This window comes from Pogona vitticeps, chromosome 6, assembly GCF_051106095.1.
Source record: "Pogona vitticeps strain Pit_001003342236 chromosome 6, PviZW2.1, whole genome shotgun sequence".
Lineage (NCBI taxonomy): Eukaryota > Metazoa > Chordata > Lepidosauria > Squamata > Agamidae > Pogona > Pogona vitticeps.
Genome location: NC_135788.1, coordinates 10386486 through 10512776, shown reverse-complemented (window position 1 = coordinate 10512776; position 126291 = coordinate 10386486). Strand labels below are relative to the sequence as shown.

General features: G+C 39.0%; 2 protein-coding genes across 11 annotated transcripts; one reads left to right on the top strand and one right to left on the bottom strand.

Annotated features, from left to right (window-relative positions):
• Window positions 1-20852: 20852 nt before the first annotated feature.
• Window positions 20853-46798, bottom strand: DYNC2I1 (dynein 2 intermediate chain 1). Of its 5 annotated transcripts, none has more exons than XR_013537733.1 (26): window positions 46619-46798; window positions 45447-45500; window positions 43990-44446; window positions 43343-43395; window positions 40631-41005; window positions 39068-39135; window positions 36911-36971; window positions 35471-35542; window positions 35253-35324; window positions 33898-34156; window positions 33085-33187; window positions 32272-32401; window positions 31450-31561; window positions 31150-31235; window positions 30244-30373; window positions 29172-29344; window positions 27669-27831; window positions 27068-27181; window positions 26442-26503; window positions 25923-25974; window positions 25536-25596; window positions 25196-25276; window positions 25005-25104; window positions 24181-24373; window positions 22680-22903; window positions 20853-21371 (listed from the first exon to the last, which is right to left on the bottom strand). XR_013537733.1 is itself a non-coding variant. In XM_078378521.1 (26 exons), exons 1-26 carry the CDS (start codon window positions 46631-46633, stop codon window positions 21200-21202), a joined length of 3381 nt encoding a protein of 1126 aa, XP_078234647.1. In that variant the 5' UTR covers window positions 46634-46798; the 3' UTR covers window positions 20853-21199. The 5 variants fall into 5 exon arrangements, 3 of the variants coding, with proteins under 3 accessions (XP_078234647.1, XP_020635364.3, XP_072859003.2); XM_078378521.1 differs by having other exon boundaries at window positions 24242-24373; XR_013537734.1 differs by lacking the exon at window positions 25196-25276.
• A 9786-nt stretch (window positions 46799-56584) lies between these two features.
• Window positions 56585-123460, top strand: ESYT2 (extended synaptotagmin 2). Of its 6 annotated transcripts, XM_073002897.2 has the most exons (24): window positions 56587-57077; window positions 75891-75932; window positions 77954-78088; window positions 80330-80406; window positions 81804-81876; window positions 82376-82465; window positions 88194-88249; window positions 92677-92797; window positions 94512-94688; window positions 97071-97153; window positions 97995-98043; window positions 98982-99071; window positions 99974-100069; window positions 103328-103429; window positions 107218-107280; window positions 110014-110088; window positions 110884-110970; window positions 111658-111807; window positions 113083-113471; window positions 113906-114004; window positions 115611-115742; window positions 117704-117809; window positions 119357-119406; window positions 119494-123460. In XM_073002897.2, the coding sequence occupies exons 1-24, from the start codon at window positions 56718-56720 to the stop codon at window positions 119537-119539; spliced, it is 2748 nt and encodes a 915-aa protein (XP_072858998.2). In that variant the 5' UTR covers window positions 56587-56717; the 3' UTR covers window positions 119540-123460. The 6 variants fall into 6 exon arrangements, with proteins under 6 accessions (XP_072859000.2, XP_078234648.1, XP_072858998.2 ...); XM_073002899.2 differs by lacking the exon at window positions 113906-114004 and having other exon boundaries at window positions 56585-57077; XM_073002898.2 differs by lacking the exon at window positions 107218-107280.
• Window positions 123461-126291: the final 2831 nt, after the last annotated feature.

Genomic DNA, 126291 nt, shown 5'->3' with positions numbered 1-126291 from the left:
CAAAACCAACAAAGAGATACAGGACCACTAAAAGCCACAAAGAATCTTGTAGCATTTCTGAGACTAACAAGCTTTGTTTACCATGAGCTTTCATTGGTACAGACTTTTTCTTGATAAATAGAATATAATATTTAAGCCACATGCATAGGCGCAGTTGCATAAACTTGTGGCTTGATTATATTCTCTGTACACCCATTAAACTTCGTATCAAATAGAATTTGTTAGGCTTAAAAAAGTGCTACAAAATTCTTTGTTGCTTTTGGCATAGCCCTGTACCTCTTCCTCCAGAAAACAAGACAAAGCACCTCCAGTTACAGTATGTTGTTAGCCATTCACGGCTGACATCATGGGAACAGCACAGTTGGGTTCTGCATACGTTTAAAAATGTCTAGAATAAATCACATATTTTCACTTGGGATAAGTATTGAATATTACTATTTCCCATCATAGCCAGAAACATTTAGTTTACACTATGTATATCATCAGTCGCATAATCGAGGCAGAGTTAAAGCACTTTTGAAATCCATTTACTTCAATTGAAGAATGAATTATGCATATGCTCAAAATGTACATTTAATTCAGTAGAACTTGAAAGAGATTATTTGGCCAGTGGCTCAGTTTTGGCTTGGAAAGAGGAAAATTGTGGATCTAAAGCTGTTGCTGGTGTTTCGACTTCTATATTGTCTCACAATGGTAAAGCACTCTCTGGCTGATTTACAACACAATTATTCAAACAACACTTTGCCCCCGAACCCAGCAATCTGGATATTCGTTTTACCCAGTGGTGACTATAGTTTTTCCACATTTTCTGCAAAAGACTATATAACTCCTGAAGAGGAAAAAAGTCTTTCTTGTTATTCCTAATTTAAAAGAAAACATTACGTACATTAGGAAAATGGCCAAGATTGTGAAGTCTTTGATATACAGTAAATAATAACTGTGTCTAGAATAACATAATGTAACAGCTGAGAATGTATAAAAACTATGTCAAGTTTGCCCTTTATTAATCTTGACCAAAGCAGTTTTGGCCTCAATTGATTAGTTCCTCTATTAATCAGGAACTCAGCCCATAATTTGTTCTGCCAAAAATAAACAGCACTAAGGATAAAAACAGCTCCTTGGAAGAAAAAAGAATCAAAGAGAAGTTGTATTTGATGGTCCCATTAATCTAAAGTGGAATGTGGCTGGCTCTCTTTACATTAATTTCTTTACAGATATCCAGTACTTTCATGCCATAATTCTGGAAGGAAAAACGGTTCTCCAGTATTTCACATGGACTTGAACACTTCCTCCTGGCATAGCTTCCAGTATTTCTGTAGATAGTCATCAAGTGGCCAATTCACTCCTGTTGCTGTTCTATTTGTGAAGAGGTGATCTGAGGAATCTCCCACTTTAATTAGCGCCCCTCCCCCAAAATATCAGCTGCAGCCACCCATGCTGTACATCATGCCATTCATATTGTGATATTGAGCCCGAGGAAAATCCACATTATGCCCAGAAAGCTTCAGGAACAATGGGGTGAAGAAACTCTTATGGGAATTTTATCAATCATTCTACTGCACTGAATTAAGGCTCTCTAAATTCAGTACGAACAGGCTTAGTTATACTTGCTGAAGGGTGTGATCCTCCACAGGATCCTTAAAAAACTTGTCATGGTTTTTTAAATAGGTCTACTCTGTAGTAAGATTTTTTTTTATTGTGAGCAAAGGAAAGTGAGTCAGAATCAGCCTCATATTCCAGTTTTGTAAGGCAGAAGAACGGGAACAAATTACATTTATGCAAGAATATTTAATATAATTGAGCTGGATGATAAGACAAAGAAAATAACAACTGTAACATCTGTCTCTGAAGCAGAAAAATACAGGCACTAATTTTCATGAATAATTTAATTATATTAAGCATTGAAGAATTAAGAAGGAGCAACTGAAACAGGACCTGATTACCATCTAGTTACACAGATAAAGATCTGAGCTACGAAAAATGTTTTTAAAAAACTATAATTCCTCTATTAATAATCCAAAAAGCAAAATTTGTAAGTTCTAGTAAAGATAAAAACCATGCTGTCTATTCCTGTTTGTGTCTTTTTAAGAGTAAAGTTGTCTGCTTCCAATGTAAGACTTCTATCACTTTCCAGAGAAAGTGGTTACAGCTAAACTTTGCTAGACTAAAAGCACCGTCTATATTTTGAGTAAGAATGACAATCTTGGCTTCCTGTCAGTCAATTTGTCCCCATTTTTAACAGAGTGAATCTCAGTTTTGGAAAAAAGGAGTGGAGAATGAAGTTGAAATTTGGCAATGAAGTCCTTTGCTACGTCTTGATCATCAAAATGTTAAATAGGTGCTTATGTTATTTGCCAAAAAAAGAGAGAAGTGCTTAATTGTGTAAACAGCAGCCGAAAACAACATCAGTTTACTTTAGGTTTTACAAGTGCATTTGTACGAGTTTCTCCCGTTCTTGGCAACACTTTATCACTAAAAATTTGCTTTATAGTTCAGCTGTTACACTGCATTATATATCGTTTATCATGTTGCTGTATTCAGGGATGCTGGTGTCTTTATCTTAACTCACCACTGGCATCCCTAAGTCTGATATATTTAATTTTATTGGGACACAAGCCTGCTGTGATCCACATCTGGCAAAAGACACCAGCTGTTATATATGCAATGAGCAGTACAGAAGAATGCAGAATGGCTTTAACTCTACAAACAATCAGCTTTTAGAAACAGAATAATTGGGTTAGGAGGGGCCTATAAGGCCATCGAGTCCAACTCCTTGCTGAATGTAGGAATCCAAATCAAAGCAGATCTTTTAAAATTAGTTGTCCAATTTTCTCTTAAATGCCTCCAGTGTTGGAGTGTTCACTGTCTCCCAAGGTAATTGGTTCCGTTGTTGTACTGCTCTAACAGTTAAGACATTTTTCCTGATATTCGGCCAAAATCTGACTTCCTGTTAGCTTAAGACTATTATGTGCCCTGCACTCTGGGATGATTGAGAAGCATAATCCTGAAGATTTTTGTACCAATCACTGCAAACTATATACTAATACTATATGCACCGAGGGAGGTCCTGTAGCTGAGTAGAAAATATATGTATGGCACAAATGAGTTTCCATTATCTTCAGTTAGAACACAGATATAAAACATTTGTCTTCCCTCAGACACTAATGAGCGACCACTGCCACTGTATCTTACCACTTGTAGTGGTAGTCTATGTACTATATTGTAAGGGTCAAGTTATATATTAAAGACTGCACGTGATTAGAAGAAAGAATTATTCAGGTGCTAAAAGGCATGCTACTGTATTATCACAGCACATACTTCCTATGGTTTCCATGCTTTGCTAATTATGTTTCCTTGTTTTGTGACTGGTAATTGGGAGGTAAATTAGACTTTTTTCCCCAAACACGATTGCTCGTATATGAAGGGCTGCTGCAATCACATTTCTACAATATCAGTGTGATATCACCTTTTAAACGTATGCTATCTGTAATGTATAATTTAATCTTATGGGTCACTAGATCCGAAGAGGCACAGGTTCCCAAGGCCTGACATTGTGAGCTAGGAAGATGGATGTGGTCTCTTCCCTCTGGAAAAGCTTCCAACAGAGGTTCATCAAGCGCTTCTTCTCAGTTATTAATAAATTAGTAAAAACAGTATTATTTAAAGCCACTTTTTATTAGTGCTTCACCACCTGAGATGCTCAAACCTGATTAATTTGTTTGATTTATTTAATATAGGTTTTAGCAAGGGATAAGATTTCATCAATCATCTGCTTGCACTTTCAGACTACTCAGTTGCATTGTTAAAATAACAGCTAACTATGACAAGACCTGTTTGATTGGAATGCTTGCTCACCAGAACGGCCGGCTGCATAGACGGAGCCGCGAATTCCTATCTCCACTATGCCTCTTGGGTTCAGCCAAGATAACCTGGAGCATTTAGGACTGAAGTGCTCACCTGCCATGACACCTGTGCAGCCTTAGGCAAATTCTGTGGCCCCAGAGTGCCTCTACAAGGAAGGCTGAAAACTACTTTGGGGTATTTTACACCCATGCAGTCCCCAAGAGGTTTGCCATAAGTTGGAATGGACTTGTCAATTAAGAATAATAACATGCCAAATCAACTTTGACTCATGGCTACCCTTTCTAGAGTCTTCTGGTGCTCCAAAGTGGTTTATTAGCCCCTTCTTCTGGGGTCATCCTGGGACTTCGCAGCTTGCCCAAGGCTACACAGGCTGGCTCTTCTGTCAAGTGATAAAGTGAGGAATCAGACTCCCAATGCACCCAGATACCTAACTGTCCAAGTTACATGATTAATAATCATTATGTTCCAAACATCATCCCCGGTGATGGCGATGAGGACAATGACGGTTGATGACAACAACAATTTTGTATATCACATTTAGGATTTCACAAAAGTGACGTAGAAACATGCTGAATCGGTTACCGTTAAGTTTTATTATATGGTCATAGACCCAAAAACATGCTGAATCAATGAATGTACAAATGAATATGTTTAGGGCTGAGTGCTCCATACTGCATAACCACCGGTATCTCAAAATAAAGGCAATTTTGTGATTTGTTGGTGCCACGTGTTATTTCCACTCTGCTCCTCTCTCAAGTAAATTGGAGCTGATCTTTCCTACTCAAGGATTTAGTGACCATTCATCCAGTTCATTCATATGAGCCATATGCACTAAACCTGTGGGACAGGTGACAGAGTATGTTGCAGAGGGTGATGTGAATTTAGAGATTGCTTTTTCTAATTGTCTAAGGAGATGTCATATCAAAGTTGCCATCAAAGCATATACCTTTCGGCAGAAAACACACTTCACAGTATTGAATTCCTGAGAGAGAATATCTTGGACTCTGAAATAATTAATCCAGCTGCTGTTCCTATGTGAAGATGAGTTTTAGAAACATTGCAGAAAGGTAATGCAAGGCATGTTAATAACAGAGAATTTCAAAGTGCTTCATGCAGCAGCCCTTTCATCTGATATTTTTAAGATACTGTGTGCTGCTGCTCCATCCTTTGATGAAACGGGGACTTCCTAAAGAAAGTTAAAATATAGCAGATGTTGAACTAACAACTGGCTTTCTCTTCATTGTTAGAATAGGATTACATTTCAAGTACAAGAACAAGATTTGATACAGAGTAAGTAATTAGAGAATGGAACAGGAACAAAACTGTAAAATGATATTAATAACAACGAATCTGGAGGCACCTTAAGATGAACAAGGTTTATTAATCTTTAAAGAGACACAAGATACTTCGTTATTTCTCTTACAACATAGCTATCGCCCTGGAAGTTTAGACTAGTTTTGTTATGTAGCCAGAAAGCTGGTTTCAATTTTATGAATACAATTTAAATAATTCTTTGTATTAGACCACCGAATCAAGAATATTGCTCTTGATGCTTTGAGCAAAAAATATTATTATTCTTTAAAGTGTTCGTGTAATATGCAACTGCAATTGCATTTCAAAATGACTAATATTAAAACAAGAAAGAATTTGTGACTCAAGACTTTCTGTGGTTGTTTGACTTCATTCTTTACAGGATGGAAAAATTATCAAACCTTCTAAGTATTTGTTAATCCAGCCTGAGTGGTGTTTCTGTTACCACCCATGAACAGTGTACACTATGTATTTAGGCCAGCTTTACTGTTAAATAACGGATGTGGTGGCGCTGTGGGTTAAACTGCAGAAGCCTCTGTGCTGCAAGGTCACAAGACCAGCTGTCGTAAGATCGAATCCACGCGACGGAGTGAGCTCCCATCGCTTCTCCCAGCTCCTGCCAACTTAGCCATTCGAAAGCATGTAAAAATGCAAGTAGATAAATAGGTACCACCATGGTGGGAAGGTAACAGCGTCCCATGCCTACTTGCACTGGCCACGTGACCACGGAAACTGTCTTTGGACAAACGCTGGCTCTACGGCTTGGAGATGGAGATGAGCACCTCGCCCTAGAGTCGGCCACGACTGTCAAGGGGAACATTTACCTTTACTGTCAAATAAGTGGAGCAATTTCAATTTGCCTACACTGAATTCATCCCCGTATAGCAATACAAACAAATAAACAAATATACAAAGAATCTTAAGTAGAACAGGAATGGTACTAAGGAACAGGGTGCCATTTTTATCCTCTCTTTGCAGTTCCACCGGGCAATGTTATGAGGACAGAGGAAAATAAGAGTCTAATACAGGAGCACATGCTTTATAAGCTGTAAACCCTGGTTTCAATCCATGATCTTTCTTGTTAAGAAGAAAAAAAAGACCAGGTTGAATAGGAAGCAATATGGAGGCTGAAATCCAGTACTGTAAAGTTATGCCACATATATCTGATTATGTCATCAGCCTTAGCTGTATTTCGGTAATTAAAAGTTTCCTATCTCTCCCCCAATTTTCCAAGGTTCTCTTGTGATCTCTTTGGTCCTGGTGAAGCCTTGGAGGCTGAGGTGTGTGTATGTGCGTGGAAGCCTTAAATGTCAAACAATTCATGTCACCAGTACTGGAAAAATCAGCAGTAGCTGAACATTGCCCTAAAACAAGCTGGACATTAAATTCTATTTCAAAATACTGAGGTACTGGACAACACCAGCAAACTGTATGTTAGACTGCACAGGGAAGCCATTGAAATCCATAAACATAAACAGAACTTCAGCAAAAAGGAAGAAGGCCTAAAACTAAGCAAGTCCTGGCTTCCAACACTGAATAATACAGCCTGCAAAAGGTCAACAAACTCTACCCAGCCACAAGGGCCAGGGATCATTGCACACACAAAAAGACCAGCTAACGACACCCATCAACCACAGTGACAGATAAACTCTCCCCACCCCCCACCCCAATCACAACAAAAACATGCTGATCACCCTATCTCCTGAAAAAAGACAAAAGCTGTTTCCCACAGCTATAAATACTCAACTATCCAACAAACACCAACAGAGCATGGACAGAGTTCCTACTCCAGTCCTCTGAAGATGCCGGCCACAGAGACTGGCGAAACGTCAGGAAGAACAACCTTCAGAACATGGCCAAAGAACCCGAAAAACCCACAATAACCATCAGATCCTGGCCGTAAGTTGGCAGGAGGGAATGTATACATTAGAAAAAATGGGGCAGTTTCGGCAGTAATTAAGCCATTCTGTTCACTGAAGGAGAAATGTGGGACAATGGCAATTAAAATGCTATCCCAAGAAGATGCTCATCGGAGATGGCCTGTTTTTGTAGCTGAAATCTGGGCTGCCTTTTCCAGTGAATACATTGCATTCATTCTGAAACACGAAAAGATGGCAAGAAATTAAAGTATGACAAATATTTATTTAACACTACTAAGTTTGCCTTCTAAACTAATGCCTAAAAATAGACCTGGTCTTTACCAAGCAAGTGGTATTTGTCATATGTTATATAAGACCAAATCAGTTTAAAAACACAGAAAACAATGTGCGCCCCTTCCCTACCAGCAGCCACATGGGGTGGAGTGGAAATCAAAGGGTCCGGGTTCATACTGGAGGGCAGTCATTCCCAAGCTTGGGTGACCAAAGTGTTTGGAAACTTCAGTGGATCCAAAATGCCGCAGCCAGATTGCTAATTGGCACTGTTCACAGGAATTACAGTAGCTCCACTGACCGCCAATCCATTTCCAGGCACAAGTCAAATTGCTAGTTCTAACCTGTAAAGCCCTGAACGGCTTGGATCCAAGCTCTCTCAAGGACTGTGGCTCCCTTTATCAACATGTCTGGGCATTAAGATCATCAGGAGAGGCCTTTCTCTCAGTCCCACCACCTTCACAGGTGCGCTTGGTGAGGGCCTTCTCTGTGACTGCTCCCAGACTTTGGAACTCCCTCCCACATGAAACCAGGCTGTCCCCACCTTTGCTGCCCTTCTCCAAGCAAAGATTTTTCTCTTCAGGCAAGCTTTCCTTTAATGAATGCTGCCTGAGTGGGGTTTTTTTAAATGGATGGTTGTACTTTACTTCTTTTAATGCGTTTTGGGGGTGCTTTTGTTTACCATGTTTTAGTATGGCATTTGATTCTTTTTTAAAAATTTGCATGCTTATTATCTTGAATCCTTCTTACGGAGAAGAGTGGTTAAAAATATTTTTAATAAATAAATAGGTGTTCCTGGACTGCAACTCCCAGAAACTCTGGCCAGCACAGCTGGAAGTGAAGGCTTCTGGGAATTGAAGTCCAAGAACACCTGGGTTACCGAAGGGTGGGGACCACTGCTGTAGTGGAATGGATGAGAGAGAAAACCCTAACATAGTGTACAATACCTTCCCACCACCAGTTCTCTGAAGGAGATGCAGGGAAAGTGATCAACTTAATGAGATGTAAAATGAGATTTTATTTAAGAAGCAAGGGGAAACAGTGCAACCGCTTATGTGTTGCCAACAAGGGTGGCTACAAAATATACCATAACAAAAAGAGGACAAAGGAAAGCACTGTTTACATAAATGCAACTGCATAAATAAATTGCAAATGCAGATTTTATATATATATACTGTATAATTGAAACAAAAAATACAATACAACAAAAATAAGCAGGGAAGACAACAAACATGAAATTTTTGTGCCTGCCATGTCAGTCTTCCAGACATTGCCTATGGATTGTCAACATCAAGTTTTCTGATCTGCCTCCTTGTGTGCGTTATTTTTTTTACCAGGCATAGGTTGAACAGCTGTTCAACTTGAAGACTCCATCAAAAGGAGATCTCTCCTCTGTAAGTCCTTTAAACAGGGGACTGTCTTCTGTTAATGAGGACACATAGACACTGAGATGAGGAGGAAGCAACTGGAACATTCAAATGAATCAAAACGTAAATGTAAGTCTGTTAAAGAACAAGTAGCGCAATGTTAGAGTTGTTTCTTAAAATTTGCCTTTCGTGTGCTGTCCAGATTGAGAGGCAGCTGTAGATCTCAGTCATTTGTTATGGAAGAGAAGAGTGAAAATCGCAGCTTGGAAAATTTGAATTTTCTTGGACTATTACTCAGTGGCTGAAATCCTGTTGTTTAGTGTAAAACTAGAGTTGGCCCATTGAATCAGTGGAACTTACAGAGGAGTTGACTCACCAAAACCTGCCTGATCCTGTAACCCCTATGGAGTATTTTGTTCATCCCAATGGGAGGGGAAATTTTTAGGAAGGGGCTGCGATGCAAGAAAGAGTGGGACAGGCAGGAGCTATTGCTCCCACGGAAAATGATAGCATGCTAGCATGATAATGGGCAACACGCCTTCTAATTTTCTAATTTCTGCCTCTCATGCATGACTTCGCCCCCATGCATGACTTCATTCCCCCCGTATGGGGTTCCACTGCAACCAGAACCAAAGGGGCTGAAAACTATTGCTGTGGGTGCATGGAGGAGGAGGAGCCCTATGTGGAGGGGGGCAGTTGCACATGTGCACACAGGCATGCACCTTAGAAGGAACCTTGGTCATGGGCATGCTGAGATATTCTGGCAAAGTTATTCTTGAAGTTGTAAGACTCAAAGTTACTTCAAGTTTCTCTTAATACAGCAAATGTCTTCATTCCCCCCTTTTGATAGTTTTTTTAACAAACTTGCATGCTGACTCTAGTAGGTGTGGTTATGAGGGACCTTCCTGGGTTGTGGGGACTGTCAGTCTATTCAGCTATTCTCCTGCCTCTGAATTCAAAGAGAGCCCATGTCTCTGCTCATTGCTTTTCCTTCTTTTGAATCAGTGAAAGTCTGTTGCTTCCATCACTTTTTTAACAGATTTTTTTAGAGGTTTTACATCATTTTTTCTCTACAAATCTGTGAGGGTCGCTAGATACTGATAGAGAACATTAGGGGCCATTAATCAATGGACAAGAGTCTTTGAAATGAAACAGTTCTGGAAATAAGAAGGAAAAAAGATGAAAAATATCCATTGTAGATACCCAGACATCTTAAGCTACTGTCCTGGATTCTTTAAGATAATCTGTTACACAGACATAAATAGTTCCTTTCCAAATAAGATATTGTTTGAAAGATTCCATGCTAGAGAAGGAACTAACACTGTTCTGGGTAATTGACGATGAACCTAAATGATGCTTGTCAAGTGTTCTGGCCATGATAACCCACAAAGGCTCTCAAAGTCAAGGATCATCTCAACCGACCTTGGCAAAGGTACATGGTTCAAAACTGATGACTATATATCATCCTTCTAGTTAGAGATACCCTGAGCTGAACACTAGTTCTGATAAAGCCAAATGGTTCCAACAGCACACAAGATGAGGGACCAGCGATATCAACAGTCTCAGGGACCCCAAATTTTGTAGAAGAACAAAGCCACTTTAGAAAACAAAAAGAACAAAATCATTTGTGGACGCTTAGAGGAAACAAATGGGGCCTGTCACAAAACTTTGCAGTATGGAGCACTCCCCTTTACTCACATCAGTCATGTACTTCCCAAGAGTGCTCATTTCATCCCCTTTCTGTCTTCTGTCTTCCCCTCCCCCAACAGCATTCCATACCCACAGACACACTAGGAAAAAGGGGATAAGACTGCAAAATTTTGTTGACGTTCCTACTGGCATAGCTGTACAGCACTGTTTGTCCAGTGAATGCTTTGGGTTGTTCACATTCAAAATCATTTCCCAAAGCAGGAAAAAAAGAAAAAGCAAAGGATAGGATCCATGTCAAATATCGGTGCATAGTTACCAACTATATCTATATTCTGACATCCCTTCTTTCCATCAAACAGTTTTGTAGAAGTAATTGCTACAAAACATGGCAAGTAAAACAGCTCTCATTTACTTGACTATTCTAATTTTTCCATTCGGCTCTCCATTGTACCATATCCATACAATTCTTATTTCACACAATTTTGCCACTTGTGTAACTGTGTAATTATAGTTTATGATGAAGGCAAGTGCAAGCACTCTAAAAAAGGCCCTTCATTCTGAATGATGAAATGCACAATTTGGCCATCTGGGATTGTATAACACCAATCAAATCAAATTCTTGGTTTTGTTATTGTTGGTTTTTACTTGAGTGGAAGCTGTGAAACTGAGTGAAGTGAATGGTTTACATCCATTGGGCCAGATTTGCATCATGACAAGCCTTTTTCACAGTTTTCCTGATGTTTAGAAAGTCTAGGCGTCAACATGCATAGAGCGATGGGCCTGCGGCCCGCTGAAGCCAACAGTGCCTACCTCTTTGTATGCTCGTGGTTTATTTCAAAATTAATTAAATGTCATTTTTAATTATCAACACCATTTCCCATTCCTTTCCTTTCTCTGTTAGTTACAAAACTATCAAAAAGTTCTGTTTGAGGACTGTGATTTCTGTAATTGTTTTGCGCAGTAACTGTAATTACTACACAAAACAGTGGCAGACAATTTTCAGGTGGCAGCTGAAGCACTGGGCTCTTCAAACGTATTAGGAACTCTACCACCTTGAACCATCCGCCACTACTGATTTTCTTGCAGCTGCTACTGAACAAGGAATAGCCGAGCTCCACCTTGCTTCCTTGAAATAGGCGATCTGTAAAATAAATAAATAAAGAATCAGAAAATCCCATCCCCACCACTGAATTCCAACAGGAGCTACTCTGACTCTTCAAAGTGCAATATAGTGCTAGGACATTACCACACCTTTAAGATTTCTTCCCTGGAGCATAGAATCATGACGTTGGAAGGGGCCTATAAGGCCATTGACTCCAACCCTCCTGCTCAAGGCAGAGATACAAATCAAAGGATACCTGCCAGGTAGTTGTCTAAAATTCCTCTTGCATGCCTCCAGCATTGCAAGGTAATTGGTTCCATCGTCATACTGCTCTAACAGTTAGGATGTTTTTCCTGATATTCAACAGAAATCTGGCTTCCTTTAATTTGAGACCATTGTTGTGTGTCCTGCACTCAGGGATGATCGAAAACAGATCCTGACCCTTCCAACATTTCTTTTCCATCTAGAATTGTAGAAGAAAACTGGGAAGGGTTCTTTGTTTTTACCAGTTGCAGCAGCAGGGGCCAATGGAGGTGGTAGGGCGCACAAAATCAGCCGGGAAAGGGCTTCATTCAGTCTGCGGGTTATGTGTTTCCCACAGAATTTGAATGTTACTTTTCAGGAGTAGTTTGTTGCTTGTTCCTTTTACAAAATAACTTGTTGCTGTTTTGTCTTGCTCGTTTTGATGAGGTAATGTATCATGGTTTAGTTCTAAATTCCTATTTTTTTATTTAAAGAAAACTATGTGTAAAAGAAAAAAAATTGAAAATACAAAAACAAAAATGACTAAAATCCTCCCAAAACACCTTCAAGCAATAGTTCAAGCAGCAAGTAGTAAGGTTGGCTTGGCAATTCGGCAGCATCCCATTCTCCGAGCTTTTCAGGGGCAAACCTGAGACCAATAGATGAGTCCTTGTGATGTTATGAGGATGCCTTTGAGGGATGGTTCCTTGTGATATCACAAATACGGGTCAAGTAAAGATTAAGTGGCAGTGAAGGCTAGTGGGAACAGTGCCTCTGCTGTGGGGTTTAGAGAGAACTTTACAGGAGGACTTTTGAAGCTATTTTGGAGATATCTTCCACACATTGAATGACTTCCATGAAGCCCAGACTAAAACCCACAGCTGATTTAACCCCATGCCACAAAACTGAAGTCAAACTGGATTTAATGCCCTGCCACGCATACAGACACCTTTGCGCTCAGCTAGCAAGTTCTAGCACCAGTTGGGACTGGGTGGAGAGGGCGATCTTCACCCATAAAAATTAGATTTCCTCTTTCCTCAGCATGGCTCATCTTGAGATTCTTCTTCCTACCAGGAGACCCAAGGAAGCGTACCAGTTCTCTGAGAGTTCATCTGGTACCCTGAGAATGATCAACACAAGAAAGTAAACATTTGCTACAGTATTAGCTAGTTTGTGGCCCTCTCCACCTCCTGGATTTAGCCAGACTCTGATGTTCTAGAGACCAGTCCTTTCGTAAGAATTTTTATAGTTTTTTTTAATTAGAAAAATAGAGTTTCATAGAATCAGTTTATATTGCTCAAGCTTTAGCATAAAGAACATATTCAAAGATCATTACAATTAAATAAAATAACTAATGCCCATTAAAATAATAAATGCCACCAAGCTGAGCTAAGGTGGGCTAGCCCACTACTTCTTTCTCTCCACTTACATTCTTTCTCCTTCAAGCCACATGCTCAAACTATCAAGTTATTTTCCTCTCTCCCATCATCATGGAATAGAACTGAACTAACTTCTCCCACATAACCCATCATCCATTTTCTACATTCTCGAACTCCTCCCTTCTTCTTGACACTTCATGGCTGTTAACCAATTATCCTCAAGGGGCTGTAAAACCTTCCTCCTCCCCAATTCCCATGAAGATCCAGGTGTTTTATCTCTTCTCCCATTAGCTTGGAACATTGAGTCTTTCATGGGCTCCTTGGTCCGACCTTCAGCTGTATCTCGAACCACACTGTACGGGTCTTCAGAAAAACACTCTCATAGCACTTAGAAAAACACATTCCAAGATCTCTCAAATCATCTTCACACAGAACCTGTCTGACTCCATCTTACATTTCTCTGGCTGCATATCCCACACTGCTTCAACTCCATGACAATGCATTGTGGGTAATTTTGTTGCTTGCAATACGTTGCATTCAAACTGTCTGGCTGATATAATTTCTGCTTGGGTGTACATACTACAAGATTTTAAGGAGCATGTTACAATTGGACAGGAGAGGTGTTTTGCTACAACCAAAGAATTTTCAATGCTCACCAAACAGGATTGGAATGGAGGTTCAATTAGATTTGGCCGGTTTCTTCGTTGCTCATATGCTGATTAGCCTTAGTTCCAACATTTTATCCTCCTCATACCTTTCTATGAAACACACTTGTTCCCCTCACCCATCTGTATAACGTAAATCAAAGTATAATCCTCTCACTCCGAGGATAAGATCTTGAGTGCACACGTTCCTTATTTTGTCAAAGAAAATGTGGAAAAATTAGTTTCACTCCTGCCTCAGATGAAAGCTTTTTCTTGTTTTGGTACAAGGCTGAAAGGTCAAAAAAAGTCTGAGATCAATTCATTCATTTTTATTTGTAACTTCATATACTGACTTGGCAAGTGAGCGGTAGGGATTAAGACTGTTATGTTTGTCAGGTACTGGGAGATACGTATGTTGAGATACTTATTTAAATAGGCCACTGTTTGAGAAATCTTCAGTAATTTCCATTAGAAGAACTGTTTTGCAATTATATTATGATTATTTTTCTGTCTTCCTCGTCTGTGCAAGCCAAACTATGCTAGCACTATGATAGTCAACCAGCAGACGTGTGAAGAAGACTAGACAAATATGTCTTCGCGAAGGCTTTCACGGCTGGGATTTAATGGTTGTTGTGGGTTTTTCGGGCTCTTTGGCCATGTTCTGAAGGTTGTTCTTCCTGACGTTTTGCCAGTCTCCGTGGCCGGCATCTTGAGAGCACAGAGTGCTGTCCTCTGAAGATGCCGGCCACAGAGACTGGCGAAACGTTAGGAAGAACAACCTTCAGAACACGGCCAAAGAGCCCGAAAAACCCACAACAACCACTAGACAAATAAGTGCTTTATACAGTGTTGTCAAGTCAGCAGGATCTGTTCCCTTAGACAGTGGGGTGGGCTTCTGTGATGTCACAAAGGTGGAGCAGGCAAGGATGGGAGGAGGTTCAGAACAGCTTCTGGGCCAGCTAATTGTGAAAATAGGCAACCAGACAGCAAAATGTGCCCCAAAGGCTGCAAGATTTCCACCATTCCACATTCCATCATGTCTTACCTACAGGACACATGACATGGTGGAGTTTTTCCCAGCCCCATGCTTGCGGAAAGCTCACTCTTCACTCATAGTTCTGTGACATTGCTACCAGGGCTTATTCAATAAGAAGGCTCACAAGTCATGATGCTGGTGCTCCATTTCTTGCCTTGCTCCAATGACATGATGAGTTGACATGCATGCACAAATTCAATCATATCTCCCCAGTCTTGGCTAACCTGCATTGTCCATTTCCATGTTCAGTTCAAGGTACTGGTTATGACATAAACCCTTAACGGTTTAGGAATGTCAGAAAACAGCTACCTGTTTCACCCACTCCTCTCGATTCAGGTTGCTAAAAGTGGCTACACTGAGGGAAATAAAAAAGATGGTTTCAAGGAATTGGTCCTTCTTGGTGGTGGCCCCCCTATCTGTGGAATAACCTGGCATCTTGATATTCAGGAAATCAGTGAACTACACAAAGCTGCCTTCAGTAACTTATCCCCCAAATTCTGTTAATATTAATATTTTCTATATCTCTCTTTTTGAGCTTTTTTCTTAAATTTTTAGATCAAGATTGCTGAATTGCCGTATTGGTGTAGCACTACAAGACCTGTGTAGAGTTCTGAGTTTCTAAGTTGTAAACTGTCCAGAGCAGTGTGTTGACTAGAGCATTGGTACATAAATCAAATCAAATGAATGAATGAATGAATAAATGCATGCACCCATCAGTGTCTCCCTTGTTCCTGACTTGTTGGTGCCCTATTGCACAGTCAGGGTTTACAACCACTATCAACACAAGAATCAAACTGCCTGAGAGTATTTGTCTTCCTATCTGGAGACTTCGGGAGCCATGGCAACCTCTTGCATCCTAAAGACATGAGCCTTAGGAGCTTTTATATACAATTTGTGGCAATCAGGACCACTCATGTTCAATAACAGGAATTTTGCATTTGCCATCTAGTATCTGATACTGTTAGGGACGTGGTGGCGCTGTGGGCTAAATCACAGAAGCCTCTGTGCTGCAGGGTCAGAAGACCAGCAGTTGTAAGATCGAATCCATGCGACGGAGTGAGCTCCCGTCGCTTGTCCCAGCTCCCACCAACCTAGCAGTTCGAAAGCATGCAAATGCAAGTAGATCAATAGGGACCACCTCGGTGGGAAGGTAACAGCGTTCTGTGTCTAAGTCGCATTGGCCATGTGACCACGGAAGATTGTCTTCGGACAAAATGCTGGCTCTATGGCTTGGAAACGGGGATGAGCACTGCCCCCTAGAATCGAACACGACTGGACAAAAATTGTCAAGGGGAACCTTTACCTTTTTATCTGATACTGTTATGCCTGAAGGCCGTAAGAATTAACCCAAAACCTGAAGTTGCTAAGAAAGCAGCACCCCATTCCTTGAGGCCACCTTGAGATCTGGAGAATAAACCCCTGAATCTGAGATTCCAGGTCAAAGTCTGAAATCTGATAGCCATATGAGAACAGCTGCAAGGCACTTGCATCAACTGTACTGCACACTGACTTTGCACATCAATGTTCAGCCACAGGGGTTGTTGTTGTTGTTGTTAGTTTCCCTTTCCATGTTATTTTTCAGTCTGTGCCTGCTGGTATATCTGAATACGTGATCTACCTTAAAAACCCTGCCTCCCGATTCCCTGTAGGGAATTAACTGATCATCACAATAACATGCATTATCCTGCAGCTCTTTAATTTCATCATTTACTATCTTGATTAATAAATTGCTTTTGTTGTGTGTACAGTTTGTGTCCAATTGCTTGCTTTGGTTAGAAGCCACACTGTTGATTTAATAACTATTAATTACCGATGCATTAAACTTTCAGCCGCACTGGGATCCCACCTGGAGAAATGTTATGTAAGTATCTGGCAGGCACTAATTTTTCAAACGTGTTTGAAAGTCAGGAGGATTAAAGAAATCAAAAGTAAAATTAAAGGGTAATTTGTTTTTTCCAAATGTCAGTGGGTAAAACAGAATCTTTTCAAAGACAGTTTGAGGTTACCAGCAGGAAAACTAAATATTCTGTGCACCGTTTCCTGAGTCCAGGTCCATTACGCTGTCCAACAGGAATGGGGAGTTCAGTCAAAGGACTAACCATCAGGTCGGACTTAAGTCATACCGTTGACTTGACTCGTTTTTTTTCAGTTGTATTTAGACCTTCCCACCTTCCTTTTAATCTGGGGTAGGGGAAAAGCTTGTTTTTAATAGGGTCTTGGGGTTGGGATTCAGGACTTGGTACCAAGGGCTTGAACTTGGGACTTTGTACGAAAGCCTCGGACTCTGGTCTCAGACCCAAAGACTTGCCAACACCCTGCTATCCTCTACAATACAATGGGTGCCCTTTATTTACTACACAATGATGATGATAGAGCCATCAAGTCGATTCTGACTTAGAGCAGCCCTTTCCAGCGTTTTCTAGGTAGTGAGTACTCAGAAATAGTTTACCATTCCCGTCCTCTGGGTGGGTGGGGATGTCCTAGCACTATGCAGCTTGCCCAAGACCACACAGACTGGCTCCCCGCTATGTCCTGCGCCCAGGGGGCACAGTGGGGAACTGAAGTCCTAACCTCTGCGGCCAGATACCTAGCTGTCCAGCCACGTATTTCAAAAATAGAGGAAGCATAAACCACAAAATACGGTATTGAAATTGTCCGTGAAACAGATAGTTGGTTGGTCTACTCAAGAATCACCCGCCTTTTAAAGTAAAGGAAATTTGACCTTTTTTTTTTTTCAAAATTCTTCACATTTGGGATAGAAACAATTTTAAAAAATAATAATTCTAGGAAAAAAGCGAAACTAATCCCTGAGTTATCCAGCCAGCTACATGTTTAATTCAACTCCTTAAGTGTGTATTAAATGCATTCACGTGGATAGACCTGTTTCATTCTAAATGGTCACTTGCAAAAAAAGGTTTTATAAAGGTTAACCATTATGTGCCATCAAATAAATTCCAACTCCTGGCAACCCCCCCCCCCCAGGGTTTTCTAGGTATAAATACTCAGAAGAGCATGATCAGTCCTTTCTTCTGGTTCAACTCTCAGACTGCGCAGTTTGGTCAAGACTGTCCAGATGGCAGGACAGGTAACCTCATCAATGACACCTGCTCTGGGAGATCTTAGCTGCTGCTGCTCTGCGAACCACAGTAAGCATGTGAGCTCCCAATCCCGGTGTCACTTGGTACTCCAAGCTACGGAAGCATCTGGGCCCTTATAATGGTTACCTGGCTTGAACCAGTAATGGAATAATTTGAAAGTACAAATAGCAATTTAAAAAAACAAACATTTTTTAAATTGTTAATAACAGGATCTTTTGGAAGGAATTAATAGGTTTTCCTTAAATTGAGAACAACTTGACGGCTCACAACTGAATTGCTTGAAATTGTTAAGTGATCATTGTTTTGAAAATATTTTTCAATTTCTTTCTCTTTGAAATATATATGAATCAGAGATGAGCGTATTCAATGCCTTTTTCTGGATCACCACTGCATTTATGCATTATGTAAATACACCTGGCTTTACTTCTGATATTACGCAAAGCAAACGTCCCTATCTACCAATTATAGTTTGGTGCCCCCTTGTGGACAAGAGTACTTCAGAGTTAAATAGGTGGATACAATTCACACGAACAATAAAAATTTACAGAGAAATATGACAGTGTTACAGTTTTTAAAAAAGCATCGTATCAAAGGTGACAAGGAAATATCTGAGTGTCAAAATGCAGAATCTCCTTGTGCTGGGAGAAAGTTGGGATATAAGTAATACAAACAGGTACGATTACACTTTCTTAGTCTATATGTTAATTTCTTCTTTGAGGAAATGCACTGCCAGCCTGCATCTTATTTTGATACTAATGTGGTACCAGCATACGTGAAAGTGTACCCAGACAGAGAAACAAATGAACTCTTTCCCTTTGTATAACACAATACTGTACACAGAAATCATTAGGTGCTGTTTCTGGCACTGATCTGAGGCACCCACACTACCATTTGATCTTTGTATGGATCCCTTTCTTGATGGCTGGATAGCTCAGTTGGCTAGGTATCTGGCTGCAGAGTTAAGTTTGGGAGTTTGATTCCCCTCTGGGCCTCCTGGGAAAGAAGCCAGCCTGGGTGGCCTTGGGCAAGCTGCACCGTCCTAGAAGAAGGGAATAGTAAACCATGTCTGAGTACTCTCTATCTGGAAAATCCCGAGAAAAGGTCGCCCTAAGCCAGAATTGGCTTGATGGCCCACAATTACGTATTATTATCACTTTATCCATCCACTATCTTTTATTGAGTCTAAAATGGAAACTGCAGCATAGAGCTACTGAATAAAACATAACATGTTTTGGCATGAAGAGACAATAGTTCTTCGTTCAACTACAGCTGTTAACCATCCGAGCATTGCTAAATCAATTACTACCGATTAGTGCTTCTGTGAATTGCCCTCTGCTCGTTTCACAGGCATTTAGGTTTTAGCTGAACTTGAACAGACTGTACAAGTCATTCATTCCAAAACACGTACAGGCAACTCCTCGGCCATAGGCTGCATATGGCCATGGGTTGCTGTTTGTTTGGAGCCCAGAATCCCACCCACTTTCTCCTAAAATCCAGCTGATCAGACTGTTGCTTACATTAGCAGTGCTGGGTCACTAGTCTGGATCAGGATTACAAGGGAATTAGGAAACTTTAACTTTGCACCTCTCCTGCAATCCCGGTTCAGAGCTCCATTTTTTTACTGTTACTAGCAATGTGGAAAAGTAGATTAGATTAGGGAAGGGTTTAGAAGCTTTAATATCTCCCAAACACACCAACAGTGTTGCACTCGCTTCCACCCCATAGTCAGGGAAGAGAGGTTTAAACTCCTTCGTTCCTACCTACAGATGGCAATGGGAGAAGAGGCCCCTGATCTGGCAATACATGGAGTCCCTCTGGCTTGAAATAATCACCAGCCACAAGACCCAAATTTTATTTCCTTTAAATATCTTAAATTAGCATACCACAGGAAAGTATGCTGTGGGCCTCTTGGAGCGCCTTTCTCCAAGAACATCCACCCATGCTGCCAGATCCTTGCAGCCCATGCTCCCATTGATTGCCACACCGAGGGAGGCCAGAAAGATTTCCACCAGAAATTGGGCCTTCCTGGTTGTGGCACCAGCCCTTTGGAAAGGCCATCCGGTTGAGCTGCACCTCTAGCCCCCTCCCAACCTTTAAGAGACTGTTGAAGAAGATACTCTGTACTGAAGCTTTTCAGGGCATTGTTTTATGAATGGCTGCCCATTTGTGTTTGGCCACCTATTTTCTGTTTTTGATGTTGATTTGCTAGCTTTATGCTATCTTTGATTTGATTTACCGTATTTTTTCCGTGTATAAGATGCCCCCATGGATAAGCCCCCCCCCCGCTTTTCTAATCCAAAATTAAGAAATCTAAGTGGGGATTAGCAAGTGTAGGGAGAAAAGGATCAAAGCGCTGCAGGATCGCTTTGATCCCTGCTTTCCCCTCCACTTGTTTTTGTTCTTTCCTCAGCTTACTTCTGTGTATAAGATGATCCTCAATTTTTAGTCTAAAGATTTTAGACAAAAGTATAGTCTTATACACAGAAAAATACAGTATGTCATTAAATGTTGTTGGTTTGTTGTATTATATTATGTGTATAGATTTGAGTAGCACCTTGCACTAATCGGGCGGTATAAAAATTCAATAAATAAGCTATCTCCAGTTACTGCTGTTGTAAATAAAAACAGTACAGTACTTATGTTTACAATACACTTGTGCCTTGCAGAGAAGTTATAACCTATACCACTTTATAAGGTGGCATATAAAATAAAATTAATCCTTCAATCTATTAATAAGTGATAGGTATTTGCACATGAGTTAAAAACAGATAAACGTGATGAATCTTTGATAATGTCTTGCTTCTTTGTAGAACCCTAAACAGAAACCGAAAGGAATTAGTAGTGTCTGGTCTATAATGAGAAGTATGCAAATGTCAGTTTTGACATACTGCCAAAAAATCAATCTGAATGTCTGCAAATTCTATTAAACCAGAGGTCTTAACTTCATAGAATGGTGACAAGAACTAATGAATGGTTTTCAAGTAAACATTTAAAAAGCATATGCCCAATTTTTATGGGAGCACATGTTTATTCCAAAATATCTAGAAACATTTACAATGCATAGCATAGTAAAAATGTATATTTTGAATTAAATATAAATACCATTGACATTTCCTTTAAAGATACGATTTCATTAACTTTTTTCTGTTTTGTGTTTGATAAAATATTCTCTATCTCAAGTTTAAATACTGTGCTGATGCTTTAAAAATATAAATACTATTTACAAAAATCAATGAAAAAATAGAAAATTTCATCTTTTTACCAAGTGATGTCTGACTAAAACCAAACTATTAACAAGTACATCAAAATCATACAGTCATATGTGTGTATTCATACAAAGGCATTTGCTTTGATTTCACAAGGCCTGCTGCAGAAGCAAATTTAATTTCTCAGACTCCTCTGGTTGAGGTTGTGCCCATTTCTTCTTCACATACTTAATGTCTATCATTCCAGACTCTTTGGCCAGCGCGATCCCCAGGAGACCACTAGGTTTTTCAGGCTCACCCAGAACAGCCATGGTTATAACCCTGAGGAGTGGGAAAGAATTGTGGTTTAACAAAGGGAAGGAAAGAGAGGAAAACTGAAATAGCAACATCCATCTGTCAAGATGGAACAAACCATCGCTTTGTTTCTCCCCTCCCAGAAGTGGCTCCCTAAACTGTCCTTGGCTTCCTCTGAAGGACGGAAGACAACAAGGTCTTCTCCACTGGCTGCTCAAATAGGACCCACTGCCATTTGACTCCTCCCATTCTAACCACTTCTCTCCCCCCACCCATTTCACGCTGCCCCTTAGAAGAGAGAAAAGAGAGAACCTTCTCTGTGTCTTTGATGGGGAAGAGGGGAGGATTACCATTCGGCTCTGCCCGGGCAAGATGTCTCTCTCCTGCCATTGCCATGCTACTTGAATTTGCTTCTTCCTCACTTCCTGCCTTGCACCTTTTTTTGTAAACCACTGCTTTAAACCATCTACCATCATGGTAAAAAGATGGCACAGGAGCACAGGCTGAGAACTTTGCTATCCAAACCTATTAACTCTTTGAAAAAGCAAAAAGGGTGTCCTAGCATATCTCTCATTCATACTCATGGGACTTGAGGCGTGGGATGCTCACCCTTTGATTACAAGTTAAAAAGCTGATCTCATGTTTTATTTTTCCACCTTTCCTACATGGGCGATGTCCCCATGAGGGATGTGGTGGCGCTTCGGGTTAAACCACAGAAGCTTCTGTGCTGCAAGGTCAGAAGACCAGCAGTTGTAAGATCGAATCCATGCGATGGAGTGAGCTCCCATCGCTTGTCCCAACTCCTGCCAACCTAGCAGTTCAAAAGCATGTAAAAATGCGACTAGATAAAAATGTACCCACCACGGTGGGAAGGTAACGGCGTTCTGTGTCTAGTTGCGCTGGTCACGTGACCACAGAAACGGTCTTTGGACAAACGCTGGCTCTATGGCTTGGAAAAGGGGATGAGCACCGTGCCCTAGAGTCGGACATGACTGGACTAAATGTCAAGGGGAACCTTTATCTATATGGGCACTTCAAAAGCTTCCTAACAGGAAAAAAATTTCAGATAACATGTTTCCTAATTAGGCAAGTATAAGATCACAGCAGGCATATGATCAAAAGTATCACATTGCCCCTAGCAGCATGATATCCAGCAGTGTGAAGGGGGAAAAAGGAGGGAACATTTACTTTCTTACCCCCAACAAGGTGATTACTTACACCATAGCATTAGGACAGAATGGGAAAACAGAACATTTACAAGGATTAAAGCAAGAGCAGCCTTCACTTGTGAGGATCTTGCATGACTGCAGCTGAAAACTAAGTGTTCCAACCTACTTATCAGACCAGATAGGTTGTTTGGCCACCGGTGACAAGTCATTTTCCAGCAGATCCCAAATATAAACAACAGATGTGGCATCCAAAACAAAGAACACAGCTGGTCTGGTCAGAGCCCACTGGAGAGCAATTATGGGCTGCCCGGTTGTGCTGTTGTTCCACTGCATAAGTGGAAGCTCAGAAGTCATTTGATGCAATCTTATGCTCCCATCTGAACAGCCCACCTGGAAACATGAAAATAAAATGGTATATCGAACAAAATTCCTACCATTACCAAAACAAACAACCATCACAACCACCCCCGTAATAATCTGACACAATTTGACAGCTCAGGTTATCCTAGTGTAGATTAAAACATTTTCTAGAATGGATACACAGTTTGCCACTCACCTGCCAATAGGCAGCTACCGCCCACTAAGCAACAGGTGAGTGGCAAACGGCAGCGACTTTCAGGATGGTCTGCCTGCTGTCTGTCTGCCACTGACCTGCTGCTCACCTTGCCACAGGCATCCCTGGTAACAGGAAGTTAAGACTGATGCTGAGAATTACTCTGCAGACTGGTTTCAGTGGTAGCAATGTCTCATAACACGGCCAGCCCTCCCTCACCTGGGTGATTAGTTAAGAAAAGAGAGCTTGTGCTGTTTGCAAGTATTTCTGAACTAAGAGGATACATGAAAGCACTCCAGGTTGGTTAGCACAGCCTGAACAAATCACACAGAAAAAATACAGCATTTCCTTGATCACATCAATATACAAAAAAGGCTGTCGATGCAGTTGTGGACAATTCTGTGTCCCTATAACTGAATTTGGTATACAGCTCATTTGCCTGGTAGTATTAGAGTTCATGGTTTAAACTGGGGGGGAAAAGAGCTTGCAATCAGTTCTGCATGCTAAAAAGATTTAGGACTCATGCATTTTACACAATGCCCCTCCCTGTGGTGCATGCCAAAATTGTTCTAAAACTGAAGGTAATCTTAAAAGCAGTTTTATTATGGAAAATAAGTCAATGTTTTTACTAGGCAGAGTCAAATCCTTCGGCACACTGAGTTGGATCCTGATCTATATATTCTAAACTTTTTTCCACTCCATAATTCAGTTGGCATTAAAGGGTAGTGCTCACTTTTCTAGCTACAAATACATATTTGAGTACAAGCTTCTGTGTTTAGTGTTTGTTTACTGGACCTTTAACTTAACTTCTGCTGCGGTTTGTACCTGCATCAAGAATTACAAGACAGCTCAAATAGATAACTTCTTCCAGCTACTTGCTTGCCAAGTGATAAACGTAGTGACTGAATGAACACTACCAGTTGACAAGAATTTCCATTTGTTTTCTGGCCAAAGAGAATACAACTTGAGTCAGACTATCAGAGTTGTTACAGCTGGATTAAGGGAGTTTGATGCTACCTGCAAACATCAGTACAGAAACAGAGTGGCCACTACTTCACAAGGTATATTACGTATGGCTAGATAGAGCTCAAAAGCAACTTTCAGATACTTTTACCTTCAACTATAATATGCAGCCCTGGTAATTCTGACCAACAAATGTGGAAGGGCACCCATACCAAAAATATCGGCTTTCCAAAAGGAGAAAAATCAATTGCATTGACTCTGGTTGATCTTGGACCCCCCTGCTGAGGTTTGAACCATCTGGGAGGTACTCTTAGATCGTGCCTTGTACCGTGACTCACGACAGCCTGTGAATTAAAAGAAGGCAAAACATCTCGTATCACTGAGATAGTTACAGTGGTACCTTGATTTGCGTTCGTCCCTACTTGCAAACAATTCGAGTTACGAATGGCTCTGTTCGCAAAAAGTCATTTCGACCTGCAAACGGAGCCTCGACTTACGAACCGAAGAAAAAGAAAAAGGGTGTTTCCTGCCCTTTTTTTGACCTAAGTTCACCTTAGGTCAAAAGAAAAAAATCACTCCTAGTGGTAGATACAGATTAACCAGCTTTGGATTAGTTCCTATGGAACTAATCCTACCTACGAACAGCACCTCGACCTACAAACGGAAAACAGCAGATACAGATTAAATGGTTTTCAATGCATTCCAATGGGAAAGTTTGACTCAACCTATGAACTTTTTGACATTAGAACTTAATTCCAATACAGATTAAGTTTGTAAGTCGAGGTACCACTGCAAATGCTTTACATTTAAATACTTTACAGAGAGCTGTCTTCTCCAGACTTGAAAGTGCAGCATTATCTAAAGTGCAGGTAAATAGAAACATCACAATAAAAAAGTTAATATACACAAGTCTACAACAATTAGGAGGAGGAAGGAGTTTTCTTAAAGCAGCATGAGATTTACAATATTACTTACAACATCTGTTCCGACAACAAAATGATTAGGGTTTGAAGGCAGGAATTTAATATTCAGTGTCTGGGGAACTCCTCGAAACATGGTATCGTTTGCAGGAAAGCTGGAGAAATAAAAAAGAAAACAAAAGTCCAACAAGTGACATCTATGATACAATGTTGCAGTGCAGTGTGCTCGTGAACAAGCCTACAAACCTGCTGGGATATTCTGTTCTGTTTTCTTGCCCAGTTTTTGGTGCAACAGATGAGAATTCTTCTCCTAATGCATTAAGACCACTGAAACCAAGGAGATAGGTATATGGGCTGTTCTCAAAGCTTTTTTTTAATGGGAATTGCATCCACAGTTGCTGATGTAAAGGGCATGTATGAAGCATTAATCATTTTTTATTTGTACAGGACAAAGTACAGGTTTGGAAAATGAGCATTTTTAATAGTGCTGAACACCTAGGAAAACTAAAAAAAACAGAGGTACAAACAGCAGAATATTTCTAATTTTAGAGAGGACATTTGTATCAAGAAGTATAATTTTTTTTACCTGCAATTCAGCTGAACAGTAGAGCTATGAACTAACTTTATTTTTCCTCCAGGAATTAAGCCTGAAAGTAAATAAGCTGGACTGTAATAATTATTGCAACTGATTTAGTCAGCTTAAAACAAACCAATGCAATCATGAATCTCAAATTCTAATTTTGTGCAAACTGGACAGAGGATAGAATTTCAATGCCCAGATTTTGTGCAAAGAGAATTATTGTTTTAGTATTACTGTTCTGCTATTTCTGTTAAACATGGCATGCAACTCTGCAGTTGACTGCTCAAAATAGTTCCACTCTTCTGTGATTATCAACAATGCCTCCTTTTGTAAGAACAGCTTACTCTCTCTCTCACTGAATAAAGCACTGGTTCTCTGATTAGATTTACTTACCTAAGTCACTCTGTGAGCCAGCTAAATCCCCTTTCTGAAGTTCAACCACTACCTAGAAAATAGCAATATCATTATAAATATTTTGTAATGTATTTCTAAATTTTCTGAGTAGGGTTTTTTCTACTTAACAGCTTATCATCACTAAAACCCACTACTGAGTTGATCCTAATTCCTTTATTACTGCCATTTCCAAGCAAAGTTTACTTTGCAGCCATGTTTCCCTGCAAATGTCCTCTGAATAGTTTTCGCCTCTTGCTCACACTGGCTGTCAGTTTGCTTTCCTGATGACCAAATAAAAACGACTATATGTGCATTCTTAGTGGAAAGGAGAAATGACAACTCCCAATTGATCAAATTTTTATTTAAAACATTCATGTGAATGGCTTCTCAAAAAGACTCAGTGATGTGGCTTTTAACAAAAGCATTACCTTGAAAAAGTACCTGTAAATTGTGCAACCAAGAAGTGATCGGAGCGTGAACAATAAGAGTTTTTATGAGTAATAAAAGTCGCCAACTCACCCATAGGCTGAGAGTCCCATTTTCATCCATTGAAGCAATCTGAAATGAAAGCCCCAACATTTCTGTAAGGGGAAAAGGTATGTTAGATATCATGCATTTGCATAATTGCTGGCAAAGTATTCTTACCTAATTTTTTCACAAAAATCTGAATGCCATAAAATAAGTTAGCCAAAGATACTGACTAGCCCAGGGCCATACTAGAAGACCACGGGGAAAAATCTGCATATTTATTTAGTTGGATTCTGTGTGTATCGCAAAATATCACTGGGCCATAAAGCAACAGCAGAAGTATAACAAACTTAGACAAAAAACTCAATTGAGCCTACCTAGCTGGTCTGTACAAGGGTTCTATTGAGATGAATACTCAATCTCTGGGAGAGAGAGAGAGAGCCAGGAGAATGGGAAAGAGGACCCATTTGGACTACAACTCCCAGAATACCATACCCAATACAACAGTGGCCATGCTGGATATGGATGGGATTCTGGGAGCTGTAGTAAATAAAATAATCAACCTTTCCTATTTTCACAGTTACTTGATGAGTTTCCCCTGGGAATATCCCTGCAGCTGGAGCACAGCAAATATCTCTGAAGGACATTTGTGGATTTTTGGACAATAGCCCTCATACCTTCCGGAGATGCAAGATAGGAGAGTCCACAATTCTGCTCCTTGAAGACAGAGGTTGAGACAGGCTCAACTGTCAGCACAGGGCATGTATGGTTTACTGAGGTGAACACACCATCTACAATAAAACAAGAAGTAAAAAAGGACACACTGTCCACCTGTACAGTAGATTCAAATCTGTAATAACTGCTTTATTTCTCACATTTTAAATATGGATTCTGATCAGTTTAAGTCATGTTTCCATGGATACAATAACCGAAAGCCTGTTGCTTAGACCAGTAAGTCAGTTTTTATGGAAATAAATGAATTAATTACATTAAATACAGAGGTCTGTCCTAAAATAGCCCTTTCATCAATATTTGATAAGGAGCAATGGCGTTGGACCACGAAATTATTCATTTCAAATTTAGTGACGGTGGCAAGATTAATGGTAGCAAGGAATTGGAAAATAAAGCATGCTTTTCAATTAAATGAATGGTATAAAGAAGTTTGGAATATAGCGATTAATGATAAGTTAACATATGATATTAAACTAAAGAAGAGTTAGAACTGCCCAATTAGACTGTAAGAGATACAATGACATCATTCAAGGCATGTCAAATCACCTGTAGAAAATGTTGGAGATCGAAATATCCATTCTGTCTCATTGACCTTCAGGCTGTGATGCATCTTCGAGTCCTCCCTGAGATCCCATACCAGCACTGAACCATCAATTGTTCCCGCAAACACTAAAATGGCTTTACTAGGACTAAAGCAGCAACATGTCACCTATATGGCAGGAGAAGACATCTCAAAATCATAAATGAGAAGAGAGAAATCATTCTGTTGCATATGTTAGGATCCATATACATACTTTTGGTTTAACAGGAGTCCAACTAAACTTAAGGGAACAATCAGAGCTTAGAAATGCTTTTTTTTTTTAAATGACAGTCTCCAGAATCATGAGAAGTACATTACAAAAAGTTCTTCATCAATCTCTCTACAGCATATTGGATACTAGTATTGGTTCAGTAACAGTCTTTGAAGTGCACAATCAAATGTTTCAATGCACATTAACAAACCCTTAATAGCCCACTTTTGAAATTCCTGATAAAATATAAAGCAGTCTGTCTTTCACTTGCAATACATTAAGGGAGAGAATGAGACTGTCAAACCAAACAAATGGAATCCTGAGTTACAATTCATTAGCGAGCTCAAGTCTATCACCAGAGTTCCAAACTGGGATTCTGTATTCTCATTACATAAGCAGCATGTTTTTTACATAGCATGTGCTAATTGGCTCAGCTAGGGCCAGGATGTTTGTGTTATCAGCAATTGTTCTGTTAATGACTACTATGATTAAAATTGTTTTAACTATCTGTACCTTCATTTAATTTCTCTCTGATCACATTATCTATAATCCCAACTTCAATCGGATATTCTGTATCTGGACCTGAAATTTTAGATAACACTTCATACACCTGACGTTTGCAGCTGATGACGAGGGCTGCGGACCATCCTATAATAACCTGTGCTATAAATGACTTTGCTAGTGTTTAAGGTACCCTAAGATTATTTGTTGGAAAGAAGTTTACTGTTCCTTGAACGGAAGCAGAATCTCAACTATTATCTGAAAATTCCTAAAGCAGAACTGTTAAGCCACATCCACAAAAAAACAGTATTTTAAAAAATGTTCAGTTCAGAATACAGCTGAAAAACACTAGTTCAGAATAACGGTTTCACCAAAGCAAGCCCTGATATACATAGCACACTCAGTGCTAGGCCTTCAAATGATTACAGTACAGAATCTTGAACACATACAGAATGCCTCCTAGATATTGGTTCTAGTTATGTGCTCATGTCGATCTTGTGTTTTTGTTTGTCTGTTTGGTTTTGAATCTGCAGGTGTCCCACAACTGGCATGATGCTGTTTGACTGAACTCTTATTTCAAATCTGAACTAATAACATGTTTTTTTAAAAAAAATTCCCAGTTCTTTTTTGACTCAGGTTCAACCACAACGTTCAAATAATGTATCGGGTTCTCTTCCAATTGGAAAAAGAAAAGTATGTTCTACTTTCAGGGTGAAGTGCAATATGACTGCCAAGATATAGTGTCATGAAAGTATACCTGTGATTCACAAGACAGTAATTTCTGAGGACTAGAAGGCTGCCAGACATTCCACACACAGATGATGTATTTGCTATCCAGCATCACGTCACTTGATTTTTCAGGTAGTTCATGAACAGAAAGCAAAGCCTGCCTCTGAGCCTGTGAAATATGCAAATGGGATATTTTTCGACCTATGGGGGAGAAAAAGAATCCTATTAATTATATTTTTAAAAATTTAAGACAAAATATGTGAGAGACAGAGGCAATCAGTGATTGGGTCACCCCAATATTTCTTATTTAAGAAGGCATGCGTTTGACTTTGATTCCAATAGAATTGCTGGGAGAGGTGGTAATTAGCCTTTCTATATTGTCTGAAGTTGTCATTTCTCGTTCTGGAGCAAGGTATACCCACAGTTTAAGGAACACACGTTGCTGACTGCAGAAAGAGACATGAAGAAAAGTACACTGGGAGGAAAGCTGAATTATCTATCTGTTAAGGGCTGAAAACAAACTATGAAGACAAAGTTGATTCTGAGAGCAGATAAGCACTGTCAGAGATCTGAAGGGATAATTCTGTACGTTAAGTGCGTAGGAGTGTTTACTTGAATGATACTAAATTTGTCCAAAAAGATGTATGCAATCATGATCTGGTCCCTGGTTCTGTTAATAGTTTGGTGGCAGCACTCTAGACCTACTTAAGCTTTCAAACGAATTTTAAAAGCAGCTCCATGGATAACACATTACAGTAGTCCTGGTGGGACATAACTTAAGCATGTCTTATCATGGATACATTAAACATATCAACAGATGGGGGCAATCGATACCCTAATTTCAGCTACATACGTACATGTACTTCAGGTGGGTATCAAAATCTGGGCATCCAGTTCAGGGCTAAGCCTAAGAATACCCTTGAACTGATATTATTTACATCAGATACTCATGTAGAACTGTAAAGGCTTCCTTGGATGTAAGTGGAAGGAAAAACAGCCGAGTGACAGAGGAAAACAGGGATGCTGCACTGAAAAGGTATTTGGCTCAATCCAACACATGTCTTCTTATCTTTTCAGAGTGGAAAATAAAAATTCCTTACCACTTAGAAAAGGAAGATCGGTATTTAACTGGAAACATCGATCACTGATGGACAGGCTGGAGGGTCGTGATCTTAGATTCCTTCTGGGTTGTGTCGCCACTTGATCCTCCTCAAGCAGAACCTCAATCACCTTTCAGAAATAATATTTATAGAAACAGAGTGAATATCTTTTATCTACTATTTCTGGCTTTTAAATTTAATATTTCCACACAGCATCTGCTAGTTCCAATGCAATGATTAAGAGGTTAGTGAAAAAGTTCTGAGTAATTCCCAGTGTTTTCAAGGCAAGTTTGGGGAGGGATCACACCGAAGTTTGAGTTTTGCTAAGTACCTGTTGTTGTCTAATTAGGGAAAATGTCCAAGATGCTAAAGGGGGAGGAGTGAACAGACACCTATGAAGACCATCTCAAATCATAATTCCATCTCTATATATTCAAATAATGTATGAAGCACCATACAATTAATCAAATCTACCCCGTTTCCCCAAAAATAAGACTTATATTAATTTTTGCTACAAAAATGCATTAGGGCTTATTTTTAGGGGATGTTTTATTTTTGTCATGAACAACCATCTACATTTATTCAAATGCAGTCATGTCATCTTCTGGTTGCTGCATAATGGTGGAGGGCAGGGTTTCATTTAATTAGGGCTTATTTTGGGGGTAGGGCTTATATTATGAGCATCCTGAAAAATTATACTAGGGCTTATTTTCAGATAAGGCCTGATTTTAGGGGAAACAGGATAAACACAGTCATACTTAGAATAGACTCATAGAAATAAAAGAGATTTCAGTTACCATGACCGAAGCATCCTGCTGATTTCAGCATTTCAGTCTGAAGCACGCTGAGACAAGATGCAACAACAACATGTTGTTGCTATTATTATAAAATTAATACTAAATGTACCTGACAAGCAGATTGCAAAAAATTTGCCAGTCTCTGGGAATCAATTTTTGGTGTAAGGACAGATACATCACTGCTGTTTCTTGGACCTGAAAGGAAAAACAATTATAGGTGGGGACCAATGAACCACCAGAGGTTTCTCAGAAAGCTCCAGGGAATTTCATGGCACTTTTAAGTTTTGTAGCTGTTGACACAGTCAAAGACAGCCATAGGATAATGGTGATACCCTGTAAGGTTTATCTTTCTAATGCTTTTCTGAATTATATTGGATTTAAACACCACTGCACATCCAATGCTAATCACCTCCAGATACACGAGATGTTTCTCCAGGATGTTGTGTCCATTTTTCTTGAGTCTCTACTTCCTCAGTTTGAACATCCCTGTCCAGATTGTCTTCGTTCCACTGGACATAGGCCTGAAATAGAAGAACAAAGTTACTGACAATAATTCCTTCTGAATACTTCTGCTTTAACACCTGCAGCTGCGCACTGTATAACCCTGTTGCACTATAACAGGTTTACATCATCACACAACACTGAAATATTCTATTTGTAATCTGGTTAGTGGCTCCCAACCTTGGGTCGGGAATGGATGGATGCATTCATTAATGTCTTTAAGAAGCTACTTGGATGAGTAGCAAAACGTTTCAACCTAATAAGCAAGAAGGCCAGTTACCTCACCTGGATGACTGAGAACCTTTACAGATAATTTGTTAATGTTTAGCCAAAATAACAACATTGTGGGTAATAATGTATTTTTGCTGTGGTTATTCCCACAGAATACTGGACACAGTTCAAAGGCAATTATGCACATATTATCCACTGCAGTTAGACTGCAGTCTAACTGACAGGATTTTGGTGAGATCCAGAGTATTTAGTCTTTCTAAAATTGCACTCACTGTGAATAACCACATGTTAATTCTTGAAATAAAAAGTATTAGCCCAAGCAAACATCCTGTTCTTCTCTTGTTTTGTATCTTGACAAATATATGCTACAATGTTGTCTCTGTTAACAGAAATTTTAAAGCAGTGATTATATTGATAAATTTTGTCTAATAAAATAAATGGAAAGAATGCTATTCTGCTTACAGTGTTAGAAACTGATCAAATATGCTTTGCTCCATACCTGTTTAGTATTTCTTTTTCCAAAATTCCGAATATACATGTCATATTCCTTCACCGAAGGCAAATCCAGCAAACAGATGCTGACTGAAAAGTCTAGGTCAATAAGTCGGAGAAGTTCAAGGCTTCGTTTCCTTCAAACATGTCACATAAAGCAAAATGGCTATAAACACACATAATATACAGAGACATGGCTGATCTAGAAATATTCTCAATTTTTAGGTTTTAAAAATGTTAAGTTACTGTAAGCAAACGGTAAACAGTAATAAATGTGGATGATAACTAATACTTCTGGGGGGAACTATGATGGACCAACTTATCCATACACATTTTCAGGACAAAAACTCGTAACACGATTTTCAACAACTGAGTAACTTCCCCAAAACCAAAACTAGTTGGCACAAAATATTTTGCTTCCAAACAGGTCCAGTATCACACTAGAACTGACCCCAAGCCAAGAATGAACATGTTAAAGAATCCTGTGGCATAGCTAAAGGAAAATATAGCCTCATCTTTTACTGGGGATACATAAGTCTAAGAAAAAAAAATCCTCAATGAGGAACGTCCTCTGTATTATACAAACTGGTGTTGGTTAACATGATCACAACGTTCACTATCCCAGAATTATGCAAACTCATCTCTATTTCTATTCCTAATGGATGCACATATTCAGTTTAGACTTAGTATGCATGAATTTCAAATTTAAATACTTTATCCCAATTTGTTTAAACGCACAGCATTTGTAACATTACATCAACCATTTAAATGTTACACACAGGCCATCTTACATGCAATGATTTATTTTAATTCCACCTACTTCTGTTGATTGGCAATCTGCCTGATACTTTGCCGCTGCTTGGCAGTTTGAAAATCAATGAACTTCCCAGAAACAGGACTTTGAGCAGACAAATCTTGCCTTTCTGCAAGGTAGTAAGTTAATGAAATCATTAAAGTGTAAATGGATAACAAATACAGATACAAAAAATACTAAACAAGTGCACCAATAGGGTTTTTATACATGGAATGGAGGGGGGGCTGTGATGGAGAGATCAGATTGCCCTTCCCCAGTTCCGTTGACAGAAACAGTTCCATTAATGGACACACTCAGTTGAATTTCAGAAAATATAATAACAACCCAATCTTATTTCAATGGAGCTTCCTTTTGTCTTGGTTTTCAGCCTTGCAGACACTTCTTAGATTTATGCAATTTTGCTAAAAGGTCAATACAAGAAATCTAGAGAAGGAGAAAATAGATAATGTTAACAGGTAACTTAGATCTGGGAATACTTCTAGGATTGTTCCCTGAACCCCAATTTCCTTAGCTACATCTTATCCTGCACTTTAAAAGCTTCCTTGTACATCACCTGTGATGACTACAAGGGGCTCAGACAAGGTCTGAATATTTAGATCCCTTATGAGACTCTTAAACGTGGAATGTAAGATTTGCATGTGTAGTGTAATGGAACATGGCTGAACATCAATCCACTCACGAATGAAGTCTCCATAAGTGAAAAAGTATAGCTAGCATGCCTCATCTTCTTAGAACAAGGCAATTTACCTTGCATCATTTCTGTATATTTCGCCTGGTTTACTTTCACAATGCTATGCAAAAGTATGCTTAGTCACATACCCTTTCTTGATTTCTTCTCAGATTTCTCTTCAAATTCTTTTGAGACAAATTTGTTCTGTGTTTGCTTAGGGAGGAAGGTCTCAATCTTTTCATTTTCAGCATTAATTGCTCTCTGAATTTCTTCTATTTCTGCATTCTTGACTGTATGGATTTTTCTTACATTTTCTTCTGCTGCTTCTTTTTCCTTTTCTTGCTCCTGGCTATATTCATCATCCTCGTCGTCCTCATCATCTATGTCATCAAAATCATCTTCATAATCCTTCAAAAACAACCAATGTTCTTACTTCTTTTAAAGCACAATGACCAACCCAATCCAATGGCTGAGATATAAAGGTATATCACCTATCTCTAGCGCTCTGATAATTCTACAACCCTAAACCCTCTAAGGTTTTTTAAATGGTAACTATACAATATTCATTGCTAAGAAAAGTACAATAATTTCTAAACACTACAACTATCTCATCATGCACTTAATGTAGGGTTGGGCAACATGTAGGTCCCAGGGCTATTCTGTACCCTTAGCATCCTTGGGGCCCCCACTGTCCAACACTCCTCTAAAAATAGTAAAATAAATATATTTTTAACTATTTGTTTTTCTTTTGCCCTCCAGTATGTGGCCCCCCCATTTTACCATGTTCTTAGGGCCTTCCAGCACCTAGACAGCCCACCAAGGATATATTTGGCCCCTAGAGAATACAAGGGGAATTAACCTCCCTCTTTTTAATGAAACAAATTTTCAGTTAAATAACACCCAGTGTACCAAGCTTTATAGTAAAAACTAGCCTCTTTAGCCGTACCTCTCCCCATTACCTCTGCCCACTTGGTGGTCCAGCCCTTGGGTGAGAAAATTTGGAAACTGGGTCTCAGCCCCACTCAAATTCCTGACTGTGACATAAATAACTGCTTGAACAAAAATCTTGTGTGGTGGCCTATTTAAAGAACACAGAAATCTCTCTGCAACATGGGTTCAATACCCAGTAACAGGATATACTTATACTTGGTGAAAGATCACTACCTGAGAGTAGAAAATATCCCAAGTTTAATTCCCAGACTCTCCAGGCAAGGCTGAAAAGAACTCTCTCAATAGCCCTCAAGATGATTATGCCAGTCAGTGTAAACACCATAGGTCCAGAAACATCAACAGTGGGACTTGGTATAAAGCAGATTATTTATCTGCTGGTGTTTGTGGTTGTATCTGGCTCTTGCGGCAGGGAACTGGTGTCTGTACGCAATCTCCATCATGTGTTTATCAAACTTACAATCGAGAAATCATATTCTCTACAGCTGGCCCTATCGGATACATTGCACGTGATTTATCCCCTAACGCACTTTAAAAGGTGTCTGTCTGCACTCACCTCAAAATCATCTTCATAGTTAACTGCATAATCATAATCTGGATCTGGATGAGAGGTGCTCTCTTTCAGTGCCTGGTAAGAACGAAAAACAACAACAGAATTCAATGATGGTGTAAGTGTAGAAGTGAAAATATTAATGGAATTTATTTCACAGGAAAAGATTATTTGGCTTCCTTTCCTCGTAATAAAATATCATAATGATGTGCTGCTATTCTCACATTTTCTTGTTCTTCATTTGCTTGCCTTTTGCGATGGGATCCCACGGATGACAGGTCATCAACTTTGTGATGCTAATGTACAAATGTAAGAACAGTTAATAAGAGAAATGTGGCAATTAACATGACTAGAATTAATTACATTTAATATTTAACAATATTCCTTGTTAAATACAATATGCTGTTAGCCTCTAAAAACTGTACTAATTTACGCATTAACAATTACATCTTAGAAATAAGTCTCATTATATTCAGTGGATAGTAAAATACAAGTCTCTTATCAGCATAAAATAAGTTAATGATCAAAATTCTGACACTTAGCACAGTAAATTGCACTAGAGTAAGCCCATTGAATCAATGGGGATTTGGTGAGTCAACTCTTCTGTAAGTTCTATTGATTCAAATGGGGCTGCTCTGTGACTTTAGCATAATAAGTTGTAGTTAAGAGTAGGCCAATTTGAATCTATGGAATTCACAGCTGATTCATTAAACCAGCCACTAAATTTAATGGACAGCTGGGAAAATGATAGAAAAGCACTAACTCATGCAAAATGTGGTGTTATGAGATCTTTATGAACACCATGGACTGCTACAAAGACAAATAAGTGGGTCCTAGCTACAATTAAGACTGAAGTGTCTCTAGAACCCAAAATGACTAAACCAAGGCTATCATACTTTGGACATATCATGGGGAAGACAAAACTCATTGGAAAAGTCAATGATGCCAGGAAAACTGGAAGACAGGAGGGGAACAAGTGTGTAACATGAGACAGATTAACTCACAGCATTTACACTGCAAGATCAGAGTAGGGGTTTTAATGACAGGATCTCTTGGCCATCATCATACGGTTGCCCTACGTTGGAAGCAACCTGACAGCATGTAACGACGACTTCGGCTGAGTTGTACTTTATAGTATTTATTTTTTTTATTTTTATTTTATTTTATTTATATCCCGCCTATCTGGTCGTATCAGGACCACTCTAGGCGGTGACCACTCTAGTACAGTGGTGCCTCGCTAAACAATGTTAATCCGTTCCATCAAAATCGCTGTCTTGCGAAAACATCGTTTAGCGAAGCGTGGTTCCCCATTGGAATGTATTGAAATCCACTTAATGCATTACAACGGGGAAATCGTCATTTAGCGAAAATCGCCCATAGGAAACCATTGTTTTGCGAGCACGGGTCCCCATTGGAATGCATTGACATGGGGAAAAATAGTCGTCTAGCGAAAATTGCCCATAGGGAACCATCGTTCTGCGAAGCGCAATAGCGATCACAAAAACCAATCGTCTAGCGAATTCCTTGTCCCACGAGGCAATCGTCTAGTGAGGCACCACTGTAATTTTTTAAAAACCACTTTACTTTCAGATTCTGCTTATTTTTGGTTTTATCAGTTTCCACAATATTTCTGCATTTTAAAAGGCCATACAAAATGATCTCACCTCTTGCTTCACATCCTCCTTTTCCCTCTTCCCATGTTTCTTTACTTTTTCTTTTGCATTCCTGTACATGGAAAAAAAATGCTGAATGAAAAATCTATGAAACCAAGGGTCTCAGAGATGCTTTATATCTTTATAAAGCAAAGGCTAAAGAGGATGAGGATAAGTGACTTGCACTTCAGTTTTCTTCGTTACAGTTGGGACAAGGGATGTATGATCTGTTCTCACTGCTTTGGCAGAAGACCAATAAACCACTTTTCTCCACAATGCCTTGCCCCTTTGCAAATCCTTTCTAACACAGGGATAGAACGCAGAGGTTATTTACTTTTTGTGTCAAGTATTTAGAGCATTTCAAGGAAAAATAAATGTACTATAGAGTTCACCTAATCATTTCCTGTCTGTCCATACATTATTTACCAGCAAAAGGACAAACACAATCTTTGTTTACAGGGTTGTGCACAGAGCTTTCCAAATTGCAATGACCATAAAAACTGGATGACATTCTAAAAACTCTGCTTGAATGTTATTTTCAACTATTTCATGCCTCGCAGAAGATCTTGTGCTTGGGCAGCCAAGACCATTGCCCTCACTTGTACAATCTATGGAAATAAGGTTTCAGGCTGTGCTGGATGGGATTACTCTCCCCCTGAAAACACAGGTTCACAACTTGGGTGAGCTCCTGGATTCCTCCCTTGCATATGCAGGTCTGGGCGGTGGGGCCAGAAGTGTATTTGCACAGTTAAAACTAGTGCTGTGCCCATGCCCAGAGATACCTGATCTAGCCACAGTGACACATGCCTTAGTTGGATCCCATTTGGATTACTGCAGCACCCTCTACACAGGACTGCCTTTGGACAGGGTTTGGAAACTTCAACGGGTTCGAAGTGCCACAGCCAGACTGTTCACTGGAGCTGGTTACAGGAATCACATAATTTTCATGGTGTTAGCTCCACTAGCAGACAGTCCATTTCTGGGCGCAATTCAAAGTGCTGCCTTTGACCTACAAAGCCCTAAATGACTTGGGTCCAAGCTATCTGAAAGATTGCATCTCCCCTTATGAGCCTATTCAGCCTTTAACCACTGTGCCAGCCTCGTGGCGCAGTGGTTAAACTGCTGTACTTCAACCTAAACTGTGCTCATGATCCGGGGTTCAATCCCAAGTAGCCGGCTCAAGGTTCACTCAGCCTTCTATCCTTCCGAGGTCGGTAAAATGAGTACCCAGCTCGCTTGGGGGGGCAATGTGTAGCCTGCATAATTAACTTGTAAACCGCCCAGAGAATGCTTGAAGCACTATGGGGTGGTATATAAGCAGCACGCTTTGCTTTAAAATCATCAGGGGAGGCCTTTCTCTCAGTCTGGCCACCCTTTGGTGAGGACACAAGAAAGCATCTTATCTGCCACTGTTCCTAAGCTGTGGAGCTCCCTCCCACAGAAAGCCAGGTTGGCTCCCCCTTTCCTGTTCTTCTGCAAGCAAGCAAAGACTTTTCAGGCAGTTTTTCTTCTTGGAAGCTGTCTGCTTCAGAGGCTTTTTTAAAATGAGTTTTTAGAATACTTTTCAACTATTTTTATCCATTATCTTTTGATCTGATATCGGATTAATTCTTTTTTATTTACAACAATTTGGTAATTTTTTGTTTTTTTGTTTTTGTTTTTAACATTTTTTTTAATATTGTAAGCTGCCTTGGCTCCTCTTGAGGAGAATGGCGGGATACGCTGAATCGCTTATTGGTTTAGGTATCTGGCTGGGGGACTAGAGGTTGGAAGTTCAATTTCCTGCTGTGCCTCCTTGTCAGGGGCTGAACCTGATGATCCACAGGGTTCTGCCAGCTCTGCAGTTCTAAGATGATGATGATTAACTTTTTAAAGCAAATAAAGAAATAATAGAGCATTTCTGCGTTTCCCCTCCCTGCCTGTAAAATCTGTCTTGACAAAGAGATCTGAAAATTCTGAAATTCTGCACATATCTTCGTTCTGTTTTTGCTTGACCTTGCTACAATATGGATTTTGGATTTTTTTTTCCTTTTGTACATATAAAGGAAAACAGAGTAACCTTTTGCATATTTCTTACATATCAAGTCCTAGCATCCAGTGAGGCTTACTCCCTACCCAGCCTATGAATGATTTGTGTCAAAACATCAGAAATATTGGAACGAAGCACACCTCTCATGTAGATGGCCTGTATCATCTTCATGCCTTGAGCTTTTTCTCTGGCTTCTGTATTCACTGTACTGGGAAAAATATTTCAAAAATTTAATTATCTCATTCAAACATACTCAGTTATCTAGTTATCTGGAAAAAAATTAATAAGTTCTCCCTTATTTTAAAGATTTTTTCTCATAATAATGCAAACTGCAATGGCGAAAATTGCTGCTCATGATGATTAGCTAGATTTTCTGTATTATGGAAACCATAGGTGCATTCCCATCTGCTGTTTGTATTGACATCATTCTCATAAATATTATTCTTTTATTTATAAAATCAAGTTAGATCATTGTGTGAACAATGTGATAGGGATTCACCACTGATCTCGATCCCTAGAACATATATACAAGATCAGTTAAGACAGGTGTGACTTTGTTCTGAAACCACTGTGAATAAAGACAGAAAACACTGATGTATCTGAATTGACTACAAAGATAGGCCCAGTAAGATGTACTAACAGATTATATTTCACTGTTATGGGTATGACTTGCATAAGCTTTGGGCTTGTGTGCTTCCCACTTTCCTCTTCTTCTCCTTTGTGCCTGACAGGAGGAACCTGCATGTTTTTCCTTACAGAAAATTGCAATTTCATGTTTATATTCATGTTTGGGAAACTTTTATCATGTTTTGTTTCGCTTAACCATGGCTAAACTATATCAGTGTTTTGTGATTTCAGATATATATGAAACTGTAGTTTTATTACAAAGAGAAAGTAGAAGTTTCCACGCTCCGATTCTCTTAGAGTTACATCTCATGAGACAAAGCATATATAATCCAGGCAAAATAAGAAACACTTGTGTGTGAACTCTGAAACAGAACTTAATAAACTGCAAAGAAGTAAAGCAAATGAGTAAAGAACTATAATGAGCAAGGACTCTTCCTGGATCATGGGTGAAAAAGCCTGAGGGCTGGAGTCAAATCTAACCCTCCTGAGGTCCCAAAATAGTCCCATTCTCTTCTCTGTGACATCATCATTTGTCTGAAATGATTCACCTAAGGATTACGTACTAGAAAGAGCATTAAGCTAAAATGTTTTGGTATGTATGATCCCACTATTATTCATTATTTGAATGTGCTTCCCCAGTCAAGTCTCTGAAAGTGATTTTGGCACTTGTTTTAACGGACCCTTGGCCTAGATCATCACATCAGATGTACCACAAGGTCTGCAAGTAGTAAATGTCACACATTGCTATGATGATGTGTATATTATCATCATAGGCTCTTTCAAGGAAGGGTGGGATAAAAAAGTGGCTCACACACAATGAAAAAACGAAATAAATCAGTGTGAACACCGACTTTTCATTAACATTTATCTGGACCTTCAGGTTAATAATTTTTCCTCCATGGAAAATTCCCATCACCTCCCACATTGTTGCTAGCCACAGTATTTCTTGTTTCCACCTGCTTGTGATAGGAAAGCATTTCTTACACAGATGATCTTCTAGACTTAAAATAAACCAGCAAAAAAATGAATGCTTTTGTTTGGCAATGCTATAGATTTAAAGTTAATTTCAAGCAAACCTTGTACTCTCTCTTTTTCTCTTCACTTCCTTCTTCTTGTCTTTCCGTGTTCTCTCTATGATGCCCACTTCCATGGTGAGACGGCTCTTTATGTTTCCTTGATAGATGTCTTTCTTCTCCATCCCTGACAGACACAAGACTCTTTAGTTTCAAGAACTTCTCTTTTCCTTCTGCAAATGATAGTTCATGCTCTTTCTTTCCACTGTGTTCTTTCTTTTCACTGTGTTCCTTCTTTTCCTTATGCTTTTCTTTTTCTCTTTGTCTTCTACTCCCTTCTTTATCTGGTTCATGCTCTTTTTGGGACTTCCGCTTGTGTTCCCATTCCTCTGGTTGTTTTGCTGAAATTTCACCTGAACTGGTTCTTCTCTCCCCATTCTGAGCAAGAAGAAAAACAACATTTTAGAACATTTTAGCAAACAGGGCTGAAATATAATGGGTGTTTTTGCATGACACAACAGGCCTGGGACCCAGGGAAGCTCTGGCTTGTCATATTGGTCATGATACTCATCAGTTAAATAAACCACAGTGCTTCCACTCTGCACTTGGCTTATGCCATCTGGCAGTAAGGAGGTCCCTTTCCCTGGTTTGTCAGTTTACAACAAAACAAAGAAGGAATCCAGGGGTTCATCTTGACCTCTTTTGGGTTTTTTCTTTGTTGCCCAATGTGACGATCGCCCACATAACTCATGCCATTCATATTCATCAGCTGATTTGCATGATCCTATGAGAGGACTGGAGAGGCGGAGTCAGCAGTTACAAGAGGTTTGGCGGGAGAAGGAGGAGTCAGATAAGGGCTGGTTAGTCAGAGAGAGAGGGAACAGATACTGAGAGATAGAGCTAGTTAGGAAAATAAGTAAAGAAGGTGATAATGATATAGCAAGAGAAAAGAAACATGTATTGAGAGAACTGTTGATGATTTGCTTGTGTATAATATTTATCTGAGAAACTTCTGTTATTATTCAATCTGCTTCACTTCAATAAATAAGTTCTGTTTCTGTTCATAAATCAAGTGTTCAGGCAAATGTCATTCATATTGTGGATTGAGGTAATCCACTGGTGGCAGCAAGAGGAAAATGTGACATGAGCCTTTGTGAAGGAAAGACAAGCAAGGGTCACAAGGGCGAACGCCACACCCTCCTACATGCTTTCCGATGTCTTCCGAGGAGCTGATCCTTTTAAAGTGATTAACAATATGCACTAACACCCAGCTTGTTTCCACAGATCCCTGGCCTCTTGTGCCATATTAAACCCACAGATTGATTCTATCATTCTCGAGTTCAGAATCAATAATAATATAAATAGGGCCTACAATAAAATGTTGCAGCATGGAGTAATTCTGTTTCAGGCTGCAGTGAGCAAGGAATGCCCTCTTTCATGTTTGTTCCATTCACCATTTTCTGTTCCCCCACCAAACAATGAGTCACCATTCATTGCTCCATGTGTACACTCAGTCTTCACTGGACTATTTTTAAGTTTTTTCCTCAGGATTTTATAGAATGTGTTTTCTGTACTGCTGAAAATCATGGGGTTCCTTCAAGTTTGGCAGTACCTCCTTTCTATGCCCAGATGGTGCTGCTTTGACTACGTCAGTAACCACAGTCACAGAATTTTGCTACTTGTAAAGCATGTATCTTTAATGCATTTAATCCGGCTTGTAACTGTACAAGACTTTAATTCACAGCATGTCTGATTCTCTATTTCAGGAAGCATATGTTGGAAGCTACAGTTTCAGAGGGAGCATAAGGCTTAGTTTTCTTTGGGTCTTAGTGACAATTTGAAGAAAGATTTATACCTGTTCAGACTAGAAAGCAAATATAATACACAGCTCTAAACCCCCATCAGAATTTCAGAGCTAGAAGGCATCTCAAGGGTTATCAAGTGGTCCACTGCCCTCCCAACTCAGCCATCTATGGCTAAAGATTTCCTGAGCGATCCTAATCCAACTTTTGTTAAAAAAAAAGTTCAGTAAGTTTTTCAAATTGAGATTGGATTGCTATTTTTCTGGAGACTCTTGAGTCTCTGTTTCTTTCCTTGACTAGTCCTTAGTCTACATTATTCCTCCTTCTGCTGTGAAAAATCTGCATTTGTTAATACTGAAACTGAGTGCAGGAACATTGGTTGCGTGAAGGTATAATTTAAGACAATCCTGAGGCATTGTTCACATAGCAGAAGAGGTAAATATTTAGCAACAGTTCTTACAGTAAAATATGCTACATAATTGGAATTCACAAAAATGAAGACATATTGAGCCTTACCATTTAAAAAAAAACTCTTATTGTAAATTCCATTTTAATTTAGACTCAACTGCGTGCTGACTGGTTTGCAACACTAATTTCAGTAATGCATAATGTTGAACACATTCAAAGACATATTTTGCACTTAGAAAGCCATTTCTGAACTCTCACATTATTTTGACCACTCATTAAAAAATACAACTATCACAAAGAACTGAAGAAATACTATAGACAGTGTCTGCAAAATTTCACTGAAATCTGTGGAAAGGCTGTGCAGACACTCTAATAAAAATTATCAGTCATTTATTGAGCTGGACCCCAAACAAACATGGTATCATGACAGGCTTTTGTCTGTGAAAAATAGTGCAAATAAATTGGGTTCAGCCATGACGGATGAATACCTCTTTCTTTAGGTTTAGAGGTTTTGCCCAAGCTATAAATTGTTTCTCACATTTTCTCTTGGTTTTCTTCTTCTTACCTTTCTCTCAGAATGTTTTCTCTCTCTTTCTCCACCTTTTGCTTTGGGGTGATCTAGAACATAATGGTACTTATAAGATTAGGAAGTTTATTCTGAATACATTCCTGCCTCCGCTACAACAAATTTGAAGTACATATGATATCTATTACATACTTGCAATTCCAAGTTTATTTTAAATGAATCAATACATAACTTTCATTTAAAAGGGGGGGAAAATCACCCTGAAAAAACTGAATTTTCACGAAACTTGACAAAATAGTTAAAGAAAACAATGCATGGCATGCATGTATGTTCTACACTGGGGTATGGGGAAAGAACACCACCTCATGAGGGCACCAATATTTAATTCCTGCAGCATGCTGGAGGTAGAATATGCAATGCTTCCCACAGCCTTCCTGAAATGGATGGCCTGTGGTCAGAGGGGGTGGGAGGCCATATCCCAGAGTGCCCCACACTCTGGGACCACAGGATTTTTATGCTTCTCTGTTAACTTGCCTGCTTGCTAACTTAACAAAGCAGTATATGAAAAGGTAAAAAACCCAAGATCAAGGTTATTGCCATCATTTCTGTGCAGGAGATTTTTTTTATTTGAGCCCATATTTGCTTAAGAATTATTCCACATCCATATCGTAAGAATTCCAAATCACCTGCATGATCCTTGCTGCCTCTTCTTCTATGATGTTCATTACTCCTTTCCCCATAAACGTCCATAGTATCTTCTCCCAATTTTTGATTAGGATCAACTGTTTTATGCTTCCTTTCTTTCTCTTTACCACTATGTCTCTCTCTGCCTTTCCCAGAGATGTGTTTTTCTTCTCGAACATGTTTTTCATCTGTTACCACAAATTTCTCTCTTGCTCTTTCACCAGGATGACTTTTTTCTCTGTTCTCTTGTTCTCTGGGATGATCTTTTTCTCTTCCTTTCTCTTTCCTTTCATCCCTATGTCTTTCACTCGATTTATATCTCACTTTTTCTTTCCCTCTGTGCTTGTCTTGATCCTTCTGAAAAACCCCTTTGCAGTCATCAGTATCAGGACTGTCTCCATCTTGTAGTTTTCTCTGTCGATGCCTCCTGTCTTCAGACTGACTACCCGATCGAGACACCTGAAAAAGAGAGATAATTTCTTTCATATCATATTTTCCTTTGGGTTCCAGTTTGTTATTTGTTGTGTTCCTGATTCATAGAAAAGAAAGCTACTGACACTTTATTAAATAAGCCTTAAACTTCTTTAAAACAATATTCTAACACTGATATTGCAACTACAGTTAAAAAATTAACTAATTTATCTCCTAGGACTTGGGTTCATCCTGCAGCACCCATGTTCTGTATTCTTTATTTGTACTTACAGGTATTTTCTAGACACTTTACTTTTCAAACACTAGCCTGGGAGGTAGAACAATTCTATGTCACTCAAAGATCAATAGTCACTTAGGGCTGGTACTAACTGAAATATTAAACTTCATAACTACACTTCTTGTAAGAAACTGATTTTATTTTTTTTATTAATAACCATTAACTACACAACCACTCAAGCCAGGGTAAAATTATTTTGACCTCCGTAAGGGGAAATGTGCTGCAGTTTTCATCTTTTGCTACTACATATCACCTCTGGGAATTCATAGAGTTTCTTTTTATAAGCATTTAAATAAAACAAGAAATAACAGTTTACTAAATCTGTTTCTCTGCAACAAATGTGCCAGCTACTATTTTTCTCTTGTTATAGCAATAACAAAACAAAAGTGAATGTGGTATAATGAAGGAAAAGTATCACACTATGCTTCAGGACATCCAATTTCAAATTGTTACTCAGCCATGGAAACTCACTGATGGTAGCAATAGTGAACCACTCCATGAATGTCTCAGATAGCTCAGAAATTATATTAAGGTCACAATAAATCAAAAGTGAGTGGGCAGAACATAGCAACAAAACAAACAAAACAACCTACTCATATGAGTAATGCAAATTTGAATTACATTGATTTTGCACAGAAAAGTCAAGCAATCCTACAAACACTTGGGCATGTTGAAAAGATAGTTGTGTAGATCTAGCCCACTAAAATGTCTATAAAACGGCTAGTTAATGATGACAAGGATGCGTCTTACTTTAAGGTGCTTCTTTAGTTCCTCTGATTTCCATGTGTCATCCTTAGTTCTTTTCTAGAAAAAGAAAGACATTTTAAACTTGGAAAACTTCTTCTTACCTTTGACATTCTACATGTTGATGAATGCCTGCTCTTAGCCATAATTAGCCAAATTTGCTAGGGCTCAAACACTTTGCCCAGAAAGGGGATATTTGTAATGGGGCTGCAGTTGCACCTCTGGATCCAGAGAGGTCCTCTTCAGGAGACAGTGCGCCACAGGCACTTTCAGGGCAGAAAACATGACCATCCCCTGCCATCATGAGGCATTTATTACCTCCTGGACCCATCCAGTCAATCTATGTACATCATAATATTGTACTGGCATCTTTTGCTGTTCCTGCAAGATTAATAGATGTTCTAAAATATGTTTCCTTGATTTTAATCTTGAAAGGGTGGGATGATAGCTAGAGCGTAGTTGTGCAGAAGGGGCCCCTTCAAAGAATGTGAACACATTTGAACATCCACTGATGTTCAACAACCGAATCTGTTGGCTAATGCTTTTACTCCAGAAGCAAACACCACTGGAGGTCCTGCTGCTCAACAACATGTACATACTTTAAAGGCTCACACTACACATATGTATCCAGAACCACATCCACTATTTTCAAGCAGGGCTTCCCATTCATTATGTGCAAAAAGGATAGCCGTCCCACAGCATGATCCTATGTAGGTCTACTCAAGAGATAAGCCCTCATGAGTTTTTCTAGGCAGCTTATTTCAAGCAGATGAGTCATAGTGTCCATGCTTCCTCTGCAGAAGACCCCAGGTTCAATCTGACTTCTCCCTCAACTCCATTTCCCATCAGCCTCACTCAGCCTGGCCAATGGTGCAAGATGGTAAGATAAACAGATCCTTCAACTATGGAGGACGGCTGGACAGTTCAGTGGTTTAGTTAACTGGTTAGGAGTTCGATTCCCCACTGTGCCTCCTTGGGAGGAGCTGGACCGGATGATCCATAAAGTCCCTTCCAGTTCTAAGAGTATTATAAGAAACTGTATGGAAGACCACTGATGCCTCAACTCCCAGGTTCGAAAGACAAAATAGCCTCACTTGAGGAGACGGCTCCCTTCTCCAGATCTATTTATACGGCCAACCCTCTTTTCCTCCGCCGTCCTCGCAGAAAGACCCGCTCACCTTATCGCCTTCCATAACGGCGCGCGGTTGAGTCAAAGAACATCTCCCACTCGACGCCGCGGCTTATCCTCGGCAAGCTTGCAGGCCGCAGCTCGGTTAGGAAACCTTGGCAACGGAGTTGAACTTCTACCTAGCAACAAGCGCGGAAAGGGAGGCAGTCGCTGATAGGTCAAGTGTCTCTAACTAAGCCAATAGAAAGAAATCTAAGGTGACGAAGGGGGGGGGGAAACTCGGGATCGCAGGGGTATCTGGGAAAAGTAGTCCGCAGTCTGCTCTTTCTACTTTGAGATTTCGGAAGGAAGACGGTGGGGTGTCTGTGTGGTCTTCGTTGTGAGAAATTACAGCGGCGGCGGGAGGGGAAGCTTACAATAAAAACCAGTGTAAGAGTAGGCGATACTTTTATTGTTTTATCTGCCGTCAAGCTGACCTGGACTTATGCGACCCCCTTGAAGGGGCGAGTGGTTCTTAACCTTTGTTACTCAGGTGTTTTTGAACTGCAACTCCCAGAAACCCCAGCCAGCAGAGCTGATGGTGAAGGCTTCTGGGAGTTGCAGTCCAAAAACATCTGAGTAACAAAGGTTAAGAACCAGTGTCCAAAATGACCTTTACAATTTTTGCAACCTCAAGACCGTGGCTCCCTTAGGGAGTCAATCCATCTTGTATTTGGTCTTCCTCTCTTCCCAGCGTCTTTATTTTTATTTTTATTTATTTTTTTTATTTCAGTCTTGCTCAGCATCATTGTCTTTTCCGGAGAACTCTGGCTTCTCGTGATACGCCCAAAGTAGGATAGCCTCAGTTTAAGCATTTTCGCCTCCAGCCTTGATTTGATCTAGGACCCACTTGTTTGTCTATCTGGCATTAGGTATCTGCAAAGCTCTGCTCCAGCAACACATTTCAAATAAATCAATTGTTTCCCTGTCAGTATTCTTAACAGTCCATCTTTCACACCCATACACAGTGATTAGGAATATAAGACTGTGGCTGATCTTGATCTTTGTCTCCAGCCTCACATTCTTACATTTTATGATCTTTTTCTCCCCCTTTGAGTCTTCGTCTTCTGATTTCTTGGCTACAGTCTGTATTTGGATTGATAAGTGAATCAAAGTGAACTAAATAAATCTCTTGACTATTTCAATTTGTTTGTTCACTAAGGGAACAAACAGTGAACTTTCGTGGACCGAAATCCAGTTCTTCAGGCTAAGCACCAATATTTTATGGTTACTGCAACAACAACAAAAGTAAATAAGAGTCTCAGTAATTCATGGCAGATGTCTGTGCCAAGTCTGTTTCTAAAAAGTGAGCTTGAATATAGGCTGTAAACTGCCCCTTAAGGGAGTGTGGTCTCAAGCCTCACCCCTGGCAGCATGGCCAAACATGGAAAGTGATGGTAGAAGGAGCATTTTCTCATTTTCTGAATGGACTTTCCCCCCTAACTTTTTAGAACTTGCTCATCACTTGCAAGGAAATCTTCATGTTTATGCATTAAAATGCTTGCATGGAAGTTCCCTAATAATACTTCATTGGGGTGCATTGTTGAATGATTTCTTAGTACCTTTCCACATCAGTCACACTTCAGAGAATGCTGAAAGCTTTAAAAATAAGGGTGGATGATAGAGGAGAGAGATGTGTGCTTTGTTGGTTGACTACTACAATGCGGTTCCCATGTACAGTAAACATATTGTTTCTAGTGGTACAGAGGTATCATTACAATGTACAGTATTAGCCCTTTGTGTATTTTGTGTACATTTAAAACAGGTGTTGCTATGGCTGTATTCTTTTCTGCTTTTCTGCTAAAGCACAGTAGGATTGATTCCAAATATGCAAAATCATGTTTTTAGTATAAAGCTGTCCCATACTCATACAACTAAATCCATATGGCTCCATTGATTTGGTTTTATTAGACAAGAGTCTTGTGTCACCTGAAATACAACACATTTTTCAGGGGGCATAAGCCTTACTGATCCACAGCAGAGCTTTGAAAGTTACTTTTCTGCATTACAACTTGTTCTTGTTGGCAGGGTTTTTGGAAGTAGTAATCTGAATTCTGGACTATGTTGATGTACATGCATTAAGTGTCACCCTGCATTACAGGCTTGTGACAATATTTTGAATGATACAACTAGACTGCCTAGAGTGGTCGAAATGACTAGATAGGCGGGGTATAAATACAATAAATAAATAAATAAATAAATAAATAAATAAATAAATAAATAAATAAATAAATAAATAAATAAATAAATAAATAAAAATAGACTAATTTTGGGGCTTTCCTCTTTTCTTCCTCTTCTGTTCCTATATCAATCTGATTAAGAGTTGTGGACAACTCAAATGTACATATCTGAGGCATTTTGTTAATCAAGATACTGCCCTATTGTTACCCCCCCCCTGGCATGGCAGCCTTTATATTTTAAAATTATTTTTATTGTTAATATATTTATTACTCTTTGGATTTTCTACATTTCATTTCTGCTCAGCCTGACTGTTTATAATTGACACAGACATAAGTATTACATCAGCATGTGAACATATATTGTAACTCTGGGTGTATGTGTGCATTTGATAAAGATGACAGCAGTCTATGGATTATGGCATAATAAATTTGTCAGTCTTTAAAGTGTCACAACAGGGCTTGCTGTTTTTGCTAGAATAGACTAACACAACTTCACCTTTGCAAATATACAGTATTAGGCTTTTCTGCAGATATCTTTGGAATAATGATGGGTAAGCTTAATGACTGTAACAGTGTCCATACACATAGATTAATGACCCAATAAATTGAAAAAGTGGATTGTAGTCAGTGAAAGCTTCAAAAAATTAATTGATATTTAAGGCGCTACAAGTCAAATGTCTGTTTTATGAATAGATTAACAGAAATAACCACTTCTGACTTCTGCTATAACGTAATGTCTACATGCAGAAGACTATTCTTAGTCCCAGTTCATCTTGGGTAAAAGTAAGGCCCTGTATGTTTGGCAAGTGCCTTCATGAACTAAAGTGCATGTGGCACTATCACATGTTTAAACATGTTAGTTTTGCCTGGCCACTTTTATTTTGGAGACAAAGCAGGTGTAGGGCTTGGATTTGGAATGTGCCCCCAGTGTGTGAGTTTTCTGCTTGAAATCAGTGCCTTGTTTCTGCTTCATCTCTCAGAGTGCAAATTACAGCAGATTAAAGTGTGCTGCTTATATACTGCTCTGTAGTGCTTAAAGCACTCTCGGGGCAGGTTACAATTTTGAAAAAATTATACAGGCTACACATTGCCACCCTCAGTGAACTTGGTACTCATTTTACCAACCACAAAAAGATGGAAGACTGAGTCAACCTCAAGCCATCTGTCAAATCCATTGGTCTCACTGACTGTGAGCAGAGTTTTGGGTGCAGTACTACGGGATTAACCACTGCACCACGAGGCTCTGCAAATTATTGCAAATAACATTTTTGGCCAATGCAAAACACTGCGAGCCCCTTTTTTTCTTACCTGGAAGTCATGGGATTGTAGATTCAAAAATATGATCTCTAACAGTGGTAGTCTACAGCCATACAATCCAAAAATCCAGTACCTCTGCCTGCCACTTTATGCTCTTGTCGGTGCGATCAACAGCTCTGAGAATTCAGATGGAAACAAGGATTCTGTATTCAGTCCAAAGAGGTGCACTACTCATTTTTGCCTTAGGCGGAATGTAAAGGGAAGATGGTAATAGATTTCAGTCAACCTGTCTTTATTTCTTGCCACTCACAGCTTCACAGAAGAGTAAAGTCCCCTGTTCTTATCAAGAAGAGAGTGGTGCATAAACACAAAGGGAATACAAATAAACCTCAGGAGCAGTATAAAGGACAAAGAAAGCAGCATCAAAATAATTATATAAGACTATGAATATGGCAGAAAAAGATCATCGGTTCAGTGGTTCCAGTCCTAATCCTTTATTTAGCTAGGACATACAGAAACTAACAACTGAGATATATATCGCAAGTCTAGTGAGGGGTGGGGGGGGGGAGAAAGAAAGAAATAATTTAAGAATTACCGTACCAAGAATAGTCAGACAACAATCCACTGATAAAACACAATTTATTTTGTTTCTTTCCAAGTCCTGCTAATGTAAGAGGAGGGCTGGGAAGCCCCAGTTGGCAAATTGTGAGGTGGGGAATCATAGGGCAAGTCTTTTACAGTACATTCGCTTCATTTGTTCAGCTTGAATGCCACAGAAAGATCTGCAGTCCCCATAATGTGAAGAATACAGCTGTTCCTTTCCTGCACCCTTCCAAAATATCCTGGGCTCATCATGTGTCCCTGAGTGACACCTATGCAAATCTCTTAGACACGTTATATAAGAGAGGCTGACTGTGGTCACATAAATACTCTTCTTGCATAAGCCCCAGCCTATGTATGTTTACTCAGAAGTAAGTCCTGTTGTCTCTTCAGTACATGAGCTTTGGATTGCAGTCTTTCCTCCCTCCCAATTTTAATGCTGTCAGAGCTGTAAACAAAAAAGAGACAGAAATTAATGTGTTATCAGCAAAATCAGTATTAAAATTTCAGCATACAGTACATGCTGGGAGTATGGTTTTGGTCTGAACATGTGTATGTAATGTTTCAGAGTTGCGAATGACATCCCTACTAGGTGATGGGGGACAAATGGGAGAAAAACATAAACAGGTGTCTGATATTCCTCCTTTGTCATAAACCTGGTTGAACGTACTGTATATAAAATGAATAGATGGCAACAACATAAAGAACAACTAAGCATATACTATATTGGGTCCACAAAGTAGCTGGTGGGTTTACAGTCCAGGATAGAAAGCCACCTTGGCCCAAAAGAGGAAGGCTACTGGTAGGAGACCTTTGGGTAGACTGGGCGGCATATAAGTTAAATAAATAAATAAACAATAAATAATCCTGCAGCTTCCTTTTTTGGCTCCTGGGACTCTGGATTTAAATCCTTCCTGAGCAATGCAAGCCTGAAGTGGAATTCAGGAAAGAACATAACAGGACATTTATTGTGTTTTTAATGTTGTTAATATTATTAATTTTTGGGAGGTACCCTAAAATATTTCCAAAAACATTTGTTTCGCTCCTTCTTGAGCACCTTTCAATTGCTAGGCAAATTTTATGTTTTTATTTTATTTTTATTTGGTGGCTTTTCAGTATGTGTAGCTGTTTGGACTGTGTCTAGGAAAAAGTTGCTCCTTTTCTGACTGGCTTCTCCATTATGATTTTGGTTTGATTTTGTTGTTGTTGTTTTATATTGTTTATCCCATCTGAGCTACAACTTGAAAATGGTACAGTGAAACAAAAATATGTTGAACAAGCCATTCATTAAATAATGACAGCTCCTACCCAGTGACAGGGTCAATGCTGTCTGTGGAGAAGGTCAATCCCTGGCATCTCTGGTTAAAAAGATCTCAGGCAGCAGGGACATTTCCACCCAGATAACTAACAGCACTTTTAAGACACAACTTTCTCCATTGGGTTATCAAAGCTGTGAACTCCTTACCTCAGGAGATCAATCGATCGATTGATCGAGCAAGCAAGCAAGCAAGCAAGCAAGCAAGCAAGCAATTCTCTTCTCTTTCAACCTTTAGATGCTAGAGCAAGGTGTTTTTATGTCTTTGGTCACTGGTCTTTGCTAGTCATGAAGAATAATCCTATTGCTGAGGGGGTTTTTTTTGCTGCTGCTGCTGCTGACTTCTGTTTTGCTGGACTTGGTGTATTTTTAACATTACCTGTCCTGTGTATTTTTAACTGCTTCAAACACCTCATTATGAAACTGAAAAGGGGTGATACAGAACATCTTGATGGTGGAATGGACTACATAGAGTGAGGTTTTAATGGTAGAAAGAAGCTCCTTGTAAGTTTTAACTGGCCTTGGCAAAAAGGGAAGAAAATCTGGAAGTGCCTACAGTAATTAAGCTGTGAAAAATGTTTGTGTCAGTGTCTAAAACTGTCTAAAACTGTTGCCATTTCAAAGCTGATTCCCCCATCCGCCCGGGAGAACTGTTGGCTTCCAAAGAACTGAACAAATTATCCCTGTACCTCAGTCCTAAATTTAAGCATGCACATTCTCAGTGACACAAAAAAATAAGGATACACAGCAGTCTGGAAGTTGAACAAGAAGCTGATTGTTTGTATGAAAGAAGCAACAGGACAGTTTATTGACGCTTCCCCCTACTCAAGTACAATTTAGTCTAGCGCCATCTAAGGACAAAATTGTATGATTACATTACTACTACTGCTATCACCAATACTGTACAGTAATTGTATTACAGTACTGTATGTAGCATTTCCAGAGTGCTTCAGATTGCTTAAAGCACATCACAATATTTCTTACGATACCCCAATACATTATCAGTTTTACTATCCACATATTGCAGATGGAGGTAATTGAAAAATAATTTGCCTAGTGCTATCTTGTAAGTTGACTAATGGATTTTATGATTCATTGTTCAGTATCTCACACAGCTATGAAACCGACGATTTAATTACAGACAAATATGTTGAAAGCTGAGCAAAACTGCTATAATCTGTAACATAAACAGCATCTAATTCATCAAGTGTTCTGGTCATAAACAGATCATAGGATCAAAATACAGACTTTCTGTGCTGCTTGTTATGGAATACAAGAGTCTAAAAAACTGTCTTTCTGCATATTTTGCCCTTTGCCATAGTCACAATTCACAACTATAACCTTTAGCCTTATTGTTTAGCTAGCTTGAAAACTATGCACTGGTAAATACTCCACACTTTATAAAGACTGAAAACTATTTGGAAACCAACAGATCATTCTTAGATATGGGAACTGAGGATGGATAGCTTGGGTGTGGCAGCTCGAAAAATTATGTTATGTTATATCCATACCAATCTCCACGGTTCTTTAGCCAGTTCTTTTTCATGCATTTCTTTTCCCAATTGTTTTATCTTGAATGATCAGCTGTAACAATCTGCAATTTTAATTTTGCATTCCATGAGCAATGCACTTTAGTTTTCAGATTTTTATGATTTCTTTGTCTTTATTAATTTATCTTAAATGATGGTTTGTTTGTTTGTTTTTTATATCTTCCACTTTTTAAATTCGGGTCCTTCTCTGTGGCAGCTCCCAAGTTACAGAATGCTCTCCCATTGGGCATCAGCCTGGCCTCCTCCCTTCTGTCCTTCAGTCAACATCTTGAAGACCCATCTTTTCAGGCAGACTTTTAACAATCATGATTGAATCCCTTAACGCCATTTTAAAGTTAAGATAGTTTTTAATGTTTATCGGCTTTTAATTATTCAGTTGCATTGTAATTAGTGTACTGTATAGGGTTTTTAAATGTTTGATTTTGTTCTTTTAATATTGTGAGCTGCCTTATCAGGAGAAAGGTGGCTTAGAAATAAAACAAACAAACAAAAATTAAATAAATTTATAGCATGATGGGATAATTCTTTCATTGGTCTAGCTCTCACTAAAGTTGCAAATGGCCCTCTTTGGACCAAATACCATGACCACAGCAATTTGCAAGATTTGAGGCTGTGCCCATGCTTAAGGGGCTGAGAACTGCTCCCATCTCCAAGAAGCCAAGCAACTTGGATCTACCACTTTAATATCTCACAGTGCTCCTAAACTATGGGCAAACTGTGATCTGATGGGGGTGTACATGTCTCCCACACACACATCTTGCTCAGACTATGCCGTGCCCCGGCCTTAACACACTCTTGTTCCTGAAATTGTGGATAATTGTGGGTTTCTTCCACCCTGCTGTGTCATTGTTATAGTAATGCTGGTGCCGTCTGCTGCTGCTACTATTAAGGCCATCATGGCTCACTAATTTTTTTTTTCAGGTAGGTTCAGAAAACTGAGAAAGAAGTTTTTAATGGAATGGTATTGTATTCCTCTTAATGGGGGTGAAAGAGGAGAGCACAAAAATGGTCTGAAGCTCAACATCAACAAAAACTAAGATCGTGGCCACTGATCCCATCATCTCCTGGCAAATAGAAGGGGAAGATATGGAAGCAGTGACAGATTTTACTTTCTTGGGTTCCATGATCATTGCAGATGGAGACAGCAGCCACGAAATTAAAAGACACCTGCTTCTTGGGAGGAAAGCGATGACAAACCTTGACAGCATCTTAAAAAGCAGAGACATCACCTTGCCAACAAAAGTCCGAATAGTCAAAGCTATGGTTTTTCCTGTCGTGATGTATGGAAGTGAGAGCTGGACCATAAAGAAGGCTGACTACCGATGTTTTTTGAATTGTGGTGCTGGAGGAGGCTCTTGAGAATCCCCTGGACTGCAAGGAGAACAAACCTATCCATTCTGAAGGAAATCAACCCTGAGTGCTCACTGGAAGGACAGATCCTGAAGCTGAGGCTCCAATACTTTGGCCATCTCATAGGAAGAGAAGACTCCCTGGAAAAGACCTTGATGTTAGGAAAGTGTGAAGGCAAGAGGAGAAGGGGACAACAGAGGATGAGATTGTTGGACAGTGTCATCGAAGCGACCAACATGAATTTACCAAACTCTGGGAGGCAGTGGAAGGCAGGAGGGTCTGGCGTGCTCTGATCCATGGGGTCACAAAGAGTCAGACACAACTTAGCAACTAAACAGCTGCATTCCCCACCTTCAATGTGTTCTGAAGTCTTTGTACTTCAATGTTTTTTTGACATTTTAAGATTAATCTTCCCATGTCAAAACAGAAACCAGAAATAGACATGTATCCCCATCAGACTAACTAGTTTTAATACCTGCTTTTTCCCATTGTTGTAATTTATGATTGGTTTTCTCTGTACCTGATGTTAACCCCTAATTGTTTTAGATCTTGTTCTAAGATGCCTAAGGTTCAAATCTAGGGAGAAAAGCAAGTGTATTTGGAAATGTACCAGCGTGTAGTTAGCTAGGGACTCCATATCTTTAATAAGCCTCAGGTGGGGCCTTATTTAATGCTTATATACATTTAAAAACAGCCCCCTCCACAATTCCCCTATTGGTTTTATAGGTGAATACAAAAATAAAAAGTAAAAAGATACAAAAACATGGCATCTTAAAGACTAAATTTATATATTTTTAATGTGAGCTTTCATGGACAAATGTTATTCAAATATGAAACTTACTAAAGTGCCACATTTTTCCTTTTTAAAAATTTTTCATTTTGTTTTCACCTATGCTTGCACAGACTAATACAGCTACCTTTATTAAAGAACTAGACTTTGTAGAAAGCCACTACAAGCCTTCTCTAGAGACACCTACTTGTGTCTGGAGGGAATAGTTTGCCCAACTCCTGCCATTCTTAACATAAGTTTATCAAGACATAACGAACGAGGCGTGGTCTTTTACTTTAAAAATGGGAAGGTAGAATCTATTTGGAGATCCGAAGAGGCGTCAGAGAAAGGGAAGGGGAGAGAAACGATCACGTCCCTAGGGAAACTACTAGAGTCAGAAATGTTATTCTATTTATTTAGTTCGTATAGTTAAGAGCCACGCTGTAGCAATCGCAATCCTCCTCCTTCACAATTTGGTGCTCAACTGACGCCTCCTCGCGCGCTCCGCTTCCTTTTATGGCGTTGGCGACGGTTTGGCGCGCGTGCCGAGGAGGCCAGCTACCACGTGAATCGAACGTACGGGCACACGGGCGGGAGAGGGGGCTGAGGGAGGGCGGGGGGCTCGTCGACGTGATCGCCCGTCGTAGGGTGGCCAGAAAGGGGAAGGGAGGGGCCAGAGGAGGCGGGGCCTCGCTGAGGAACGGCCTAAGAGGCCTTGGCTCGCTCCTCCCTGGAGGGGATCCGTCCTGCCCCGCCTTCCGACGCCACATTGAATGTAGGCTGTCTACGCTCGTTTCTTCTCTCTCTCTCCCCCCCGCTTAAGGAATGGCTCGCCCCTCCTGCTCCCGAGCCGGAAGTGTGTTGGAAGGGAGGGGGATGGCTGTGGCGGCGGTTGTCACTCAGTCGCTGTGAGGCGGGCGCGGCGGCGGCGGCGGCAGCGCGGAGCTGAGGGGCGAAGAGAGAGAGATGCGAGGAGCCGCCTCAGCCGCTCCCGCCCGCGCCCTGCCTCTGTGCCCGCCCCCCTCCGCCTCCTCCCCCTCCTTCACCAGCGCCTGGACAGCAGCAGGAAGAGCGCCCGCCCAGAGAGCATGAGCCACGCAGGGGCCCAGCCGCCGCCTCCGCCGCCCGGCCCCGGGTCGAGCCCTGCTGGGCCCGGGGAGGCTTCGGAGAACGAGCCGCCGCCGCCGCCTCCTCCGTCGATGCTCAGCGTCGACGTGCCCGGGCTGGTGTCGCAGTTTGCGCGCAGCTTCGCGCTCGTTTTCCCCGTCTACGTGCTGGGCTACCTGGGGCTGAGCTTCAGCTGGGTCCTCATCGCCTTGTTCTGCCTCTTCTGGGTGCAGAGGCACCGGGGCGGGAAGAACTCTCGCCTGGGACGGGCCCTCGCCTTCCTGCGGGACGAGGAGCGGGCCGTGAGGCTCACGGTCTCCACCAGCGACCTGCCCGCCTGGGTGAGTGCCAGGGGCTGGCATCTCAGCCCCCACCTTGGCTGCCCTCCTCCTCCTCCACCCCCCCCACCCCTCTTAAGCCGCCCCTCTCCCGTGCCCCCTGGGCAGCTGCACTGGCATCCATTGCTGCCCTTCGATTTGCCCCAGATGGCTAACTTCTGCAAGAGAAAGTGGCGAAGTTCGACTCTGCCTTGATCCTCTCACGCCCCACCTTCGGTACAAGTTGCCCCCTAGTCCAAGGTGTGATGTGGCTGGTTGTAGTCCTTTCTGGGTGACAAAACACTCTTCAATACTATGTTTCTAGGGCTTGAGGGGCATCTGATGGCGCACAAAATATACCCAGGGGTTCAGATCACTAGGTCACCTTATTCCACAGCTGACATATCCCACCCCAGTTGATATATATTGCCTTCTAACTTGTGTCTGTCTTGACAGCAGGGACTTTGCTGCCGCCAGCCATATATGATTTTGCTCTTAAGTTTACTTTGAACTTACAGTACCAGAAGTAACTTTTGAACTTATCAGAAGTAACTCTGACCAAGTCAGTAGGTGTGTTTGGGCTGCTTCACAGATGGCAAGATGGGGTGGGAGCGTTCATCAGTATGCAGTAGTACTGAGTGAAATAATCTAGGCAAATAGTATTTCCTTGCCTGCAAACATGCAGTCAGCTATGGAGACCTGTCCAGCAGATTTGCTTCTCAGTCCAGAAACATGTGCCTAGTTCTTCTATTCACTGCTTTTTTTCGAAGGTCATTTTCATGCCAAGCCTCAAAATATGTGGTCAGTGTTTTTCTGTAATACTTGCATGTCTTGAAAAACTTCTGAGATATGTTTCCCTGGGTGCCCTGTTTGCTTCTTTGAGAACAGTTGTGTTCCAGACATTGTGAAAGTCCCACCCAAAGCAACATTCCTACTTGATCTGTTTTCCACAACTGTGCTCTGTAGGAAATGACATCTTCTGAATTCCCATGACTTGCTTATATAGACATTGTCTCATTACAAGCACACATACAGCTTAGATGAGTTGTACATTAGTTGCTTCACCGGAGGAGTTATTGAAAGCAGAATTAGTTTGGTTCTTCTGTTGTTCATTAATGAACGTTCTTTGGATAGCACCTGGTCTTTCCTTTTCAACTAACTTAACTATCTCAGGCTGGTTACCTTATAAATTCTGCAAATTCCCTTTCTTAGTTAAGTAGTGACTTGTGTTCCTTACTTTCTAAATGCTCCACTCCTGTGTTCCTGTCTGTATGAAGCTTGAAACAGTAATTTGTGGGTGTGTCTTTCCTGTGCTTGCTAGAAACTTTAATGTTCAAGCAAATCTTCCAGACTCATCTGGTATTTTTATGACAAAAGAGAAGTGATTCAGCACATGTGGCAGGACACACATATTTATTTATGTTATTCTGAATCAATTAGTGTTATGAAGTGTGATTTAGTAAGGTGAGCTAGCAAAGTTGCCATTGTGAAGCTTGATTAGAAGAAGCTCTTGCTTGTGAGAGTTAAGTGCATGCAGACCGGTTTCTGATAGGTGCTTTATGTTTCAGAGCATGGCTCATTGTGAAATGGGGTACAAGAGATTGGACTGAAAATCTTGCAGTGTAATAAGCAGAAAGCTAGTGGAGTATGTTTATATAAAATAGTCTATGGCTGGCTTCTGGAAGTGTGTTCATGCTTGTATATCTTAGATATGTACATATAGAAGAATGGCTATATGTGTTGATGCAAATGTTTCCCAAGATACGCTGATGGATACAGTGGATTTCAGGGTACGGAGGTATGATTGGGTGCCTGAGAAAAGCCTAGCTAGGAAATTGTATTGTGTAAAATAGTTTGTCCCCCACCCCCCCACCCCGGATATTGTGTCAGCTCTTGTTTCCCTCCTTTTAAACCTAGAAGGCCTTCTCAGTATTATTGATAACTCCAATGAAGTCAGATTTTGTAATACAAGTTGTCACTAAAATGATAGTATTCTGCTCCACTGGTTGAGTGAAATTCTTAACTGGAAAGTAGTTTTTTAAAAACATTTTCGGAATGATGTTGAATGAAATTAAGATTTTATTTCTGGCTGATAACTACCTTTCATCATCAGTTGATTGCTAGGTTTCTTTTGAATTGTGGCCGCTTGCAGGAATGGTTAAAGCAAAGCTAACCTGACCTGGGGCCTTGTTAAGGCAATTTTAGAACTCCTAAATTTGCTTTCATATTTTCCTTCCTTCGAGGAATTAAAAAAAATCAACTGTTTGTGAGGTGTCCAGCTCTCTAAAGAAATCAGTCTCATTCAGTCTTGCTGTAAGTCTGCACTGTGCTGTTTAAATTGTTCACCTCTGTAAGGCAGAAAAATTGGAAGAGCATGTTTCTGTATTTTGGAAGTGACTGGATTAAATTTACCTGTTTTAGTCTGTTGGAATGTGAGCAGCGAAACTGCTGCAGTGCAGCATGGTAAACCAGGGCGTGGCAGATAGTTGTATTGGCAATAGCATTTTGTTTGTACTGCCATTCTCCACTTCAGTGAGATCAGTTTGATAAGCTGGGTCACAGTTTTTACTAAAATTGCAAATTAGTTAAATCTGACTGGTTACAAATTTTAACGATGTCATAGTGTTTTTAATGTGGTATCTTACAGTTTTGGGGGTTTCTTAGGAAGAAGTGTTGAGTATATGTGATGGTAGGAAAACAGCAGCTGTAGGCTAAACAAGACAGCCTGACTGCTTTGAAGACGACCCACCCACCCAAAAGTATTGTTTGGGAAGACATTTTGTATCATCTTTGCCTCAACTGTGTTCAAGGGCAACATTCTAGCTATAGTTAAGAATATGAGGGTCTTGTTGCCACAATAGATGGTTTCCTGCTTCCCTTGTTGAACACCCACTTACAGCTTTGTATTTAAACATCCACATGGTAGCCACAGGTAACAAAGAATGATATGCAGATGAGTAAGCAGGCTGAGGAAGTATGGTTTCCTACTTCCTCCACTTGCAGCTTAGAAATGAAGCAGGCTGCCCTCCTGTCTTGCATAGAAATGCATTGTGTTCTGAAAATCCTGTTGCCAGGCTAGTGACTTCCATGGGTGTATTTATAAGTTTGCCCTTCTTCTGTAACTTTAGTATTTTCATTTGCTTCACCATGTGCCACTCACTGTCATTCGTCATTTCTTCTGATTTTCTACCTGTCCAGTTTCCCTTTTGTTTCTTTATCCATTTTTGGCTTTTTCCTGTACAGTTTCAAGTTTTAATCTATTCTGTAGATGTGTGGAGTATATGTATGACTGTAACCATTCCCTATAAAATGGATTTTGAAATCAGTGTATGGAACCTCAATAGTCTAGGATGCTAAATTTCTCTATAAATGGTTTAAAATTGTTACAGAACTATAGTGTGCATGGAATTTAAAAAGTAACTTTTTAAACAACGATAGTACACACATGGAGATGGGTGTACCCATTCCTTTATAAAATGATGTGTTGACCTGAGATGCATCCAGGGAGCAGGGCGGGGAGAAGTAGCAAGGAATATTGGGGTATGGGATTTATTGTAGACCTGGTTTCTGAAATATAAGGAATTGAGTTTTATTCTAAAGCAAATACTGTGTGTATGGAGTAGATTTGTAGTCCCACATGGATCATTCATACTGGCATGTTTGGTGGGAGCATCAGTTGTGCTGAGGCAAAAAGGATCATTTTCAACAGCAGCAGCAGCAACAGTAGTAATCCTAGAACTCCAGAGCTGGAAGAGACCCTATGATTCATCGAATCCAGCCTCCTGTCAAGGTGACACAATGGGGAAATTGAAGTACCAGCCTCTGGCTCCGCAGCCAGATGCTTAAATCACAGACCTATCCATCAGTCAGTCTGAGAACTGCAGATTTGGAAGGGGACCCTCTGGATCATCTAATCCAGCCCCTGTCAAGGAGGCACAGTGGAGAATCAAACTCCCAACCTGTGGCACCACAGCCAGAGACTTAAATCCTAAACTATCCCTCAGTCCTATCATAAATTATTTTCTGCTTCAATGAGTCCTAGGAATAGGATGATTATGTTAAAAGAGAGATTTCTCGCTTAATAAGCCCTTAATAGATCTATTTCTGTCTTCATCAGAAATTTCCATTCTTAAAACATATAGGCTGAATGTATCATTTATTTATTTCATTTAAAATATTTTTATCCCACCTTTCTCCTTAAAAAGAACCCAAGGTGACTTACATAATTAAAAAGAGAATATATAAAAGCTAAAAACAGTAGGTATATAAATATTAATAAAGAATTAAGCAAGTATTATATTAAAAACAGTAATAAAGTCAATGTAGTAGCTTTCTCTAACATGTAGAAAAGTGACTGTTGATTAACTGCATTTTTACATGCCAGATAATTACTAAAAATCAGTTTTGATCAGAGTAGATAAAAATCAATGATTTTTAAAAATCAGATTTAAGTAAGTCAATTTTTGATTTAAATTATTAAAAAATCTGATTTTCAACAATCCATTTGGGATGCTATTAATAGGTATTGTGATCTTAGATGCATAATGCTTGATGGGAGGCAGGTTTAGATGATGGACATTTCTTCAGTTATACTCAATTTAACATCTGAAGCTAAAATATTATCTCACTGTCCTTGAAACTCCATATGTACCATGTTTCCCCAAAAATAAGACAGGGTCTTATAATAATTTTTTCTTATTTTTAGGGATGTTTTTTTTCCCTCCACAACAATCTACATTTATTCAAAGACAGTCACGTCATCTTCTGGTTGCTGCGCAATGGTGGAGGGTGGGGTTTCACTTAACTGGGCTACATTGGTACAAAATCTTCCACACTGTCATGCTTTCCATCCAGATTTGCCCTTTTACTTGAAAGTATGTGGGAAATGCCCAGTGAATTCATAGAAGCTAATGTCTAGGTTTAGTAGGGCTCAATTGCAAGGTCTACTAAACCTAGTAGGGGTTAGTAGGGGACAACAGAGGATGAGATGGTTGGACAGTGTCACCGAAGCTACCAACATGAATTTGACACAACTACGGGAGGCAGTGGAAGACAGGAGGGCCTGGTGTGCTCTGGTCCATGGTGTCACGAAGAGTCGGACACGATTTAACGACTAAACAAGAACAACAAATTGCAAGGCTCCATGCCCTTCCCTTTGGTTAGCAACCGAATTTAATAAGCTTTATGTACTTTAAAAAAAACAATTAAGAACCAGAAACTCTTGTCTCTACTGATATGTGTGAGAATATCTGTCATGGAATTTGTTTTTTTCTCCCTGTCTTTGCTCTAGCAGGTTGCTGCTGCATCTTTCATCATCCCTAGCTGGTATAGTGATGAGGGATGCTAAGAGTTGAAAAGTGCATCAGTATCTGGAGGGCTGCACTTGGCTACTCCTAAACTAAAATGAAATAAAAATCCCCTTTGCACTTTGAATTTGGGAAGAAGGTGGCCCAGTTTTAATTATATTATGATTCTTCTTTCACTTCTCATTAGCATAATTGGTTCAAACATCTTAGTTCTGTTTTGTTAAAGCTGGCAGTACACAGAAGTCAGTAGTAGGAACACTGTTGAACCAACCTCTTGCTGTACCATAATAAACATGTGATCTTACAAGTTTAATGTTATCTGATGAAGTTTGATTGCAAGGAGAATACTGCTGAAAATATATTAGTCAGTGTTTCTCTGTTTAATTTAAACAAATGTACATTTCTCCTGCAGAACTTGGATATTTATAAAAAGTTCTGGAAGAATCTTAGAGACGCATTCCCGTGTAATGAGTCAGTGCAACAGCGTTTTTTCAGTTGACTTGTGAGGCAGCTGTAAAATTCCCAACAGTGTATTAGATTTTTGCTCTGTTCCTACCTTTCCTTAGAAATTAGTTCTGTTTCAGTGCAAGTAACTTCCAGTAGTGTGATACTAAACCTTTGGTCTGAGAATCAAGCATAATTAAAATCAGCAAGAGTTTCTGTGGCCAGAATTCTTTTGGTGGAAAATTGTGCACATAAGGGCAACGGTGCAAGTGGTTTTCCCCTCTGGCTTTCCATCTGCCATGCAGTGGGCCCATGATGAGTGGAAGCAGGGAAGTGGCTGGCTGGCTGAAGAAGTAAAATTGTTTGCACAATTAACCTTATGTGATTGCATAAGGCAGTAGAATTACGGCCAGTGTAAATATGTGTGGAATTCACTAGTGAAACACTAGAGATTGTGTGCTAAACTTAGTAGAATAATGTACAATGAATTTGTTTCTAAAATGAGAGTATAGTTTGTCTTTGGCTGAAAATAATTGTCATATGATAAGTATTACATTGTCATTTGGCTGTCCTTGACATATAGCAGCATAGTTTAAATACTGCATTTCTGCTAGTTCAGATTATATAATTTTGACATGCAAAAAGATGATTATGTCTGCTGACATATGTGAAATGCATTTTAAGATGCATCACATCCTTCGTAATGGTATTAGCTAATATAATTCTTAGCATAACTCTTCAGAGTACTGTTTTCATAACCTTTATATACTGTCTAGTAGTTGGCAGCCTAACTGTCCTTGTTTGAGCTAGGCTGTGTTGTATAATTATGGTACTGCATTAAGTGTTCCATTGCGTCCTACATGTATAAACAGTACCATTTTACACTGGGCATCTATTAATATAGTTCTAAAAATATGTGGAATTGCACCTTAACATGTTCTAAATAGCTAACTACTGCAAGCGTGAACAAAGTTATCATCAGATGAGATGCTGTACACTGTAAGCAAAATAATGGTGAGGTGTATGACTATGGAGTATGAAATAATCAAGAAATGCTTCGTTATTTTGATAAGATGTTATGTCTGGCAAAAAGGGCCATGTGATACAGTGGAAATATTGCATGTCCTTGATATGCACATCATGTGACAAAAATATGAGAGTAGCTGTGCCTCGTCACGTGATACAGACTTTCCTCCTACCATGCTGTCTTTCTTGAGTTCATCCCGTCTTCAGACTTGGTTGTAATAAAAAAGCTCTGTGCCATCTTTGTGTCAGAAGATGATAATCTGGTTGGTATTTGAAGTGCTGCAACTGTCTAGTTGTTTTGTTTTGCTTTGTGATCTTGACATTATTCTCTTCGGAATTTGGAATGTCCAAACAAACTGCACTTTTTTGAGCAGCATCACATTTTAGTCCAGAAGGTCCCACACTCCTTAGAAGTATTTTTCTGGGGATGATACGGGGCTTAATTGGGTAGGAGGCTTCACCAAAATAATAATAATAAAATAAAAATAAAAAATCACAACACAAATGAGTGTATTATGTTCAGGCCAAGGCAACACAGTATTAAATACACTATATTTAGACTTTTAGAAGCTATGGCCTGGCTGTCAGTTTCTCTCTGTTACACTATATTGACTTATATGGACTTGAATTGTTGCCTGAAATCCTGTTGCACGGTTTTGTAAATAGTATAGCTTTCAGAAGTAAATTATCATAAGTTAAGATATCTCTGTGGGTATTATCTATTGCATACTGAGTCGTGTGACTCAATATGCAGCAGATAATGTCTATGCAGATTTCTTAAATTATTGCAGTTCATTTCCAAAAGCTATGCTGTTTGCATACTGTGCAGCAAGATTTCAACCACTGAATCCATACAATTATAAAAGTATACTTCTACGGCATGACTACATCGAACATTTTCTGCTGTTTGTGTCTACTGACTGCTGTGGCACCTTTGTGTCACATTACTATTGGAATGGAATCTACAGTATCTTGTAATCGTCTCCTTATCACTGGAGTGCTACAGGAACTGATTATGTGGTCTCGTTATATTCTAGAAATCATTAGTGTTCATATCTTGTTTTTTGCCTTCTGAATATAGTATCTTCCTTACTATTTGAATCAACTGAATTCCTTATAATTTTAAATACAGTAATTATGAAACTGAGTTCCACTCAGGCACAGGGATAACCTAGGACTATCAGGTTTGGAGCCCAATTGGCTGTTTCTGCAGTTGGTCTCAGCTGGGTTCTGTGACCTCACATGCTTGCATTTATGATAGTTATTTGTCTGCTTTCTTATCTCACCAATAGGGACACATGAGTAGTACCATTTGCTCAGTCGGCCATGCATCTTTCAGTGAATTTACGTGGTAACTGTTTTGGAATGTACAGAGATGTAACAAGAAAATCCAGTCACATAGTGACCAAAATCCCTACTAGGATTTCACTCTGGAGCAAGTGAAGTTACAGAAGTTGTGGTGATGAACTGCAGCTAATTAACATTGTGCCAAACATGTGACTGGTTGCGCATTCATTTCTGCTACCTGTGCACAATGAGGCGTTGGACTGCTGTCTTGTTAATTAACTGCCATTTGCCACCCTGGCTTAGTCAGCTTCATTTACTTCAAAGGAAATCCTAATAGGATTCTGACCAATAATATTATTAGAACATTGGCAACATTACATGGTGGTTCTAAATCAGAAAAGCTCTGATTGCTTTGTCAAGTTTCTTGAAAGTTAAGAAATCCTATGTTGGCTCATACTGTGGAGAATAAATAAACCCTACTGGTCTTACTATGTAATTCCTATCCTTTTAGGCTGGAAAATTTAAAGGATTCATTTCCAGAGGTCTACATATAGCATCATGCAAGCATCCAAATACCAGTGCAAAGGAACCTTCTTTCCATTCCCTTGCAGCCATTTTTGTTCTTTTGAATTTGTTGTGGAGCTGCAGTGGAAGCAAGGACTGTTCCTCTTTTCATTTTACTGATCAATGCAATTCTGCCTGCAGAAGTATTCCATTGAGCCCTGGTCATAATTTTGGGGGATTTGAAGTACATGATTAAAATCTTACTTTGTTGATGCCGATACACGCGTAGTGTCAGGACATGGCTGTGCTACCATCAAGCAGAGCATTTGACATAGAAGTTGATGCATTTCTAAATTCATATGTTATCAGCTCAGTTGTTGTGGAGCCTGGCATAAAAGCATATAAAATCAATGGCTGGTTTTTTTTTTTAAAGTTATTGTAGGTGTCTGTGTTGCTTATATAACTGCTTCTTCAGGAAAAAACATTTTCTGTTTTGGGGACAGAAATAGACCTAGGTGGTATATTCCAAGGGCTGTTTTATCTCTTCTGCTGTTTTTATTTCTATGGTTTTGCATGGTTCTTTTAAAAAATGGTCATGTGTAAAACAACAGGCATACAATTACAGGCACATTGGGGGACTGCACAGTCACATCATTGAACCCACAGCTCTGGCATGAGCCATTTTTGCTATGTTTATTGGTGCTTATTGTTCTTAGCTTTTTTGTTATCTTTGGTAATAAGTGGGTTTTTTGGCTGAACAAAATGGGGTGTAGTAACTTAGTGGTACAGTGCATAGATGGCCTATGACTAGGACTCAGGAGACTTGAGTTCAATTGCTGCTTGGCCAAGGGAACTTGGCAGGGTGGAACTTGTAAAACCATTCCTTAAATACTGTATCTTACTTACTTTGAAAGCTGTATTAGAATTACTCTGTGTGAGTGTCTCTCTCTCTCTCTCTCTCTCTCTCTCTCTCTCTCTCTCTCTCTCTCTCTCTCTCACACACACACACACACACACACACACACACACACACACACACACACACACACACACACACACACACACACACACACACGGCCTGCAGTTCCATCCATCTGCAGTTTTAACAGGACTTCAGGAAATGGGGATGAAAGAGATCACTTCCTTTGTCTTTCAGACCTATTGGTGTGATTTGGGATTAAGCAGCCTTGCATTCATATAGATACTATAACTTTGCTTTCAGACACTGGGAGAATGATCCAAAATATGCACACATGGATCATTATTCCTTATGCCAGTTATAGTGTATAGAACCTTTTGACAGAAAGCAGTTGGCTGCTGGGGGTGTGACATCCGGTTTCATTTTAGCAATTACCTTTGTTTCCTGTAGTAAATCTTTCTGGGCAGAGTCCTGAAGCATTTTCTTCTCTTGTCTCTCAGCTTTTTGTTTTGTGCACAAGGAGGAAGTGATAGTGAGGTTTTCTTGGAAATGTTATTGTGGTTTTGTGCTCATTTCATTGCTTAAATACAGAGATTAATGCTACCCATGCTACCCATGATTTCATGGCAGTAAGATAATGGATGTTTAACTTTAATTTAGAAAAACAGTTCTATACGCATTCTGCACATCAGGCACAAGAAAGGTTACTGCATGCATGTAGAATGTTGTTTCAGCTACTAAATATATCCAGGCTCTGTTTGTGTATGCGCTCACTACTGTCTGAGCTGCTTGAGGTAGATGGTGTCAGCCTATATCTCACCTGCATAAGAGGATGCTACTGAGGTTTGCTAAATTGATAACACAGAGATTCATTTTAATTTCAGTCTTTGGAAACCTTGTTTTGGTTGCTGTGATTTATGAAAATCTTTTTTTCTGACTTGTTTTGGTTGCTGTGATTTATTTTTGTATTAATATTCATTTGTATGAATCACTTTTGCACACATGGTTGGTTTCAGAATAAACGTTCCAAAGAAGTTTGGTTTAATGACTAAGCCTTTTTTTAAACTAAGCTCTCCATCTGCCTCACAATGAAATGTGCACTGCTGCTTCTCTCTAACCAGCATGTCTTTGCAAGTTTTGCTTGGCTTCTGAAAAGACTGCTTAACTAAAACTTAGTCAAACTGATTGGTTCTGAGTGTATAGTGTAGTTCATTGTAAGGAAAGTGCAGTAATTTTTATTAGCTTGCAATAACTAGCTAGACTTCTTTGTATCTGCTCTTGAAGATAATAGCACACATTGCTTTTCTTTTGATATTGATCACAAAAAGGAATTCTTAACAAATTCTTTACTCCAAGCTATCCACTCTTTATCTGATAGCAGCTTCTTTAGCACTAGAGGCCATATCAGTAATATATTTTAAGCCAGAATGTAATAATTTACTTGCCTAAACAGGTTGCAAAATATAGGCGTAGATGCTTATTTTTGTGATTATAGATGTCAGGCTACCATAGCTGAATAGAAATTAATTTTTAATATTTATATCCCACATTTATTTTCAAAAAGAAATGCTTTAAAAATGCAACTGAAATACAGTGCTAAATATACTGTAAAACCTAATAAAGTACAACACATGCTACCTCACCACTAAAATCAGGAAGTTACTAAAAATAGATGTTTTAATTATTTTCATTAGCTTCTGGGGGTTGGGGAAATGGCCAAGTGTTATAATGCTGCCCTTGAGAGTCCTGATCTTTGCTCTAGTAAATACTCTCCTGAAAGAAAAGAGAGTTCATGTGAGAAAACATGCTATGTTAAGACATGCCAGACCCAGATCTTTAAAGGTAACTATTAGGAATTGTGTCCACCAATTATTATGCAGCCAGTCCAGTAAAATACTGAAACTTGGTTGTGCAAGCTTATACTGTACAATGAGGACAATGTGATCTCCAGGTGATGCCTGTTTGGATCCTTTCACCTCAGGATGAAGGGGGAGCCTTTCATAGTGGAAATCGCTGTAGAGATTTCAGATCTTGACTCCTGCAGCCATCCAGTGGCAGTTTTCCAATATTAAAGGCTTCCTCTATCATCTCGAAGCTCTTGAAGGTTTCTCCAGGACAAATCCCTAGGTACCCTTGGAATCAGAAGATAGGGGATAGGACGTTTTACATTTAATTAAAATAAAGAGTAATGTTGCTGGGTGATGATGTCATCCTCATTCGTAGTGTCACACTATACCAGCTGGATTTCAGCCAGTGTCTTCTGGCCAGTTTACTCTCCATAGTGTACAGCGTGGATCTTCTTTGTGATTTCGCTTAGGTTGCTAACAGCTCTTGGTGTTCTGAATATTTTTGGCTTGGGAAGGGGATAAGTCTTTTTAGTGAAAGGTTTTTGTAGCCATGCTTTAATAATCTTTTTATTGTATTTTAAATGCTGTAAGCCGCCCAGAGACCTTCGGGTAGTGTGAGTGGCATAGAAATAAATAAATAAATAAATAAATAAATAAATAAATAAATAAATAAATAAATAAATAAATAAATAAATAATCATTATTCTATACATACTAAATTATCAAATCCAGATTTTGAAAATATTCAGAACCATTTGACATAATATGAGATGGTGTTCTCTATGTATATATTTGTAAATAGACTCTGCTGAATTTTACTCTCTCAAGTGTTATAGTATCATTGCAACTATATATTTCCTAATTCTGTTTAAATCCAAACACCAACAGATTCTCAATATAAAGGATTCCCAGTGTGGTGCAGTGTATAGAGTGATGGACCAAGACTCTTTAGAACAGCGGTCCCTAACCTTTTGGGGGCAGCGGACTGGCTGGGGGAAGTGAGCTCCATGTCTGGGGGGTGGGGCCACCTCCATGCTCACACGGTAGGGGGGTTGACAACCCCTGCGTTAGAACATGGTTCAAATCCCCGTTTGGCCATGGAGATCCACTGGGGGGAGTGGAAGAATGGTAGAACTACTCGTTAAATACTGTATCTGATTTACTTTGAAAGCCTTTGTAGTCACTCTAAGTTGGTTCTGACTTTTATTTGTATTCCTGCATTGAGCCAGGGGTTGGATTCGATGGCCTTATAGGCCCCTTCCAACTTCGTTATTCTATGATTCTATGACTTGATGACACAGAACACATAGTTCTAAAAAGGGGTTCTTACATATTTTGTTATGCAAAGAGCATAATTAGAGCAGGAAGTGCACAATAGAATTTCACATATTGGTTTGTGGGGGGCTTACAGTGGGTAGTGGTGTGTGATGACAACAAGTGTCATGGTCCCAATGAAAATCACGTACTATCCTCAAACTTCTACTTGTCCCAGGAGCTGCTGTTGGGGCCACTTGATTTGCAAAAGATCAGTCTTGTCCCTACCATCACATGCAGCTGGGACAAAACAGCACTTTTTTCATTGCCTCCATTTGGATACCGTGTGGGACATGAATAAGAATGCTTTTATTTTAAGTGTTTATTTATATTATGGACAGTAATTTTTAGAATTCTAGCATGTATGTACTTGGAACGATACAGCTTCCAACATTTAAGCAGTTAAGAATATGCAAAATAAAAAGCAGCTTTGACTGCATACATGTATGCAGCTCCTCCTCCACTGGCTGTTTTAGCTCAGATGTGCCTAGAATAGTGGGAAGAAAGCCGGGCTGTTTCCAGGCTAACCTTCTAAGCACTTTTTGCTTAGTTCCTTTTCACTGGGGTGTATATCTCTCTATGACAACTTTGCGAATAAGCCCACAGACATTACCAGACCGCTGGAGGGCTAACAAAAGAGAAACAAGGAGGAGCTCTTGCCCTTTTTAAATATCCCACTGAATTTCTGTGCTGGATGCAGCAGAATGGGCTTCCTTTCTTTGGAAGGCCACTTTGCTTCTATACTGGTTGCAGCAGAGGACTGCTCTGTTTTTCTTGCTCCTTGCTGGTCTCCATGTCTGCCAGGCTGAGGCTTAAAAATACGACTGCCTTCTGTACTCAAACTAAATTGTCTTGAGTTAAAAGGCATACATGGCACGTAATTATGATGACTACACGCAAAACAAGAAATGTGTTATGATCTTTGTACCCTGTAGTGCATTGTATATGTTCAGTTCAAAAGAGCTACTGTTTCTGGTTTGCAGAAGGAAGTGTAGCACCAAAATAATTTGTCTGGACTTTTCTAATGCTTATGTCTGTGTGAAGGATTTGTCTCTTCTCTTGATGGAGTCAGGAAGAAGCTTCAAGGAGAACATGAGATTATGAGATTATGAGATTTTCAAAATGAAAAATTTATCTGCTTAAATGAATTACTACGATACTACCAGTACTAGATTTACAGATTTATTTATGATGTTGTATGGAGTAGCTGAATTCGAAGCAGCTTATCAGTCAGCCCCAGAGAAGAAAGGAACACCCCACCAAATTTCCCACCTTTCCAGGGGAAGAACGTGGAAACAAACTTCACACGATTTCTCCTTGCATCTCTTGATGCAGAAGTCGGGGAATGGAACACCTCACTGTAGAGAAATCCCTGCCACAAGACTCCATCTATCTTGGATGCTCCTGCCTCTTCTGTTCTCTTCTGTGACTGGTTCCTTCTTCCTCACTAATTTTTCTGAACTTCGCTGTCTCAAATTACCTTCTCATTTAGCTCACACTGTTCTTTAATAAATATGACTTGCATGTTTATTAACTACTTATGAAAAGGGAAAATATTTGTGTTTATTTTTTATTTAAAATAATTATTACTAGGTTTGTTTTTTATTTTCAATTACATATTGAGTGTTTTGGTAAAAGGGAGTTGGATGAAGGTTCAAGAGAGGAAAGGGAGTTGTGGTGGTTCTGGAACAATAAAAAAGGAGATGCAATGCCAAAAAGTTTGGGAACTGGTGTCCCATTCAGATTCTGTGGAAGATGCAGGGAGTTACATATTAATTGCATTCTGGCATCTCAGGTATGTTTGTGTTTAGTGACTTAAACAGAGGACAGGCTCATGAAGGCTTGAGTAAAACTTGTAACTTAATTTTTAAAAAATGACAGTGAATTTGAGGTTATTCCTTTTTTTTTCCTGGCAGCGTACAGGCTTGGATAGGAAATAGCAGTTGGGGCGCATGAGATGAGTACTGAAAAGATAAGGAAGATCACTGATCAGGAAATAGGAACCTGCCAGATCACAGCAGTGTCTGCATTATTTAAGAAGACTGTTTCTGTTCAGATGATTAGTCAGCCAGGAATGGTGCTGTTTCCGCCAGTTGTGGGGTGTGGAGAGTTTCAGAAGTGGAAAAGACTACATGGCAGCCTCCTTCCCTGTTCTGCCAAGGCCTTTCCCTGCTGTTTTATCTAGTGCCAGCCGACTGGCAGCTCTTATTGACCATCTTATTGCTGTATAGGAGAATATTTTCCATTTCACAACAAACATTCCTCTTTGTAACTTAGTGACCACAATGTATCAATTCTCTTTCCTTGCCATCCACTGTCCTCATCCCACCGCTCAAGTTTGTTTTTAACTGTTACTTCTATTCAACTGCTACATTGTAGTTTTCATCTCTAGATTGTTGTGGCTTCTCATTTCTGTGGACTACTTCCACTCAGCCACGCAAGTTTGCTATTAGAGGGAATGGCAAGTATAGTATGCAGGGCTTGAAAAATGCACTCGTCTGTGATGAGTGAAAAACGCTGCTCGAGGAGTCACAGCTCCCTGCCTGCCTCCTCTGCCCCCCCTTTCTCTCATCCTGCAGTCCTCCCCTTCCCCCTCCCATTGCAAAAGACAAACTGCCCTCTTCTCGCGAGAAGAGAGTTCGAGTGGCACATAGATATATAGCTCTTCAGGAGAATGTAGAGAAGTCCCATGGTGGAGAATATGGAGATTCCCTGCTCCCAATTTCAATTGAATGAGGACACATCCTGGAGTGAGAGGGAACCGTGGCTCCTTAAGAGGCCGGGTGCTTTTGCTTTCAGTTTTATTTTTGCTGAAGACATTCAAAAGAAAGGCATTCAAAATACAAGCTTCATGACCCCACAGGCACGCAAGTAATAAAGCAACTGCTACAGATAACATATTAACATCTATGTCAATATTTGATACTTTCGCATGGACAGAAACGTCCTTGGAAAGTTTTGGTTAAAAGGAAGTACAGTAACCGTACTTATATCTCATTACAAAGACCTTTTGCAATGCAAGGGCAAAGAAGACATAATTCAGAAAGCCATGGATGAATGGTATGAATTCAAAATATCTGCAAAAGGTCTGTCATCAGTGGATTTACTGGGAAAGTCAATGAACCACCTTGGGGCAGGTTTCCTATTCTTCTGAAGCTCCTTAAAATTCCCTCTGTTCTACCAGTTTCTACAGTTAGCTGTGAATGGGGTTTCAGCCAGATGAATCTGATCAAAAATAAATTCAGATCATGTTTAGAGACTGAAAGCTTAGATGACCTTATGATGGTGAATCTAAATGGACTTCCACTACCACAGTTTAACCCTACTAAAGCCATTGATAAATGGTACTTCAGTGCTAAAACTACCAGGCATGTTCAAGGACACAAGGGCAACACCGCTGACAGCAGTGCGTTTTCTACTAAGAAGACATAGGCAAATACCGTGTACATAATACTTTCTTTTGGGTTTGTATGCATTGTTATGTAGAAATAAAAGTGAACAAGTGCCTAGTTTAAATTTGTTAAGATAAATTGCAAGGCTATAGTCTGGTCATGCTGACTGGTGAAATTCTTGACTGACTGTTGAGACATTCTAAAATTTTTCAAGCCCAAATAGTATGTTACAATTTGTTATAAGCTGTCAAGTCGTCTCCAGGTAATGGCAACCCAGTGAAAGAGACCTTCAAAACATTCTGTCCTCAACTGGCTTGCTCAGCTCTTGTAAACTCAATCTTGTGTGTTCCTTTAGGGCAGGGGTCTCCAAACTACGGCCGATTGGCCACATCTGGCCCACCTTGCCTTTTTATCCAGCCCAGGCATAGGAAAGGGAGGGAAGGGGGACCGAAGTGATCCCCCACCCCTTTCCCCCCTTTGGCCCTCAAAAATGTGTAAAATATATGATGTGGCCTTCATATTGAAAAGTTTGAAGACCTCTGCTTTAGGGAATCAACCCATCTCATTTGATCTTCGTCTTTTCCTGCTGCCTTCAGCCTTTCACAAGATTATTGTGTTTTCCAGAAATTCCTGCCTTTTTGTGATGTGCCTAAAGTAGGATAACCTCAGTTTCAACATTTTTGCCTCCAGATATCGCTCAGGCTTGATTTGCTCTAGGACCCACTTGTTTGTCTTTCTGGCAGTCCATGGTATCCACAAAACTCTTATCCAGCACTATATTTCAAATGAATCAATTAAAAAGAACCCTTAGAAATATATGAATCAGTCGCATTCTTACCATTGCATTTGTGTATATGGAATAATGATATGCTTGGTTCCTTAGCTTTGCTAGTTACAATATCAGCTTATAATCAATGAAAGGAGGTCCAGTGTAAATAAAAGTATCATGAAAGGCACATAGATAAAGAAAAGAAAGAGATGTTATATGAGGATCTGGCTGTGAAAGGAGTTACTGAGCTTTGGTGGCAGAACAGTAATTTTGGTTGGCCTATGATTATAGGTTTTTAAAAGTGCTATGTCCTAAAAGTAGTGAGTGCCTCTGTTTTTTCTTTAAACTTTTCTGAGGTTACTGAAGACTTCAGGGGTAAGGTTGTGTGAGATAATTTGAAATTGACATGTACGTAAGAAATGTACATAAGAATGTCTAAAATGATATTTCAACTATTTAAGAAAGATTTTGAGTTATTCTGCATAATTCATACATTCATCATTGCAACAAAAACTAAAATCTTTTTGAGCAAGGATTAAATTATAGGTTCATTTGGAGGAAAAGAAAGCATACCTGTACTTAATTTTACACAGCATGAATGAATAGGTCTGAAAAACTTGTTTGGAGAGGTGACTATTTTAATGCTATAGCTGTGTGTCTGGAGCAGACTTGACTACATCGTCTGTTTGAACTCTGTATAAATAAAATATTATATTCTCATACTTAGAAGCATCCAGTATACATTATTGATAGTTCTCATGTACTTAAGCTCATTAAGTATGGCAAGCATTTTGAACAAATAGCACTTTAAGTGGAAGTGTTATGAGCCCAAGACAAAATAAAACCAGGCAAACAGATTAGGAATATGCTATTACAGTAATAGTATGAATCAGTACTTTTTAAACTTTTGTTGTGTTGCAATGACCCAGCAAAGCAATAAAAATAAAATGGGCTTCTTTTGTGATTGCCAGCAAGTTGGTGGGGTTCTTTCCCACTGAGTGCATGTAACCTACTACGCCCTAAAGCAGGAGTGACCATTTTCTAGAAATCCAGGGATTGCAGATGCCCTGTCTCAGACTTCAGGGGATTTACTTTATGGCAACAGCAACAGGTTTTTTTTTCCATAAAAGTTTCTCCTCTACCCTGCACCCTCTGTGGCAATATGTGCATCTCTGTCCTAAAAGATAGTGCTGCAATGGACTCCTGATTTATGAACCATGGATCAAAGTTGGTCAGCAAATCTGATTAATTATGAGTAAAGCTGTTACTTTGGTATATGTTGTTTCAGTAGTTAAGGCCAGTGTAAGAAGGTAGGAATGTGTTTCCAGGGGATAATACAAGGCAGATATGGTATATAATGCCATTAAGAAGAATGACATATAGTGACATAGAATGCCGTAAAGATTAAATACACTGATAGCAAATACAGTGGTTCATTCAAATAATTGTCCTAATATTAGAAATGATCTGCAGGTATGTTTCATACTTCTTCACATTGGTTCACTGTCACTCAGAGCTTCACTTTGCTGTTCAGGAAACCATAGTTTCCGGTGACACTTGTATCTAGAAATGATCATTAATGCTTTTCCTCCAGATTACTTCAGAAACTTCTCAAGAACTTCAGAGTTTGAAACCTTCCACAGGTTCATTTTAGTTGGTCCTAATAAAGACTGGCTCGGTGATATGGTGTCTGGCTGCAGAGTGAGAGATTGGGAGTTAAATGTTCTGCTGTTTCTCCAGGGAGAAGAGTCAGGTTGTGTAGCCTTGGGCAAGGTGCACAGTTCTAGGCAATCCCAGAAGGAGGGAATAACAATCCTCTTCTGAGTACTTTATACGTAGAAAAGGGAAAGGGTAATCAAATTGACTTGATGAAATGTCATTATTATTAATAAGGATATTTACTTATCATGTGGATGTTCCTTTTCCAAGACCAACATAGTTATCCTGCTTTATGTATGTTTTCACCCAACATTGTGACTTTGTAGTAAGTTATCTCTTTCCTAATCATGTGCAACTTTTGTTTTATTAGGTCCAGTTTCCAGATACTGAAAGAGCAGAATGGCTGAATAAGGTAAGCTATTGTATTATCTGGAAGAATAGATCCATGGGGAGGGCTCCGTGCGCAGGGGGGGTATCCCTGTGCTTGCAGGGGGCGTGTCACATGCGGGTGTGGATGTGTTGTGTGCACGCGTGTGAGTGTTATATGCTCCCATGCATGCCCATGAGCATGACACACCCCCTGTGCATGTGGGCAGGGGGGCTGAGATCCATCTTCGTGGCCCAGTCCTGGGAAGCCCGCAGACCAGGGGTTGGGGACCCCTGTTTTAGACAACTCTTACTGATTTCATTAGCCCTTTTCAACATAATAACCTCCATATGTTTTTTATTTTAACTTCCATAGCCACATCAACATAGTAACTCATTGGGTTTTTTGTTTTGATTTTTGTTGTTTATGTATTTGTGAACAGTGATTATATATTATACATTGTACCTTTATTGTTTCTAGCCATAGGCCTTTACAAAGGCAGACTTACATAAAAACGGTTAAAAAAAGGCTACCTCAGAGGTCAATAAACCCGTTGTGAGAATAGTGGCATAGCATATAATATCAAAGTCACTATATTCAACATTTATGTAACATATGAACCCTAACAAATCGAAGCCTCAACTTCTTAGCTGTCAGAGCAAACTGTGCAACAGAGTACGTAATATGCAGCTGTGTATCAGCAAGTAGTCTTACTATTATTTCCATTTAAGTACAGTTGGAATGCAGCTAAATAATGGGAGACAGAAATCTTTCTCTGGGATTATATATTGCTTTTTGGCTCATGGGGGTCCCCGAAGTGAAGCACAAGCAAAAAAAGATAACACGTTCCTAAAAAAAAAAATTCAGACAGTTTAAAAAGCAGTTTTAAAAGTTGTATTTTAAAAAATGTTTTGAAAGTATTGTTCAAAAATATTTGAAAGTTTCTGAATGGGATAGGTTTGTGTGACACAGTTTCTGACCTTCTTTCCAGAATCTCAGAGCCTCATCTATAGGACTTGAAGAATCATAAATTTTGGGGCAGAAAACAGTAGTTTGCAGCCATAACTTTATGAACCCTGACTCAAATCATAATAGAAGGAAACAGTTGGGGTCATGTGACTCCTGGAATTTGTTTTCTTCCAGAGAAATACTAAAATGGTGTTCTAATTGGGGAGAAATTTTAAGGTGGTGGGATGTAAAGTTTCTTTGAATTGTTTGTTTTCCATTACTAAACCTGTTGTCATCAGGAAAGGTATTTTGCTATGGTATGACTTGCAATGGAAGTTACTAGATGTTTGTTTAGCTTTTTTTTGCACCCTCATTTAGAGAACCTATCTTGTTTAGAGAACCTATCTTGTTTAATTGCTAAGCTGTACTCCTCATTCATTGTTGGATGGTACAAGGAAACGTGATTATGTGTGCAATTTGTGTAATGCCGATGTAATAATTTATGTTCCTGGTTTGTTGTATATATGAGTGAATATACTGTGCCCCTTCACCTTAGTTCCTTTCCCAATGCTTTCCTTTGGAATTCCATTCAATTCTATATGTATAGTCAACATGGAGTCTTGTGTACTAGCATTTCTGCATTGTAGAATAGTACATTGCCTTTGAACTTTGGGTGGGGTTGGGTACCATCTTCTTGGCTAGGTAGTTTCTAAACATTAGGAGGATGCTAGGCTTTGTTGAGATGGGACTCCTGATCACAGATCGCAAAGAGACAATTTCCTCATGCCCCAGATATTTCTGACTTTATTGTGACATGTTTCTGGCTTTTGTGTGACATAGAAGACACTACAGATGTGGCAGACATTACACATATAACAGACAATAAAACAAATTAGAACAAGTGATTTTTTTTTAAAAAAAATGAAGCTGATTGAAAGACATGGAGAGAATAGACATATGCAACACTGCAGACGAATTATAGGAACTACTCTTTAAGATACTGCCAGAGTAATTCAAGATGACATAAATTATAAATTGTACATAATTTCACTTTTCTGATTAAACACTTCTGTTATATTGTGTGCTACAGCTTAAATCTTAAAATGTTTCTTTTTCAGACTGTAAAACACATGTGGCCTTTTATTTGCCAGTTTATTGAAAAACTTTTTAGAGAAACAATAGAACCAGCAGTGAGAGGAGCAAACAGCCATCTAAGCACCTTTAATTTCACAAAAATTGATATAGGGGATCAGGTGAGTTTCTTTTAAACTGTATAGTGTTTAAATACAATGCACCTTATGTGTGAAAAGATAATTGGCATGCTCTTAAAATAAGATTGGTCGATGCAGGATGGATAAACTCCAGAGACCTGATGGCTGTGTACACCCATCCCTGGATCTTGGAGGACTGCTTCCATCACCCACTCCACAAATTTCTTACAGTTTTAATTTTTCTGCTCAGTAAGTTCCTTTGTGCTTTCTAGGGGCCAAAATAGTTGTTCAGAATTTTAAAAATGGGATGGAAGGGCTCTAGATGTGCTGGTGGGCTCTCAGGCTGTGTCAAAAATTTCCTCCCCAAACCCCTAGAGGATCCAGGGGTACCTTTTCATCCCATTTTCCCTGAAAGAGTGTGTTGGGGGGTTGTTCCCTGTTATTTGGATTAAAATGGTACCATTAAGTGGAAAAAATGCTTTTTACTTAATAAATTATCTCAAATTATACTATGTACAGTTTGAACTAAATATGTAGAGAAATTTTGGATTATTGACTTTCATCAGAAATACAGTGACATGTTTCGGGACTAGTGTCTTCCGTCTTTGTTTTGTGCTTTAGTGGCTTCTGTACTTATTGGATGGTGTTTTCCTTTCTGTCTTGTTAGTGGGTGATCAGGTGCTTAACTGCTGTTGTGCTGTTCCTATAGTGATGGAACAACAGAAGTGGAGGGATTGCAAAATGTAAACTACTCATATTACAAGATTATTGAGTCTCTTTTTAAAACAAATCTGCTTGCAATCAGATGCATACACGTTATTCCATTTTTCTTTGGAAAATCTTGCTCTGGTTGTAGGCATTAAAGGGTAAGTATAATTTGATTGCACAGATCGCCTCAGTGTGGATTCAGTGTCTGGAAGCAGTGGGTGTCCCACTCTGTGGACTCTAATTCAAATATTGCTTTTTTTTTTTTTTACTGAAAGCAACTGTAGTAAGCACTTAGACAAAAATAGCTTGGATACATTTTTGTCACTCCTCTTAAATATTTGCTAACGTGAAATATGTTTTTTGTCTGCATTACTTGAAAATAATTGAAACAGCTTCAAGAAGAAGGAGAAGGAGGTGGTGTTTGCTAGAGCAACTTTCATATTTTTCTCCTATTATTTCAGTTTCTGAGATGAAACTTTCTAAAAATTGCAGGAGACATCAACATAAATGACAAAAAGCATTCATATATTCTTTTTCTTGCTGCCTTTCTGCCTGATGACAGACCTCCAAGGCAGTTGACAGTAAGTGAGACTGAATGCTTAGTAACACATAATAAGATGGTTTAAAAGGCAACAGGAAGTGGATGAAGGCTGTGTGTGATGAAAAATAGCTACTCCCAGGCAGTAGCTAGAGGTTAGAAATCCTCTAGCTAGAAATCCCACTCTATTTGGATCTCCCACTGTGTCCGGCCATGGGCTATGCTGGTCAGAGTTGATGAAAGATGTGATCCAACCACATTGACAACACCATGCATTCCTTTCCTTAGATAATACTGCTACTGTAGCCACCTCAACTGGTACTCTTTGAGACTCTGTCAAAAGAATACATACACTTGACTTCCTCATGTGTACTACCTAATAATCGGGTCAGATAGCACCAGACCTTTTTTACTGTGTGATACCCAGTATGGTGCAGTGGATAGAGTGATGGATTAGGACTCATGAGGTTTGAATCCCCGCTCAGCCATGCAAACTCATTGAGGGTATAGAATTGGTAAAGCCACTCATTAAAAATCTCACTTACCTTGAAAGCCCTATTAGGTTCCCTATAAATTGATTCTGACTTGACAGAACATAAGAAAAACCGCAAGAAAGGAGTAACTGTTCACATGATAGTTAGGTAACCTGTAGATTCTGGCTCTTCCTGGTAATGGAGGTGAGGCTGAATGCTTGAGAAGAATGGTCGTAGAAAAAGGTCATTCTTTAGTCTCATAGGTTTGCTGCTGCTAGCAGTGTAGTTGGCTTTAACCCTTAGAAGCTGGACCTTTATGTTGAATGAAGTTTTGTGTTTCTAAACAGCTGAAAGACAGCCCCTCTTCATTATGATTGTTTCCTATGAAGTCTGTCTTATGGATGGCATTAACACATAACAACAACATCTTGTGTAAAAGGAGTTCTGTAAGCTTTTTCTGAATCTGCATTCATATTAGATTTTTTAAATATAAAAAATAAACTTTACATTGCAGCATCATTTTGTAGAAATGTTCATCTCTTGAAATGAAAATCTGTACTTTAGCCCCTTAGGATTAATGGTGTTAAAGTGTATACTGAAAATGTGGATAAAAGACAGATCATTCTGGATCTTCAAATCAGGTAATTTTGTTCACAATATACATGCGTTAAGTATTTTCACATTCCTTAAAATCTGTGTCTTTCATAATGTATTTGGAAAATGCTGTATAATGTGTCTCAGGTTGAAAAAGTACCTTAAAAACATAACGTATCTTAATGCCATACTATGTTACATCAATCTGTAAGGTTTTGCTCTACAGGAATCAAAACAAAGATTATAGACACATAACTAATGATGGTAAATTTAAAACATGAAAACAGGGTAAATGACTTCTTATTCATGCGGCTGTCACCTAAGAAATGAGGAGTTTTAAAGCTGCCTCTTCAACATTATAACAGTGTGTAAAAATAACAATGAGAAAATCTGCTGCTATGTTATTCATTCATTGGGGCTTCTTGTGCTTCAAATATGCAGAAAAGGAAATGGAGCATTTGGGGGGATGGGTGAAACATATTTTTCCTTTTAATTATGGGAATAACAAAATAACATTTGAGTTTGACAATTGGGTATCCTGTGCTTTTTTCATAATTAAAAATTTTACACTTTGAGAACACGTGACAAAGTATGAACATGTCTGCTACCTTTGCATGCCATGAAATGGCTTGGTTTTGTTGCCATGTAATAAAGGATATTCCAGTAGCTTAGATCCAGAAAAATATGTAGCTAGCACAACATATCTACAAAAGCTTTTACATTTGCTCTCATATTATACATCTTTCGCTGCTTCTTGAGTGGTGTAAAATGAAACTGCATTAGTTATCTTGAAAGTATTAGTGAATATAATTAATGAAAATAAAGGGTTAATAGGCTGGTTTAGTAAATTATGTCTTAATATTTTGCATGTCTGTCATGTTTGGGATGGTCAGATTAATTTAGCTGTATATATGTATTCTCGAAGGCTTTCACGGCCGGGATCTGATGCTTGTTGTGGGTTTTTCGGGTTCTTTGGCCATGTTCTGAAAGTTGTTCTTCCTGACGTTTCGCCAGTCTCTGTGGCCGGCATCTTCAGAGGACTGGAGTAGGAACTCTGTCCATGCTCTGTTGCTGTTTGTTGGATAGTTGAGTATTTATAGCTGTGGGAACAGCTTTTGTCTTTTTTCAGGAGATAGGATGATCAGCATGTTTTTTATTTTGATAAGGAGGGGGAGATTATCTCTTACTGTGATTGATGGGTGTCGTTAGCTGGTCTTTTTTGTGCAATGATCCCTGGTCCTTGTGGCTGGGTAGAATTCATTGACCTTTTACAGGCTGTATGTTTCAATATCGCGAGCCAGGCCGCGTTTAGTTTTAGGCCTTTTTCCCTTTTGTTGAAATTCTGTTGATGTTTATGGATTTCTGATTAGCTTTAAAATATTGCAACTGATGGATTGTCATATCTAATACATTATTGTGATGTGTTCTCACACTTCATTTTTAGCTTTGTTGGAAATTGTGAAATTGATTTGGAGATCAAGAGATACTTCTGCAGGGCTGGTGTTAAGAGTATACAGGTAAATTGAGTTTTTGTTTCCTATCTAACATACAACTATATTAATTAAAATACGAAGTTCATAAAAATAGTTACACAATCTCTACCTGATAAAGGAAGAAAAGTGTTATAGTATTATGGACCTAAATCATATTACTACTCTCAACTGAAGTTAGACCTGTTGGATCAATTGTTGAATGATGAGTCAACACATATGTAAATTCTACTGATTCAATGGCTGAAATCCTGTTGTTTAGTATAGTAAATCACAGCTAGAGTAGGTCCATTGTATCAGTGGGGATTTGGTGAGTCAGCTCTGCTGTAAATTCCATTGTATCCTGTAAATTCTACTCTAGTTGTGACTTGCTGCACTAAGCAACAGGATTTCAGACAATGATTCTAATCTAGCTGGGATTATCAGTAGGATTCTGGCCATTTTGTTCAGTGCATATGTAAGCATGCAGTATATACTTAAGTGTGTTAAGTAGTCTGACTTGTGATCATTTTTCTTCTTCCTTTAGATTCATGGCACCATGAGAGTTATTTTGGAACCTCTGCTGGGAGACATGCCCTTAATTGGAGCACTATCTTTATTTTTCCTTAGGAAACCAGTAAGTGAAAAATCTCACGATTCCTTCTTCCTCTTATCACTATGTTAATATAAAATGGGGAACCAGAATTGCTGGGAATTCTGGTTTTTCAGTCAAGAACAATGGTTATGATGCACGCTGCCTATTGGCTTCTGGTTGGGTCCTCCAGCTACACAAGATGGTACTGGAATTTAATTTATTTATTTTTTTAAAAATGGATTCTTTTTTATTATTTAAAATTAAAAATATTTAAATCATGATTTAAATTGTGATTTAAATCAGTTTGATTTTTTTTTAAAAAAATCATTGATTTTTATCCACTCCGGCTAGAAGAAAGCATAGCATTTTGCCCCTCCTTGAACAAGACAAAATTTGAAACTAGGATTTGCTGGCTCCTTGTTAGAGGAGCAGTAAATCATGGTCCAGGTTGAGAAACAACACTAAGCCTTCTCTGGCTGTTACCATAGCCACTGGAAGTTATTGAATGTACTAATACATAGGCTTGTTATTAAGTCAAATACTGAGCAAATCCTTGCTTTACTAATCTTCAGTGAGCTAGTAATAAAAGTAAAATATTGGGTTTCAATTTGGAATTTCTTATCTGTAGACAGCAGTCTTTCTGTCTTCAGAGAGCTCGTGACCCAAAGGATCATGGGACAATGTAGTCTTCGCTAGTACCTCCATTTCGTTGTTTTCTTTGTGTTCTCAAATTCTTCTCTTTTGGTTGGGCCCTATGGAAGAGCATAGAAAGTGATGCAGAGGGAAAAGGGATAAATAAAATTGCCCTCATTCCGTTGGCACTTGTGTCCTAAGTGGAATGCTACTCAGAGTGCTGTCACAGTGAGGAGAATCTTATAACTGTCCTAGTGGATGTTGGATTAGAATATGTAAATAGCCGTACACAATGCTCACAAACGTCCTCTTCCTGTGTGTACTGCTGCCCAAATGACACCCAACCCCAAACCCTGACACCATGTTTGGGGGTGCTGTTTAAAGTTGTGAACAGGAACTCCTTTTGGATTTTCTCTGTCATCGACCATGGCTAATAGCTAATGTTCCCTTTTACGCTGCTGTACCAAAGCTACGTGCTTACTTCACACTGTCCTTTAAAAAGCGAGAATGTTTTTGTGAGACAGTTTTGCTTAGTTTTGATAATACAACACACACCATGTGGCTTACCGCTGACCGTTGGTATGTGTGGGTGTTTTACTTCATGTCTGCTATCTGTAAAATAATGGGTGGGGTTTATAAACCGAGACAAGATATTACAAAGAACAACAACGAAAGGTAGAATGAATAGGGAAAAATAAAATAGGGATAAGGTTTCAAATCATTGACTTCTTCACCTTTAGTTTTCTTCTGTAGCTTGAAATACAGTTGCTTCTGCTGCTTTATGTTTAACTTTGTAAATTAAACACTTCCTGTTCCTTATATCCAGATATGCCCACTTTTACACAAGTATCAACACGACTGTACTTTTACTCAATTTTTCATGATACCTGGCTTCACAAATCCAAACCACACACACCTCACTAATTCTCATTCTCATAGTTTCCTGTCTCACACTAACTCACACACTCCTTCTCACGCCACCTTATGTACAAACCAGATCTTTTCAGCCAGGAACTACACAAATCAATCAGTTTGCTGTTCCCTTCATAAACATTCCTTCATACTTCCCAACAGCCATTAACAGTCCTTCCTGGCGCATAGCCTGCATACAACTGTCAGTCAACTCAGATACTTATCATACAAGCAAATATGTACCAACCCGCACAAGAAACACATATGCAATGCAAAATTGCTGCACCATAATTTTTTTGTTGGCCATAATTCCATATGATAGTCCTTAGTTAAAACTAACTTTGTAGGTAATTTTAAGAAGAGCAACAGATATGCAAGACCTCCTTCCATTACCTGTCCACAAAGTGGGTTTGATAGCAATTCTCATGGCTCTAGCTACCATTCTTTTAATATATCCCTGTTCTCTCTAAAATTGATACTAAGGGAAGCTGATTTAGCTAGGGAAATAAGTACTAAGCTGTGGATGAGCTTATGGAAAAAAATTCTAGATACTGTATCTGAAAATAAAATAAAACATTTATAAATTGATATGGAGATGGCATTTGACACCAGTGAAGTTTTACTATATTTTCTATCACCTAGAATTTGAGTGGCTGCAGCCAAGAAAAAAACTTTCCTGCAGTATTTTGTCAGGGAGAGACAGAAGAATGATTTGGCAACAAGTTACAGCTTTTTTCCTCTCATATTTTCCAATACGAAGTAACAATTGGCAGTAATTCAGTGTACAGTGCAGTCAGTTTCTGGCTGTGATGACTATATATGGCAACACTGCCTAAATTAAGAATTCTGAACATATTTATGTAATGAGTTTGCTTAAGCCTTCTGTGGTTTGTGAGCCATACAGAGATTTTTGTCAGACATCCCCCTAGTTTGTAGTGTTACGGAACCAGTCATTTGAATCAAGTAACAGAAGATTGTGTAAGTCACTTTTGCAGGCCTAAGATATATGTTTAGCTAATACACAGTGGCTAAAATCTAGTAACATGTCGCTGCTGGGGCAACCCCAATGAATGGATGGAGATTTGGTCAGTTAGCTCCTCTGTAACTTCCATTTATTCAGTAGATGGATCGAATCAAGTTCATTTATTTATTTATCCATTTGACTTGTATGCCACCCGCACTCTGCAAGATGCTTGCAATTTACTACTAGATTTTAGTGTATGACTGATTTTAAGACCAAGCATAAGAAGTATGTGAACATTTTCTGTTTTCGTAGCTTTTTGTTGCACCAACAGTTTGAAAGGAAAAGTTCTCCAGTAATTTAAGCAACAGATAGAAAAGTTATGTAGTTCTATCATTTGTTTACTTTGGTAAATACAGCTTGCTTTTTGCAAACTGCACGTCCTCCTTTTCCAGTCTGAGGCAAGTGTGAGCGTGTAAAGGAAGGGGATCATCTATGCTCACAACTTGGTTTGCTGTTTGAGTACTGTGAAGTACACCATGTCCTAGGTTTTGCATGATTAGGCATATACTTTCCCTTTTGACACTTTACTACTGTAGTAAATGGGGTGAGTTGGACTAAATGTACCAGAGTTCAATCATTCTTCACAGTGGAAACATTTTAACTCTTACACAAGACTTAGGCCTTGTTTTCATAAATGGCAGATTCAAGTGTAAGTGTGAATCTGGACTACATTTTTTCATGCTGCAGAGAGGATTCACCTGAGTGAATGCTTTTACAGATGAAAATTTTCTCTACACAGAGAAAATTGGTATATTAAGGGGAAGGCAAAAACACTGCTTCTGACATCTAACTATATATGCAGATCTATTTTGTCTGTGTGCAGAGGAATATTAAATCATGAGAGCTGCTACTTGGTGGTCTGAAGTGGCACAGTCCAGAGCTACTTAATGTATATATGTTTGGGCTGTTCAAGGAATTGCAGAGACAGAACCTCAGGAGCCCCCCCCCCCATGTCCTGGAAATAGGGAGCAGGCTTCGCTGTCACTGTAGCAGTTGTGTTTGGGAGATGTTTGCACATTTACAACCAGGTAAATTCAATTAAATCTTCTGTGGGAGGACAGAAAATGTGAGAACTATGGTAGAAACAGGCACTAGTTTACCAGGCAAGGATGGTGGGAGTAGGGGTGTAACAGAAGGGCATTGTTGTGGAAGTTCAGTTGATCAAGAAACACACCTGTATGCTGGTTTTATATGCATATACACATTGCATATCAAATATATTTCATCTTACCCAACATCTACTGCTTACCTGGGAAATTGACCATTTATCCCCAATAGTTTACATAATTGTTCAAAACATAATACATTCAGGACCCAACTTGCAAAGCAAAATGCATTTCTCATTCAGTGTAGTAGTGTAGAATTAACAGTGCTAGAAAAATGTATAAGCTAAGACTTATGAGGAAAGAATCCTTGTACCACTCTCTACATAGTAACCTATAAAGGCCATCCCATGGTTTTCTTTATCAATATTGTGGGACAGAATCATTTGATTTTCTTATTTAAAACTATTTGTTCCATAGCAACTCTGTTGTAGTATTCTTAAGTGCTAATTATTCTCACAAAAATTGTGGCACAGGATAACATGTCAAACACAAAAGCAAAGCTGCTTTTATATCGCTCTATAGCACTTAAAGCACTCTCTGGGTAGTTTACAATTTAATTATGCAGGCTACGCTTTGCTGCATCCCCAGAGAGCTGGGTACTCCATTTACCAGCCTTAGAAGGATGGAAAGCTGAGTAAACCTTGAGCTGGCTACCTGGGACTGAACTTGTGAGGAGAGTTTTGGCTGAAGTACTGCAGTTTAACCACTGCAACATGAGGCTTCCAATATTTTCTGTTAAAAATATTCCTTCCCTTATTGATCAGTGCCAATAACTCACTATTTAATTGCATTGCAAATCTCAAGATTTTAATGCAGTCAAAATTAAATTTCTTATTAGCATTAAGCAAAGTTCTTATTAGCATTAATGTGGCAGGTTTTGCCCTGGCCACTTGGAGATATCAGGATTTGTTTAGGAGTAAATTTATCTGATGCAGAAGAATTATCCATGATACATTAATCGGAATTCCTTTTAATCAGATAATAAAGGTTAAAATATCATTGTTTGTGGGGTAGCATTCCTGTGCTTGTGTTAGAAATCTTCTGTTCCTGATCTCTGTTTCAATGACAGAGATACATGCTCTTAAAAAACCTGAATTATAAATCCAAGAATTGGAACATTAATTGATATGCTGTCTATGGGTACAAACAAATAAAAATTGGTACTCTTGTTATTATGCAGGGTTATCACCTGTCACTTGAGGCAGCCAGCTTGTTGTTCTTAACAATAGGATCTAGTCTTCAATGCAAGAAGTGTGGCAACATTCTCAGCATTCTGGACGAACTCTAAATATATTTTTAAACAAAATGTGAAGTGCTAGAACGCGTAGGTGGGATGAAGCCCCACCCATTTAGGTAAAAGTTTAGTTTTTTTCTCTTTACTGTTTAGAGTAGGAATGGACAACCATCACTCTACAAATAGAGATGGCATGGAATGCCCACAGTCCTCTTTATCAGCTGTGCTAACTAGGACTGATGGAAATTGTAAGTGAAGACATTGAGAGGGCCATAGTTGTTCAGCCGTATTCTATGCAAATACTGTGATCTGGTAACAGTAGTTCAGCTGACGTCTGGGAAGGTTTGCAAACATGCCATACTTAAAATACAAGAGTTCTCCAACAATGAGAGGGAACAAGGAAATGCTACAAAGTTCTATTGTCAAAATTATGTTAATATTGCCTTTAAGCAATGTTTCAGTTCTTCAGTGGTCATTTGTATTAAATGAAACAAATAAAAAGCTTATTTTCAGATCACTTTTCTTGATACTTTATGTGAAGAATACAGTATTCCAAATTCACAATACTGTAAACTTGTTTTAGAACTTCAGACTAGATTGTCCTTTGCAAGAAATTGGTCTAAATGTTTCCCTGCCCGTTTCTAATGTGTACATACATTGTATCCTTCCTGTACAGTACTTATGAAGGGCCTGAAAGCAAATTCTTTTTTCATTTTCAAAATGTTCACTAAAATTCTCATTTCAGTCAACATCCTTAAACTGATTTCTTCCAGGGACCACTCTGACTGTCAGAATTATGAGTGTTTCTCCTGTTTTGTAAGCTGGAGAGACTCTAAGCAATACTATTTTTTGTTTATTCAGCTTTTGGAAATCAACTGGACAGGACTGACCAATCTTCTGGATATTCCAGGACTAAAGTAAGCTGAAAATGGAATAAAACTGCATTAATAGAAGCATGCTGTTCGTTGTGTTTGTGTGCACATGCAGATGTATCCAAATTTGCAGATAACAAATTATGTATGTTATATGTGTTATCTACATCAGAGGTCCCCAACCTCCGGTCTGGCCGGTCCGTGGCCTGAGCCAGACTGGGACGTGGAGAGAGACCTCCACCCCCACACACACTCCCTCCCGCACAAGTGCTGCGCCGCCCTTTGCGCTAGTGGATGAGTGCGCATGCACCTGCGTGAAAGCACACACGCTCCTTTGTGCATGCGCACAAACACAGGCTGCTCTGCCTTCCCCAGCCAGTCCGCAGGACTAAAAAGGTTGGGGACTGCTAATAAGATAGTTGCAGTATGTGGTAGACACACTGTAGAATAACAGTGAACACTGTAGCAAGATCTAAAACTGGTTATCAAGCTCTTACTGCAAGCGCAAAAGGGCATATCTGGCTTATTTCACTGGTGGAAAGTTAAAGCATCAAGGCTCCAGCAGCTGTTAGCACTGTTTATGTGTCCATGTAATAAGAAATAAATACCTGTGTGGCATAGAAAACTGTGCAAAAGTTTATGGAAGAGAGAGAATGCAAGAGGCATTCTTTTACCCTGAAAATCATGGGAGTTATGTTACCTAACAGTCATAAGTTGCTTTGGTAAGTTACAACGGCTTCATGTCAGTTGCTGTGTTAAGTATAAAAAGGCTTGCTGTAAAGTGTTAATCCAGTGTAAAAATATTAAGAACTGCAGAAAGTTGTATAGACTGTAGATGTACTGATACATGGTGTTTTCTTCAAATGCTGGTTAGGTTCCTGACTTAATTCCTTCTCTGTTTAAAGATGTATGTGTATATAAACATTCTAATGAGTGTAGTAGCAGATATGAGCTTGATAGCAAAATACTACAATAATTTTGTAAAGTGATTGAGGAAAGTAATTACAGGTGATAAAAGTTGAGTTGTGCTCCACTGTTCAACTTTCTGTTTTTTTAGTGAATCAGTGTCATCTTTTGCAATCTGCTGTAGTGCAGCATCTTAAAGAAAGCACCATGTTTCTTATATAAAAAATGCTGCCAGTACTCTGTCTATACTTGGTTCATCTCTTCAAAGGAAGGAATGTAGTCATGCTTGTTCTGTTGCAATCAGAGAATGTCTGGTCTTGAGGTTGTAAATATTTGTGGTGAACCTGTAGCACTCCGCCCAGTAACATATCTGCAATATGTGCTTGCTCCTTATTAATGTTTTTTTTTCTCTTGACATTCATTACTTGTAGTCATTTTACATTGCCTTTGTGTGTTAAAAGCTAGGCATAACTGGGTTCACTTTATTCCTGTGGCTCTCATTAGTTGCAGTAAATTCTTTTCAGTGTGCAGTTCTTAGAAGATGGGATAATACTTTTGAGGAAGAAATGCATTGGCAGTTCCGTGTAGTAAAGTCATTGATTCAGTTGTCACATTTCATCTAAGCTTCATCTTCTCTTTTATCTTCCTGTTGGCAAGGATAATGGGAGTACAAATGCAGAAGTCAAGCTTCAAAATGACCTGGTAGCCAGACTTTCAGTTCAGTTTCCAATTGTTAACTAACACTCAGTCTGTGAACATTTTCACTGGTTAGGGTTGTTGCTGTTTATCTTGCTATGCATTTAATGAGGTGCACCCAGCAGATACATTAACATTTGCATAAGTGTTTTGTTTAATTACTCACTGTGTAGTCCGTGTGCTGCAGTTGAGTTTTAAATCCAAACACTTTCTGCTTCTGTGGGTGAGTTCGCCACAAGATTGGAAATATTGACTGAAGTGTTAATTCGATGTATTTTAGCAGCTAATTTTTAGGAAAACGTCAATCCGATCCAGAACAATTAGTCTTTTCAGAAAAGTCAGAAAAGTGCAATGTTATGCTTTTTTTCTATCTAGTAATTCTTAATATTAAGAATTACTAACTACCTTTTAAAAAAATTTGTTCAAAAATACTGACAATTTTAAAAATCCTCACTAATGTAACTGCCTCATTGCTATTAACTATTTGAGAAGGATTTCATATATGTTCCTACCTTTAAATAGGTCAGACGTGGTGAAGTAGTACTTGTATTCTGTTCCTTTAAATGCAGCTGACTTCAAGCATGCCAAACACAAAATAAATCACATGTGAACATTCTGGCACACTTTGTAAGAAGTGTATCTGTCAAGTTTGGCACCAGGCTTTTGCAAGGTAGCAGAGGAAAGAATATGTTTTTATAATCATCTCAGCCATGTCTGGGTAGTCAACATTCCTGTCAGCTGTTGTTACGGAAACATCAACTTCTTCAACGTGGTTCTCCATGAATCCACACTAGTGGGTTTAGACAGCGCCTGCGCTACGGAAACATCAACTTTTGGTTAAAACTTGTGGACAGTCCTAACAGCGCCATTGGTAGAACATATACAAGGACAGCATAAGCAAATGTTGAAGACATTTGCAAATAGTTCAGACCAGCCACTGTCTGTGTAAACAATTTAAACCCCTTGGTATTTGCTGTTATTTGAACTGTGCTGGTTTTATCTGGACTTGAATGCTGTTTTCTTAGCCTGAATAGTAATTGCTACCGCAGTTTAAATGTACAATTTTAAGTCCTTAATAGTTACAGGCACTAGTTCAAAATATATAGTTGTAAAGGCCCAGTATCTATTTATATTTTTTGTTCACAGGGGGCAGATTTCACACCTTGCGCTTTTCACCATCACAGAGTATTGAAGAGTTTTATACATCATATGAGATTTATGAATATACCCTGTCTTTCATGCAGTCTCTCATCCTGCAATCAGTGCTGAAAGGCATGTCCCTTCCCATGGGCCCTAATGGGACCCTCTCTATTTAACTAAACTGTACAAGGAAAGAGTACTGTATATCTAGTCTTACAGAAGAAAACACATGGATTGGTCTTAGTAATATTTTTATTGTTTTGTTTCTGGGGAAAAAAGACTTATGTATTAGGTTCTTAATTCATTCTTCATCAGAATGAATGACACTTCATTAGTTCCTGATCTGCCATACACCAGCTCTATGTAACATCTCCCAGCTCTTCTAAAATGGGGAGGAGGGGAGGAGAGAGATTATTCCCTAAATATTCAAACAAATCTGACCTCAACTGTGTCATTGTAGTTGCTTTAATTAAGGAATTGATGCACTTCTGGAAGCTGCTTTAACTTATACCCTGATTCCCTGAAAATAAGACCTAACCTGAAAATAAGCCCTAGTATGATTTTTCAGGATGCTCGTAATATAAGCGCTACTCCAAAAATAAGCCCCAGTTGAGTGAAACCCCGGCTTCCATCATTGTGCAGCAACAGAAGAAGATGACAGGACTATATTTGAATAATTGTAGTTTGTTGTACATGAAAAATTAATAAAACATCCCCTGAAAATAAGCCGTAATGCGTTTTTTGGAGCAAATTTTAATACAAGACCCTGTCTTATTTTCAAGGAAACAGGGTAGTCTATCTAGCATTCTTTTATATTCCACAGTTATAGTGGGAGATAAGGGAGGAATGAATAATGTTTATATGCAGTTATTAGATGTTCACCTTACTCTGAGCCACTGTTTCCATCTTGTGGCCACTGAAGATAATGCTGGGAATCATGCAAATATCAGAATTTAATAACAGTACTTGGTTTTGTTTTCGGATCATTGCAGCTTTCAGGTAGTAGATAGATCTCAGATACACATAGGGAGAGTCTTGTGGCAAAGGTAGTTGGAGTACATTCAAGTATTATTCTTATTGAGGCAAGCAAATTAGGAAAGTGTCTTGAACATGTCTTTCTTATTGAGGCACTCCCAACCCACCGGCTCTGGTGGGCTGTGCAACTGTTTAATCTTGACTTACGCCTTCATGGCCTCTCCCCTGTCCTTTTATAATTCTATAGATTGGTGATTCTCAACCTTGGGTCCCCAGCTAGTGTAAAGGTTTCTGGGAGTTTTCGTCCAAGGACATCTTGGAACCCAAGTTTGGGAAAAACTGCTATAGATTAGTCAAAGACATTCACGGGGTGGGGGAGAGACTTAGAAAGTTCAAAAAAGCAGATTTTATGAACATACATCTAGTAGCTTGGAATTATGACCAAAGTATGATGGAGGAAAAAAAAAATTTAGGCTGTTTACAGATATATACTTCTCTGCAAATCTAATTGTTGCTTTTAAAATGGAAGATCAGCAAATGTTCAAGAACTTGAATGAGTTACTTGTCTGAAACTTATTTACATCCAGAGAAGGACAAAAATGTCATTTAAAAATACGTGAGTTAAAATATTCTAGTTACATATATAAACAAGAGGGAATTTGCCACTAGCAAATATTATTGTTTAGATAGCAACAGCATGTGAAACCTTTTTATAGAATGCCTCAGAATAACATTGTTTGTTTTCTTTCCCATAGTGGTTTATCAGACACGATAATACTAGATATAATATCCAATTATTTGGTACTTCCAAATCGGATCACTGTTCCTCTTGTTAGTGAGGTTCAGATTGCTCAGTTGCGGTTTCCCATACCAAAGGTAAGAATTACTGTATAATGTTCTGAAATAATACAATTTTCATTATTTCTGAGGAACGTTACAATCTAGATACTGAACAAACTAAATCAGAACAACTGCTGAAGACTAGATAACAGTGCAGTTATTTGCCTTCTATAAACTGTAAGGTGATATGAATCATCACATGGTAACATCTTATGACTCTTTGTGCTGTTCCCATTTTACTGTGATAATGTTTAGAAGTCTGGAACCATGTACTTGAACCCAGTTGGAGGGTCCTTCTAACACAGTTGTCAAGTAACTTGGATGGACTAACTCCATTTGCTCCACCTGTGCAATTCTGGAGTACCAAATATTAACAGAGCTTAGAAAATGCCACAGGAAAGTGATTGCTGTGGTTACATACGAGGGGACATTAAGAAACAAACGTAAAAACAAAGATAGCCATCTTGGTTCAGGACAACAAAATGAAAAAAGAATTTACAACCCAGAATCTATGACATCCTTTTTCTGGATCCAACTAAAATTTCACAAAGGCGTGCAAGCTTTTAGGTTCTCCAGAATACTGCCATATCTTTATTATACCTTTGTAGGACACATCTAAAACAGCAACAGCAACAGCTGGCCAAATTTTTGGATATCCCTGCTTCTTCCTTCTCACATTAACATTTTATAGCATCTAACGTCAAATATACACTGCAGAAGATTAAAGACAAATGTGGCCTTTAGTTTGGAAGACCTGAACAGGGCTGTTAAGTATAGACCTTTTTGGAGATTAGTAATTTATAGGATAGTTGGAAGTGACTTGATGGCATATAAAAATAGATGGATGAAGAATTATGGAGAACTTTAAAAGTTGTATTTTGGTGTGAGCTTTCTTAGACCCATTCAAAGATGTATTGATCAATGTTTCCTCTAATGTTCAGTCCTGCTGGGCAGGGCTGCACATCATGCACACATGACTGTGCTCCCCCTGTGGGGAGTTGTGTCACAACCATAACCAAAGGGGCTGGAAACGATCACTGTGGGTGCGTGGAGGAGGAGGAGCCATACGTGGAGGGAGAGTGACTTACACTCTCACAGCCGCACATCTTAGACAGAACCTTGGTACCTGCAAAAGCTCCCGTTGAAATATAACAGTCTTTAAGGTGCCACAATGTTTTTGTTTTTGTTTTCTTTTGGTCTGTCTGTGCTTGCACAGACTAACATGGCTACTTCTTTGGAAACTATAACTCACAGCAGAGTAGCTAAACTGTAGTGAAGACTCTGCTCACAACGTGAGTTCAGTCCCAGGCTCATGTAGCTGGCTCGAAGTTATCTCATCCGTCCATCCTTCCTGGATTGATAAATTGAGTTCCCAGTTTGTAGGGAGGGGTGGCAATGTGTAGCCTGCATAATTTTAATTGTAATCCTCCAGAAAGTGCTTTAAGTAGTGTGGGGCAGTATAGAAGCAGCATACTTTATAACTGTATGTCAGTTTTGAAGCTAAGCCCAGGAATGTTCTGTTATAGTAAATGTTACTTTCCGAAAATATAGAAGTTATTCCCTGTGTTTGAAAAGTTATTTCATGATAGTCTCCTCTGCACAGGTTTTTCTTTTTTACTGTAGAGGTCATTTAAGACTTTAAGTGAAGAAACTATAAATTGGCACTATAAATCTGAATAGCTAGAAAGCATTTTTAACATTGTTTTTTAATTGAATATTGTCTGGTAACTCTTTTCTCACATCTTGGCAGGGTGTACTAAGGATACACTTCATTGAAGCTCAGGATCTTGAGGGAAAAGATACATACTTAAAGGGACTTGTTAAGGGAAAGTCTGATCCTTATGGAATCATTCGTGTGGGTAATCAAATTTTCCAAAGCAAAGTTATTAAAGAAAATCTCAATCCAAAGTGGAATGAAGTTTATGAGGTATGAAACTTAATATTAGTAATCAATATTCATTGTTGTTGTTTAGTTGTTAAGTTACTCTTCGTGACCCCATGGACCAGAACACACCAGGCCCTCCTATCTTCCACTGCCTCCCGGAGTTGGGTCAAATTCATGTGGGTAGCTTCGATGACACTGTCCAACCATCTCATCCTCTGTCGTCCCCTTCTCCTCTTGCCTTCACACTTTCCCAACATCAGGGTCTTTTCCAGGAAGTATTCTCTTCTCATGAGATGGCAAAAGTATTGGAGCCTCAACTTCAAGATCTGTCCTTCCAGTGAGCACTCGGGGTTGATTTCCTTTAGAATGGATAGGTTTGTTCTCTTTGCAGTCCAGGGGACTCTCAAGAGTCTCCTCCTGCACCACAATTCAAAAGCATCAGTTCTTCAGTGACCAGCCTTTTTTATGGTCCAGCTCTCACTTCTGTACAACACTACTGGAAAAACCATAGCTTTGGCTATGCAGACCTTTGTCGGCAAGGTGATGTCTCTGCTTTTTGAGATGCTGTTTAGGTTTGTCATCGCTTTCCTCCAAAGAAGCAGGTATCTTTTAATTTCGTGGCTGCTGTCACCATCTGCAGTGATCATGGAGCCCAAGAAAGTAAAATCTGTCACCCCCTCCATATCTTCCCATTCTATTTACCAGGAGGTGATGGGACCAGTGGCCATGATCTTAGTTTTTTTGATGTTGAGCTTCAGACCATTTTTGGTGCTCTCCTCTTTCACCCTCATTAAGAGGTTCTGTAATTCCTCCTCACTTTCTGCCATCAGAGTGGTATCATTGCATATCTGAGTCAATATTGGTTACAGTACATTATTTCAAATACCTCTTAAGTAATTATAGAATCTTCAGGAGTGATATTGCATGTTGCTTTCCCACACTTTTTCTTTAACTTTTTAGCAGACTATAATTTCCTGTTAGATACAAATTATACAAATCTAATGGTGAATTGGGTAAGTGTTGAGAGAGGAAATAAACACACATCTGATTTTTATAGCCAAAAACCATGTTTTTGTGTTTCATGTAAAAAATGCTCTCTGTGTGTATTATTAAAAACATTAGGTTGAAGGAGAAACCAGACCCTTAGTTTGTACTGTTTAGCATGCTCAGAACTGGTCTAGTTATTGGTCAATATATAACAGCGTAAGTAATATAAAGTGATCAGCAGCTATTATAGCTGGTTAGGTTACCCAGAACTACTACTTGCTGACTAAGCATGAGGAATCCTATTGCCTCCTTTAGGTATAATGATAAATATAATGACTTTATAAATTTTTCTCTAGTATTTATACACCTTGGTGCTACCGAGTAAGCTACTACTGTGTAGATTTGCTCAATCCACAATTAGCCAAATGTAGCCAAAAGAGAAGGATTGCTATCTTTGATGAGGTGGGCCACAAAATATTATTATGCCCTATAAAACTTACTGGTCAATATAAAATGTGCATCCCAGACATATTTCTCTCACTGAAATCTCAGATATTTTAGGCATACAAATTGAAGTTGTTTTTTTAAATGTCAGTAGATTTAGAATAGCATTTTGAGATGCATTCTCAGTTGGCTATTTTGTGCTTACAACTATTAACTTTAATCCTGTTTAGGCTTTCTGGAAACACAGCCCAGGGCCTGCTCTGCATGTGTAGGCTTCTGATGCAATTTAGAACTCTGGAATATTAGCATAATACGGTAGTTCCCAACCTTGGGTGCCCAGATGTTCTTAGACTAAAACTCCCAGAAGCTGTCACTAGCTGCATTGGCCATGTTTTCTGGGACTTTTAGTCCAATAAAATCTGGGGACCCCAGGTTGGGAACCCCTGGCATAATAAATTGCATGGAGACCCTGTGTGAGGCTCCATGCTACAGGCACTTAGTTCCCAATATGGCAAGAGTTGTGTGGGCTCAGCAATGAAGATGAGGTGGAAGTGGCAAGGACAGGAAATATAAAAGCATATGAAAATCTATGCTTAGGCTAGTCTGTTCCCAGTATTCTATTCCCACAGTGGCTAACCAGATACCTGTGAGAATCACAGAGTCCAGAGAAGCTCCTTCTCTCCCTCTCAAGTAGTTTTATGTGGGTGGAATGACTGAATAGGTCTCATAAAGGAATCTTGAAGGTAGTCAGGGTAAAAAGTCACAATCCACATTTGTTTTTTATTGTTCATTTTTGCACCAATTTGGCCGATTGTACCTGTGTATCAGGAATGTAATCAGGACACTATCTGTTCTGCTTTTTTTTCTTTCTTTTCTCTATTTCATTTAATTCTGTTCTAATTAATATTTTGCATAATCTAGTTGCAAACTGCACCACACATTTACACTGAACACACACCATGTTCTTCTTCTTCTTAACTATTATATTCCTAGGCCTTAGTGTATGAACACCCTGGACAGGAGTTGGAGATTGAGCTCTTTGATGAAGACCCCGATAAGGATGACTTTCTGGGCAGGTAAATAAAAACAACAACATGACTATTATCATCCAAGCAATCATGTTGAATATTTCTTTCTTTAGCTTGTATAAAATATTTCAAAAGATACAATTTTTGAAACAAAGTTTAATTCCAATAAATTCATATTTCCTCCATTGTCTTAAATTAACATACCACTATTAAAACCCGTCTGTCTATAAATGGAAAGAGGATTTAAACTCAAGAGACATTGAAATAGTCAACATATCCAGTACAGTTTCACTGAAATATGGACATGTACATAATGCTGAGACTTTTCAAATGCTACTGCATATAGTCCCTGCCATTTAATAAATGCCGACCTCATGCAAACAAAGCAAATGTTGACTGTAACAAAAATAACAGTACACAATTCCAATTGGTTATTTCTTTTTTATTTTAAGAAGTTGTGGTTTGCCTCAGCTATTGATGCATGCCTGAAGAAGGAACAACCATTGGAAACCCCTTGATGCCCTCTTCTAAAATGTGCTTTGGTCCCTCCCCGCCCCCAGGTAGAATAGTCTTATCCCAATTCAGGGTCCTAAGTTCTATTCCTTCTGCAGCAATTGCAAATGTACCTGTCTTAATTCACAAATGTGATGGACAGTTACCTTTTGCTTTGTATTGCATCAGTTCCTTTCTTTCCAAAATAATTATTCCCAGTTATTGCTGAAATGCTGTTCTTTCCATTCTGCTTGTTCTTTCTTGTAAGGAGAGCATACTGTAACTGAGTAGCCTATCATCATTTATACTTCATTTGTCACTCTAGTCTCATAGAACTCCAGCTTCACAACTCACAAAGATAGTTGTTCTCTTGTAATACTTTGTATTCTTCTCTTAGTCTCATGATAGACCTAACTGAAGTTGAAAAGGAGCGTTATTTGGATGAGGTAAGTTTCTACCTTGGGCATTAAATGCTCTGGCTGTGGTCAGCCTTTACACCGAGTCAATTCAAGCGCAGAAGGCTTTCCTGCATGCCAATACACCATCCCTCCTTCAGCAGATTTTCCCATGTAGATTATTAGAATCTCTGGGCTAAATCCATTTGCTAGCTCCAATAGGAATATGCACATTGAATGAATGGGACTTATTAAGCATATGTTAGTGTATGTTTCAGTAGGTCTACTCCAGTTGGACTAACAACGGACTCAGTATTCTGTTCAAGCAACTATTGAAATCATATATAACATTATTTTTTTCATGCTTGTTAATGTTAAGAGATAGTTATTATTTAATCTGCTTAGGGTGTTGTACTGAAGCAAGACTTAACAAGTGTTTTACGATTAGGATAACAATCATTTGAAAAACTCTTTATGCAAATTCATTATTTTTATTACAGTTTTAGTAGAGGGATTGAATTTCAGGGGCAAGTAGAAGTCATGCCACTGTTTAGAAGACAGCTTAACTATTTTCTGTCCGTTGTATTGGGGTTAATGGATCAATAAGGCAACCAACGGGGAAATGCTAAGGTGAGTGAATAAAGACCAAAGAGTCAGTGTGTAAAATGCAGAAAGTGAGAATACTTAGGCTGTATAATGAGAAGTGAGAAGTACAAATTGATCATTCAGATTAAAATTAAAAGAAAAGAAGCAGAAGAACCTCTTGACCATGAAACCTTAGTGAAAGATGCAACTGAGTATCATTATTTATAGCTGCAGCATCCAAAGTCAGAATAGGTATGATGCCGTCCAACCTCTGGTACAAGAAGATTGCAAAGAAGAAGAAAAGCACCACCAGTATATCTTGAACTAGAAATGTATAATAGCATGTGCTGTTTCGTTACTAAATAACCTTGCTTCTCTCTGTGTTTCATTCACTTTGCTTATAGTGGTTTACTTTGGATGAAGTCTCCAAAGGAAGATTGCATTTAAAACTCGAATGGCTCACATTGATGCCTACCATAGAGAATCTTGATCAGGTATTTTTTTTTAACATTGGCACCATTGCAAATGTAAACAAACTGAGACTGCCTAAGACTGATGCGTGCTTTCCTTCATGCTCCCCCTTTCAAAAGAGGAGGGGTTAATAACAAGGACTTTTTTGGGGGTATAAGTGAATTAAAAAATGGCTGAAATCCTCTTTGTGCAGCTGCACCGTGAAAGGCTGACAGTGCCATCAGCCTTGTGTGACGCAATATAGAGAACAGGATTTCAGCCATTGACTCAACAGTTTAGCACAAGAATGTTGGAATGCCTAGGAAATACAGCCTCCTCACATAAGCAGAGGGGCACAATTCCATTTTCTTTTGTACAGGGACTAGAAATGGCACCAGTGGGGTCTCGACTTACAAACTTAATCCGTATTCGAAGGCAGTACTCAGGTCGAAAATTTCTTAAGTCGAATCTGCATTTCCCATAGGAATGCATTGAAAACCATTTAATCCGTATCTGCTCTTTTCGTCCATAGAAACTAATGGGAAGCTGCTATTCCGCCTTCTGCCACTAGAGGGGGATATTTTTTTCCTTTTTTCCTTTTAACCTAAGATGACTTAGCTTTAAAAAAAACGGGGGGAAAAGAGTTCGTAACTCGAATCTAAGTTCGTAAGTCGAGTCCATATATTCCTATGAGAGTGGCTCATAAGTCGAAACGTTCGTATGTCGAGCCGTTCGTAAGTCGAGACCCCACTGTATAGTCAAAGGTGCTGGGAAATATTTCACCTTTAGAAGTCTTTGTTCTCTCATTCTTTGATCTAAGGTAGAGGATTAATTGTTTCTTTGTTATGTAATGATATTTTAACTTGCATGCTGTTGTTTGACGTGGTTTTATTCAAATTATTTTATTGAATATTCAGATTTTAAATTATATTTTTCTAATTTTTAGGTGCTAAAAAGTATTAGAGCTGATAAAGACCAAGCTGATGACGGGCTTTCATCAGCTTTGCTTATTCTTTATTTGGATTCAGCAAGAAATCTGCCAGTAAGTCTCCTTGTTGTAATGACACTTTTCTAGAATGCTTTAAAAAAATTTTAAAAAATCTTTCACACATTGCTTACTACTATCCCACTTTGCTTCACTAACCCACATTGCGTCATGTTTTAATTACATTTTCATATGCATTCTACAGTGTTAGTCTCTTTGTATAGTAAACATAATTTTGGCCAAACTTGCTTTGCAGAGGCAGTCTTCTGAACAGATTGTTCAAATAGAACTTTAATGATATCCAAAAAAAGTTTAGTTAAATATGTATGTGTTTTTAAAGAAATTGTGAGAACAACTGTATAAAACAGATATAGCTATCGCTCAGTTCTAGATTCAAACCAGTGCCTAAAATTCTGTTGGTTGGCATAGTAAATCCATTAGAGTAGGCCCATTAAATCGATGGGAATTTGCTGAGTTAACTCATCCATAAATTCTATTCATTCAAATGGCATGCTAGAGCAGGCTCATTTGAATAAATGTAACTTATGGAGGAGTTGATTAACAAATCTGCTCTGATTCATTGGACCTCCTCTAGTGCAACTTGATTTGCCTGGATTCAAGAAGAATTTCGAGACTTAGATTTATGAACTTCAAAGGCGGGGAATGGGGCTTTACAGATGTTAGGGTGCTACTTCCACATCTATCAATCCTAACTTCCATCACTATTTTTAGGGATCATGAAAATTGCAATCAAAGCATTTGGAGTGTCCTAGGTTTCCATTATATGGTTAGGGATGCAGTCCTGTGGACACCATTGAAATTAAACTCACTGACTTGGAATGTAAGTTTTTGCTCAGGAACAATATCAGAATTACGTTCATGGAAGAAGTAGTGTGAAGAGTGTAGCTCTCCTTCCATGAATTGGCAACTCCTATCATTTATGGATTGAAAACCACTGAATTTAGTGGAATGTATTTCTGAATATGTATGTGTAGAATCAAGCTTGGTATTTCATTGTAGCAAGCCTGCAGTGATAAACTGAAGACCATAATTTGATAATGTGCGTTGTTTACTCTTTTGTGAAAATTTCTTTTCACAGTCATAAATTATTTTTCATAATCGTAATTCATGGTTCAAGACGTGCTTGAATCTAATTTCAAAGAAAGTGTAAACCTCCTTACTGGATTGTGGGCGTGAACTACAATGCCACGGAATCCTTTTGAGCATATACGTGAATTTATATGTTTAGAGCAAAAGCTTTTGTTTATTTCTGCCAAGTAACAAGCTGGTTTTGCTTGGTGATAATTATGTTTTTATTTTAACTTTGGACATACAGATCTCAGATTAAAGATGCTTCATGCCAGTTGAAAATTCCACTGATTGAGGTTGTTAATCCTATTGTGTCTTTAATTGGAAGAAATAATACTGAAGCAATAGAGGAAAATAAGCTAAAAAGTGTTAAAAGTAGGAATGACAAACTCCAGAAAACCTTTTAATCGGCATACAGTTTATCTTTACCTTTTTGCTTGTAAAAGGGATAAAGAATATAAAGGAAAAATATGTTTAGTCTGGCAGGATTACTTCCATTGGAATCCTGAAGCTAAAAAGCCAAAAATACAAGCTTACATAAATAAGAGTGTGTTGCCTTCTGAGACACAAGCTGAGCTGAAAGACCCCAACAGTCCTTGAGCTGTTGTTTTGGGACAGCTTCATACTAGTTGTGGGTTGTTCAGAGCTGCTGTTTTCTTATAATAGACAACCTTGCTTACCAGGGTGTTTGATGGGCAGTATTGTAGACTTCTTTAAGCATTAGATGGTTAGGCACCGCAATTAGTTCTTAGCTCCATTTGCACCTGTCTTTTGCATAGCTAGCAAAAATTTTAAGGCCATAAAACAGCCTATTCTGTTTTCTCACAAGCAGATAAAAGTATAGAAATTACAAATATAATTCTTAGATTAGGTTTGCTAATGTCTGAAAAGTTTAAGACTATACAACGAATGAGTATTGATGGTATTAATTTACATACTTTTTACACTGAAAAAACCCTATGTAGCGCTTTTCAATGATATACTTTTTATGCAGCTGTTAAACTAGTAGCTTGTCATTTTTATCCATATTATGAATGATTTCTAAAACCTTTCTCATTCTCTGAAGAATAGCTTCTTACAACGTATGAGTATAAAAATGGCAATAAGAGTTTTCTGGCTACATAGTCATGCTGGAGAATAGGAAGACAATTATGACTTCAATTTTTAAACAACCAGTTGTGGTAGTTAAATATTTTGGTTATAAATTTTATATTTAAAATACTGGAATTGAAATGTTTTAATGAACTCATTTATCGTGACTGGATACGGAGTGCATTAAGCCAATAATCTGCTTGTGGGTATCTTGTGCTAAGGTGCTTTTTGAGGTGCGTCCTGTATCAGTGACACTTGAGAATCCAGCAAAGGCTTCTCAGTCAACAGTAATGTCTGTTACGAAATGTCCTCTCTAAAAAGGCTCATCCAGTGCCTCTGATGCCATCTCAACTATATTGCAGACCCTTCTGCACCAGGAGAAAATATGTTTCTTTAGCTATGTATTTGAATCTGCTATAAAATGTTTTTCGATATGCATTTTCTGCTATAATATATGTGTAAGATTTCATTCTGGGTGTACACTGCTTCAAAATTTTGAGCAGAAGTTGACCTGTTTTGACCTGTTTAGGTTCTTTAAGTTGGGAAGGGAGTGTTGCGTTGTATGAAAGTGCTTGCTGTTCAAGGATCTCCTTGATACAATTCCTGTTTAAGGCAGTAAGGAGTAAACAGCAGTTGTGTTTGCTGGGAAGAGAAGGAGCCTTTCCTTGCACCTGGATAGTTGGTTCATTCTTGATCTGCACAGGATGAAATGGGACTAGGAACTTCCGCACGATACAGCAAATTTTTGTGTAATTTTAAACAGGTCAAGATGCCAGGTGGGTGACCAAATTTTGTAGGAGATGCTTGAGTTACTACTTACAACAGATGATATGAATGGTGTAGCAAGATGTAGATCTCTGGAAGGTCATAGGATTTTGATATTCAGGTGCCGTTGTAGCTGAAATATGCAAACAACCGAAGAGACAAATTGCGTTGTTGTGCTAATGTAGTGTTACTAAAAGATAAAATGAGAGATGTTGATGTGTTTACCATTCTTTACATCTGTGCCAGTCCATAATTTCAGATTCCTTTGACTGTTCCCTTAACTGTGCTGATGGAAAAATTGCTTAAGCATTTATGCTACCCCAATCCCATCACTCTCTGCTTTCTCCTTCCATTTCAACCGTCCCAAAGAGTATCTACGAAGGAAACTTTGGGTGTGGATACTTAAAAGAGAGGAGAGCATCGGGACTAGTCTTTTGTGAAAATACTACCTCACTCTATAGAGCACTATTTGTGAGTTCTCAGGTGTTACATGTATATTTTCTCTTTTTTTTAACCCATCAGAGTGGATTGGTGCTACTAAACCCACTTAGTCCTAATAGCAGAATGGTGGAGCATGCAATTTTTGTTTAAGTGCATGTGTTTTAAAAGTGTGTGTGTTATATTTTTAATGCGTTTTCAAATTACATTTCAATGTAGATTATTGGATAAGTTTGCTCATTTTAAGTTAGCATTTTCAAAGACTGGCATGTTTGTCCATTAATCTATTAGACTCATGAGGAAAATGCTGGCATTTGCATACAGAGAAACAAAATTGTCATGAATTGTAAGAGCTTACCTCTTTTTGTGTTTCTTTTGAAAATTAGCTGTAAGTATTTCGTGTGATGTATGTGAAGGTTTGGAATCTCCTTGATTTGGTTCAAGTTGCTCAACTAAGGTTACAAAAAAGGGATACTAGGAAAAATATGCAGCTTTCTTAATGGCGCTTTATCATTAAGAAATTGCCCTGTTAGAAGAGCCATTTCCACCACCAGACAAACAGTGATTTCCATTTTGAGGACTGTTATTAGAAAGTCAATAATGCTTTGACCACTGATGGGCTTTATAAGTGAATGTGTTCTTCATATAATGCAGAACGTTGCTGCTTTGCTATCAGTTTATTTTTAAATTAATTTATGATTTAATTAATGTGTAAACTGCATTAGCAGGACTTGGAAGCAAATAAATGCTGTATGTAAATAATTATATCATAAATAACCCATTTAGCTTCTAAATCCAAAATTCTAAACCCAAGAAAACTAAAAATTTGCTTGAAATGCTAATAAAAATATTGAAGTTAAGATTAACCAAGCTATACGTATTTTTTTCATGATGGTAACACTAAGGGTTTGTTCATACATGAGTTCTTATATTCTGGGGAATTAATAACTTCTGTATTTATTGGCTTTATAAACAGTAGTCATTTCCTTGATCTATCCATTAGATATTGGTTCCGGTTTTATATGTTGTCACCGTAAATAACCATGTCTACATATATTTTTTGTAAACATAAAATTTCAGGTTCTCCATCTTAGCCTGCACAAATATAGCTTTGCCTGAAGGCAGCATGTTAGACAAACTGAACATTTGCCAGAGGTTTCAAAAATATTTGAAATTCTACCCAAGGACAGAATATTAACTCTAGCTGGTACTTACATCTAATTCCAATATATGCTGGCCAAATAATGAAAGAATTTGTGGCTGAGATGTGATGCAAGCCAAGAATATTTACTTTCATTTTCTGATACTTTTAAATATGCGTTAATGTGACAAGCTAGGGTTTTTTTAATAAAATAATTTATAGAACTATTAACACAAGAAGAAGTATGGTATTTAGTTTCCATAATTTCATCATGCCCTTGATCCTCCATCTCACTATGAAATAATGGAGTACCTAAGAGAGCCAAATGTAGCTTGTCCTTTTCATCTTTAGCACTTCAGTTTTGCATTTGGTGTAACATTTTGGAGACATCTTTAAGCAGAAGAGATTTACTTTGGAAGGAGGAGTATTCAGTCTCTTCTGCCACCCATTTCTGATCATACAAATGAGCTGAAGCTAGGGAAATGTTTGCACCCATCTCTTTTTCAATGGTTCCCAACCTTGGGTAACCCGGGTGATCTTGGATTGCTGTTTCGAGAAGCTTTCACCCCCAGCTGTGCTGATTAGGGTTTCTAGGACTTGTAGTCTAAGAACACCTCGGTTATCCAAGGTTGGGAACCCCTGATGTAGATCACACCATTTTATCCTACCTGGATTGGATATTGAATCAAACAGTTACCAAACTAGGTTTACTTCTGTGTTAAGTTTGGGAATTCTGTCTTATTATTTATCTGAAAGACAATACATAGTCAATTTTGTGTTTCACCTAGGCTGATAATGTTCACATGCAGTCAAGAGGAAATTCACATATTGTGGAGGAGAATGCATATACTGTAATCCCTATCTGCTACCAGTCCTTCAGCTCCCGTCAGAACAATGCTATACTTGTTGGGATCACCTAATGAAGATTAGATCGGGGGGGGGGGGATAATTTTTAAAAGCAACTTGACCCAGATTGAAGCGGAGTTCATGTTGTGCATTTTTTTAAACAGTAGTTTCCCTTCTTCACTTCTAACTTCAAAACATTATTGTTTGTTTGCATGAAAAGGGCATGCAAACTGCAATTCCCTCTGGCATCAGTTTTTTTATTATTATTATTATTTTGATGTTGTTGGCTTTTTTATTTAAATCAGTTACAGTGCTCATTCTAAGTTGGGAAGATTGTTTTCTAAAAACATTGTGAAACAAAAATTCAGAATGTGAACTTTAACAAATTCATGATCCTATGAATTTTTGCAGATAACGTGAGAATAACTATCAGAGATTGAACCTTGTACGTCAAGAAGCAGGGTAGGAAAAAGGAAGGAGGAGTGATTTGCTGATACACTTGCAACATAAAACCACTTGTAGGATTGTTTTTTAAGACTTGCACACTATCTTTCTGTTTCAGTGTTTCACTGAATATATACATATGGGCCTGCTTCCTGTACAATTTTTGCCATTCCTAAGTCTTAAGACATCTTGCCAAGTTGCCAGTAGCACACGTGTGGTATAGGCAGAAAAAATATTTTTTATTTTTAAAATTATTTTCAGTAGGATATGTTTTCATAAGGTTATGTTGAGGGGAGAATCTTCCTTAGGAAAGGTACACTGCATCAAATTATCTGGGGCCATTTCTTCTGGAGGATTTATATATTTTTTAAGTTAATTCTTTAGTTACTTAGTGCTCTGAAAAAACATCCTCTTTAAGGAGCTGTATTTCCTGATAACGGCTAGTGTCCCATTTCTGTCATATTCACCTAAACAAGAACTAGGAGTATTGCAGCCCCTGCACCACCTCGTCCACTGGAGGCTTCCTATTAGTTTTATGCATGATTTCCTTTCTCACTCAAATTCATGCTACACTGCAAAACAGCAGTGAGATAACTAAATATTACTAAAAACGTCATAATAATACATTCACCCACAGAAAATAAAATCCTTGGCAATTGAATTTTTGAATATTTCTTTCAGAGCACAAAGCAATCAAATGTCCTCTCTCTGTTTTGCATTGCAGTATGATAGCACAGTTTTCGTTATTCTGTTTCGGAATGTCGTAAGGCCGTGGGCTTTAAAAGAGAACTTGACTCTTACTGTATGTTCTCTTTCAAAAATCCATGGAATAAAATGGCTTCTGAAACCTGCTTTTAATTTTTTAAAAAACCAATTCTTGAAACAAAACGCTTCACCCCACTAGCTGTTATTATTGCAATTTTTCCCTTGATGCTTAGCAGTTTGTCTAAGTCACTTTCAAGATAATGCAGTTTTTGCTGAAATAAAATAAGAAAATGTTAATGGGAATGGTCAGAGGGCTGGCTAACCTTTTTTAAAACCACTCCTATTTCTGCTACTTAATTTTTTTAAGTAAAATAACAGTAAATCAGTGTTGCACTGTAGCAGTTCGAAAAGTGTTCTTTGCAACGAAAATAATAAGGGAGGAGAATCTTGGCCTTGCTGGAAAAATATCAAAAAGGTATTTGAAATTAGAATCCTAGAATGAGAGACGGAATGAGAACAAAGGCTGTGACAGATTATGTTGAAACAACTTTTTAGTTATTTTTCTTCATTCTGAGAGTGTTTGTTTGGTCTCCTATTATTGTCCCGTCCTTAATTAACCATGTGGGTCTGCTTCCTTGCATGTCTTATTAACCCTTCGTATGTTCATTTTCTTCTGATTTAAAAGCATAATCCATTAGATTATAATCCAGACGTCTTGAAGAAATCTGCTGTTCAGAAAGCTCTAAAGGTAAAACTAACACAGCTTTCCGTGTAAAGTTTCAGTTTTAAGCGAAGGCACAGGGTTGACCTACTCCGGTTTTGTGCCAAATCACGTAAAGCCTGGTACCAAAAATATGTCAAGACACAAATGACATTCATTTTTCTATGAAAGCTGAGTGATAATTATGGCAGCTCTGCGTTGTGTACATTTCAAATATATTATGTCTTTAATTATAGTTAAGCAAAGATCAAGAGCAGAGCTGATAACACAGACAGAACTACCATTTTTTTTACTGTGAATGACACTTTATTCCTTGTAGAAATTAACTATAACTTTCAGTACTACTGACTTTTAAATAATATAGACTAACCCAACTGTTAGTGCCAATCAGAGTAGACCTATTAAATCAGTTGTACTTATATAACTGATGATTTACCAAAATTGTTTTGATTTAATGGGTCTACTCTGGTAGACTAACAATTGGATTTAAGCCAGTAATATGCTTTTATTAAAACTTTTTGTACCCATCCACTCCTGTGGCAGCCGGAGGTGGCAGCCCGGCTCATCCTTCTAATCCTTCCCAGAGCTCCACTATCTTCCTCCTTGCCTGGCCACTCCAGGCAGTGGGAGGGAGGATGGGTCTCCCTACATGGCTGCCGAGTTGGTAGCCGAACAGGAAGAGAGTGGAGCTCTGGGAGTGATTTGAAGGATGAGTGGGGCTGCCGCCACCGCCAGACGTGTAAGTGGATGGGCCGGCCGCAGGGGCTGGCCCCTTGTTAAGTCCATCTGCGCAGGGATATTCGTATACGAATACCCCTATTTCTAATTCAGATCTGATAACTAAATAGGAGGAAAGACCTCCAGTATATTGTGTGACTGGAGTAAGAAGTTCTTAAAAGATGTTGACCACACAGAATGGTACCAGGCTGTGTTGTGCAGAGACATAGCTTGAATATCACTAGTTGGAGTGGATACTTTGCCGCAAGCATGCAAATATGTGCACATACCCTCACCTACCCCTCCTGACTGTAAATAACCTGATTGGGAAGCAGCTTCAAAAGGTATGTACCTACTTCTGTCTAGGACCAGGAAATTAGAGGACTAGTTTTCTGTCTCATATTTGTTAGGGGGAAAATCCGGTGAAAATCTTTAGAATGCTATATACAAGGATTTTTCTGTTCTATGGAATAGTGTACTGTCCGACACAACAGAATATTCACATATTAAATAGTTCTAAAAAAAATCCAAATTTGTAATAATCTGTTCTTGGAAAAAAAGCAGATCTTCTCAATTAAGAGGATTTTGTTTCATTATCTGATTTTGTGCACTGCAGAAATAAGTGATACATAGCGTTTGTTTCGTCTGATTGAGGATATAATTCTTATGGCAGCATTCAAGAACCAAAAACAGTGAATTAAGGAAGAGCTGTAAATTGTGAAAAATAAGAAGAGACAAGTTTTAAAAGTATAAACTTCAAAGGCCAAAACGCACAGTAAATTATATCCAGTAAAAGGTGATTTAGGATTTTCTGTATGCTACATTAAAAATAATGAAAATTAAAAATCAGCAAAACATGCCCTGTATTGATGGTAATATTTTTGGGGGATGCAAATTTTCATGGGTATAATTCAAGAGATCACCTTTTCTTTTTGTGAGTATTACAGATGATTAATAGTATGACTTACATGGCTTTAATAGGATAATTGCCGAACAATTAGAACTCCATTTAAAATTAATGAACTAGTGAAATCAATAAGTATCTAATAAAAACAAATAGGGTACATTTTTAAGTTTCATTCCTTGAGTATAATAATAATTAACAAAATAGAATAATATCAGAAGCATATGTAGGAAATAAAACTAAATGCAAATTGCTCTTACTCTTAAAACTTTGGCTAACAGTCGTTTTTATCTGAAAATACATGTATATATTTCATCTAACATTTTTAACTTCTGTTTTAATTGTTACTTTTTCTGGATTTTCAACAGAAATTATTAATTGATATTCTCAATAAAGTGTTTTAACAGCATTAATAGATGCTTCAGCTTAATTACCATGTCTGTGTTTTCTTAACATAAGCATTTCTCTGAGAAATGAGTACAAAACATCTTGACTATTCAGGATTGAAGTGTGCTTAAGTTTCTGTAAAATGATTGTAAATCATTGTTTACTTTTGCAGTTTGACCTAATGCTAAACAGCTGGTGAGCAAGGTTCAGACATGACACATGGTTGGTCTCTAGTAAAAGATTTGGGTAATCCTATTAGAAACCATAGCATACCTTATTTGCTGCCCCCAAAAGATGTATGATTTTGGCATACAGCTTAACCATATATTCTATCATATATGGACAGAAATAGCTTTCTGAGTTTGCGCTTTCACCATGAATCCCATTTGCATGCAGACTGCAACATTCATTTATTTGTTCCAGCATTGCTTTATTGGATTTGATAGTTGAAGTGCGTATTAAAGAACAAGAGGCTGAATTTCGTAAAAGGGTTTCATTCTAAGAATATAGAGAGAGAATGTGGAAAGATAGCTGAGAGTATGAGTAAGTCAACAGTATACTGCACAAAAAATTTTAAGGTAGGATTGTGTAGTTACTGTTTGTCTCATAAATACCCGTGAATATATAACTATTTAAAAATAGTTAAGAATCATTTGTGGGAGATGAAGAACACAGTTCAAAAAGCATTGCTGGATTGGGAAGCAAAATAAGAATGAACCCAAGGATATTCACTGAGCTTTCCTCCTCTTCAGTCAGGAAAGAAAATGAACAGCAACCCCAATCCCCATGTCTTACTGACTGTTGGACATAAAGCACAAGAAAGTAAGGTAAGAGCCTATCATCTGAACCTGTCTTACTTAGATGCAATTGTATATTCATTTTGTTCATCCTTAGGCTTCTTACATCCAAGCCCATTCTCTAGCCACTATAAAACATATAAAACATCTGGAACAGGTTAGGAAAAGTGCTTATATCTAGAACATTATTTCACAGAAAACTGTCCACTCTGTGATTTACTTTTAACAGTCATATGACCTTGGTAGCTTCCTCGCCACCACCAGGAGTGAGTAAGTGAAGGTTACAAAGCAACTGTTTAAAAAGAAAGGAGTAAAGAAGTTGCAGACCAGATACAGCCTTTAGAAGACTCTCTAGTCACTCTCCTCAGCCCTAATATCTTCTATTCAGCTTCTGTATTGCTTGTTGAAGGAGATGAATCTCTTCTTCCCCAGATTACACAGAAAAAAGCAACAAAGTGTGAATCCTGGGGAGGGAGAGAAAATTGGGCTGGTAAGCTTTTTTTACCATCCTCCAGGTTCCAAAGGATAAAGTCTGCACCTCGTCTTGCATTGCAAAAATATCAAACGGGGTTGCAATATAGACCATATACGTAACACCCATAGTTTGCATGAGGAGTAATCCCACTGGGGTGAAGAGAGGTCTTTTTCCAGGTGCAGATATCAGTTTGGTGGGAAGCTGTTTTCAGATGTAGTGGCAATGCCACGCAGGTCCTGACATTATCTGGAGGGGATACAGTTCTCGGGGGGGGGGGAGGTTTCCCGGTTGTGTAAGCAGAGTGTTCTTTTAACCATTAATTCAAATTAAAAATCCATTTCCCTAAATAGATTCGCTACAAGACCAATGAACCAGTGTGGGAAGAAAACTTCACTTTCTTTGTTCACAATCCTAGGCGGCAAGAGCTAGAAGTTGAGGTAAGATCTTTTTTCCTTTGTATTCGTTTGAGATCTTTCATTTCTTTCTCCTTCTATAAATCCAGTTATTGTCCTTACGGAATGATAATAAAATTCCTAAAAGTACCAAGACTGCAGCCTCCAGGGGGGTGCATATGTATATCACACTCAAAAGAAAATACTTTTATCATCTTAATGCAGGATAGTAGTGTACATTTTTGTAGATTAGTCTCTGAAGATTTATGCAACAAGAAGTGTGTGACTTTGAAACATGCAACAAGATGTGTTGTTGTTTAAACAGTTGTGGGTGGTATCATTCTAGAAGCTCAATGTGCCTGACAGTGTTTTTGCTCCAGTTCATTCCTGAAAGACCTGTGGGTTTTTTAATGGGATTAGGACAATTTGCTAATTCCCCCCATGCAACCAATGGACAGAATCCTATTGGTGTTGTGTACAGTTTGCATAACTTGCCACAAATTGTTGTGGCTAATTGATAAGGAGATGGGTTCATCTTGGTTGTGCAGTTGGATGCTTAACTCAGACACTTCCTATCAATTATCAGTTAGCCACAGTAAGTTACCACAGCAAGTTATGTAAACCTTATTTGACACCCTAGAGGATTTTGGCCAATATCTGAAGAAACATGAAAGTAGTTATTTTAAAAAGAGGTTTCTTTGAAATTGACAATTTGTTTCTGCTCTTATTTAGGTCAAAGATGAGCAACGTCAGTGCTCACTGGGAAATTTTAAGCTTCCCCTTAGTCAGCTCCTCACAAGTGACGATCTAACTATGCATCAGAGATTTCATCTTAATAATTCTGGTCCCAACAGCACTATAAATATGAAGATTGCACTCAGGGTAAGTTGTAGAAGTCTCTTACAATCAACAAATGTTTCTCCTGGTAATAAGCAGATTACACATCCTGATTTTGGAAGAAAGGAAATCCACTATGAGTCATGTTTCTTTTTCCCAAGATGAATGAGAGTAAAACTTACAGCAGAGGGAACTACAGGCTAGCATTATTTGATATGTAGAGATGAATGACATAGAGATTTTTTTTTGATTAAGATTTAAGATGGCTCAGAAAGTTCCATAATCTTCCATGCTTTGAGGTCCCTAGCTCTGTGATGTAAGTTTTGCATGTACATCGTCTTAAGTTTAGTCTCTGACGTCTCTATTTTAGTTTCTCGGCTTTTTGGAAAAAGTGCTACCTGAATACTTTGGAATTTATCTTCCTGTTAAAAAGTACTGCCTGAATACTTTGGAATTTATCCCCTATAGGGATAAATAAACCAGTGACCCAACTTGATCTAAGGCAGATTTCTAAAAAAATCTTGTTAATTTATTGGAGAAAGGTAGGAGGGTTCTGTATCCATAGAGTGAATACGAGCAACTTTATTTTTTTGCAGTGTTTCTTAGTTTAAAACGTCTCTCCCCAACATTGCAAGATCAAAACTAAAAATAAAGCATGATGTCTTATTTGCTTACCAGCAGAAGGATAGCAGGAAGGAAGCAAAACCTGCAGAATCGAGGTCAACAGCCTCAGAGTCATAGCCGAGGAGACCCTTCTTTAAGGCCTCAAGAAAATGTGCCTGAGAGGAGAGGGGGACTGAGAGAGAAGAGTCTCTCCAAAAATCTTAAAACCTGGGGAGATTCATATGGGAGGGAGGGAGGATTTCAGATAGCCTGGACTAAAGCCATAGGGAGATTCTACAGTGAAACTATTTATGATGAAGAATGAAAGTAATATGTGAATCTTCTTCTGACCCAGAGTGGGTAAAGTGCAGCTTTCAGGTCCTAGGTAGCCAACCAGGACTCTCAGTGGAACACCTCCTCCCACTGAAGAGCATAGGAAATGGTAAGACATTGTAGTTTATACATGTGCCTTTCCATTAGAGATCATTTTTCAGATATATCTTATGGAGAGGCACATGTGTTAACGAAACTCTCTTGCCATTTCCTGATCCTGGCCTATGCAGAATAATTGCATCATGGATTGCTTTGATCACTTCACAAATACAGTCATATCATACCTTCACCTGCATTTATGTCTCAGTTCAGCTGCATGGCCATCTCTCTTCTGTTCTGCACATTGAAATTAATTATCTTGTTTTTTATTCTCTGTTTGCTTAGATCCTTTCTCTTGAAAAACAAGAGAGGTCTCCAGACCACCAACACTCGGCTCAAGTGAAGAGGCCCTCTGTTTCCAAAGATGCAAGAAAAGGTTCTTTTAAGCCTCAGGTCCCCATTTCTCCAGCAGCAAACTTGAATAAAGCCCCAGCATCATCCACAGCAACAGACACTGAAAAAAAGACTGATGTGGTTGAAAAAAGCCATCCCTCTAATCCTAGTCCTCAGTGGCCAACAGATCTTAGCAGAAGTTCCTCCAGCCTCGTTGCCTCCAACTTGAGCTATTCTCCTAGCCACCTTTCAGTGAAAGAACCGACTCCAAGCATAGCTTCGGACATATCGCTACCCATTGCCACACAGGAGCTGCGACAACGACTGAGACAACTTGAAAAGTACATCCTAAGCTCCTCCTATACTGTCATAAAGGCATAGGCTTAGAAGGAATTAGAAAGGCTGGCAAATTAAAACTAATGTCTGATGCTATGGTTATGCATCACGACCCATAGCCTAGCCTGTGGGCTCTGCCTTGAAGCAAAGTCAGATACACTGTAATAGGCCAGGGGAGAGCCTCTGCTTTATCTGCAGGAGATCCCTGAAATCCTGCTCAGAGCAAAGTGGGAATCAGGAAGAATGTTTGCCCTGAGTCACACTGTTCACCAGTGGTCTGATTCCTACATCTTTAAAGTTTACATAACGATCAAGTTGGTCCTGAGTATAAAGAAACAACCCAGTTGTAAAATCATGTATTGTCTGCTCAACTGTGAAATGCTTTTCCCCCCGTGGTACAGCAACTAAATATTGATTCCTGGTATTATGATTTTGACAGTGGCACAACTTTAGGACAGTCTCCGTTGGGGCAGATACAGCTAACAATACGTCACAGTTCACAAAGAAACAAACTCATGGTCGTGGTTCACACATGCAGGTGAGTCATGAGAAATGCCTCCTCCCGTATCTTAGGAGCAAAACCTGGGCATTGATGATACGGTTCATTTATTCTCCAATTATTGCAGAACTTTGCCCTCCTTGTTGCCACTTGACATTAAAATATCCCAAAGTGAGGCAAGCCTTTTCCTTAGCATTGTTAGCCCTATTTTTTAGTATATCATGTAGCATTATGCCTCATTTTCTGAGCAGTGGAGAGGAGGAATCCACAAAGAGTGGGTAACACCCATCACCATCCAGGGGAGAGGCAGGGGGATAATGTGACCAAACTTTCACTTTACACTGTCTGCTCATAATATATGTCATTTACATGAATCCACAGAGAAAGGATGCTTTACCCATGGAACATGAATACTATTCTAAGGGTTCATAGTTTTTGTTTTTCTATGCTTTACACCTTTGATGCTCTGATTATCCCTCAACACCACATACTGTGCAATCCCAGATAGCACAACCAGGGACGGGTATTAGCTGAGCAATTAGGGAACTGCTGTTGGTCTGAGTTTTCGGTACTATTTTGTTGGTTGGTTGATTGGTTGATTGATTGATTGATTGGATTTCTATCCCACCCATCTAGACCAAAGGTCTACTATGAACCATTCATCTGGAGTCTAGCTCAGGCATTAAATATATCAAAGGTCTCAATACAGTATTGCCTTTTTTGGGGGGTTGGCCATAAGATTATCTTCCCATGAACTGTGGTGAGTCGTGACACTCAGTGTATTTTCCTTTCATTACTGTGTCATTCATATCTTCTGGAATAAGTTTGTTACCATTAATTATTTGAAGCACTGTTCTCACTTTGTCCCAACCATGTAGCCAAAATCATGTGCTCATAAACCTGTACCTTGAATACTGTGCTCTGTGTACCTGAAGAAGTAGATTGTTCTCCATTGAAGTTAACGCTAAAATAGACCTGTTGGTCTTAAAGATGCCACAACGTTGCTTTTGTGGCCTTTTTTGTTGTTGTTGTTCCTCTTTATCTACTTGAAAGATGGCAGGCCTATGCTAAAATTTGGATTATATGAGCAGAAAAGGCTTTTTTCACTATAATAATTGTTTTCCAATCTGTAGTGCAGCACTTTATGCTCATGGCATGAAATGGGTAGCTTATTGCCACTACAGCGTTTTGGCCTTATTTCTGCAAGTTCCTTGAATAATGAACAACTGTGTTTCCTAATGGTTCGCACTTAAATAAGTTGTTGAAACATAGGAGACTTGTGACTAGAGCAAGAATGTATACCTGAAAGTGAAGCCTGCTACTGGGTTCAGTTGCCACTCCTGTGTTGAGCAGTGGCAGGCGGTCTCCTTTGCCTCCTTCATGTGGCTTATTGACAGCCTGCCACCATGTCAGTAGCACTGAGTTCCACTGTTCCTGATTTCTACCTTGAAATTTAGTTGTGTCAGACTTTAGGGAGCCAGAAGCCTTTGTCTGGGAAGAGTGATAGCTTCAAACAAATAAATGAGAGAGAAGAAGTGATTGTATAAATAGGAGTCGGGCAGCATGGATGCCATATGGTGGAGATGATGCTGCTTTTTATTTTTGCTTTGTTTTGATCTTGTCATTTTGTGTTCTTTGGTCACAGAAATCTAATCGCTTTTTCAGAAGAAGGATCTGACCCTTACGTTCGAATGTATTTATTGCCAGACAAAAGAAGATCTGGAAGAAGGAAAACAAGTGTTTCTAAGAAGAATTTAAATCCAGTATTTGATCAGGCGTATGTTGCAATTTCCATATTCTGCTTTTACACCAAGAAGTGGTCAACATCATTAATAGAATTCTGAAATATAATTTTTTAAAAGCATTGATAATTTTCCAAGTCTTGTCTTGATTTCATTAATCTTTTTATAGTCTAAGATTTGAGTAAAACCCAAAGAAAAATACTTTCAGTAATTTACTGCTGTTAGGATTAGTAATATGGTTCTGAATTTTAAGTCTTCATGTCCTTCAAACACAATGGCTGAAATCTTGTTGCTTAGTGTAGTAAATCACTGCTGAATCAGTGTGGATGTACCGTATTTTTCTGTGTATAAGATGCCCCCATGTATAACAATTCCTCACTTTTCTAACCCAAAATTAAGACATCTAAGCGAAGCTTAGCAAGTGGAGGGTGAAAGCAGGGATCAAAGCACTGCAGGATTGCTTTGATCCCTGCTTTCTCCCTCCACTTTCTTGCCAAGAAAGTCCCTGCTTTCCACCTCCACTTTCTTGCGAAGAAAGTTCTTTTCCCCTCCACTTTCTTTGCAAGAAAGTGGAGAAGGAAAGCAGGAATCATCAAAGTGCTTTGATCCCTGATTTCCCCTTCCACTTTCTTGTGAGGGAAGTGCTTTCCCCTTCTACTTTCTTTGCAAGAAAGTGGAGTGGAAAGGCATGGGTCAAAGCACTTTGATGATTCCTGCTTACCCCTCCACTTTCTTGCGAAGAAAGTGGAGGGGGAAAGCACTTTCTTACCAGAAAAGTAGAGGGGGAAAGCACTTTATTCTCAAAAACGTAGAGGGGAAAATTGGATCAAAACACTTTGATCCCTTCCCCCCTTTTCCTTCCATGTATAAGACGACCCTCAATTTTAAATCTAAAGTTTTTAGACAAAATTATCATCTTATACACAGAAAAATACAGTAATCAGTCAACTCCTCTGTAAGTTCCGTTGATTCAAAAAGGCCTACTGTAGTTACAACTTATTTTAGTATAGTAACTTGCTGCTAGAGTAGGCCCAGTTGAATCAATGGAACTTATGCAGGAGTTGATTCATCAAAATCCCACTGACTCTAGTGCCACTTACTATGTGAAGCAAGCTGTTGAAAGGATTTTGACTGAGAAATAAAGGAAATGTTCAATGTAAGCAACATAGGAATTTTGTAACCAAAGATGAGTTTTGAGTGTAAACATAGGTGTTCAGAAACAATCTGAAAGTAGAATTTTTAAGTATTCATTTGAAAGTTTTCATGCAGATTTTAAGAGGTCAGAAAGACTAGAAAGCAAACATTTTGTACAGTGGGGTAATTGTCAAAAAGTGAAAGGGAGTTTTATTGACAAATCTTTTTTCATATGAGTTCAATATATGAGTTCAATATACAGTGGTGCCTCGCTAGACGATGATAATCCATTCCACTGAAATCGCTGTTTAACGAAATCATTATCTACTGAACAGCATTTCCCCATTGGAATGCATTGAAACCTGTTTAATGCGTTCCAATGGGGAAGAATCGTCGTCTAGCGAAGATCGGCCATAGGAAAGCCGCTTTGCAAACCGCCGACCAGCTGTTTAAATCGCTGTCTTGCGAAGCTTAGGTCCCGAAAACACCTGTTTTGCAAGCACGGAGGAAGCTGTCAAAATTGTCGTCTACTGAAAATCGGTTTGCGAAGCAGGGACCAAACATTGTCCAGCAAATTTCCCCCATAGGAATCACTGTTTTGCTATAGCGATCGCAAAAAGTCAATGTCTAGCAAAAAAGGTGTCATGCGGGGTAACTATCTAGCAAGGCACCACTGTAGAAGGCAGATTTTCAAGGATTTTGTTTTGTGTCCCTGTGGGTTAGAATACAATGTTTAACAAATGAATGTTTTTAAAGTTTCTAGATATTTTGGGTGCCTCAGTTTGTCCTGTTGCACAGGTGTAGCAATGCAAACATTTAAAGCCACTGATCATATTCTCTGAATTTTTTTTTCTTTTCTCAGCTTTGATTTCAGTGTTTCATTATCTGACCTGCAGAGGAGAACACTAGATGTAGCCGTGAAGAACAGTGGTGGTTTCTTGTCCAAAGACAAAGGGCTGCTTGGTAAGGTACGTCACAAACGGGCTGTGGGGACACCAGTGCAGGCAAATGTGAGTTTGAAGATTCCGATCTTAGTCTGTAACCAACAATTTATTTGTAAGCTTTCTTCCTCTGCATTGCTTAAAGTAGGTGGTCTCTCCTCAAAATAACACTGCAGACTTCAAACTTTGAATCAAAATTTATATATTTATTTCCTCTATTTTATGTCCTACAATTGTGACTCATTTACAGTCCTGTCTTGGTTTGAGCTCAGAGAAGCAAATAACTTCTGCTTGTAAGATGGGCAATATAAGCATATAAGTACCTGTTAAGTATCTTTCTCTATGGCAAAGAGATTATGGAAGATACTCCATGCCATGTGTTGCATTGTCCCATTTATGAAAATATTTGTAACAGATTCTAAAGTTCCTTTACTAAACCAGCTTGATGACTGGTCATACCAATAAGGTGGAATTTGAACTTGCCAATGATAGCAAAGATTTTCAGAATGGTGGCTGCTTGCTTGCTGCAGTTATGCTACAATGTAAATGCTAACTGAATATCAACACATGGTTAATTAATACCTTTAATTTGTGCCGAGTGATCTTGTTTTTCTAAAGTTTCTCTTTAAATTCATTTTCATGTTGCTGTGATCTTTTCACTTGTTGTTATAGTCTCACTGTTCTGTTCTGTTGCTAAAGCATTGATTTTCAAAAGCAGAAAGAACAGACAGCCATGGATGCACAAGGCTGTATTTTCAGAAACTGCTCTGATTTTCTGGTTGATGGGAGTTGTAAGTCAACATTTTGGGGGTGGCAAAGGTTCCCTTCTATAGAAACAATTATTTTCTTTCCTCTCAGGTGAGGTCCCTCTGGCTTGAGTCCGTAGGCAGCGTGGAGATAGAGTGAGGCTGTAGTTGGGAGCTGTGAAAACAGCACTGCCAGTACCGAGCCCTGGTGTTAAGCATTGCCATATTGATCTGGAAAGAAAATGCTCTCCTAGAAAAAGAGAGAAGGAAATTCTTAATGTAGTGGAGGTACATCCTTGTAGGTGAGAGGAGATGATGGCCTTGCCATTTGGTGATACGTTCTGTGCAACCCTGAAAGTTGACATAGTTTGCAGCCAGTCGGAGCTTTTTCTCTTTCAAACATTTTTTTGTTACTCTGTTCCATTGCCTGGAATCTCATATTTTGGGAAAGTACTTGCCCATTCTGCATCTGATGTAAGGGGGGGAAAGGATCCTGCCTGTGATAACAGACCGAATTTACCAGGAGAAAAACATGGAAGTCTTGCATGTGTCTTTATTCTTCTTTTCTAGACATAAAGGCCACTACATTCAGTCCTTGACTGTTCTATACTATAGCTTCAAGTGTAAAGTTTACAGTGTGAACTTTTCATGCTGGCACTGAAGTTCATGCCTTTATAGTCTGAAGTGAGTCCTAAGCAAAGGTTCTCTTATTTGTGTGCAATTCTAAGCTGCTTTTGATTGAGACCAAGACCTTGGAATTACTCCCACAAGCAAATAGCTGGTATAGATTTTTCCCGTCTCATTCAGCTTCTTACCCTCTTGTCACAGGTATTGATACCCCTGGCATCTGAAGAACTTTCTAAGAATTTTACCCAGTGGTAAGTAAAGTCACCATGACTAGTGCTCCTTCTTATCTGTTTTCCAATAACTGAATAACTTTTTGCTTCTTTTTCTCCATCTTGTAGGTATGATTTGACAGAAGATGGTACAAGGCCGCACACAGCACCTTAGGAAGCTTTGGTGGTTAGAAGCTCCTGTTAGCATATTTTTGCCAACCTTTGTATCTTTTATCAGCGTTGTTCACACAGATGTACCAATATTATTTTTTTATAACGCTTAGTTATTAGGCCCACCACCGCTCCCCAACATTTTTACAGCATCTGGACATTTTATGTAGGCTTTTGTCAGTTTCACTGTAAAACGTCTTGTCTTAATTTGTTACAGGTATTTTAATGTGCAATAGGGTTTGTAGAGTAAATGTTTGTTTCAGAGGAACCTTTTATGGCATTTATACCCTTGAGAAAAGTGAGAAGATGTTTATCTGTTTTTTTCCTACCTTATTCTGTTTCTCACCAAGGTATCTGCCATGTAAATAGATACTGTTTTTAAAATGAATTTTTCCTTAGCAGTTTGAAGGCAGAAGAAAATGTCACTGCAGATAGGTATTTTCTTCTAAATGCATGCTATAAAACATTGACAATGTTTGGGGAATGGGCAAGGCAGCAAAACAGTCATTATCATACTAATATTATGGTTTCATGCATTTCTTCATTTTAAAAAAGGATGGGAGAAATTAACATACAGATTAGCCCACTATTTCTGGCCTTGAAGGCTTGTGGAAGGGGAGAGTACAAAATACTAACTTTTAAATATTTATATAGAAATGTATTCTTGGAATTTCATTGAGATAATACGTATAATTCACAAATTCATTTGGATATTATAAAGGAAAGAGTATATAAGTACTGTATAAAAATAAGTTTATCAGTGTCCTAAAATCACAGTGTATTCATCTGGAGTCTCCTATGATGTGAAAGCGAAGGCTTCAGTAATACGTCTTTAATGCACTTTGCAGTCATTGCTTCCTGTTAGAAGCTTATTTGCCCTACCTATAGTACCAGAAAATTGCCTATGCAACCGTCTGATTAACATGTATTACACATTAGGATTTGGTAACCACCCTGATGATCTGACATTTATGGTGGTATCAAATGGATAGCTACAAATACAAATCTGTTTTCTTACTGGGTCTTTTATGCGTGTTTACTATTTATATTATAAAATGCCAGCTGGTCTCCTGTTATTAAGTTGGAACTCTAGCTGTAGAAAGCTCCAAATTCAGATTTTTGGCTGACTCTTTCCATAATTGCTTCACTGTAGCAGTGATTGAAGTAATTATCTCCGTTTTGGGCTTGACCCATGTGAAACAACCACATTCCACTTAAACACCACTGCATTCTGCTGCAAGGACCAGCATCAAAGTTTGTTCATTTACGTGTCATTCATAAGGAGTCTGACACTGAAAGAACAGAATGCTTTTCATAGGTTACACTAAAACAGCCATTGAAATTTGAATGCATCACTTCTGAATGATGTTAATGCAGTAAAGAAGTTAAAAGAACCATTTAAAATCAAATGTGTTCTAATCAGTATAGCTTTTCCTCTTATTTTTACAGAGCCAGGAAATGCAAGAGTAATTTGTAAAAATCAACACGGTTATTATTTGAGCCTGTACATTTTATTGCATTTTAGTCACTGTTGCTGTCAGAAGAGAATCAAAGAAGCATTGATTATATCTATTCATTTTTAGAAGCTTTCTCCAGTGGGTTGAATAAAAAAGGACATTTTATGTTTTAATCCAAGCGACAGTGCAGTTGCTCTGCAAAAAGTATCCTGATAGTCCTGACTAAATATGCAATAGTTTAAAAATATATATATTACAAATTTGTAATTTTATAGTCTTAGAATGTTTTCTGACTATAAATAACTTCAAAGGATCGATAACATTCTGGATTAGCTTCAGAATTACGCTTACAGAACCTTTAATTTATATCTTAAAGAACTGGTATATTCTTGCAGGAACCTCTCCTGCATAAGCAACCGTTTATTTGCGCTTGCACAGAAGATCTTCCCCTTGTGCCCTTTAAGTATATTACTAAGAATACCAAAGTGCCTCTCATAGATGTAGCAGACTGTTCAATACAAAGTTAAAAAAGAAATGTTTCAGTTGTCAGTCTGTACTTCAATGTGATACATGCATATGTAACAAATTAGCACACCTTCTTTTATTTTGCACAGGCTTTGCTGGACCGCGGCAGCATCGTAAAGAGATTAGTCTGTACAGAATTGCATGGTTGAGCTCTGTGGCAGAAAAACCATCAGAACCATAAGTTCTGGTTAATATGGTTTCCCACTTCTCTTAAAATAACATTGACACATCCACTGTGCAAACACCTTTAGAAAGTTCTAACAAGGGAGAATGATACGTACTAAGACAGAAAGCTATAAACCATAGTTGTGACCATGAACCCTTTATGAGAAAAAAGAAGAAAGGTGCAGAAAATGTAAATAGAAGTCCTAGTGAAGAAAATCAGCACCCCATTTAGCCCAATATTTTATCTTGGCTGGAAATCAAGTGAAGATATCTGCATGGTGGTACTACTAACACTGCAGTTTTAAACAATGTTGGTTCTACTAATGAAACTCTTGGATATTTGGATATTTATAATGCAACCATGTATGTGTGAGAGGAACAACATGTGATTTCCTTTTTTTGGTGAAAGATTTAAATTGGAATGAGGTTCTAATAAATAAAAAAAAGTTGAGTTGTCTGAATGTGGATTCTAGAAACAGCTGATTTTGGTATCTCAGAGGAGGACAGATCTTAGCTGTGTGGAGTCTTTTTTTCTCGATTCCTGCAGTCTGCCAGTCAAGAGCACTGGCTAAAGTAGAGAGCTATATGCTCAGAATTAAGGAACATGGGCACATCTCAGGAATTTGTTATCAGTATTGGAACCACCTTCACAACTCTTTCACCAAAAAGTAAGATAATAATAAAGCAGAATACATTACTGGTTTCTCCAAAGAATTTTCTCCAGCCATCTAATTTAGGGCACAACCTTCAACTGCTATTATTATTAGATATCTTGAAGTAAAATAAGATTGCCAGTCTTGATACTCCAGAGATCTCCCTCTAAATCTTGATCTATTTCTGTCCATTCCTGGTGTCCCTGAAGAGCAATGGTTCTCAACCTTGGGTCCCCAGATGTTCTTGGGCTAAAACTCCCAGAAGCCTTCACCACTAGCTGTGCTGGCTAGGATTTCTGGGAGTTGTAGTTCAAGAACATCTGGGGACCCAAGGTTGGGAAAGTATTGCTGTGGAGTATTATGATTAGACTTATTGATGGAAATGTTGTCGAGCTGTTGCAGGCTACAAATAAGCAAAGATGTGAAAAATTTTGATATAATTGTTGAAATTCAGGTGGTCACCTCCCTTTTTCTATTCATTCACACTGGGTCAGCATTTCTACTGGTTTTAAAGAAATAATGTGATCAGAGAGTTTTCATGCTAAGTGATGAATGTCCCCCAAATGGATTTAATATAATGTGAAAATTCCTAGATTTCTCTCAAAAATATGGACCAAAATCTTGAAGATTGTTAGAAACAAAATTCTTTGGAAGTTAGACGCTGCATGTAAAAATCTAAATCTGTGCACAGTTTGCTAGTGGCTCCTGAAAAAAAAATGAAGCATAAGGTTTCTGTAAACAAATCAAGGATTGAATGTCATTAGCTTTCCATTAATTTTTAAAACAAAATCCTGTGCCTTAAAGGAAAGCATAAAAGATTTTGTGTTTAAGCCCAACCTGTTTTCCTCTGTATTGGCCAGTCTCTGTTACATGCTGTTGAAACGGTTTAGTGCACTGTTTTTTGCTGGCAAGGAAAGCAGCACCTTTGCATTTGGAGCTACCAACCCCAGCATCAAGTCAAAATGTTACTGGGTTTCAGATTACTTTTTAATTTGAATGCTTTCTTTGTCAGATCTGCAGCGACTGATTAAAAAAGAAAGAAAGGGTGGTCAGTTTAGTACAGATTTTTGTGCTCATGTAATTTTGCAGTTGCATGTATTTATTCAATAAATGATTCATACGGAATTCATTGTGCCTTTTGTCTTCCATCTCTTCATTCCAAGACATGTTTTAAATGCTTACACAATATCACTGACAGTCATTACTATATCTGTGTGCCGTACGTTATCAGATGCCCTGCTGCATTGTGTACAGGCTCATTGAGTACAGAATTGGGAGAGACAAATGCATCCATGTGCTTGAACCTCTAAACACTTGATGAAAAGCGGTTGGCTCAGGAAATGTCTCCTATTCACTTCCAAGCCTACTGTCGATTTGGGTCTGGGTCCTTCCACTGACATAGCCTCTAACTAATTCCTCAAGAAAGCTTCACACACATACACACACACACACACCCTAAACACTCCTGATTGGAAAAAAATAGCACAATTTCAGAGGATGTTTCAGCAAAAGTAGGTAGTGCAAATAAGAAATAATTGGCAGAATCTTGTTCATTTTCACCATGTATGTAATGGTCTGTTTGTTTGTTTGTTTGTTTGTTTGTTTGTTTGTTTGTTTGTTTGTTTATTTATTTATTTATTTATTTATTTATTTATTTATTTATTTATTTATTTATTTATTTATTTATTTATTTATTTATTTATTTATTTATTTATATCCCACCTATCTGGACTACCAGTCCACTCTAGGCGGCTTCCAATACAGAATAAAACAATAAGACACAAGAATATACATGATTGTTCAATAACAATTACAATAAAAGAAAAAAAATAAAATAGGGGAAAATAGGAAGAGAAATCAAGAATTGGCTGGAGGGAAGGCCTGGATGTACAACCATGATTTAATTAGGTTTTAAAGATACCCAGCGTAGGGGCCACACGAATCTCCTGAGGGAGGTTGTTCCAGAGGCGAGGAGCCACCGCCGAGAAAGCCCGGTTTCGTGTCTTCTCCTTCCAGGCCTCTCTCGGCGTCAGGCTCCTCAGTTTCACCTCCTGACTCGCACGGGTGATCCGGGTGGAAGGAGGCGTTCTGCCAAATATCGAGGTCCTAAACCATTTAGGGCCTTGTAAGTAAGCATTAAGACTTTGAAGTCGATGTGGAAATGAATGGGCAGCCAATGCAGTGCGGCCAGATTTGGAGAAATTTGTTGGTATTTTCTCACTCCAGTAAGGAGTCTGGCCACCGCATTCTGCACCACCTGAAGTTTCCGCATCAGCCTCAAAGGCAGCCCCACGTAGACCGTGTTACAGTGGTCTAATCTTCAGATTACGAGCGCATGCACCAAGGTAGTGAGTGCCCCTGTGTCGAGGTAGGGACGCAGCCGGGCAATCCGCCAGAGGTGGAAAAAGGTGGTGCAGACCACCGATGCCACCTGCGTTTCCATGGTGAGCGTCGGGTCCAAATGTATGCCCAAGCTGCGGACCCCGCTCTTGGGTCACCCCCCCAATGTGAGAGAGTCACCCAAGCCGCCAACCACAGGGCCACCCACCCCAGAACTTCCGTCTTGTCCGGGTTCAGCCTCAGCCCATTCTCCTGCATCCATTGCAGTACGGCCCCCCAGGCAGCGCTGAAGAGACAGGACGGCATCACCTGCAGTTGGTGAAAAGGAGATGTAGAGCTGGGTGTCATCGGCATATTAATGACACGAAGCCCCACATCCCCTGATGACCCCTCCCAGCGGCCTCATATAGATGTTGAACAGCGTTGGGGAGATGATCGACCCCTGTGGAACCCCACAATTGAGACTCCATGGGGCCGAAATACTCTCCCCAAGCTGCACTCTCTGGGGGCGGTCCTCCAAGAAGGAATGGAGCCAGGTGAGTGCCGAGCCACCAATTCCCAACTCGGAGAGCCTCCCCAGGAGGATACCATGGTCGACGGTATCAAAGGCCACCGAGATGTCGAGGAGGACCAACAGAGACATTTTACCCTGCTGTCTCTGTGCCGTGGCACAACCTGAATCCCGACTGGAACGGATCCAGGGCATCTGTTTCATCCAAGTAGGCCTGAAGCTGATCAGCCACCACCCTCTCGACCACTTTGCTCATGAAAGAAACATCGGTGACGGGCCTATAATTGCCAATTTCGTCCGCCACTATATTGAGTTGCTTTCGTATGGGCCTAATGAGTGTCTCCTTAAGGGCAAATGGAAATCTGCCCTCAAGGAAAGACCCATTTATTATTACTGTGGTCCATTCAGTTGTTATTGGCCTGGCTGCTTTGATTAGCCAGGCCAGGCAAGGGTCAAGGGAGGAGGTGCTGGCCCGGCAGCGATCAAGCACCTTGTCCACAGTGTCAGGCGTCACAGACTGAAAAGAATCGAAAGTTACCGGGCAAGGTGGAGCGCTGGACATCTCTGCTCAACTCACTGTACTCAAAAAAGGAGAGAGCTCCTGGCGGATGGCCTCCACTTTAGATTTTAAAAAGGCTGCAAACTGGTTAGGTGAAAAACTAGGGGGAGGCCTGTCACCTATTGTGTATCCAATTCTTTCCCTAGCATTTCTGGTAGAGGATTTTCGCTATTGCATTGTGCAAATGGGAGCCCTACCATTTTCAACAAGTTATGTAACTGCAAGTTGGAGATTGGGTGGGCCACTCCTGTCATGGATATCATGCTGTGCATTTCCTCCTCAGGATTCTGTCCATCATCACAGGTTCTGAGGGCATATGTCATGTCCATTTGGCTGTCACAGTTCATGCAAGACTGACAAAACTGCTGGACCAAGTCAGTTTCAGATCTTTTACTTCCATGAGTTCTAGCTCTGTTCAAAAGTCATGTGTATGATACATATACACTGCTCCCTTGAATTGTGTAGGTTTGAACAGCATATTTTGGTTATACATTGATTTCTTAAAAATTAAATAAATCCAATAATTACATATTAATTAATTAAATA

Coding starts and splice junctions, on each gene's coding strand:
- DYNC2I1 (XM_078378521.1), bottom strand. Junction 35,325..35,470: donor CAAATGAAGAACAAGAAAAT/GTGAGAATAGCA, acceptor CGTTCTTACCAG/GCACTGAAAGAGAGCACCTC. Junction 31,236..31,449: donor AACATCTCGTGTATCTGGAG/GTGATTAGCATT, acceptor TTTTCCTTTCAG/GTCCAAGAAACAGCAGTGAT.
- ESYT2 (XM_073002897.2), top strand. CDS start 56,718: ATGAGCCACGCAGGGGCCCAGCCGCCGCCTCCGCCGCCCGGCCCCGGG. Junction 97,154..97,994: donor AAGGATGACTTTCTGGGCAG/GTAAATAAAAAC, acceptor TTCTTCTCTTAG/TCTCATGATAGACCTAACTG. Junction 107,281..110,013: donor CTGTTCAGAAAGCTCTAAAG/GTAAAACTAACA, acceptor CCTCCTCTTCAG/TCAGGAAAGAAAATGAACAG.